The sequence below is a fragment of the Falco punctatus genome (assembly GCF_963210335.1).
Source record: "Falco punctatus genome assembly, chromosome: Z".
Classification (NCBI taxonomy): Eukaryota; Metazoa; Chordata; class Aves; order Falconiformes; family Falconidae; genus Falco; species Falco punctatus.
Window position 1 is genome coordinate 69,953,306 of NC_137586.1, and position 144,179 is coordinate 70,097,484.

A 144,179-nucleotide genomic window follows, 5' to 3' on the forward strand; every position below is an offset into this window, starting at 1 on the left:
TTTTTTTCCCCATTAAAAACGCATTTCAGTGGAAAGTTTCATTGCAAAGGAAAGATGACTCATCTAGTGCAAAGAGGTACGTCTCCATATGCCTATTCAAGATCCATATCAGGGCAAGATTCAATCAGTGAACATTTTTTTGTATTGGAGAAAAATTATAGCTCTACACAAAGGTGCCAGGGTTTTGAACAGTGTTTTTTAAAAAGCCAGGAGGTTAATAGTGTTCACATTAAACAGGTATATAGTCCAAGCAGAAAATCATAATCTGTGGTTAAAAATGAATGTGGTTTTTTTGCAGTTAAGATGTAAGCTTAAATGTTTAGTCCTCAGAGTAATATAACAATCTTAGCAACAGGCTGATAAAGAAATCTAACAAACTTTGTCCACTTTTGTACCCATATTCATTCAGAATCAACCCTGGCTTCTTGCATGGTACTCTAACATACCACTTGGCCTTACCCCTACAAGTGCAGATCACTAATTATTATTGCTGTATTCACCTTCTTTCTGTCTATGACCATATCACTTGCTGGTCTAAGACCAGAGGAAGTTTCTGCTTATATTCTCGGGGACAGAATTAAGACTCAAAATGAAGACAAGAGCCAAGGAACTTTATTTGCCCAACAACAGGTTTGCAAATGCAAAGCCGAGAGCAAGAGATAGAGAGAAAGGCAGGAAAGAAGGAAAGAATAAAAGAGTTCACAGACAAAGCTACCACTCTGGAGCTGCGGTGTCCCAACAATCTTATTCATTTCCAAGTCCAGTGGGGGAACATTCCATCTGATGTTGGCTGGTTCCATTCTTTTATAGGGTTGTCACAAGTTGTTCTGCTTAACCACACCTTCCACCCAGTGGTGGTGTGTGTGCCCAGTACCCAGTACTGTCTAACGCAGATACTGTGCAGCCTGACTCTTGCCTTCCAGAGATCCTAACAGTATTTTATACCCATGATCTAAATAACTTATTTTCAACCCAGATTTCATAGTTGCCTCAGATGATAGCACTTTCCACTTTCATTTTGAATTACCAACATTCAGATATGCATAATGTTTTTCAGGTAGACCACTATCACTAAGATCTTCTAACAAGCTTTCAATGGAGTTTTAAAAACAAATTGTTCTGAAAGAATCTGAATATTTAATGAATTCAAGTTCATTGTTATGTCTACAAAAAGAAGTGATTAATCCAGATGTAATAAGACCATCTATTTACATGATCAGTAGACCCTGATTCAAAAGATCTCATTTGGGAGGAAGAGAAGAAAAGGATTTATTAGAAGCAAAACTCTTGGGATTATGATGGATCCATGGTTCTCTCTGTGTGGTCATCAAAAACCCAATAGCTGACATTTATTTCTTACTTAATAGAAAAATGACAAATTGGCAGTTATATACTAGGTATAAATATCTTTAGCACAAAGACCCAGGGGAATGAGTTTTTCAGAGGTGAATCAAGACTAACATCAAAAGCCTTAGATTTTCTCACCTGAAGAGTGATACAATCACTTGGTCTGTTACACTGCATGCAATTACATATCCAGACACACACTCACCCTGCAAATGAAAGGCTATTCAAAACCAAAGGTTCTGTAGCTACAGCAGCTGACCTTCCCATAAAACATAATGCTTTAGATATTTTATACAAAGTTGTAGTCTATTCATAAAATGAATTATTTACAAAAAGAGCCTTACACAAGGGAACAAAACAGTTGAAACTGAGCCCTTCAGATCTGATTTCATGTACCTGTAACCAAAAATGTTTGGGGTTTTTTTCCTTAGTTGTAATGACAAAAATAATAATAAAAAAAAATTGTGGCTTTTATTCCATTCAGTATAGAACTACAGGTCCAGTCTCCCTGGCAAGCCAGTAATTTTTTTCACTGGATAGTCTTAATTCATAAATGGTGATTTTAGCTTGATCCAGGTAAGGAAAGAAGAAAGCAACTTGTACTTCTTATAAGAAAAAGGATTTCTCTGCCATCTATTTTGTGAGATGCAACAGAACAGAAATGTCTCTTAGCTGTTTCATAATAAAATTTCATCCTCCCACTTAGTGAATGCAGAAGAAACATCATCATTCACTGTTTGTTTCATCAACTCTTTTTATGAGATTTTCATTGACCCTCAATCCTGCCTCAACTCAGCCTCTTTAAGTAGTGGGTGGACACTGAAACTCCATTTGTGTCTACTGTGGTTCAATGGTGGTAGAGAAAAAATGGAAAAGTAAAAGCAAGAAAACTCATGGTTTGAGATAAAGAGTTTAATAAGTAAAAGACCACAACAAACAAAAACCCAAAGAAAAACAAAATCAAGAAAAACAAAATCAAGAAAAACAAATAATGCAAAAAATCCCCTCTGACTGCTCACCATCAGTCCCCTGATGCCCAGACAGTCCCTGAAGAAAGCAGCCCTGGCATACTTCCTCCCACCCAAGATTTATGGCTGAGCATGATGTCATATGGTATGGGGTATACCTCTGATTAATTGGGGTCAGCTGTCCTACCCATGCCACCTCCTGACTCCATCCCCAGCCTACGCAGTGGTGGGGCAGTGTGAGAAGCAGAAAAGGTTTTGACACTGTGTAAGAACTGCTCAAGCAATAGCTAAAATATTGGTGTGTTATTGTTTTCAACACAAATCCAAAACACAGCACCATACAAGCTACTACGCAGAAAACAAATTCTTTCCCACACTAAACCAGTACATCATCTTTAAAAAATCCCACCTCTCCGAATCAGGTAAAATAATGTCAAATGTATATAAGATATTTGTTTATTTATCTTACAAAGCGTCCATCAGAAGGCTGTGCTTTTCACCTTCCTGCCCTCCTCCTCCTCTAGCAGGTTTGAGTCCCTCCAGAACCCATGTCCATTTGCTGCACATGTACCAGCATGAATGATTTGAACTTCATACAGAAACTCAAAGCTGGCATGATCTGGCTGGTGTAAAATCAGAATGCTGAAACATTTGTGTATTACATACCAAAAGTGTCTCACACACAGAGAGGACTTTACCCTCATATATATAAGCATTATTGTTGTCACTTATTTTAATCTGTATTAGAAAGGTTATTTTCCTCTTTTTCATCCTCACCCTCTCATATTCTGTTTTCTAGATTTTCACGTCCATCTTCTCAATTGATACATTTAGTAATTTTCCAGTTTTAATATCTTCTTGTCTCCTTCAACAAACTCAGTATATTAATTGTGATTTACCCCAGCAAACTTTCCCACACTGCAACCCTCTTTGCAACACATTGACATTTACATGAGTAGGATCATTTGTTAAGGTAATACACCAGTTTGCTGGTTCCAGCAGAAGTGTGCAATGTAAAGATGCTAGGTAACACAAATCTACAGGCCAGAACAAAGAAATAGATGGCACAGAATATGAAAAAAATCCCATGTTGAGGGACTACGATACAACCAAAGAACTGAAAAAAAAAAAAAAAAAAAAAAAAAAGAGAGAGACTTTAGAGACATACAGGTTATAACATCATTGCTTAATTAGTGAGACCATCTCTCTAATTCTGAGAGCAACCATGTAATACTTGTTGCTCTGATGTATCTGCCTCAAATGCAACAAGATTTCATTATTCTGTTGATACAATGATGGAGAACAAAGGCATGATCTTTTATTTTGAATTTATCACTACTTGCACAAATAATAATACATGTCTTTCAGAAGAACATACTCCAAATTCTCATTATTCTTCTTCTAGAAAAAAACTACATTTGGTGTACCAAAAAGAAATAAAATCTTTACAAAACAGGTGGTTTATATCTCCCTTCCTTAAGAGAAATAAACTGAATTTGACAGAATAGAAACAAGTATCTTAACACAATAAAATTACCACTTAGCAGAACTCATTTAACACTGGGTTTTTAAAAGCATAGTTATAACCTGGGCTAATCAAACTCTCTCTTTCTCTTTGGGATCATAATTACCTTCTCCCTTCTGTCTTATTGTTGGCTACTAGAGAGTCTTTGTGTAGTTTGTCCTTCTCCTACCTTTGTACTGGAAAGAAGGCAGCTCTTGATTTATATATTTTAGTGAGGTTCAGCCTCTGATTGCAGTCTTGAACTGTTGCACATAATTCCAGGTTAAATGAACCTTCCCTTAAAAGGAGGAGAAGCAGATGCAATCCTATGTGGCGCAATGGAAATCAGGTGAGTAAAGCCTCTTGGCTTCCTTTTCTGCATGGGAATCACTGGGCATGAAATACAACTGTGTCTAACATGGAAGGAGCTGAAGGAAATCATAGCCCTTGCTAGAACTAGATAGAACTAGAAAACATCTCTAGTTCTATCAGGTTTAATTTAAATAAATCTGTCTCCAGATTTCTGGAAGGATACTGTAAGTGTTATTGCTTCCAGGATCTGTTTTCATAAAATGAAAAACCTGCATTTCCATGTTGCTCAGCTTTGTAATCTCACTTGCAGATGAATTCTTCCCTCTAAAAATTTAGGAAATTCCTTACGTTTAAAGTCTTTTTCGCCATGGAAGAAAAACTGCAGCACCTTCTTTCTTACCAATAAGTTTATACCTGAAAACCAGATACTTCTAGCAGTATTAAGTTCTGCGTATGACTAGTCTTAGAAGCCTACTGACTTTCAGCTTTTCTTGTTTGCTATGTGCGTTTGACAGATCGGCTTAAAACCATTTGTAAATACTCATGGCTGTAATAATATATTTTCTACTTCCAAAAGAAAATAATTCTTGGCATAAATCTGCTGACAGATCAGTAATGTTAGGTGATACTGATATTCTTGTTGAAGCTTTTGTACATTGTTCCAATAGGATTAATCTTCTTTATACCTTCATTAAAAAAAAAAAAAAAAAGAAAAAAACAAAACAAAAAAACAAAACAAAACTAACAGCAGAAGAGACCACATAGCATATAGACAATATAACGGCTATATAGTCTCTCTGTGTTCTATAAATTCTAGAATGTTTCATTGCATGCCAAAGAGGTGTCATTTTTTAGCAGCTGGACAGAAAAAGATGGGGAGATAGCTCTCTGTTAGCAGAGAAACACATTTTTTATTGTCATATTTTTTCTTTTATTTTGAAGATATAAGAAAAGATTCAGCCCAATGTAAACCACTAATATTATTGTTTCATTAATATCTTAAGCTCAAATAATCTTATGTCAGGAATTATAATTTATGTTGCTGGGGTTTTTTTTATTTTTTATTTAAATTGAGGGTGTTTACAGCTTTTTTGCTTCCTGTATAAACATCTAAGACTGGATTCAAATATTTGTGAAAACATGGAATCAAAGTATAATAGTGGTTATATTTTTTATTCATTTATTTTTGCTACTGTATGAGTTATCAATACAAGCAGACACAGCTTTGCAGTATAAATAGGCTGTCTGGGAATAAAATTTAAACTGCTGCCCTGGGTTGCTTTGCAAATTCTGATGACAGTTTTATTGTAAGCAGAATTCTGTGGGGAAAGAAAAACAAAGGCAAAAAAAACCCCACAAACAACAAACCCTAATGCGGCACTGCCATACCTCTCTCTGAGAAAAATAAGTCAAGAAAACTATGTTATCTCCCTGAAGGTGGCACCATGATAACTCTGCACTTCTCAATGGATAAAGAGATGAGACACATTTCCCTCTCAGTTCCTCCTACTTTGTGATCCTCTTCTTCCCTACCTTGATAGGTTTATAGATTCCTGTGTATACTAGTGTATTTCTGTATATATAATTAATAGAATAGAATAGAATAGAATATATAACGTAATATGATATATAATGTAATGTAATGTAATGTGATGTGATATGATATGATGTGATGTGATATGATATGATGATATTATATGATATTATATGATATTATATGATATGATATGATATGATATGATATGATATGATATGATATGATATGATATTATATGATATTATATGATATATATTATACACAGACCTGTCTAATTTTGAGCTAGGGATAATCACCTCAGGGGCCGACTTGTCATTATGACAGGGTCTGCATATGGACAGAAGGTATGTCCCAGAGTGGCAGCCTCATGGGAACAGGGGGTATATTTTCCTTGAAGTTTAGCTTGTTTTCATTCAGTACAGAATTTGCCTGCAAGGTGAATCCTGCCTATAAGCTGGTATTTTCTGCAGATGAGCAGCTGCCTTTACTCAAATACTACAGCAAATGCTTAGAAATGTCCCAAAAATATGTGTTTACATTGAAATTCAAATTAAATTTCTCAAGGTTCAGAATTTAGTTTTATGTCTATGTTTCTTCTTGTGGATTCCAGAATTCCCAGAGGAATCTCCTTTGGAATTCCCAGGGTTTCTGGAGGAAAGTGTTTGCTTCAATTGGCCTGCAATTTTCATCCTGTGGCCAGCAGGACAAGGGAAGTGATTGTTCCTCTGTACTTGGCACTGGTGAAGCTGCACCTCAATACACTATTTTAGTTTTGGGCCCCTCACTTCAAGAGGAACGTTGAGGTGCTGCAGCATGTCCAGAGAAGGGCAATGAAACTGGTGAATGGGCTGGAGCACAAGTCTTATGAGGAGCAGCTGAGGGGGCTGGGGGTGTTTAGTCTGGAGAAAGGGAGGCTCAGAGGGGACCTTATTGCTCTCTACAGCTGCCTGACAGGAGGCTGTAGGCAGGTGGGGGTTGGTCTCTTCTCCCAGGTAACAAGTGTCAGGACAAGAGGAAACTGCCTCAAGTTGCACCAGGGGAGGTTTAGATTGGAGATTAGGGAAAATTTCTTCACTGAAAGTGTGGTGAAGCATCGGAACAGGCTGCCCAGGGAGGTGGTTGAGTCACCGTCCCTGGAGGTGTTTAAAAAACATGGAGATGCGGTGCTTAGGGACATAGTTTAGTGATGGACTTGGAAGTCCTGGGTTAACAGTTGGACTTGATGATCTCAAAGGTCTTTTCCAACCTTAATGATTCTATGATTTTATGATACTATCAGAAGTATCCTTTGAAACATTTTTTTCCCTTAACTCAAAATGAAAGTGTCACCTCAGATATGATTGATTGAAGCTTCCTGTGTAATAGAAGGTGATCATTTGTGCCTTTCAGTCTCTTGCTGGCTTACCTATTTTGATTATGTCTAACAGCTGAAGTGTAGCACTGAGCTTTATATGGTCTTGTGATTAGGGATCTTTTTCTTTTGCAAAAAAAGTACTTAAATTCATAGAGTCCATCTCTTTGCTTTTCTACTTGATTGCAAATTACAATTTAATTGTTTAATTGTTCCATTTAATTCCTTTTCTTAGTGGTGAGGGAGGTGGTTTTAAAGTTACATCTTCCCCTTTTGGTTTCCCTGGTACCATATTTGAAACTTGTTATTATGCCTATGGTGCTTGCAGTATGATAGGGCAGTGGGAGCAGGCTAAATGAGATCATAATATCATAGAATGACAGAATAGTTTGGGAACTTTAAAGGTCATCTGGTTCAACTCCCCTGCAGTGAACAGGAACATCTTCAGCGCAATTAGGTTGCTCAAAGCCCTACCCGATCTAACCTTGAATGTTTCCAGGGATTTAACAACTACAGCCTCTCTGGGAAACCTCTTCCAGTGTTTCACTACCCTCATTTTAAGACATTTCTTCCTATATCTAGTCTACTTCTACCCTCTTTTAGTTTAAAACCATTACCTTTTATCCTATTGCTACAGGCGCTACAAAAATGTCTGTCCTAATTTTTCTTATAAGACCCCTTTAAGTATTGAAGGGCCACAATAAGGTGTCCATGGACCCTTCTCTTCTCCGAGCTAGACAACCCCAACTCTCTCTCCCTGTCCTAACAGGGAAGGTGCTTCAGCCCTCTGATCGCTTTTGTGGCCCTCCTCTACACTTGTACCAACAGGTCTGTGACTTTCCTGTACTAAGGACTCCAGAGCTGGACACAGCACTCCAGCTGGGGTCTCACCAAAGCAGAGAGGAGGGACAGAACCACCTCCCTTGACCTTCTGGCCTTGCTTCTGACCTTGCTTCTTTTGATGCAGCCCAAGATACGGTTGGCTCTCTGGGTTGTGAGCAAGCATTACAGGCTCATGGTTAGTTCTTAATCTACCAGTACTCTATAGCCTTCCTCCACAAGACTGCTCTCAATCCTTCCATCCTCCGACCTGTATTGATACCTAGGTACAAGTCATTGTACTTTGAATTGTTGAACCTCATGAGGTTCACACCCACTTCTCAAGCTTATCCAGGTCCCCCTGAATGACATCCCATCCCTCAGGCATGTCAATCAGACCACTCAGCTTGGTGTCATCTGGCAACCTGCTAAGGATGCACTAGATGCCACTGTCTGTGTCATTGACGAAGATATTAAACAGTATCGGTTCCAATACAGGCCACTTGCAAACTCCATCCAGACACTGTGCTGTTGACTATTACCCTCTGGATATGATTGTCCAGCTAATTCCTTATCCATCACAGTCCATCTATCAAATTTATATCTCTCCAACTTAGAAAGAAGGATGTTGTGGAGGTCAGTGTCAAAAGCCTTACAGTCTAGATAGGTGTCCTGGTTTCAGCTGGGATAAAGTTAATTTTCTTCCTAGTAGCTGGTGCAGTGCTGTGTTTTGGGTTTGGTGTGAGAACAATGTTGACAGCACACTGATGGTTTTAGTTGTTGCTGGGTGATGTTTGTATTAAGTCAAGGACTTTCCAGTTTCATGCTCCCTGCCAGCAAGAGGGCTGGAGGGGCATGGGAAATGGGGAGGGGGGACACAGCCAGGGCAGGTGACCCGAACTAGCCAAAGGGATATTCCATACCATGTGACGCCATGCTGAGTATATAAACTGGGGGAAGAAGGAAGAAGCGGGAAACACCTGGCATTATGGCGTTTGTCTTCCCAAGTAACCGTTACACGTGACGGAGCCCGGCTTCCCTGGGGATGGCCGAACACCTGCCTGCCCGTGGGGAGTGGTGAATGGATTCCTTGCTCTGCTTTGCTTGGGTGTGTGGATTTTGCTTTACCTATTAAATTGTTTTTATCTCAGCCCTTGAGTTTTACATTTCTTTCTGATTCTCTTCCCCATCCCTCTGGGTGAGGGGAGAGTGAGCGAGCAGCTGCGTGGTGTTTAGTTTCCAGCTAGGGTTACAACATGACAGTAGTTGATATCCATAGCTCTTCCCTTGTCCATTGATGTAGTAACTCCATCACAAATCCCAGAAGACCACTAGGCTGGTCAGGTAAGACTTGCTCTTGATGAAGCTATGCTGGCTGTCTTGAATCACCTCACTATTCTCCACATGCCTTAACATAGCTTCTGGGAGGATCTGTTCCATGATCTTCCCAGGCACAGAAGTGACTGATAGGTTGATAGTTCCCAGGGTCTTCCTTTCTACCCTTTTTAAAAATGGGTGCAATTTTCCCCTTTTTCCAGTCACTGGGGACTTTGCCTAACGTCCATGGCTTTTCAAATACCATGGAGAGTGGCTTGGCAACTGCATCAGCCATTTCTCTCAGGACTCTGGGATGTGTCTTTTCAAGTCCCATAGATTTACATACGGTCAGGTTTCTCAGGTGGTCTCAAACCTGATCTTCTAGTACAGTGTGAGGGATTTTGCTCCCCCAGTCTGTGCCTTGCAGTCCCTCTGCCTGAGAGGTATGAGAAAAGAGATTCCCAGTGAAGACTGAGGCAAGATAACTGTTGAGTGACACAGTGTTCTCCTCATTTGATTTTACTAGTTTGTCAGTTGTGTTCACAGAGGGTTACATATTCTTTGACCTTGTTCTTCTGTCTGATATACCTGTAGAAGTCCTTATTATTCTTTGTGTCCCTTGCCACGTTCAGCTCCAGCTGTGCCTTGGCCTTCCTGACCCCATCCTACACAACCGGGCAAAGTCACTATAGTCTTCCCAGGATCTCTTTTCCTGTTTCCACTGCCTGTGCATTTCCTTTCGCCCTTTGGTTTGACCAGCAGGTCTTGAATCATCCATGTCAGTATCTTGCCACTCTTGCCTGATTGCCTACACCTGGGGATCAAGACCTCTTGTGCTCTATGCAAAGTGCCCTTCGAGATCTTCCAGTTCTGTTCTTCTTCTTTGTCCCTGATGGCAGTTTCCCAGGGGGTCTTACTGGCTAACTCCTTGAACAGCTGGAATTTTGCTTTCCTAAAATTTACAATCCTGACTTTACACTTCATCTGACCCATATCCCTTAAGGCTGTGAACTCCACCAGTGCACAACCACTGCAGCCTAGGCTGCCTCTAATCTTGATGTCACCCATTAGTTCACTTGTGCTGGTGACCAACAGGTCCAACAATCCCCTCTGGTGAGGCTGTCTGTTACTTGGCTTAAGAAGTTATCCTCAATGCCCTCCATGAGTCTACTGGATTGTCTACTGTGGCTAATGTGTGTGAATATTCTTGCCGAGACATTGCATGTTCTATGGTTTTATTTAAGGCAGGATAAATTAAGTACGGTTCATTTTTGCAGACTAAGGTTAGTACAGAGAGAGCAGAACAAGAAAGGATCAGAAGTAAATGCACCGACTGTTTAGTGTGGGCAAACTTAAATGAGATAACACCTAATTTTGCCTGTCTTCAAAGTTACTGGAGTTGAATCCAGCCACGTCAGATGCTTTTATAAATCATGACAGCTTAAACTGCCTTAGCATGCCAGTACATCACTTTGCAGCTTAGACAATCAGAGTTACCTACAGCTTGCTTTCTGGTATTTCATGGATTTCGCACTTACAGAGTCAGATTCTGAAAACATAGCTGTTTCCAATGAAATAATTGGGATTGTCCCAGATAGTCTCTCTTTGCTTAAAAACAGATTTTCACTCAGTTTCCACTTAAGCAAAAGTCACTAGTTGCTTTCTAAAAGATTTTCCCTGGCAAAATATTTTGTAGTGTTGCAGAATTATTTGTGTAAGTGTTTTCTATAAACTGTATATTTCAGCTTAGTAGAATATACAGTTATTCAAGGGCTCAGGAGTGTTACTGACGCTGATAGATCTCTGTTTTCTCTTAATTTGGTAAGGAAAAACTTGGTTTATACCTTTTATATGGGATCAAAAATGTTGAGTCCTTCAGTGACCATCTCAGAAGTGAGAGCTTATTAGATAAGGCTGTGACTGAAAATGCACAAAGAAATCACAAGCATTAAAGGAGGAGAATGTACTTCCTGAAGACACAATTCTCTTTGGGAAAGATAGTCACTACTTAATGGCTTTAAAGAGAAGCATTACCTATAGCACACAAATATGGTGCACTTCTTTTTCATTCTAACACCCTTGAGCTTTGATCTGTTTGGTCCCCAGATAATTTGAAGTTATCAAATAACTGCAATGAGGATAGACTAAAAGGTCAGGGATGTATTTTGAGGACAAAAGAAAGATCAGAAGCAACACCTTCAGAAATCAATAAACTTTGACAATAATATTAAGTTCTTCCACACATCTGACTTCAGGATAGAAACTAAATATTTATAGATCAGACCAACAGAGCAGATAAACTGAAGTGCATGGACTGGTAACAAGAAAAAAAAATGATACTTTAACATACAAAAAACAGCACTTCTTTATCATATTAGTATCTTCTCCTACCTACTTTGAGTCAGCAGTGAAGTAGGCTGATGAAAGGAGATTGTGTAGTGGAGTCAAACACAATCAACAACATACTGCATTATAAAATTTGTATATGCTGCAGCAGTTGTTTTATCTTCTAGTCTCTCAGCTACTGTTTACTTTTATCCTGGTGTAACTCTCAAGAAGACTTCCTGTGATGTAAAAACACAGATATATTTCAACATATGGAAAACATTAATTATACTAAGGTAGAAAAAGAAAGTGCAGAGGCTTTTCATTAAAGATCTTATGTTTTTTTTTTTTTTTTTTCATATTCAGTAATTTATCTGCCTTATTATAAATGCAAAAGCAGGAAATGGAAAACCAGAATTGACTTCTGAAATTATTATTGTGATGGAAAAAAAAAATAGGCTATTTGAATTATATAATGAAATTAATGTAAATTGGATGGTGTATAGAAAACAGGTAAAGCATCCTAGAGGGGCAGTCCCTTGGTAATGTGTATGAGTTTACCATGTTTATAACCTTTAGAAAGATGCACTAATCCATAAATAATGAAAAAATTTAAAGGTTAATGTAAGTCTCTAAATCCTTAAAGAATTCTATAACTGTGTGGTTTGTTGCGTTTTTTCTTGACCTAAATGTTCCCAGTCTTGGATAAGATGAAGTATTTTCTAGGCAAAAAATCATTATCACCAAATGTGTTCTGAGCTCCTACAGATATTAAATGAGTTGATAAATAATAGCTGATACAATCTTTAATGAGTCTGTTTTAAGGAGGATTTCATGGCTGTGGGAAGCTGAATTTGTCCCCTGTTTATGATAACTTTATATAATATTTATATATAATAATAAATCAATCTTTACTACTGTTTCTCCTATCAATTCACATTATGAAAGTAAGATTTAAAAGCTAGGCTAATAACAATTTTAAATTGTGGAAATCAGTGAGTTACATGTCAAAAAACACATAGCTCAAATGCTTTTATCTATAGCTGTGTAGTTTGTTACTACTAACAAACAAAAATACATCATCTCCAGCCTCCAAGAAGACCTTTGACTTTTTGCATCACAAAGTGAACACAGAGGCAAATGTTGTAAATCTGACAAATGTAATTCCCTGTTTAAAGAAAACATTGAAGGCAGAAAATAAATCACTGTTTTAAGCACAGCCTTCAAAATGAGAATTGAATTCACAAATGCTATGGTTCTGATTCTGCTAATGAAGTGAGGATGCACTGAAACAGAAAATGTTACATTCTGGTTAGCTGTAAACAACTCTGTTATCATCTCTGTTGAAGGAAGCAAAGACACTACTCAATTAATCTATCAGTAAATGGGAAATCTTGTATGTCTACACTGAGAATGACAATTCTATATTTTTTTGTTCTATCAAGGACTCTTTGATCTCAAATGGGAACAAAGGCTATTTTGTAGTCGTTCCATATCCTACTGGCTGTGGTGCCACCCAGCACAGAAATAGCCCCAGTTTTAAATTCTTCTTAATTTGGTATTAAAATGATCTTTCATCCCAAATGGTGCCAAAGCAGACCAAACAGAAGTTCTGGTTTTGCCTCTTTTCTAGACAAGTCTTTGTTAAATACTTCAGGCTTATCAGCACAGTCTCATGCTGAAAAGCTGTCCTTTTGCTGAGCACTTTTAGCATTTCATTAACTTCAAATGCCTTTCAATGTTAATATATGTTTTTAAGTACATACATGTATTAAGGTACTTAGATATGTGAGGCTATATTTAGCTGGGTAAATCACAGTTCTCTGGAAAGTCAGCTTTTCTAGCATAATTTAATCTTTTAAAATCCTGGGCAACTCAAAGATTTCTTGATGGCTCAGAATTACGGTGATTTTAATAGGAATTAAATATGCTAAATGACATTCCATGGTGTTAGATCACATAGGTAGGATCAGAGAGTTTTGTGTAATTTCAAGAGTCAAAACAGAATGTCAAACACAAAAAAAGATAATTTTTTTGGCTGTTGTTTACAACTACTTTCTTTTTGTTTTCTAACTCATCCTGAGCACTTTGTTATGTTAATATTATAGTAAATTCTTATGTGAACTTTTAATTTTTTCCAAATTTTCACAACTGAAACTTGTGTTGATGGTATAAACAAGAACATGAACATGAGTAGAAATACAAGATGTCTATAAATGAAAAAATACTTGTACAAACAGTGGCCAAAATAATGTATGATAATAAACCATTTTTTTCTAAGATGCTTTTGTACAGATGTTAACTGCCTTTTACTGTCTTTATTTTTACATTTTTGATTGGTATTTGTTCATTCTTGTTATGTAGCCAAACATTTTGTAGGTGTTTTTGTGCCATGTTCTCCTTGTGGATTTCATTTTTATCTCTACATGTGTAGGGTTAATTAAACTGTTGGAACATTTCAATGCAATGCCTTTGTGCTTCAAGTTGAATATTTGAGCTGTAGGCTTGTTTGGTGCAAGACCATGTTCAGATCACCATTGCACCAGAATATTTTTCTGTGCCTTGGCAACCAAAGTTATTCTGCACTTAAATGTAATAAAGATCAGAAACGCAGTTTGAGTATCCTGTAGCACAGGATCTGAGGTGTGCCTCTGGTGTAAATAAGGAATTAATGAAAACAGCAAAGTCTTTTCAAATTCCCATTGTTTTGTTTGGAAGCTTAGAAAAATTCATCTTCCTTGACAGTGGGTCCGTGTGAGTTTAGCTGCTTAGTAGCTCAGCGCAACACCAGAGCATTCTTTGATGTATAGTTAGGCTGGATGCATGCAGGCTCCACTATGGTTTTTTAACAACAGTGAACCCCCTTATGTATTTTTAGTACACAGCAACCAAAGATCAGAAAGGGTTTTTATAATAGTCTGTGTCAGATATTTCTTGTTATAGAATATAATACACTTTATACAGTTACTTTTATTACAATCTCTGCAACAATAGCTGTCGACAAACGTTCATCCACTCTTCTTTTAATAATATTTTTTATAGGAGGACACATTCTATTCTTAGAGTTGTCCATAAGGACTCGTTCCACTAAACTACATAAATATATTTAACTGTAAGATTCTAAAAAAATTTGTGGGATTTCTCACATTCTTAGCACAAATTGCTGAAGCTTTTTGCTTAGCCTGGATGCAAGAAGATTATGCACTGACCAGTTCAAAAGCCCTTAATAACTTTCCTAGCTCCATTTCTAGAAGCTTGTCCAAATGTTTGCATGGGTTTTTTTTTGCCAATGAAATGACTACAATCAAGAGAGCACTGTGTTTCCCATTGTTACATACAGTACTTCTCTTGCATTGAAAAAGCTCAAGTGATGTGTAGTTTAGCAGTGTGTGTAAATGAGCATTACAAGTACAAAAAACCTTTCTATATTTCTTTGTCTGAAAACTCCTCCCTAACCTTCTGTCTCAAAATCCTCCACTGTCTTTTGAATATTCTTTCCAATACTTTAACAATTTGTCCAGCAATCTTCGTGAAAGGAATCTTGTAAATTAATCTGCATTTTGGTTGCTCACCATCATGTAAGATATCCCTGTTTCAAAATACCAACTCACATCGGATACCCAGGTAGTAGAAAGTTTTAGGGTGAAAGCAAACTGAGTTCTGTAGCAGCTTGGGCTGTTCAGCCAAGCAAAGAAAAAAAAAATACTTGCAGATGCTAATCCCTTCTGAATCCAATGGAAGGTCAACAAAAGAGCTATAATACTCATTAATTAATAAAATCAGTCTCTGCTTATCAACAAGACTATTTGAAAAGTTGCTTTTAAAGTGTGTGCAGTGAAGGATTTTCTGAAGGATTGTAAATGATGCCCACTCAGTTGCAGCTTGATTAGAAGTTGAAAATTTGGAGAAGCAGTTATGACAAAGTAATCATGTCCACCACAGGGTGGACAGACATGGGGATTTTGAGTAGGGAAATCAAGGTGATGGTGGTTTGCTTTTGGAAGCAGGCTTTTTTTTTATAAATGCCTGATCCACAAGAAAATAATTCCAAATACTGGACCTCCACTCAGACCAGTATGCTCACATTTTATTAATACCAGGTACTAATATTTATTACATTTATCTCTTTCAGCTAAATACTTCACAAAACAAGTTGGATACTGAAATCGTTGCACAGAGTACCTCCTAAGGTACAGTAATCCCATTTTGAAAACTAATACTTTTCCAAAAGTATGGTATAAATTAGACATGTTACTTTAGGATTTAACTCAGAATTGGTTTACTTAGAGTAATACAAAATTTAGTATAAACTACAATACCCACCTGGGACAAAAAAGGAAATACTCAGGAAACAAGATTTGATAGAGCATGTCTACAGAGTGTTGCAATCATAAAAGCAATTGCATACCTGCAGATGTACACCTTAGCCATTTATAATTTAAACTGTACATGAAGCATCCTTGTTATTAGGTAAGATTATGGAGAAACACCCAGTGAGAAAAGATTATCTGTACATAAGTTACAGTGTTAACAGTGGAACTGTTTCCTGCAAATTCTTCCTGCCTGGATGACTATGTCTTTTGACTTAAGTGTCAATCAAAATGCACAACTGGGTCAGAAGTCTAAAACTGTGTTGTTGCTTTGATGTAATAGCAGACTGCACTGAAAGTGCTTGCCACCAGCAAAAACACATATTGCTGCAAAACTGCACAAAACTGGATTCCTTAATGGGCAAATTCCACACGGTCAATAAGCACGCCACTATCTCTACTGCCCTTCTGTCAAACAGGCAGATAGCATGGGTTGAGCAGTTGTCCTGAACACTGCTACCGCTCCCATGGATCACTACAATGCCTGGATTTATTTTTTCCTTTGTTCTGTACAAATTCAACAAGTTACAAATGATGTGGCAGTAAGCAGAATGTGTGAATAATAATTCTTTCAATTATTTTGATTCAGTTAGTTTCTTTCTATGTTGGGCTTGCCTGTGTGCTAGCATATAATATTGATGTGCTAGTAGGAGTTTGAAGTCAAATTTTATTAACTTTATAGATTTTTGACTCATATCCACAAAAAAGTGCGGTTTTTTACCTTTTTAAATAACAGAGGAAAAAATTGATTTTCAGTTATTTTTCATTGGTACTTGGTTTTTAAAAGTGAAAGGAATTAGGCACCTAAAAGCTTACAAAATCTTTGCTTTCATTGGAGCTCTGAAAACCTCTGCAATGTGAAAATCTGAACAAGGCATTATATGTTGAAAATTTCTATGTCTCTGAGTAAATTAACCTACAAAATGGTTACTTAGATTGTGCAACAAACCCCAATATAATTTTTATTTGTATTACTACAAATCTCACTCTTGTGAATAAAATTATTTGAAAAAGTGTACAATGTGTTGAATATCTCCCCTAAAAATGTCTAGGTACATGACAAACCAGTGAGGTGTTTGTGTTTGGCATATTTTCCATTGACTTTCCTGGATTTGAAAAATCTCATGGTTTTACAGCAGGAACAGGTACTTGCAGAGGGGATGGATATGTATTTTGGTGTATTTATCAGAAAGTGCATTAACAGAACCAGCTTTCTAATTCATGAATAAAAGATCCCGGATTTCTTTTCTTTTCATATGGGAGGGGAGGAGGGAGACAGAAGTATCTCGAGATGTTATACACATCTCAAGAAATCAGCAACACATTTTTTAAAAGAAAATTTGTTGTTCAAAAGTTTTTTTTGTGAAAATTTAGGTTGAAGTGATAACCTATTTTGAATGTCTTGTCTACTGTTAAAAGTTGAAAAAAAAATATCTAAACAAACCTACACAGTAAGCATGCTAATCAGTGTCAATTCTTTTTAAAATATGTGTCAAACACTTTTTTCCCAGAAGTGGAATCATTGGACAATGCAACCAGATACTCTTCTCTCTTTCCTATAGCATTATGATACTACCTTCCCATAGCATTACCGAGCATGATGGTGGGGCAAGGTGGTGAGCTAAGAGGGCTGAAAATCAGGGAAGTGATTAGCATGGTAGTATGGAGGGTATGGATCGGGAATTGATGCCAAGAAAAGGAGGCAAAGCGTATGAGATTTTATGGGTGGCCAGCAGCATATTTCAGCTAGAAAATGTCATGTGTGTTAAGGCCCAGGGTGAAAAGCACTTGAAGAAACTTCTTAAACTTTAGGCAGCATGCCATAGCAGAAACCACTGATTCGTGGGCCATACACCTTAAGTCACAGCGACCATTGCTGTGCTCTATGCTGATACCTTCATAGGCTGTTCCAGGTAAGAGAGCTTTTTACCTTCATGAATTTTCTGTCAGCTCATTTGTGAAGGAAATGTTGGGGGGTGGGGTGGGGATGGTGTTTGTGGGTTCTTTTCTTCTTTTTTTTCCCTGTAACTGTCCGTAATCAGCTGCCACGGCAATTTCACTAGTCCCAACCTTGGTACTCTGGGGACAACAGCTGTTGCTTCCATGTATATACCCTTTATTTTTAGGTTCTTTCTCAACATGTGCATCATCTATGTTAGAGAGGCTTCATTGCATATGCAGCAAAGTCTTTTGTCTAGAAGGAGACTAAAGGTAACAAACTGCAATTTTGTGAGCATAAATGGAACAAAATATTTTTTAACCAGTTAAAAACCCACATGGCTCAAAGAGGTCAAGTACAAACTATACTATACTCCATTAAAAAAAAACAAAAGTGGTGGTGGGGGGGGAAACGTTGGTATGAAAAAAAATTAAAAAACCCTACAATTTTTGTAGTGGTACATGTTCCCATCCTTAGTTGCTGAAGCAACGTAAGTTTGAAATACAAACCTAAATGCAATGTTCTCCAAAAGAAATATCAATGTTTGTACCTTTTTTTTTGCTCTAAAATTTACTAAGGATTGGAACTTCTGGCCTTTCTCTCTCTGGTTAATTTTGCCTAAATTGATTGGAATCTGAAAAAAATATACCATTTGTGTATACCCTGAATAGAGAAATGTGTAAATAAATCAATATGTTTCCATTTTACTACTTCATTACTTTTGTGTTCTATAAAACAGAGCACACACAATAAATCATAAAAATATTCTCTGGCTTTGACTGGTGCCAGTTACCATAAGATCACAAAATGTCATCAGGTTAAAATATTCTGTGTTATCAAAAGTTCTTTTCTGAGAAGACATATTAGTATGTATCTTTCTGAGAACAAATACCTCTGAAAGTGGGACCAGCACAGAAACAGGCATGTGCTACTTTATTCTGAGGGATAACTGAACATTTCTTTCCTTGACATCTCCAGATTACCAGTTTTGACTGTGGCTTCTTTACAAAAGCATAGGAGTGTTCCACTTAACAACAGTAACAGGAGAGATTTCAGTGGCTGAAATAGTTTGGTGACCTCTGAAGTGCTTATATACTAATCTTGTAATGGTTTCCCCTTGAACAGATGTACCAGTGATTTTCTGTCATACGTCTGCTCTCTGTGGTCATAGTCTTTTATCATCTGTCCCTCTGCTGCTCCCTGTGCTGGTTTGGGTTATTCTCTTGAGTGCGTATTTGGACAGCCTGAGAACACTTCGGTATGTGATAGGAGTGAGGAAGGTCCATCTGCCTCCTTGTTGCTGTGTTCACAGCAATAGTAAGTTCCTGCCAGGGGAATGCTATAAGTTAAGGGTGATGCTTATAGTACTTAAAACAGAAAGATTTCTCCTTCTTACATGAAACTCTGTGTTAATGTAAGTCTTGACTAAACCCCCTACAGAAACGGAAATTGCGAGGAAGAAGGAAGGGCTTCAGACAAGGATAGAGTAGAGACATCAGTGGTGATAAACCTTCCTAGGACTCTGGAAATACAGCAAGAAAAGTTACTCCAGCTGTGGTTAAGTATCTTGTGGCGCTCCCCTGGGCTGAGGGCAGGGATCCAGCCTTGAAAGCCCCATTTCCCATTTACCCCTTGGGAAGCCCTTGAGAAGAAATACACAGCTCAGAGCCCTGCAGCTGATTTGGTAGTACATGATCACAGCACAGTTTAAAGAAATCCAAGAAGTCTGAGGTCTGGAAGAAGGCCAAATTCCAAGTATAAACAGTTTATTTCTTTCATTAGCTGTCTTGAATTGTGGACTTAATAGATTTAAAATATTCCTTTTTTATTTCTTTTTGTTTGTTTGTTTTGTATTGTATTGCTGTGTTTTCCATTGAGTAAGAGATTTTGGGGGAGTTTGTCATATTACTAACTGAAATTCTGAAACATTTCCAAAAAGCAAGTTAAGAAAACTTCATGAAAATAATTTTTTTCAGCTTTTTCAGTGAAATTCTGAAGAATATTTTAGATAATTTTCCTGTTCAGACAATTCTATAAACTTAATATTCTCCAATAACCCTAGTAATCACATTTTATAAGCCCATTCAATGTTTATTATTATTTTTTTCTGTGTAAATAATTGATCAGCAACTTGGTGTCTCAGTGCACAAAGCCTGTGTAGAAGCAGGAAAGCCATGGGTGAGAAATGGTGCATTTGAACAGGAGTTCTATAGATTAGTTTGGAAAATGTCCCATGAGAGTCTTTGTTATCCCCACTCACACAGACTTTTAGAATTATCTGGGGATTTCACATTACTCAGATATCTGTGAGGATATGAATCAAATCTGTTTCTGTTGATATGAACATTAAATGACTTTCTCTGACCTGTCATTTCATGTATTACTGAATGTCCCCATTATGCTGTAAGCACAGGTGGTTTCTTATCCCTTTTAGAAACCTAAATTACAGATATTTTTTGAGCACTTGAATTATTCTATTACTGAAATGTAATTGTGGCAAGAAACTGATGCTAGCAGTAGCAGAAGTTGCCATGTGCTGGGAGGAGGGTGAGGCTTGTGTGGTCCTCAGAGAATATCTGAGGAGGTTTCTGGGTCCCTCAGGTTGTGTGTATGTAGTGATAAAGTGGCAGCTGAGAAGTCTTGTGAGAGAGGCAGGTGAAAGCTGGGAAGTGCCAGCAGCCTCCCTGGCCAGTTCAAACTGTGGGAAGCTGCCTATAACTGGTTCATAGGGAGCACCAACAAACAGGCTGTGCAAGCAAAGAGGGAGTGATGTGGCAGCCTTCCTGTCAGTTTGTGTGGAAAGGCATGCAGGAAGGGCTGTGCCCTCTGCCAGTTGTCAGGCTGCAGCCTCAATGGTCAGTTCACCAAACTGGTGCCTGTGCAAGTCTACCCATCAGCCCGAGGTCTCCAGAAAATAAAGGACTTGCTATGCAGTGTTTTGATATTGTCAGAAGTGTGGTGGTAGAGACCAGGTAATGGCCTCTGCCGCTGAATCAGCTGCCTAGCCAGGTAGGAATCAGCGACCTAGCCAGGTAGACTAGCCTGGGATGAGTGGAGGTGGCCACCCAGACAGAGATTCCTATCAGGGAAGATACTGTCCAGGTGGAGGGCTGCAAAAACTGCAGTGAATTGTGTTTTAAACTAACAAACTTGGGTGTAGGTTTTACAGCTGACAGCTGTACATCTGTAAGCAACAGGGTGGATGAGAACATCTGGCAGAGTATTGAAGAATGCTCTCCAACCCTTTCCAAAGGCAAGAACCCTAAGTTCAGCCACCTTAAGTGCATGTACACCAACACATGTAGTCTGGGCAACAGACAGGAGGAACTGAAGCTCTGTGCCCAGTCTGAGAGTTATAGTGTCACGGGAACCACAGAAAAGTGGTGTGAAAAGTCACATGACTGGAAGACCATGATCGATGACTACAGACTCTTTGGGAAAGACAGGATGGGAAGAAGAGGAGTTGGGGTTGCACTTTCTGTAAAAAAGAAATTTAACTGTAGAAAGGTAAGCTATGGAGACCATGAAAGTTCTATTGAATGCCTTTGGATCAATATTATAGTGATGGTCACCATGGGGGACCTTACGTTCTGTGTCTCTTACTGACATCCCAATCAGGAAGATGAGGCAAGAAAAAACCTTACTTTGGCTTCTCCGGGAAGTCTTGGGCCAACAAAACCTGATACTTGTGATTTCAATTATCTGGGCATTTATTGGTAAAACAACGCAGCAGTGCACAAGTTGCCCATCAGGTTCCTGGAATGCATTGAGTGCCACATTCTCCTACAGATGCTGAACATATTGACTAGGAACAATGTATTGCTGGATTTACTGCTCATAAACTGAGAAGGCTTACTTGACACCATAACTACAAATGGTAGTCCTGGATACAGCAACCATAACATTACGTATTTTAAGATCCTGCTGAGCACAGTGAAGATTAATAGTAGGACAAAGATCATGAATTTTAGAAGAACCAACTTCAATATGCTTGGAGTCCAGTTACAAGAGAGTCTATGGGAAGCAACCATGGAGGGCAAAGTAGTTTGTGCGTGCTATGAGTTATTCAAGAACAGCCTTTGGAAAGCACAAATGATGGCTATAACGAGGTCAGAGGCTCTCTTCACAAAGAGCCACATGGGGAATACAAGGGCCAATAGGTGCAAGTTGCAATGGGAGAGGTTTCATATCAACATAAGAAAGAATTTTTTTACAGTAAGAACAGTCATTCACTGGAACACCCTCCCCACAGAAATGGTGGAGTCCCCATTGCTGGAGGTTTTCAACACGTAGTTGGACAGAGTACTAGGTAATCTCATCCAAGCTTCCTTTCCCACAAAGTGCTGGACCAGATGACTTTTCAAGGCCCCTTCCAACCTGATAGCTGTTTCTATCTACCTATATTAAATCCCTTTCTTTTCAAAAGAAAAAAAAAAAAAAATGGTACAGAACATCTACTATTTTCCAGGATATGCTTTAAAATGTATAAAAAGAATTCCAGCATACAGTTTTTTTGTGTCTTCAAATGACATATCACTTTACTGTTAAAAATTAGTAATTCAGGTCTGCCAGTCTAGATCTACTTTTGTCTTTTATTTAACTCTGATTTGAACACATTCTTGGAATCCGAGCATCTGAGAAAGTGAAAATGATTACTGAAAACAAGCATAATTTGTTTCTTTAGTCTTCTATTAAGACTGCCTAAACCTGAGAATCAGTTAAATAGAACTTTAATAGAATCAATATGGAAGAATCAATACAAGAATCAACAGTAGTGGGGCCTGTTCTCATTGGATTGGTGAGGGTTTTTTTTAAAGGTGGAAATCTGTGTGTTGGTCTCAGTGATTAAACTCCTTCTGCAGGAATTCAACAAAATGTAACATATTTTTGTAAGGGTTCTTTCATCAGCTGAAATGAAAAGAAAGAATCAGATTTATCCCAGTGTATCCAATAATGCTTCCCCCATCCTACAGAGAAAAAATCTTCCTCACTGGAGAATGGCAATGCTGTATAATCTATGCTTATATTTTGCATCTATAGCTTACCACGTAGCTAATCTAAACACACCTCTTCCTGTCTAGGAAGTAGCACAAATGCTTATTTAAGCAGAAATTTGGCAATGAAGTTTACCTCCCAAAGCATGCATTCTTCACTATCCAATAATGATTTAAACATTTTTATTTCTATTTAAGATGCTCTTGTTCAAGTTCCGCCTATAGATTTGCAACTATATATGTAAATCTAACAATTCTTTATATTATGAAACATTTTCCAAATCAGCTCATCAAAAGATAAATATTCAACAAGTAAATAGTGGCAAAAAATTGCACTCTGAAATTAAAATGTAATATGTATATGAAACTGTTGTGGATATTGCTGCAATTAACATTTTCCTGTAAATGTTGTAACCAGGGAAGTTAATTGGAAATGATGCATATTCACTCTTATAAATATTTAAAGAAAGATAGATTATAGAGTTATTTAATTGCTTTTGGAAAAGTGCATTTTTATAACACATATTGCAGCACTTTCAGTACTAGCAGAACTTTTATGTTTAGTACTTTTCCAGTAGTTCACTGAATTTTAGACCATGGTCTCAGACATGAGAAATTTTAGATTTGTGGCACATCTATATCAAAGCAACAACATAAGGTACTTCCTATCAATTTCTTTATATTCAATATTCTTTTTTTTATGTTCAAACTTAATAATTAAGGGTATAAATAAAAATACTTAGAAGCCTGAAAATGAACAATTTGAAAGCCAAGCAGCAGCAACATTTATCTTGTTTGTGAAGATTATCATGCAGTCTTTAAACCACAGTACAGGTATCATTGTGTCCTTTTTTCATTTAGTTTATCCAGGCTGCCTTACTTTAAGAATACAGCAGAATTTCTCAGGAGGATATTGCCTGCATGCTTTGCATTAACTTGTTGAATAACCCAGAGTTTATGAGTGGATGTGGCAAACATCTCTTCAGTCTGGTGGGGGAAGCAAGGAGAAAGCATGATTCTTCAGATGAAGCAACTGAGCAATGTCTTGTGGCAGTTCTGCCACAGGGCTTCTACCAGAACCTTGACAAATGACTTAAAACTGGGCTTTGCAGCATACATCACAAGTAGTTTCTTCTGCTCCAGATGATCTGTAGAAGTGTTTACTAGGGAAAGCCACAAAGTGGCTAAAAATACACGTAATTTGAAAAGTCAGAGCACAGATCTTCAAAAGATGAAAGGCATATTAAACAGTACTGAGCTCTGCACTTTTGAGGAGAGACCACTAGAAATATCTGACATACATGTTTTTCCAGTTTGGATATACACTTACCTGTCAGCATTCTATGATTTTTTAGCTTGGAAGGCAAAAGAATTATTTTCCCCCAAAACCCCAGATATTAAATGTAGATTCTCAATAGCTATCAGGAAACTAATTGTTTTACAAGGCTGTTAGAGCAGTAGGAGGATCAAAGCAGAACAATTTTTGAAGCCTTGGTCTGTAGACTTAAACTGGTGGAAGCTGAAATTATCCACCAAATTCTTCCTGGGATCAGTCACAGTTATGCAGTCCCACACTCCTATCTGTGTTTTCTCAAAGTGCAAGCAACTAAGGACTAACATTGTCAAGGTTAAGTATGGATTCCCCACCATCAGATTTACAGATGGATGTGTTGTGCAAGGTTTCATGCCTGGACAGCATCTAAACAGCAAGTTCACATTATCTAAAATCTAATCATTTAACTCTAATCTGGGTGGAGAGGCTTTTCCTGTTGCAAAGACAGTAGCACACAGCTCTAATACCTCTGAACAGCCAACTTACTACACCTGAGTAGTAAGTTGTGTATTTACCTGTAACATTGAAAGTCAGGGGGGAAAAAAAGAGAAAAAAAACCCCAACAGAAACCCCACCAAACCAAAAACCCCACTACCAGTTCTGAAAGGATACCTCAGTCTAATGCTGAAGTAGAGTTAAAACACACTGTGTCCCCTTGAGAGGACAGTCACCCTACAACTTCACACTATCTCTGAGTTCAATCGCCTCCCCACCCCAATCTAATTTCAGAGTTAATTTTTCTCATTGCTCTGTATGGGAGAAACACTGATCTCCCATTTATGTAAGACCAATACAATTTTAACCTCTCTTTGCCTTCAACTCCAATTGAAAATGAGGAGTTCAGTTGTGCCGTAGCTCAGGCGTGACAAGCCCTCATCTGATTACATTAGATCTAGTTATATGTGATTTGGACATCATTCTTGATCCTTTCTGACATTCTGCGCACAGCAGCAGTGAGGGAAATGGGAAGGCCATTTCAGTGTTATTGCTCAGGTTCCAGAGAGCAGAGTTTATATTCAACATTTCTTCAGTTCCATGAGGTTCATCCTATTCTGATCAAACATATTATTGTAGAGAATGTAAACACTGTCATGAAAAGAAAAAAAGGATAAATTTACAGGTTTGGGCCTGGATAGTCCCAAGTTAAATTTTCAAGGACACAAGAGGTGAAATTCTTAGGAGTGTGGTGGGTCCCCTGGATTCAGACAAAGAATACCATCCCTCAAGTGCCAAAGAACTGCAGCTAATTCTGGGAAATTTATTGTATTGCTGAAAACATATTCCAGGGTTTTTAATTATTGACTGACCCCTCTATAATTTACTCAAAAAGAGGAAAGTGTGGGAATGGACTGAACAACATGGAAATGCATTGGAGGTCCTAATAAAGGATTTAAGGTTGTTCAAACAGTTGGAACCTATACATTCAACCAAACCTATTCATGTAAGATGGGATTTTACTGAGCATGGCTCTCATTGTAACCTGTGGCAGAGGGAATCTGATGGTCCAGAGAGACCATTAGAGTTCTGCTCCAGTTCCTTTAATGATACTGAACCATGATATTCAGATCTTGAGAAGAGACTGTTGTCCTTGGCACAAGCAGTACAACAGGTGGAAAACATAAAAACATAACAAAATGTGGTCATACAAACACCATTCTGTCTTCCAGATGTTGCCTGTAAAGGTACGACACACCTGCTGGTATTGCCCAGAAACTCACCATCTGTAAATGGTATGTGTGTTTGAAAGGCCTTAATGAGTTATACTCATCACAAAAGGTAATATTAAGGTATCCAAATTATGGAAAGACATTGACCACAATTACTTACCTCAAGCCCACTAAGTAAACCACCTCTGATGCAATAGGCATCCCCTTTGAGAGGAGACAATGATCTCAAGGGGGTATGGTTTATCGATATTTCATCTTACAGACAGAACAATGAATGGCATCATAAAGCAGTGGCATTGGAGGTAGCCACGGGACAAAAGTTCCTTGAAACAGGTAAAGGAAGTGCACCACAGGTGGGAGAACTCAGAGCAGTTTTACTAGCTGTGCAACACAGTGCAAGTAGTATTTACACTGGTTTGAATGCTATTTTTAAAGGAGCCACTGAAAAGATAAGCCACTAGGGACTTAAAGACTGGCAGATTAATAGAGTCCCAGTCTGGCAAACTTACAGCTAGAAAAAGTTGTTAGAAATAGGAAAAGAGTATTGTACATTACTTGTGTTAAAGGACATGATTGATCAAATACAATCACTTCTCATTTTAACCAACAGGTGGACAGCCTTCTGCAGCTGTGGAAGACTGAACTGAACAATAATGAAGAATGGGAGTGCCTGCTTGAATGGTTGCATGTTAAACAGGGCCACACTGGACAGGCCAATTTATATTGAGAATGCACTGCCCAAGGATGGCTTATATCAGTTAAACTATGTGAACAAGTAGTGACTGCCTGTTCACGATGTCAGTTGCAACTTAACAGGGACCATCTGAGCAAGGCACCTCCTTTACATATTTAGGATAAGAAAACATTATGGCATACCTGGCAAATTGACTATATCAGACCATTATGACCATCAGGTGGGAAAAAATTTATCCTGGTAAGAGTGGAGGTTATATCTGGTCTCACAAAGGCAACTGAGTTTGCATCAGCAACCAAAGAAGACACAGCAAGAGGTCTCAAAGAGTGGTTCAGTACACTCCCCCTCCCAGAGAAAATTCAAAGTGGCAATGGGACACATTTCACAACTATGGCAGTACATGACTGAGCCAAAGAAGAAGGATTCCTCTGGGTATTTCACACCTCCTATTACCCTCTAGCCAATGGTATAGTTGAACATACTAATGGATTGGTTAAGCAATTCACTAAACCTCATGAATCTGGATGGCACCTGCAATTTTCTACTGCTGTCTACCAATTAAACAACAGAAGGAATGGAGATGGTTGACCAAAAATGAAAGCCTTTTGCAGATCTGCTGACACAATTGCTCGAAAAGTCCACACTAAACCTGGGGTTTATGCTGGAAAACCTGTGTCAGTGCAGATGACTCAAATTGGCACAGTACCCATGGTACTAGTCACTCCCAAGAATCTCTACACTTGCAAAACTAGAGATTGCTCAGGAAATATACATCAAATCAGTACTCAATGGCTTTTACCCCCCTTTTAACTAATACCACCAGATGTATTTTCAACCCAGCGTGTTTTATTTTGACTGTTTTGGAAGAGCTTCAAATTAATTGCACTTGGACAGAAGGATGACAAAAGTAAATGCTGCATCCATGTTACTATCCCAGGTTCTGACAATGCTGTTTCCTCTAACCTGTGGCCAGGAAACCCTAGAATGGCCATGGTCCCAAGCCTACCTTAAGTACACTGGAAGCATCAGACTACAGTTCAGTAATATACAAATAAATTTAGCCACTGAGGTCATGCATGGAAGTGAATTACATGCACAACAGGTGAGTGGGATTGGGATAGAGAAACTTGGGTTCCACTATTGATAGAAAAAATATGAGAAGGATGCCAAATAAGATGTAGAATGATCAACAGATCTACCCATGAAAAGGTCACTTGTGTTACAGTTTCCAGTAACACACCAGGCATACCATGTCCAAAACGCCTCAAAATTCTCTGCTACTGAACTGTGGGATTGTTGGTATAATTTTACTTTGGTTAAACTTGCTTTCATGATAAGCTTCAGGCAATGGAAATGAACACCTTTTTCTTCCAGTCCAGGACTAGCATTTAGGTTTAAAATAAATGTTATTAAACCCGACCCAACTCCTGCTCCAGTTACTACACTCATTGCAGTGATTACACATAATAGCACAGTGGAGATGAAGACATACCAATTCTCACCATAGCATCTGCTGATGACATTACTGTGAGGTGTACATTAATTGTGAATCTTTGGTTAAACCTATAGATAGCTATGGAACTGGACTACATATGTTTTCATGTGAAAAGAAACATCAGTACAAAATAACTGGGGGAAAAAATCCATTGAGAGTGACATGTGAAACAGGAAAGCCAAGTTTCTGAGGAGATTTTAAGATAGATATTCTGAAACCTAGTCCTCCTACCCAACCATCTGCCTCAAACAACCCACACATTTCTGAATCAAAATTATTCATGTGATCAAAAATATGAGTCAACAACAGATGTTGTTTTAATCCACTATGGTCTCTCAAAGGCATTGAATTATTGATGCAAAGTAACATCTCTGCAATCCAACCAGCATGTTCACCATTCATGAAAATGTCTTATGCAGGATGGACAGCGTGGGGTTACACAAACAAACCCTCTCTCCCCAGAAACAAACAAAAAGAAATTTGACTGGTATCCTGGGAACAGGATTAAGAGTTCAAAATAGCATAGATACCAAAGCATTAATGAACAAACTAGTTACAACAAGTAGTGATTTGAACAAATTGAAAAATCCCTTATGACCTTTGCTTCTAACTCTTGGGACTAATCAATGGCTTCCATTTGATATTTTACCTCAGTGGGAAAAGAATAACAGGAAAGACCACCAATTAGTCATAGATGTACTTTGTACAGTTCAAAGTAATGTTTCTTTGGCTCTCAGTTGCACTCAAGCTCAACTATGGACAATCAATGACAGCCACAATTACAAATGAAGGTGAAGAAGGTATCCTACTGACTGAAATTTGGAAAATAATTTGGCATAGTGTAATTGACTTTGAAAAGGAATTCCAGTCCTGTTGGTATTTAGTAAATTTTACTTATGATCCTATCAATGGTATGGCCAAAACTTTTGTGTTGACTATATAGAATTCTTTGGTATATAGTGTATATCCAATCATTGCACTGGGGTTGAATCACAACAGAAATATACTCTACCCCTTAGAGCATAGAGTATGGGCCTGAAAGAATGGAAAAAAATGGCAAACTATTATGTCAATGCATGCATTTTGCATGAGCAACATGGGTTCATTTGTGAAATTAACACCATCAAAGCTCAAGAAATTTGTCTTGGCACAGAGCTGAGTATTTGTCATTTTGAAATACACGCGAATGAAATCTCTGAAACTAGCAAAGGATGCGCCTGCATGAAAACTCTTTGTGATTTTATACTCATAGATAATGTTACTGTAAATATAAATATTCACTTAAACACTTGTTTTTGCAATTTTGTTGAGATTGTAGGATGTGATTTTACATACTCAACTCCTGTTGTATTTTGTCAGTTGATAAGATCTAATCATACCCTGATTTAAGACCTACTGCCAGCCACCACTGGAGTTAATCTCACCTTAATAAGACAACTGGTGCAACATGAAGAGCTGAAATGACTGCTGAAGCAAGCCTAAGAGAATGGACAGATGACTTCAATTATTATCCATCAAGATGCAAAAGAAATACATCATGTGTTGGAATGAGTCAAGAAAGATGCAGAACATCAGTGATGGGAAACTCTTCTTGGATGGTCACCAACTGCTACAGAAATCCCCAACAAAATGCTTCACTTTGGTGTCCTACTGATATTGATAATTTTAGGTTTTATTTTAGTGATTGTATTGTATATTAGAACTTGCATCTTTGTAAAGTCACTGGCTTATTGGCTTTCTCCATTGTATAGTTATATGCCATATGTTTATATGGTTATATGGTTAGATCCACACACTATACATGCACGAGATGTCCCTAAATCAGACTAAATATTGTGAAGCTTGAGTGGCTATAGTCATAGGGTGGCTTATGTGGAAAAATGGCTAAGATTTTATTATAACAGTAAGGAAATTTTAGGGTAAAACTGCAGCTGCTACTTCCAGGATGGAATGTGGTTGGTATGCATGGAATCTACTCCTTATTAGTTCCCCACGCAAGACAACCTGAAACATTAGCACATGCTAAGAGCAACTGAAGAAAGGTGTATGTGGAGCACTGAGCAGAGTGAAGATACACAGCCGGGCCCTGTTGTACTCCCTGCAGGAAAGGGAACTTGATGGCACCATGTACTGATAAACCATGTAGTAGCTGTGAAGCAAGGAAGGTAAGGGAAGATGTTGGCTGTTGAGCCAGCAGCTCTAGCGAAATTGCTTTCTAGGAATTAACTTCGCTAATTATAATCTCATTGTAGTACCAAAGCACACCTCCATCTCAAAGCTACCCACCTCCAAGGTACAACCATTCCTCACTGAGCATGCGCTTTATATTTTTATTGACTATGTAAAGGTAACGCGAGAGAATTTTACACCTATCAGTAACAAAAGCATGTATGACTAGTCACCCAAGCTCCACCTGGAAATAAAGAAATGATATAAATTAAGTTAGGAAGAGGACAAGTTAGGGAAGACTCCATTGTAACTGCTGGGATCATTCCATGGGCCGGACCCATCTTCTCCCACACAGGGAGGTCTATTGGGTAAGAACTATATTCTATGCACACTTAATGATTAAGTCCAACTGGCTTTTACTACTAATTAGATTTTGTGTGTATATTACTTCATGCTTGTTCTTGCAGTTAGTGTACTATCAACAGCAACCTTGAACCTTAATCTGTCATGAATTTGTACAATAAAAGATTATCACCTGAGATATTTTTGTGTTAGTTTCTGGAAACTTGAATAATTTAGTTGACTAGTGAATCTGTCACCATGAATCCCTGAATGGGATGGCTGAATCCCATCCTTCTGATACAGTGTACTGTCCAGTAGAGTCTCTACAGTGAACTCTAACAGGCTGGTCCAGCATAAGCATCTCATCTTTCCTGGGACATTGACAGACTAATTTAACATAAATGGCTGGGGGGGGGGGGACACGGGACGGATGGACCTCTGCATTAACATGAACAATAAGATAAATACTTAGTATAGGATATCAGATCTCAAAAAAAAAAAAAAAAAAAAGGAATTAAAAAACATTGCCACCACAATACTATCATGTCCATGTCTAAACCTTGAAAAGAATGTGTTCTGAACATGTACTACACCTTAAAAGCAGTTAGGTATCCACTACATGCTTCGTTTTGTTTACACTTAGACAACCTGTGATATGTACTCATCTATCAATGTTGCACTGCACTGTAGTCACTAGGCTTAGCTAATGAATGCTAATGACTTTCTTACTGAAAGAATAGTAAATCTGTGTGTCATCAGCTTAGCTAAGGTAACTTAATCCACAATTAATTTGATTAACTTTGGCAATTAATACCAAGTTGAAAATCATATAAGTTGAAAATCTGATGTTGCAAAGATACTTTGCAATCATAATGAACAATTAGTGTGTGATGGTGTTTGATTAGGGTGATTAAAATAAATCTATAGTCACAGAACAAAAGTTTAATTGAGGATGAAGGTAGTTATAAGCAGAATAATCAACACACAGCTAGAAAGGTTTGCCAGCTATATTAACTATATTCTGTACCAGATACCATGTCATTGTCAGTAAATGCCTGGCAGTTCTCATCTTGAGAATATTAATTCTACATGCAAAGGGTACATTGAAAACATTCAAATGAAATCCTAAAGGCAGTTCAGGAGTAGCTTGTTTATTCAGTTTACACAAAAATAAGGTATGAGTGTGAACAAATTATTTCTACACATGGTTATGCATGTAATTTACACAGACACATGCTAGAGAAACTGAAAATTAACCTTTGTAAATTAAACCATGTAACTGGCATAAAGAACTTAAAATAAAAGGAGTTTTGGACATTATCTTATGCTTCCATGTTTAGATCTTCCTTTTCTTCCTTTCCAAGGAAAGCACAACCCATGCTCTAACCATTCTCCCCCACTAAAACCTGACTTCCTTATCAGTAGATGTATTTGGAAATAAGGGTCAATACTTATTAAATCTGTTATTCAGTAAAGTTCAAAATAGTGCATTCATGGATAGTCATAGGTAAAGGAACAAAGCAAACATACTACAACGGTGACAAAAAAAGCAATCACACAGGCCATATACATAACCTAAACATTCTTTTTTATTCTTACTGCAGAGCCCTATAGGCATAGGCTGTAAGAAGACTTTTACATCTTCCCTCCCAAGCGTTCTCAAAACATACTCTAACCTGTAGAAACTATTTAAGCAAGTCCTCTGTCTGAGTCATTGTGGTTCTTTTGTATACCTTTTTCTGGCATTAAAAAGGTGCTTCGATACTTTTCTTATGCTTCTGAGAAGCACAAAATATTGAGCAATATCCACTCCATTCTTTTATGTACACCAAAGACTGCATGTTGTTTCAGTGCTCTTTGCAATTGAATCAGTTATGTAAAAGCCTTTGCTGCTTAAATCCAGCTCTGGGTACCGGATTCTTCCAAAAAAAAATGTCAGTAATATGCATGCAAAAATCAGTGTGCAGCTGGAACATGCAGAGTGACTTTTATCTGCTTGTACCAGGTCAGGACATTTCATGGTGTTTGTGTAACTGACCTGTAATCTCACTGTTTTATTCATGATCGATGGATTGGTCTCTTCTCATCTAGGCCATATCTGTTTGAATGCAAGTTACTATGCAACATTTATTTTTTTTTCAGGCACCTACTTTTGGTAAAGCTAGCAGCAGCTTAAAGCTCGTCTTTTACCATTGTCTTTTTTTGTTTGTCGGTTTGTTAAATTTGCAAGTTCAATATTGTTTTCATAACCTCTATTCATTATTGTTGCCTGAAATATTGGAGCACTCATTCCTCTCCTCAATGCACATGCTACAGAGTACAGTAGAATAGTTTTTGTTTCCTGTGCAGTTCAGCTTTTTACTTTAAGATAGAAGCTTCCCCTATACCTTAGGCATAATGCAATAAACAGTGAAAAAAGAGCTTCTGATAAGTGATTAGGCACATGTTTGTCCATATAATTATGTGGCAGAGAAACTGTTTTCCACTGCCAAATTTATAGCATTTCTATCTCAACTCAAATAAAATGCTACTCTTTCTCCAAACAGGACATATTCTGCCTTCTGTAAATGCTTGATGACATCTTAAAATTTGGCCATGAAAATAATAATTGTGCAACCATCTCTGACCTTGAGGTGTACCAGTCTCCCACTTTCCCTCCCTTTCCAGGATGGAAAAAATGACTACGCTTTGACACTTGCTCGGCCATGCACTTCAGCCTGTGCTTCCCCACTAAAAAAGGTCCGGCTGGATGAGTAATTGGAGACTTCTGCTTAAAGGTTTTTTTCCCCAGGAAGTGGTAAAGGGCCTGATCCAAAGTCTATTGATACCTAATATCCTTCCTTCAGTCTCATGGTTCAACTCTTCTTTACTGATCTCAAGAACTGTTTCAGCTTGCAGCTTGGACTGCCCCTTTTCTCAGCAATATACTTCACTATCTCCTTTCTTCCACTGTCTCCATTTCTTATTTAATTTTTTCATTATAGTTTACCTGTCCCTGCCATTTGTTGTAGCATTTTATGGGGATAAAGGCTGGACTCAGGTGCTCAGTTGAAGTATTTTAGTTAAATCAGAAAAGCTGCAGCTGCCAGCGCCATGTTTATAATAATTTGTGCACCAGACTTTCCCAAAGCCATGCAAAAGGCGTAGCAGGACAGAAGTTGAATCCCAGTGACATTAACTTTTGTGTAATGCCCTTACCACAGCTAACCCTCTTATACTCTAGTTACGCTACGCTTTCAAGGAAACAAAGCAAGTGAGAAAATGTGAATGGATTCAACCTTTTTTTCTTTTTTTCTTTGAGGGCTTCTAACCTTTTTTATTTCTCCACCCTTTCCTTCCCAACAGGTCTTCTATACACAGCTTTTCCTGTTGTGATGCCGTTTTCAAGGAGGATTTTTTTTTTTTTTTTTGACTGGTAATTAGGCTGAGCTTCAGTGAAGCGTTTAAACTAAACCTAATAAACACTCAGTTGGATTAATCTGGATAACGATAAACAGAAAAAAACCTCTTAAAAATACTTTTTATGCACTATCCACTTTAATAACAACAATAATAGCAGTAATAATAATAAAAACAAACAGTATCACTCCCTGAAATAACATTTTCTTTAGTTCTTTTTGCTTTGTTGCTTCCCTGCTGTTTTTGTACGTGGTTCAGAGTTTTTAATCCTCCTAAGCTTTCAAGTGATATCAGGGAAACTCCCTTCTTTCTTGTACTGTGCAACAGCTTTGTGTTCACAAAACCAAAACCATAGCCATCCTCAAAGTTAGTATGCTGGGTTGTCTACAAAATAACTAGATAGTCCATGTGCTTTACTGTCTTGACCTAATGACTTCTATATTAGTACAATATCAGTATATGAGGCACAAGACGATCTACTGAATAACAACCATACAAGCTGAATTGTCACGTGATATCAAGGTTCACAGATTTGTCTATGGATAAAAAGTAGCATTTCAGATTATTGCATTTCAGTCCAGTATACAGTTATCCTATCATATTAAACTATGACAGCATCGTAATACTTTTCTTAAGAAATGACATGTGATTGTAAAAAACATTTGTGAACCCTTTTATATGGTTTTATTTGGATTACATCTGTTGCAATATTTTAGGAAGCTATTTCAGTTGTATCTTTCATTTTAAATGACATATGCTAATGCACAATATTTGCATATGCCTTGGCATTTTGGTAGGCTGAAAGACCTTGAGATTTCAAGGCTCAAGAGTTGAAAGCTTATGCAAAGGACAGCTATTCATTTTCATTTCTTTTTAAGAATTAAAGGTGATCAAACCAGATGATGAAGTCTTTTGCTTATGCATCATAAATAAAGACATAAATAAGAAAGAAGAAAGCAGTTCTGAAGTACCGCTGTTTTTTAATTATCCCACAAAAATATCTGAAGTTCCGGGTTCTTGCAAATACTCAGAGGGATTAAAATAGCTCTAAAATGACCATAAATTTTCAAACTTTTGCTTGAGTAGCTAAATTTAGAAAGTAAAAGCAATTTCCACCTGATAATCCACCATTAAAGAAGGCCTCAGAATTATGAATTTGGAGCTATATTACTTGTGGCAATAATTCCTTTATTTTAATTCCAGAAAAAAAAAGTAAGCCTCAGAAATTATCAAGGTCACCTTTAGACAAGATTAGAGACTACTAAAACTTACATATCATGCAACTGCTGTTAAAGATTATCTAATATTTAGAGCTTTAATGATAAAAAAGTAAAAATATTTTTCCTGTATTAAATCTAAAACCACTGTTTTCTATGATTTTATTCTATGTTTTTCTCCCACATCAACCTCTCTAAATCATCCTTATCTATATATAACAGATTACCAGCATTTGCATGTCCAGATAGATGCAATCAGTATTGTTTGTAGTGTACCACTTGGTTTAATGGCTAAATTAAACCTACATCAATGTTTATATTTATTTTGATGGCAGCAAACAATACCTTAACAATTAAATACTTTTAATATATTCTTTTAGATAGTAAGCTTTCAAAAGAAAAAATGTCTTATTGATTTAGTTCTCATAGTTTACTTTTTTTTTAAAACTGTTTGGTTTGTATTATTATTTGATCTCTAATATTCTTTTAAAAGGTATCTTAACAAAACCCATAAATAAAAAGATCAATAAATAATGAGGAATGCATTTCTTAAACAGAAGTAGTTATAGTCCATGTACATAAAACATTTACAATAGATCAATCTTTGGTTTAGTTTTTCAAGAGAGAGTGGTTTGAATTCACAGTATTCTAGTAATCACAGTATTCCAGTACTTCAAGGGCAGTTACAAAGAGAATGGGAGCTCTCTCTTCACAAGTAGTCACATGGAGAATACAAGGGGCAACAGGTACTAGTTGCACTGGGAGAGGTTTCATCTCTATATAAGAAAGAATTTTTTTACAGTAAGAGCAATCATTCACTGAAGCAAGCTCCACAAGTGAAGTTGTAGAGTCCAAACCACTGGATGATTTCAAGATACAATTGGCCAGGGTGCTAGATAACGTAGCACTTTCCCATGAAAGGTTGGACTAGATGATCTTACAAGGTCCCTTCCAACCTGGGCTATTCTACTGTTCTATGATATGATTCTGTGACTGATAATTTAAGTGAAGCAAAATTTTGTATGTCTAGACTGCAAATACAGGTCAGGGTGCATACAACTAATACATACTATCTGCTTCCTGATAACAAATGAATACACAGTTTGTACAAATTATAAATATCCTGCTCTACCATTACTCTCTGTTGGATCTTTCTGTCTTTACCACCATCCATTTTCAGACATAGAACTAGTATAGCATAATTATCTTGTAAGTTCTATTTTTCTTTCTCAAAAATGTGTTGTTTATTTACGAGAATGTTCTTCATGAGTATGGCATATTGCAAAATCATTATGATGATATTTTCTGAAAATATTCTCTGTCACAGTTTTCAGAAAAGGAAATAGCTGAGCACATTCCTCCTCTTTAAGATGCCTCTCCTGTCTTTTCAAATGGGACAGTGTTTTCTCAGGATTTAAAATGGCCTTATGTCAAGAGAGTTGAGTTTTATTCCCAGCTGTTTTATTAATCCATGTGATTAGGGACCTATCATCTGAATTAACCATCATTGTTCAGGCTATTAAAATGCTTAAGGTATATATGTGTCCACCTCCTTGCATCAACAAATGTGTGATTATGCTGCCAGTTTAGCTACATACTGGTAGCAGAATGTCAGAAATTATCTGCATTTTTGTAGGGAAGCAGGTTACAATGAACTGTCAAGCCTAAGAGGACTGTTTTGAACCCCAGCCCCTTCTTTCTTCTGTATGGTAGGTTGTGTACCTGGGTACAACACAGTATGCTACCACATCAGAATATCATGGTTACATCCAGCACAGAAGTAAGTGGTTGGTCTAAGCAGCACAGAAGTAGCCACTCCAGCTGCAGGAAGATGTGGAGCATGAGAAAAAGTTTCCTTTCAAAGCTGTTGCTTCAATCAAGTGTGGTTGTGAAAAAAGATAAAGGATGATTGTGAAAGATCATTTGTGCTCTTCAATTCAATCTACCTCCATTATCCAAGAACAGAAAAATCAAATGAAATCTGATGGCATTGATCATAGTTCCCAGTAAGCAGTAAATATTATGCCACGACCAGAGGAAAATAAGGATTGATATGTCTGCCTGCACTTTTTAGTTTTTAATCTTTTAAATCAAGACAGAACAGACTACAATAAAATATTTCTGAAAGTTCTTGATCTTTTATTTTAAAACATTCATCTTGAAACAACAATAAAAACGGAGCATTAAAGGAAAGCTTAAAGACTAGCATTCAGTCTCAAAAAAACCCAGCATTTCAGTGCACAAATGCAAGTACACAAAATATGGTTTAGAAAAAGACAAAATGTTGCCTTATGTCAGGAAAAAGGAATTGTGAAAGATTTGTGTTTATGCAGTCCCTGGTCATAGACATCCAGAAGTACAATCTTTAAAAAACTTTCTGCCCCTCTCCCCCTTCCCCCATCCCCCAAACTGAATACGTCACAGCAGAATAGTAGTTCTGTAGATTTTCACAGGGATTCTGGTCTAAATCAAGTTAGATTTATAGACTTGAAAAAAGTAGAAGTGAAGCAATGCAGGAAAAAATGTTTACCCCTTTTCTTGATTCATATGCTGCTTGCCATACCATTGGGAAATGATACTATGATTCCCTACAAGACTTTTTTCAGTTTGGGGATAACCACATGTGAATCCAATGTGCTGGATTCTTCTCTTCATATCCAGTCCACATTATACTTTATTCAGATTTCAGTTAATACTTATAAACTAAACACTGAATTGGAGCATTTGGCAAGGAAGCCACTGCTCACAGTTTGAGTTCTAATTGTAGCTGACAGGGCTAAATCATGAGGGGTGCTTCTCCCGAGTTGCTGAAGCAGTTGTAAGTGTTAAATTGTAGACACTTTCCTAAGCCCCACCTGGTCCAAGTCACAAGAGTTTGGTGGAGAAAGGAAGGAAAAGGGGAGAGGGGTATGGGGCATTGGTAGCTAACATTCTCCGGTCCAAGTTGTTGAAAAATATGAATGCTCTCCCACCCAAATCATGATATAAAGAATTCAGATCCCCTTTGGAAGGAATCTGTGCTACCAACAGGTTAAAAGAACCATTACATTGCAGAATAGGTTACACTTTATAGTTAAACAGGTCTGTTAACTTGCTATTTGAGAGTGCTGGTGTCTTCAACGTATGCTGAATCAGGCATGCTACAATTAAGGGGAGGGGAAAAGCATGTAAACAGAGGGAAAAGGAAGTGTATCATCGGAAGCAGGAATTTATTTGTTAAATTTGTTAAATGCTGTCCTTTAAAAATCCTTGTATCAGAAGATTGAAATCTCACATAGCATGAGAAAGAGCTGCCATCTCCATGTCTGTGTAAGGCTTTACTCTTTTGCTTTACCTACCATACAGAAAGCCTGAAACTGGTCTAAAACTGGTCTGAAACTATGTCTCACAAAATAGCAGCCTAGAAGAGGTATTATGAATAGGGTTGAGATCTTCTATGAATGGTCTGTTCTTGGGAAGAAAGCTCAATTTTCCTGGTGTCAGAACATCAGTGGCTTCCAAGGTTGCAACAGTTCTGAAGTTCTGACTTTCTAGTCTCAAAGGACCAGAAGCTCCTTTTTTGTCTTCTCCTTCTCTTCCTTCCTCTTTTCTCATAAGGAACTGATCAAGGTTCTAGCTAGCATCTCACTTAATTTAGTTTGTAATAAACAAGTTAGCTGCAAACCCTTCTCTTCAGTGCATGCATAGTTTAATGTTCTTGATTAATGGATGTTTCAACTCCTAAGTTCTGGCGATGTGTTAATGAATAGAATAACAAACTAATATGAACTGAAGAGAAAGGAAAAATAATGAAGTCTCTAAAATGAGGAGATGGAAATAAGCTGCTTTTGCCTGAATAATGTATTTGCACAAGTTGCAGTCCGAGTATACATGTAAATGATTAAAATCTAATAAGAAATGATAAGAGACTTTGATTTTCATCATAAAATTTTACACAGAATACAGGCTAATTTAGAGCAGCAACATAAATTATTTGTGTGCAATTAGCAGCATCTACATAGAAACCCTCCTCTCTCCAAGTTGTGTGAGGTACACTGCAGCAATAAGGTGACACAAACTGGTGCAGTTGTTCAGTTGATATTGTAAACTGCTGCAAAATTACCAGTTCACAACTGGATGTCTAGAGAAAGAGTAGTTTGGAACTGGTCTGGTGGATAAAATCTGTAGCAGAGTCACAGGTATCCCCTTCTGCTGAAAGTGAGGGCACTCCTTGCACCTGTATCCCTCTCGATCCAGTTCCTTGTCCTTGTTTGCTGTTGCAGGAACTCCATTCAACTATCACTAACGGACTTAGAGTTATCCAGACAGTTCTAAAATAAGAGTTATCACATGTTTGTACTACAGGAAATGAAAGGGAAAATATGTGCTCTGTGAATATTTGAATTTTTCTTTTCTTTTAATCACAGGGGTAAGAAGTCTGATAGCAGGCCAGTGAATGTTCACACGAGATGATTTCCAGGCCGTTAGACTATTCATAAATGAATTCTGGTGCTATGTATGTAGAGATTAAATTGAAAATTCTGAACTAATTATTAAACCTGTCTGTGCCATTGAAGACAGTAGATAAGGAGTGCAGGTTCATATCTTATTTGCAAGTCAGCAAACTCAGGAGGTGAGGAGTGCCTGACCTCATTATCATCTGCCAGGTCCATTTCTTTCCTTCCTAGCAGCAGTAATGAAAGAAGAAAGGAGGGACATGTTTTTCTTTTGTTAAAGAATCATCTGGTTATACTAAAATTCACCTTGTTTTAAAGCCTAGTTTCTGTCCTTGCCAAGAACCTTCACACTGTCATAGAAATTAACATGAAAGCAGCAGCTCTCACTGAGTCATCAAACCTTTTTCATTTGTTCTTCTGTCTCTAGGGGTTCTCTATCTCTTTCTACACCCTCTGCCAAGTGATTTTACATCAGAAGAAATCATAAATTTATACTACGGAAATGAAACATTGCTGTATTACAGGCTGTTATTGCTTCAAGGTAGACCAAGATTTTATTGTAATGCATCCATGTGGCAGGACTGAGTGTTTCTTCCCTACTCCCCACCCCCCCACACCCCCTTCTTGAATGCTGTTGACCTGAAAACCATAGCATTTTGCTCATTATTTTTTTTTCCCCCTTCATTGTTTTCTGATATCCTGTCTGGGCTACATTTGCTGCATTTTTTTTTTTTTCCCAAATAACTCCTGCTCACTTGTAACTTGTGAATAATTGACAAATGCTTTTCTTTAAATGTTTTAAGAGTTATTTTACACCAGAGACTTCCTGTCACTCACACAGTTTTGTTCATACAGGCATTCCTGTGTAGGTAAGTTACACATGAGTTCTCAGAAACTAACAAAATATTATAATGTAATGTAACACAATATAAGGCAATGTAATGTAATTTAATCTAAGTAGCATAAATATAATACAAATAAATTCAAATATATAAGCATATGTGCTATATAACATAATTGTATAATAATGTTAATAACAACAGAAATAATAATACGGTAGTGTCATGTATTCCTTTTGATATGTAGCTGCATTTTTAATCAGTGATATTTTTTGGCAGGTTTGTGACAATCTGAAGCATTTGAAATATGGGGTAATGAAGGTAACAAAGTTGTAATTCATTCTAAATAAATAAGTCACAACAAAAAGTAAACTCTTTCTCTGAATTAGAAGATTTATTCATCAGAAAATAGAAGTGGGTCATAATTGCTTGTGGTTACTAAGCCATTTGAAAAGGAATCTAGAGCTACAATTATGCAAATGGATTTAATTAAAACACCACCACTGTGTATAAATAAATCCTTATTAATTTTATGCATATGGCAATTATGCTACAACCTTATCTAAACCCATTGATGCAAGCTATCACTGTTTACGAAGCTAAGATTTGGTATCTTACAGTAAAAATAACAACAAGAACAGTAAATGAGAGGGCAGTTAAAATCAATTAGTACCATCTATAAGTTTTGCCTATGTTGTAAACCAAAATAACTAAACCAAACTGTGCTGTGGTTCATGCTCTGTGGTAACAAAACTGTCCAACTGGTGCTGTGAAGAAATAAGTCTCTGCAGGTCTTTCTGTCATGAATGTGCAAGCAAGAAGTCTTTGCAGATATTTCTGTAAAGAACTGCTGCACTGCACTGAAATGCAGGCCTCCTGGATGGACAAACTGGGGCTTTGGGTGCCTGTGTTAGCAGCAGGTCTTTTCCAGGCAAGATATTACTAAGGAGAACAACTGGGACTGTGACATTTGCTTCAGCAACATTCCACCTGGTCAGCTGCAGCCCAGCCTTCCTAAGCAGGGTCTCCAGGTTTGGTAAGTCACTCCAGTTACTTACTGCTGTTGGAAATGGCAACTTGGAGAACAGAAATTGGCCATCTGGAACAAACAGAGACCTTCCTTTTTTGTTGTTGTAAATCTTTTTTTCGTTTTTTCTTTTCTGTCTTTTTCTTTTCTTTTCTTTTTTTTAAGAGTTTACAATGGATTAATGGATTATATCTGCACATTTTGAAGCATATGCACACACTTGTGTTAGAGTAAATAGATTTGTTCAAAAAGCCTCATGTAGGGAATTTATCTTTTCTTCAGAAACCTTTGTAACAATCTGACTTGCTGTTTGGAAAAACACATTATGGTATGTTTGGGAAAAAACATTCTGGTACAAGACACAGTAAAATTCAATCCAATTTTGCATTTTTAATATGAGTTCAAGCTTCTGTAGGGTTAGTCTGCTGTTACTGAATATTGTCTGGCTCTGTAGAGCACATGGAATTTATGGCAAAAAGTATAATTTCTACTTACATTCTCATCAATATTTTTATATCAGCAAAATTCATCTTTTTTAACATTGAGGTTTTTCTTCTATGGGATGTCTAAAGGAATTTTTTTAAAAGAAAACTAATTTTAAATATATTTTCAAAAGGCATCAAGACATGTTAGTAAAAGTAATATATATTTTCCCCTCTTTGGTTATCTAAGAAGATTAGAAAAGACAGACAAACTATAAGAACAGCATCAGGAATAATTCTTTAATTAAAATAATTTTTATGTTTCTGAACTGATCTTCTAGTCTGATCTCCATGAAATGCCATGATAGCTAATGAGTGGTAGTTGCAATTATAATTAATTGATTTATTAATCCTTTCTTGCTCTTAAGAGAAACAGAAAGTAGCATTAAACTATGGAATGTATGGTCTGAATTAATCCATAGAAGGAAGAAGGAAAATGTAGTTACCAAACATGTTTTAGACTTTTTTTTTCAGACTCTATGTTGCACTCACTGAATGTTGTGTATGGAGTCTGCTAGACTAGGATAAGAGTATGTATTTTCAAAACCTCCAACACACATTGTTAAGGGACATGGAAAATAGTCTTTTTAGGTTGCAATGTTGCATAAATATTTTGACTTTGTCTAGATCTTTTCTTGTTCATTTTAAAACTTTTAAAATACTCTTCTGCTCGTGTCAGTAATGTAAGACCAGCGGCTTTGCACAGAATGGTGGGTCTCCTTGCCTGTTACTACAACTTTTCCAGCTGTTCTCTATGTGTCAAAATAAGTCTTCCAGATAGATGCCGTACAAGGGATGAGGAAGAAAATATTACTCAGTAATAATGGATGGCTTGTGTTTAATTCAACGCAGCATTAACATAAACCAGAGCAAGGCAGTTTGAACATGACGGGAAAAGAAGGGAAGAACAAGAGCGCGTACTAAATGGGAGCTAAACCCACAGGAAAAGGGAATCAAAAGTCAATGATTTAGTGAATCTTTATTTAAAAAAAAAAAAAAAAAAAAAAAAAAAGGATTCTGTTTCTGCCTAGCAACAAGGAGACTGCTAGCAACTTGTCACTCAAGATGTCACAAGATGAAACCCACCTCAAAGCACAGTTCATATAAATGAGACTGCTATGGTTTAACCTCAGCCAGCAACTGAATACCACACAGCTGTTTGCTCACCTCCCCCCATCCCCAAGTGGAATGGGGAGGGGAATCACAAAAAATGATAAACCCCATGAGCTGAGATGAGAACAGTTTAATTATTGAAATACAGTAAAAAAAAACCAAATAACCAACCAAACAGAAAACCTACCAGTAATGCAAAGGGAGTTAACAAAAAAAAAAAACAAAAAACAAAAAACAAAAAAAACAAAACAAAACAAAACAAAACAAAAAAAAAAAAAAAACAAAAACCAGAAATAAAACTGAAGGAAAAATCAAAAAACTGAGTGATGCCAAATACAACTGCTCGCCTCCTGCTGACCAGTGCTCAGCCACTCCACGAGCACTGACGTGCTGCCCAACCAACTCCCCTCAGTTTGTATGCTGGACATGATGCTATATGTTATGGAATATCTCTTCGGTCAGTATGGGTCAGCCATACTAGCTGTGTTACCTCTGTTGCATGCTGGTCTGAGACAGGAGCGTGGTTCTGTTTATATTCTTGGAAACAGAATTAAGACTCAAAACGGAATCAAGAGCCAAAGAACTTTATTTGCCCAGCAGTAAATCTGCGAATGCAAAGGGAGAAAGAGCGGGAGATAAAGAAAGAAAGGAAGGAAAGAAAGAAGGAAAGACTTCACAAAAATAGCTGCCATCCTGGAGCTGCGGCATCCCGACAATTCGATTCACTTCCAAGTGTGGTGCGGGAACATTCTGTCTGATGTTAGTTGGTTCCGTTTTTTTATAGAGCTGTTACAAGCTGTTCTGCTCAACCACACCTTCCACCCGACAATGGTGTAGTTGCCCAACATTCCTCAGGGGCATCCAGGCACCCTGATCCCCCTGACCCCAGGTCTGGGCACATGCACAGGGGTTTGGTTGAGTTTTGCAGGATCAGCCTCCCCCGTTGTTCCATGACGTCAGTCGGTCTCCTCCTTTAACAAGGTAGAGATAAACCTCTTCTGTGGCAACGATGTTATCTTCCTGCCTTAACAATGTATTCACTGTGGTGATAGCATGAGTTTAGCAATGTTGAGACAACACATCTGCTCTTGGTGGGGGGTCTCACTGGCACAGTCTCTTACAGACTCCCAACTTCTTGTGCCCCTCCAGCCCTTTTGCTGGCAGCGCAACATGAGAAGCTGAAAAGTCCTTGACTTAGTATAAAGACTATTTAGCAACAGCTAAAATCATCAGTGAGTTAGCAATATTCTTCTCATACTAAAGGTGAAACACAGCACTGTAGCAGCTACTAGGAAGAAACTAACTCTCTGGAGCACTTCTGCCTAGCTTGAAATGATGAGATTATTAGATTAATACAGCAGTGTTAGAATATGTAATGTAACTGCTGCTAATGTCCCACTTTCCATAACGTATTGGAGACAGGAGGGCAGAGGGGAACACAGACCCTGGTGACAGCTACTAATAGCCCTTTGGCTTGGGAAAAGCTAAAGTGGTTGGATAGGACTACACAGTTAGTGGGGCCATAGGTGGCTTTTGGTGATAATTTAATTAAAAAAGCTGTAAGAAACAAAAACAGTAGTCCCTTGGGAGAAGACACAGATATAAACCTCCAACAATATGTGGAGGCCTGAGTCTTACAGGGAGTTGCCAGGGCCATGAGCCAGGTACTGGGAACCTTAAGTGATGGGATGAGCATCCCCGTCTCCTGAGGTTCTGGTCTGTGTGGATGCATCCTGTGGGTGTCTTGGACAGAAATTTCTATCCACACAGTCATTTCTGCTCAGGGAGGGGAAAAAGTTAGAGTCATATGTATCTGTCTTATGCTAGTCCAAGACTGGAGTGTGGTTCTGCTTTTGTTCTCGGGAACAGAATTAAGACTCAAAATGGAATCAAGAGCCAAGGAACTTTATTTGCCCAACAACAGGCTTGCAAATGCAAAGGAGCGAGAGCAAGAGATAGAGAAAGGACAGAAAGAGTGAAAGCGTTCATAGCAATAGCTACCACCCTGGAACTGCAGTGTCCTGACAGTCCGATTTGTTTCCAAGTCCAGTGGGGGAATGTTCTTACAATGTTGGTTGGTTCCATTCTTTTATAGGGTTGTCACAAGCTGTTCTGCTTAACCACACCTTCCACCCAGTGGTGGTGTGTGTGCCCAGTACTGTCAGGTGGTCCTTAGAGGTCTCCAGGCCCCTCAATCCCCCCGACCCCAGGTCTGGGCACATGCAAGGGGGGTTGGTTAAGTTTCTCAGGGTTAGCTCCCCCTGTTGCTCCATGCTGTCAGTCGGTGGGTTTTCTGCCTTAAGAACATTGAGAAAAACCTCTGCTGTGGCAGTGGTGTTGGCTTCCTGCCATAGCAATGTTGAGAGAAACATTTGATGTGATGATGGTGTGAGTTTCCTACCTCAGCAATGTTGAGACAAACATCTGCTGTGGCGATGGCTGTTCTCACCGATGCAGTCTCTTACAGTATCACTGCTTGTTGTGACTATGGTCTTGTGCCTCTGCACCATCCAGTTCCCTTCTGACAAATGTTAAGGTTTGGAGAGTAAAGAGGAAACCCAAAACCAGAAGAAAGATGACCCTGAAATAACTATATCAAGAACCAGTACAAGACCCTGAAAAAGAAGCAGACAAGCCCAAACTTCCCTGTGCATAAGATCTGATCACTCTATCTTAATTGTAATGTTCTTAATAGGTAGTATTTGTTAAGTATATTTAGCGTATCTTGTAATATTCAATAATAAAAGCACAAACAATAATAAAGGGTGACTGGTGATGTGGTGTCATTTTGTTTCACATTAAAACTGAGCATCCATTTGCCATCAGCATGAGGCTTTCCTTGCTCGCTACCTTCATCATGAGATTGTGGCAGCCCCATGGCTTTGGATGGTAGGTGGCAGCTGCCCTCACATGTGGCATCACATCATAAGCTGGAACCCAGGGCCTGCACAAGTGAAGGGCAGGCGGTGGTCTTGTTTCTGGAGGAGCAGACAGCACATTGTTCTAACTAAATGAACTGATTACCATAAATAAATCACATTGCAATCTTACTGGAAAGCTTATCAAGCAGTATTGTTACATCCTTTATGTTTGGGCCTGAGAACCTTATCTACCCAGTCTATGCTCCTGAAATATAATGTACCTTTTTGGGTGGAAAACACTCATTCCAAGATTTGAATGAGAATTAGATTCACAGGAGTAATACCAGTATTGTACTCTTGAATATGAACTGTGATTTTATTATTTCATAACTCATGATAAGGAGAGTAAAAGAATGAACATAACAGCAAAAATCTCCAGAAATCTACCTCAATATACAGCATTTTTAAATAAAATATACAGTTTCTGAAGGATGTCTGCACATTTTCAGTCATTAGGCTAGGATGTAAATTTTCTACACGTAGGCTAGGAGACCTAAAATGAGAGTACTGTTTCAGAAAAAAAACATGAAAATTATTGTTCATTAAGGAACCATCCATTTCTCAGTAAAACATTACCCTATGTTATAAAAATAATGCATCCTGGAGTTCACACTCTGCTTAATCTTATTAATGTTTAAATATTTTATTTATGATAATAATTCTATTTTATGGGCTATTTTCTGTGTAGATAATAATAAAAAATTAATGATGATCTATACACGATCCATAAAAAGCACAAAATGCTGTTTTGAGAGGTTCAGTTTTTCCTTGCTACTGATACATTGGCCAAATGTTCCGCTTGTGCCAACAGTCGTATTAAGATGTAGGGAACAGTGTAGTATAATACTACAGATTAAGTGCATTTCTTGCTGATTATGGTATGCATTATGTTTAAAAGTTTTTAGAAATAGTGGGATTAGTATTAATTCACACAGAACTCTCCTACTCTCTAGGATTTGCTCTCTAGATATCAATCTATATAGTACAGCCTTTTACCAAACAATATCCTTTATCTATCAAAAAAAAAAAAAAACCTGCGGTAAAGGGAATTGTTCTCCTTATCATAAAATAGGTAGTGCATTCCAGTTAAACAACTTGGAATTTAAAGAAGCCAGATGCTCAGTCCCTATAAATCAGCCTACCCTTACTTTAGGTGGAGATACAGTAGTTTGTTTTCACTCTGAACTTGGTAGCCATTTAAATGAGCCTATATAAGGACTGGAATACAGAAGTATTGTCATTTAAATTATGCTAGCAGAATTAATTTACCATTTCCATCCTTCATGTTCAAACCTAAACAGGGTCACTACAGTGCTTCTGTAGCATATCTGAAACTTATAAAATCTTTATCAATGCAATCATGCTGGAAATATCTTAGTACAGATAAGGCCTAACCTGGTATTCCTCTAAATCTCTGCAATCTCAAAGGTGATTAATAGGTGGCTGGTTTATGAATAACCCAATTTGCGTACAGTGTGCATAATAATCTTGTACATGCAATTACGGGGCATAAGCCTAATGCAAAGCAGTTTCAAGGGGATGTCCTCATGATGAAGATTTGATGGGCTTGTTGGCAGAGTAAATGCAAAGACACAAAGCTATGTTGTGTATTTGGATAAAGTATTCAAGATGTAAAATGAATATATGGTTTCAAACAAGGAAAAGTCTAATTTTTGTTTCTGTCATGAGACAAATATTAAGGTCAGCCCTACATTTTAAGCTTCAGTGAGAAGTTATGACAAGCAAGGAAAAAACATTTTAAAGTACAGATTCTTCACCCATACTCAGTAAAAAAAATTATCTCTAAAGAAAGAGGAAGAATAGTAGTAATAAATGGGATATTAATGATATTGTTCGAATTGTGTTTTGAGGAAGGTTTAGGTATGTCTAGTCACCAAGATGAATTAACAGGAGATGTACAGGCTAAGCAAGTTTTTCATTAAGCTTTCTCAGATGAAGGCCAACACAGTTGAAAAAGCTTTGAACAAAGAAGCAGAGAGAAAAGTTTGTAAAACACTCTTGTAGTTGACATAACTGATTTTCAGTACATCAATAAGACTGTATTTCAAGGGAAAAAGAGGTCTCTGATATTGATAATAATAGTCTTTTGCCCAATCCAGCAAAGGAATTAAATATTTGCAAGGAAGGAAGCCTTGTAGCATTGGTAAGTAAAACAAGAAAGGTTGAAAAGGAATACAAATCACAACAAGAAGAGCTTGATCAAGTACTTCAGCAGCAAATATGTGGCCTTGCTGCAGGGGCATTGGTGACAAAGGACACATAAAATGCTGAGGTGTTCAATGCCATCTTCTCAGTCTTCACTAAGACTGGCCTTTAGCAATCCTAAGGTCCCTAAGAGCAGATGGTAAGCCTGGAGCAAGGAAGACTTGCTCTTGGTGGAGAAGGGTGAGATTTAAATAAACTGGAGAAACACAGGTCTGTGGGCCCTGATGGGATGCACCCACAAGTGCTGAGGAAGTTGATGACCTCACATCATTGTGAGGTCACTCTCACCTCTCTTTGAATGGTCATGGTGGTTAGGGTCTCTAAAGACTGGAAGAGAAAAAATGCTATTGCTGTCTTCAAGAAGGGAAATAAGGATTCTAAGAACTACAGGCCAGTAAGCCTCACCTTCATTTTGGGAAGCTGATGGCAACTCACCCTAGAAACCATTTCCAGAGATATTAAGGATAAGATCGTGATCAGGAATAGTCAGCATAGATTTACAATGGAAAAATCATTCTTGACCAACCTGATAGCTTTTTACAATGAGGTGACCAGGCTGGTGGATGAGGGAAGAACAGTGGATATTTTTTATCTTGACTTTAATAAGGCTTTTGACACTGTCTCCCACAAGATCCTCTTAGAGAAACTGATGCAGTGTAGGTTAGATAAATGAACAGTGAGGCAGATAGAAAACTCTGAGCTGCCAGGCTCAGCGGGCTGTAACCAGGAGCACAAAGTCCAATTGGAAGCCTGTCAGTAGTGGTATACCTCAAGGGTAGATACTAAAACTGATACTGCTTAACCTCTTCATTAATGATTTGCACAGATAGGCTAGAGAGCACCGTGAGAAACTGATAGATGATACAAAATGAGTCAAAACTAGATAGTAACACATGTATCTTCCAAACTTCATGATTCTGCGATTGTCCGTTAAAGATATATTGCTACAGGAAAAAAACGCTCTCTGAAGGAGAGGAAATAGAAATCTAATGTACATCACTGCCACAGAAAAAAGATGGGTCTAAAGGTTCCTGAATAGCTACAATTTAGAATTGACAAAAGCCATTAATTGTGACGTGACAGCTTCCAGATCAGCTCTTTCATGAAATAATTAGGGTGATGACAACATGGGTACAAAAAGTCTACTTCATATGGAGTTTATCTATTGAATCAAGCCAATAGTGTGATTACTACTAATAGAAGCCTCAGACACTAAACCCATGGGAATTGTTTGTGTTCAAATGCCTGTAGTAATATAGAAGTTGTATTTCTTCTTAAGTACTGTGGTTTAAACCAAGAAAAAGCTGTACTTTTTTTTTTTAACTAATAATTATTTTTTTATAATGTCTTGCTATAAAAAAAATCCATTGGTTAACCCATAATTTTGTTTAAATTTTTTCTACAGTGAGAAAGTTGAATCCTTCTTATACAAGAATTGTAGTATTGCATGAGTAGTATAGGAAAAGTATTTTGTTTGAATACATTTTCTGTGGTTATGAGTTGAGGTTTCTACAAATATTCTTTTCCTCACATTATTTTCCATATATGCATCCATTATTTTTCAAACAGCCCATAGTAGTAATTGTGTTTGCTTTGTCTGGAGCACATATAAAACATGTCTTAAGAAACTCCTCATTTTATGTCCTGGTTTCAGTCGGGATAGAGTTAATTTTCTTCTTAGTAGCCAGTACAGTGCTGTGTTTTGGCTCTGATGTAAGAACAATGTTGAAAGGACACTGATGGTTTTAGTTGTTGCTGAGTGATGTTTGTATTAAGTCAAGGACTTTCCAGTTTCATGCTCCCTGCCAGCGAGAGGGCTGGAGGGGCATGGGAAATGGGGAGGGGACACAGCCAGGGCAGGTGACCCAAACTAGCCAAAGGGATATTCCATAGCATATGACATCATGCTGAGTATATAAACTGAGGGAAAAAGAAGGAAGGGGGGGACACTCAGAATTATGGCGTTTGACTTCCCAAGTAACCGTTACACGTGATGCAGCCTGGCTTCCCTGGGGATGGCCGAACACCTGCCTGCCCGTGGGGAGTGGTGAATGGATTCCTTGCTCTGCTTTGCTTGTGTGCAGCTTTTGCTTTACCTATTACATTTTTTTTTATCTTAGCCCTTGAGTTTTACATTCCTTTTCGATTCTCCTCCCCACCCCTCTGGGTGAGGGGGAGTGAGTGAGTGGCTCCATGGTCCTGAGTTGCCTGCTGAGGTTAAACCATGACACTTTATTACTTTACTTGTTACTCAGACTTTTACTGTTTGAATTTCTCCAGAAAACATACCTGATTATAAGCAAATCAATCAAATAGTAGTCAGTCACACACTCTTCATCTCCTTTCTATTAAAAGATGACAAACCACACCTTAAAAAGTGTCTACATCTTTGTGTATACTGACTCAAGAGGGTGAGGAAAAGAAGTTAAGGTGCACAATTATTTGGGATGAAGAAAAATGCATATGCTTTCAGAACATGTAATCATCCGATATTATGGAATCTAGTCTTTTTTAAATCTGGAAACTTAAAGGCTTTTTTCAGGTCTTTTTTCACCTTCTGCTGGAATAAGAGATTCAATGAAAACCGCACTTTTCATGCATATTGGTCCATATTTAAATTGTATGATAAGTTAGCAAATGGATGGCTGATTTGGAGGTCAGCAAGTAATCAGATTTACAATGTTCATTAAATATGTAACATAATACCATGAAAACAATCTTGTATGATTATCATCCAGAGACTGGTGAAAGATGTGCACAGCTGAATCTGATATTTTCCTTTAATATGCTCTGAACTGGAGAATCCTGTTCTACACAGCAGTATTAGATGGAGTTTAATTAACTCTAGTGATCTGTCCAAAAGCCAATGTGTGTGGAAATGGAATTAAAGGAATTCCTAGGCTATTTTCTCTGATCATAATGAATTAATACATAGAGGTGAATATTAGAAATAACTATTCTGAAAGCAAGTAAATTACATATAGAAAAAATATACTTGTCTGACATTGATTAATTTCACAGGTGTAATTGCTCATTTGACTTTGAATTACAAATAAAATTTAAAAATCTGTAAATTACAAGACAAGTTGTGATATGCCTTTTTTTTTTTTTTTTTGTTTCTAGCTATAATGTTTGTTTCCCATAAGAATGCAATCCTTTAAAGCTTCCAGTGGCTTTTCTGATAATCTAAGCAGTACCTCTAACAAACACGTGATGGATTTTCCTACACTACTGTTATTCAGTGTACCAATCTGTAAGGGTATATCTGCATTGTCAGTGAGAAAATGATACTCTACTACAGCTGTCCCAAGTAGAGGAACTAACTAGTCATTAAGCTGTTAGGGTTTAATGATGGCTTGAGAGTCTGCTCTGTATTTATGTATATTATTTACTTGCTCGCTCACCCTCACCCAGAGGGGTGGAGAGGAGAATCAGAAAGGAATGTAAAACTCGAGGGTTGAGATAAAAATAATTTAATAGGTAAAGCAAAAGCCACACATGCAAGCAAAGCAGAGCAAGGAATCCATTCACCACTCCCCACGGGCAGGCAGGTGTTCGGCCATCCCCAGGGAAGCCGGGCTCCGTCACGTGTAACGGTTACTTGGGAAGACAAACGCCATAATGCCAGATGTCCCCCCTTCCTTCTTCTTCCCCCAGTTTATATACTGAGCATGATGTCATACGGTACGGAATATCCCTTTGGCTAGTTTGGGTCACCTGCCCTGGCTGTGTCCCCCCTCCCCATTTCCCATGCCCCTCCAGCCCTCTTGCTGGCAGGGAGCATGAAACTGGAAAGTCCTTGACTTAATACAAACATCACCCAGCAACAACTAAAACCATCAGTGTGCTGTCAGCATTGTTCTCACATCAGAGCCAAAACACAGCACTGCACCAGCTACTAAGAAGTACTAAGAACTCTATCCCAACTGAAACCAGGACACCAGATTTTTTCTTTTTGCTCTTTCTGCAGGTTTGAAATTTGCCAATGAAAAATAGGCAGCAAATCTTTTAGGTTATGATTTACCACCTATTCATCCTTCTCTTTTTCTTTTACCAAATAATGTAGAAATGGTTACAGCTTAGCCAATACTGCCTCAACAGCCATTCTGATAAATTTTGAAAGATGACCAAGAGAAATTTAGAAACCTCTTATGTTCCAATTTGTTCATGTCAGAAGTGTAGGTGGAAGAAGCTTACCTACATATTCTATTATCTTTGAGCTTGTGTTCATCTGCATGCAAACATAGCCTGGTCCTTCTGGATAAATAAAAAGCCTATGTTATAGGAAGGTGTTTACCTGTTTAGGTATTGTTGCTAGTTAGGAGAACCTTGGTTTGGGGCAGAAACAGTTAAGGTGCTCACACTGTCACAGGAGACAAAAGTTTTACTCTTGTATTTCCATATGTGTTAACATTATTCCAGAGGGGGAGCAGAAGCGGAGGTTTGAGCATTTTAACATGTTAAGTATACAATTTATGAAATGACCTAACATATAGCCATAAAGGTTTCAAAGGAATGTAACAAAAATGTAATTGTATGTGTATGGGGAAGTGTTTGTCCCAGAAATTTTCACTGAAACTGTTGAAAATTTGGGTTAATTTAACTTAACTCTTTACAGTGGCCATCATCGTTCCTGATTGTGATCTTCCTGCCCTAATCAGTCCTCTCTTTTTGCAGTTATAGGATTCTTCAAGACACCACAGAGGCTGAAAATGAGTAGGACTCATTCTCTGTGAAGGTTATCCTTCTTTACTGGAATAATTGATCATCTAAAATACTACTTCAGAAAATCAAATTATAGTATTTTTATGTCCAAGAATCCAATATCAGAAAGTAATACTGCTAAAAATGAACCAGAGCCGACAGTTGTTTCTCATCCAAAGTCTTGTATAACATAATTTTCACTACAAGAGAAGATAAAGTATGCTTCTAGGGACCTATGGTGATGGCAAGACTGCATGAACAGTTTCTGGTGGGGTAAAAATGCACACAGAGGTCATAACTGAACAGCACAAAATGCCATAGATCTCCATTCTTCCTTAATCATATAGGTTCAAACAAATCACTGAAAGACGGCACAGTATTTATTATGTTTTATATACTAAAATCTACAATAATTTGTCAGTGATTTTTGGTATATCTTTATCATTAACTAACAATAAATAACCAGTTTATGACATGGTTCCATTCTACTTATTTAAAGATATAAAGAACTCCAACTAAAATGTTGCTTTGGAGTGTTACATAAGTGTAGTGGACAGTACTTTTATCTGGAGTTTTAGGGATTTTAAAAATCTTTTTATAATCCTAGTCTCTTTGAACCTGGAGTAGTCATTTATAATAGCCACAGACACTGATCAGCTCATCAGAGATGAGTGACAACTCTTGTTCAGCAAGTGAAACAAATTATCTAATAAACCAATTAATGACTGATTTCAAGGAGGTTATTGTTTAAATAGAATACATGTTCAGTAGCCATGAGATCAGTCTTTTTTAGTTCATGCTTGACCGATCTGCAAAAGGAGGTCATTTATGTAAGTATAGAGTTCAATTCTAAACACTTTGTGGAAGGTAAGTGAAAACAAGATCTTTTGAAAGGATCGTCGTTAAGCTCAGGGCATCACACTTGCTATAATGGGACTCCTTGCCACAGAAGAATCATAAATCATCAATTAAGCTATATCAAATAGGCTAAGAAATGATGAATAGAAAGAAAAGAGTAGCTGGAAGAATACCTCTTCCCTTCTCATGAAGTGAAGCCTGGAAGGATGCACAATTGTGCATAAAATACATGTCCGGGAATGAAAGGAAAGACATTAGGCATAGCTAATTTCTGCTAGGTTTTTCAACATGTTGACAGCTGTTGCTTTCACAGTAAAAGGCATGTCAGTTTTGTTGATGTTTATTTAACTGATGAAAGATAATTTGAGTAAACTATCCATAATTTGTTTTTTTAAAAAGTACAGTGTTGGAATTACTTTCTTCCAACTTGTATTTTCCTTTGAAATTCAAAAAAGACGAAGGCACAGTTAAAAAAGAAAAATTACCAAAAAAACCCCAAACAAAAAACCAAGAGACCCAAACTAACCCAAACCCAAAAATAACCCCAAGAAAAAAAAAAAAAAGTGCCACAACCAAAGCACAAATCCATAAAGTATTGATTTTAAAGCCTATATTTAACTAGCAAGCACTTACTAATTTATTGTAACACCGTGTCTGTGAAATATATTATATATATATACACACCCTTATACACATTTACTTATATATGTATGTTCAATATAAATGTATTATCCAATACTTTATATGTTACATGTATTATATATACTTTTAAGAGTGTGTGTGTAAATATATTCCTATGAAAAATACATATTCTGCCTTCAGAAATGTTATCTAAATGTAGTGTTGATTTTCACACCACTTGTAGTGCAGTGCATGTTGCTGTGTTTTCCAAGCAGAAGTAAGTTACTGATGAACCCTGTAAGATATTTCATATTTGACCATTTGTCCTGGTTTTAGCTGGGATAGAGTTAATTTTCTTCCTAGTAGCTGGTGCAGTGCTGTGTTTTGGCTCTGATGTAAGAAGAATGTTGACAGCACATGGATGGTTTTGGTTGTTGCTGGGTGATGTTTATACTAAGTCAAGGACTTTGGGGTTTCCTAGGCCCTGCCAGCAAGAGGGCTGGAGGTGCTCAGGAAACTGGGAGGGGACAGAGCCGGGGCAGGTGACCCAAACTAGCCAAAGGATATTCCATACCATATGACATCATGCTCAGTATATAAACTGGGGGAAGAAGAAGGAAGGGGGGACATCTGGCATTGTGGCATTTGGCTTCTTCCCAAGTAACCGTTACACGTGACGGAGCCCGGCTTCCCTGGGGATGGCCGAACACCTGCCTGCCCGTGGGGAGTGGTGAATGGATTCCTTGCTCTGCTTTGCTTGCATGTGTGGCTTTTGCTTTACCTATTATATTATTTTTATCTCAACCCTTGAGTTTTACATTTCTTTCTGATTCTCCTCTCCATCCCTCTGGGTGGGGGTAAGGAGCAAGTGGCTCCATGGTACTTGGTTGCAGGCCGGGGTTAAACCATGGCACGATTGCTGTTAAATTAAAATTCTCTGCAAGTTTTCCTAAACCTAGCAAATTGTGGGTTTTACCAGTTTCATAGTTAATCCCCAGTTGGATCCTGGGAACAGAAGAAATCTAAGTGCAAGAGAAAGTGAGGAAATGCAGAGATCTCCATGTTACAGAGCCTGGGTGAAGCTGTTTGGTGGACCCAGGAACATGACTTTGGGGTACAGCATTGACCATATCAACCTGGCATCGACTTCCATTCTGTCACAAGACACTGTACACAAATCTGAGTGAACTGTGGTATTTCTTTCCAATACTGAAAGGGTCTGTCCATCCCCAGTAACCGTAGACTTTTAGTGTGTACTGTGACAAATTTGTACCTGTGATTTTTGTTTCTTCTGCCTGTCTCAGGCTCCTTTGGTAGAGTGGAGGGTTTTACAGCCATAAAAACAGTAACTCAAAGTGCCACTGTCTAACCAGAAAAATCATAAATATTTAGTATTATGTTACAATAGAAGAAAACTGTTATATACTCATTATCCCTTTGTCTTTACCACAGAAAGTACAAATGATATTATTCCTACCCTGACATTATCACTCTCAACCATTACATTGGCTACTTCAATAACAAACAGAGAAATAACACTTCCCCCAGGAAAAAGTTAGACATTTCTGGGTTTTACAGTAGAAAGGTCTTTCTTTCTGCAAACACTGCAAAAACCTAATAACTTTAAATTGGACTATAACTCAAAGTGAATCATGAAAAGAGATTGCACAACCTCAGCTAAATATGTAACAACATAATTTTCTATATAGTTCTGCAATATTTCTAATATTTCACTGTTGTTTTTCTTAGTGGTCCCATAGTAGCCCACACGTCTCCTATGAAACGCCTCTCCACATCATGTTTGTGAAGAATACTAGTAGTATAATCCAAGTGAAAGACAAGTTTTCATTGATGTCTATTTAATCCACTTCTTGCTTTCATAGTTACCACAAATAACCTGTGCTTTTTCAGGCAAAAGATATTGTATTGAATCAAATAAAACTAAACATCTAATGTACTTAATGGAGAGGGGCAGTACCTGTTAGTAAAGCTTAATGTCAAAAATTTAAGGATAAGATTTCAGTTATGGTTACAAGAAAATTAATTCTTAAAGAAGCCTGGAAAAGCTAGAAAGCATGTTCTCTGTACTTCTACTTCTGGAAATTGACTCTGATGTTGGTACCTAGCATCAAAGGCCTGTTATGAAAAACAGCATGTCTAGAAGCATGGCTGGTATGCTTACAAGAGGAAGCCATGCATTTATCATACGCTGTCTCCATTATACCTCCCTCTGCATTTCTATTATGTTGAAAAGTCAGCTTAGCTATGAGCTCCAACATGGGTCTGTTCTTTACACCCTTACCTTTCATGAGACTAAGGAATCATTCATTGAGGCAGCCTCAGTATGCTTTCTCTGAAAGTATGTACTTACCGGGAACTGTACCCAAGCACATTCTGCACATTCTGTCTTTCAACATAATGTAGATTTGCTTTCTGCGAGGCAATGAGGTGGGGAATGAGGAAAAAGCTTCACTGTCATATTGCATTCTCTCCTTGTGTTACAGAGTATGTTGAGGGTCACTGGAGTGACTGGTTTTTTTTTCCTAATCTCCAAACTATTTTAACTTTGAGAAAAAGAGGGGACAAGTCTTTCTACAAAGTGATTCCCTGCTAAAAGAAACTAAAAAAATCAACCAAACAAAAAAAGTTACTACTTGGTCATACTTTGAAATTTGAGTATTTAAGCTCTGGTGACCATGTTTATTTGTATATGTCTAGTACTTAGGTAGGCATTGGGTCTGTTCCAAAAGCTCTGTGGTATCAGCTATCTCAAAGGTTTGTGTAACAACTAATGAACGTTTATTTGGAGATGTAGTTTTCCACTTGATTCTTGATAATGGGAGGTGCAAACTTAAATGTCTCTGAGTTTAATGACCCAAAAATGTTACTAGAAGGCTGAAGGTTAAAGTAGAAATGTTTGAAAATCACATGAGTTGCTAAGGGACTATTTAAGAGTAACATATTAGAGGCACAGATGGTTTGTACACCTCTGAGCAAAAGAAGTAAACCGTCATGCAGAGTTAATTAGAGCTAAAACAGCTTCCCTTTAAAAAGGTGAGCTCTGGCCATGCCAAGTGTAATGAAAACATGGCGTGCTATAAATGAAACAAATAGTGAGTCATTAGATAAAATACACAGTTTGAAATTCTGATGTATGTTGTAGTTATGATTTGATAGGTGACTGCAGAATTCCCATATACTGAGAGGTTAAAATCAACCAAAATAATGAATGATCTGCTACAGTACACTAGTTCCATCCCACTTTATGGATACAATGAAATACGGTAGCTCACCGCATTTTCCCTTGTTTGCCCTCAAAGTTAAGATCACATACTTCCAAAGGTGTTTTTCTTGCATAATGGTTCAAATTAGTACTTCAATATACATCATTAAATCACTATTCAAGTATGTTTTCCTTGGACTTGCAGACATAATTACTCTCTGTGAATAGAATTTGTCTTTCAAAGCATACTGTGATTTGATTCACAAACCAAATTTCAAAAGAACAGGAAGCCATTGGACTTTCATACACCACTGTTGCAGATTTACAGAGCTAGAGCACTTTACTCAGCAGGCCACTATGGCAGAATTTGCTGTATTTAGATGCTTAATATGTTCCATAAACCAAATGTTTAATTCTGTAAAACAGTGGCTTCTTGGGATATTGTTAAAATATATGAAATTAAAAATCTAAGTACTCTATAGCCTAATCATGACTAACCAAGTGACTTTCAAACTGGATATATCACCTGAGACTCCTCCACATATTTCCTCCCAAAACAGAGCTTCCAGGCTGTGTACTTTATTAACTCTGAAATGGGTACAGTTCTGGAGTACAATCTTGGGAATATAGATATGTGTACACCTCAGAACTGTATATAAAAAAAAAAAAGTCTCTGAGTATTCTCTTTAACAAATGATTCAAAGTAGAACTTGGAGAGTGAGCTATGTCAACACCCACGGTTTCAAGGAGGTTTTCTTCTGGGTTTTGGGTGGGGTTTTTTTTGGTTTTGGTTTGTGAGTTTAGGGGGTTTTGTTTGTCTGTTTTTTTTGTCTGTTTGGGATTTTTTTGGTTGGTTGGTTTGTTGTTTTTGTTTTCCTGCAGCTTTTCTCGTGATACAAAACTTATGGCCAGAAAATGTGATGAGTTTTATTTGATAAGCAGCTAGGAATCTGTTTACCCATGCAAGTATGGTCTGTGATATCAGTGTATAACTATCACTTTTGGTATGACAACTTTGGTGAGTAGCTAAGCTTCTGAGTGACAGCTTTCAAATTCAGATGATAGGCAGAGAGCCTGGCATATGGAAGTAAAAACAAGTCCCTAACTAGCTTGACTAACCAGATGATTATGCCGTAATGCAAGCATGCATTGATCAGATGTTTATATAAAAAATTAGATGTTTATAGTCAAAGCAAAGGCTTTAAAGGGAAGCCTGTGTTTAGATAGCTTAAGGTCAGAAGTAATCATAATTGTAAGGTAACTGGTAGACACTGAACATGCACAAGTGCATTACTAACACCTAATTACTTCACGAAGTATCATGTCTTATTTCCATCAAGACACTTACAGCTCAGACATCTGACTGTTGTATCCTTTGCTCCCCCTTCTGGCCCTGCTGTCAGTTGTCTACTGTCATTGAAGGGAGATATTTCTTAAATGTGATTTTGCTCCCCCAACCCTGACCTCTTCTTTCATTGTCAATTTGCAAATAAACTCTCTGGAAGGAACAGACATGATGTAAGTTTTCATACTTAATTGTTTTAGGACAGCAAAATTATTATTCCTTAACGTGCTCCTCCTCTCTCCTGCTGTGTTTTTGATATGAAAGTTGGCTTTGTGCTTCATATGAAAAAAAAAAATAATCTAAAAACCTGGAACATTTTAGAATACATTGCAACAGGTTAGCTTAGTGTTCTGTTTCTTTTGCTTCCTAGTGTTAATCTGCAGAGCTTTATGGAAAGATCTGGGGATGTTTTTGCATGATATTGACCTGTAAGTTTATCTTTGCCACAAGAAATTTCATTGCAAAAGTCCAGGATTTTCTAATCATCAGATGAGACAGTTGAGAACTTTCTATGAATATTTCAACACTGGTGAAGCTATTTAAGCACCAGTATGCAGTTATAAGCTGCCGTCTATAAAAGAGTATGGGAAGGATACTGGCCTGGCATGGGGTGTTCCTGACCAAACAACTGCCAGGAGAGACTTTGTTAGATATTGTCAGAATATGATGGAAGAAGAAGTGTCAAGTTTGCATGAGATACACATGTATTGAACCTATATAGACAACTGTTTTTTACTAATTTCAAAAAGGTAGAAGGTGAATATTAGATATTGGTGTGTTACAGGTAGGTTACATATAAATTAAGTTTTAGTAGCTTCAGCTGTGGTATGAATACTGAAATCAAAGTCATACAAAATGTGAAAGAAAGCCTGCATATTTATGATAAACCTGTCATAAAAAAAGACTTCCAGGTTATGCAAAGACAGTGATGCAATCTGTAGTGCTGTGCCTATAAATTGAAAATAATGTAGACAGCAAATCTGAATTTTCAGTTCAGGTATGTCTGTGCACAGCCATCTGGTGAATATGGATTTGCAAAGGATGTACTGTACTATGTGAAGAATAACTCAGAGATGTGCAAGAGAGGAAATACATTTCTCTTTCAGGAATGCTCAGTTGCAAGTTGGATGCCAGAAATGTGTGCCCTGCTCCATTCTTTTTGGTGCAATTCCACAAAAACTCTTCTGGAAGGAATTCACACTTATAATTTTACTGGTTACATCATGTCATCTGGTAACATGTCAGAGATAAGTAGGCAAAAAAAAAATAATAAAGTATTTAAAAAAAAAAAAGATTTAAAGCTAAGTTTTCAGCTTTGCAAAGAAAAGTGTAAATTTTTAAATTTTTGTAGTTATGTTTGTTAAATCAGTAAAAGTTCAAGTCAATTATAAGTTAAACACACCACACTTCAAAGAATGAAGAATTAAAACCTTCTTGTTTGCTAAATGAATTAGGGGAACTGAGGCTGTAGTAAAGTTCTTTGAACTGAAAAGATGGAGAAAAATGCTTTGCTTCTTTGGAAAAAAATGGAACGAGGTAAATGAAAGGGAATGTGCATCTGCAGTTTTTGGAGTGGACCACAGAATAATAGCTCTGAAGTCAGGCAGATCTGAGTTTACATGTAAAAATCTGCATTCAGAACTTGAACTTTGGATTAATCATTATTCTTGGAATACGCTATTCTTCTGGAGGTTAAATTACTCCAAATGCAGCAAAGCACTCTGTAACTTAAAATACAGCTCCATATCCATGAATCTCTAGTTAACTCTCAACAACATATTCTGTAGTGTGGCCAGCATTCTTTCTGTTACATTTTATAAAATCTGCTCTAAATTTAATAAGACAGATGAACACACTTTTTCTGTCCTGTTTGCTTTCAGTTATTCATCACCTGGTGATTTTGGCAACTGTAATACAGCAATTAGGAAAGAATCAGCCCAGCACAAAGCCTAAATGAATCTGAACTTTATTGGACAATATAAGAGAAGAAATAAGGTTAGGTTTTCTTTGGCAGAGGAAAAATGCATTTGTTAAGTAATTTCTAGTTTGGTAAGGCTTTTTGCTAAGTTGTATGTATATAATGTCTGAACTTTTTTATAATACCAGAAATTTTGGGGAAGTTATTTGAAAGACCCTAGTGGCCAGAAATGCTTTGGGGTAGTACAGGGCTAATGTGAATAGAAAAGACTTCATTTATAGCCAGAAATGTAAGATTATTAAACTGGATATAAATATGTTTTGGGGAAGTACAGGGCTGATGTGAATAGGAAAGACTTCATTTATAGCAATAAATGTAAGATTATTAAACTGGATATAAATATGTCTATGTATACATATGTATATACATACAAATCCATATATAGAAATAGTTATGTGGTGTGGGATATAAGAAGGTGTGTTTAAAGAAACATTTTTGGGCTGTTCTCCAAGATATGTTTTAATTTTCCAGAGTTGAATACAAAGACCATAACAAATTTTCAGCAAGAATATATATACATATATATTTTTTTTAAGTGTTGGCATTACCAGCTGGAGCAAATGGAAAGTGTCCGTGGCCTAAGTTCATTGCAATCTAATAACTAAAAAAGACTCCCGGTTTATGCAAAGACAGAATTTGGTCATTCCTCAAAAGGGTGGTGAAGCATTGGAACAAGCTGCACAGGGAAGTGGTTGAGTCACCATCTCTGGAGGTATTTAAAAGATGTGGAGATGTGGTGCTTTGGGACATGGTTTAGTTGTGGACTTGGCAGTCCTGGGTTAACAGTTGGACTTGATGATCTTAAAGATCTTTTCCAAATTAAATGATTCTATGTTTCTAAAAGAAAACATTAATGACAGTATCAGATAAAGGAAAAGTGGTTCCAGTACAACCTATTTCTAAAGCAAGGAAATAGGCATTTACTGCAAATTTATGCAACATTAATAAAACATCTTGATGTATGAATGTGCCATGTTCTGGTGGTGCCTAAATCTAAGTAATCACTACCAGTCACTAACTTGTTAATCAGACTTTTCTTTCTCCATGCCATGTCTCAAATCCTGAAGATGTGTGCTGTAGATATTGCATTGATCTAAAGCTGCTGTGATACAATTCTCCAATATGTCAGAATACGGGGTGAAGATGAACCCACCCAAAGTATAAAGAAACTACTTTACTGGTGTGATTTTATGTAAAATTAAAGCAAAGTCAAATCAACAACCATGAACACCTTCTGATGTTTAGAATAACTTTGGATATCTGTCCATGATAGTGACTAAGTTTTCTATACAAAAAAGTTAAAAGAAGATGTCATAGATACATAGAACACATCCCTGTTTACTGTGTGAAACTGGATGTTCTCTTTCAGAATACTAAACCTTCTTTTATAACACTTTTAAAAATCTCTAGATCATATTTCTTTCGAGAGGAAAAAATTGACGTGTTAATGAAGTAGAAGCAAGAGAAAAAAAATTGATCATGCATGAGAAATGTTTAAATTCAATGACAAAAATGTAATTTATCAAGGTAAAAAATAACTCCGTTAGTAGTTTGTGATCAAATACATCAATACAGTGTCAATTGTCTGTCTTTCAAGTGAGTCTTTTGAAGCAAAGAAAGAAAGAAAGAGAAAGAACAACCAAAAGTAACGTTGGCATCTCACAGTAGTAGAATAAACTGTACTGCTAGTTGGAAGGCACTTCTGTACAGCAGTCTTGTTTGGAGAATGGGAGATGATTGCAAAGATGATACAGAGAAGAGTAATGAAGGGTAGTGAAGGGTGTAAAGAACACATCTTATGAGAAGCAGCTGAGGGAACTGGGTTTTTTTAGCTTTGAGAAAATGGAGGCTCAAGGGGTACTTTATCCTTCTCTACAGCTGCCTGAAAGGAGATTGTAGTGAGATGGATGTCAGTCTCTTCTCCCAAGTAATAAACTACAGGATGAGAGGAAACTGCCTCAAGTTGTGCCAGGGGAGGTTTAGATCAGATATTAGGAAAAAATTCTCCACTCAAAGGATGAACAAGCATTGGAACGGGCTGCTCAGGGAAGTGGTTGAGTCACCATTCCTTGAGGTATTCAAAAGACATGGTAATGTGGTACTTAGGAACACGGCTGAGTGGTGTGTTTGGCAATGCTAGGTTAACAGCTGGACTTGAGGATCTTAACGGTCTTTTCCAACCTAAATTATTCTGTGATTCTACAAATCGTTAGCATTTTGGCCCTTGGAGGTAATAAAGATAACTAAAGTACTACAATGTCACAGGAATTGTTGAAGTACTAAAATCACCTTTTTGTATTACATAACATCGTATAGCGTTTTCTATCTTAATGAAAATGAACACTGTAATGAAGGACAGCTACATTTCTTGGATAGCACAGAAGAAACAGCACAGCAGCTGGCAGTGTGTGGTCAGGCAGGTGAGAGCTGGGTACGTTAGAGAAGTTAACATGATGTGAGTTACAGGGAGCACATATAGTCTTGCAGCAGCTTAGTAAATAGCTTTCATAAAAAATGGTTGTTGTTTCCTGCAGGAGCGGTCTGGAAACTAGGACCATGCATGGCAATCAGTTAGCTGAGGAGAATGTGCTCCAGCTTGTCTAGACAACAATCAACATGACGAGGCATGTTTACAGAGCACAGGGGAGTGGGAGACGGATGGCGCCAAGGATGGCACCAAGGAAAGGTAACACCTTGCTGTTAATTGCTGGCAGTTAACCACCAGTCGGGGATTGCCTAGGATGCAATGCTTAGCTTCAAGAACCAATCTGTTTAAAACGCGCAGCTTCTGAAAGTGTATAAAAACTCGTGCTTCTGTACAATAAATTGACATTTGCTTGCATCAAGCTGAGTCCCGTCTCTTCATTCGCCGCAGTTTCCATTCACCCACTCCTCCATTTATCTTAACCATATTAAACACCTGTTTGAACTCTTGTTTCTAGGAACATTCACTTGATTGCAGCCTCTAATTTTTAAATATCTACTACTAGATTGCAGAAACTCTAATGATTTTCTGCATACTTTTTTCACTCTGTTATTTGAAGACATGTTGTTTAGTGCAGCTTACAATAAGTTATTAAAATTCCTGCAGCACTTCAGTTTAGGCTGACAGCATAGACCAAGTAGCTGTACTCGGCGGGCTAGATTCCATAAAACCATGCTCTTGGAGACCATAATAGTGGGTAAATGGAATGTGCTTATAGGAGCATAAGAGACCTCCTGTAACATTGGCTTCCATCCTGGTCCACTTGATTTGAGAAACTGTGCATTTCATGGTTCATTATAACATATTTTTAATTCCAGTCTGTTAGAGGATGTACTAAGGTGACAAGATTGACTTAAATTTTTCCAGCTACCCGAGACAGAGGGAAAATAATGTATTCTGGGGAAGTTCCTTTCTAGACTGTCCCTTATAGTACTAGATGAAAAAGGATTGTTTTTCCAATGTCATATGTGATTCTGTGAGTCAGATTTGAAATTGCTGTGACTCTGATACGAGAGTCAAGAGAGAACCTGTTTAGCATCTGTAGGCTATTTGTAGCTTACAGTGGGAGGAACATGAGTTGTCCTTGGAAAACTGATCACAAAAGTTCTGGATGGCAATAAATTGGTGTCCTTTGTCAGTTAAAAGTGTGTGAATCTTGCTGAAGATGGATGATACCAAGTAGTAGGATTGTTCACTTATGTGCGTAGTTGCTGTGCTACTTGACAAACTATACTTTAAAAAAATTTTGGATGTGTTTCATCTTCATCTTACAAAGTGAGAAATGGTATTGAAAATCTTCATGTAAAGCCAGCCAGCAAGACACTCAAAATCTTAAACCATAAATTTGGATCAGCTGTTTTCTATAGGGAACTGTGCTGTTTCTCTGGCACCTAGATATTGAGAAAACACTGTGACTTATTCTGAAAATCAGTTTGGTTCTGTTCTACTCTCTTTAATTTTTCCTAAGTATCTGTCAGGGAACAGAATGCAGTGACTCCAGCTACAAAAAAACCTGCAGAGATTGTTATTTTATCTGTGAATTGATCTTAGTGTTTCTTATTTTCACAATATACACAAATTGAACTCTAGCTTGTCCAGGTCATTGTCACAAAATTACATTTTCCAGCTGTCATATCTAGACTTGTGTATTTGATCTTGTGAAGGATTCGCTGAAATGTATGTACTGTTTGCAACTAATGCTATTATAAGTAGAAATTTTCAATACTTACATTCTTATTATTGCCATTCTTATCAATGCTTAGGTTATTATTATTGCTTTGGTATTTTGGTTCTACCTGTGGGATGTAAAAAGTTTTCTCTTTGGAACTTGACAAATATATATTGCCAAATATTTAATTTTTATTTAGCCCTATTGATGTCAAAACACTGTACAAAGTAGATTATTTTAAATTTTATTTTTATCATGAAGATAAGTAAATGAGGTAGATGTAATTTGTTCTGGTCATCTAGCCAGCCAATGCCAACAGTTCAGCAAGGCAGCCAGCTGCCTGTGTATTATTTGATTGTTTATTGGACAGGTACATTATGTAGTGCTTAGAAACTTTATTTGTGTTTTCACATCAAAATGTCCATTCTACCCTCTGAGTCAGTCATGTCTTAGAGTTTAAAAGGAGGTAAGTACATATCCATGTAAAGTTTATTTTTGTTTTTTTCCAATATATTTACAGTAACTTAATAATGTGGATAATTAAATCAAACACAAGAAAAACAAACTGGAATTGGAAGACTGGAGATAAAGTTTTTTAGAGCCTAATGGAGCCAGGTTTTAGGTCAGTGTATCTGGGTTTCCATGTCCATAATGGTAAAGGTAAAAGCTTTGAATGCTTAGTCAGTTTGATTCCAGATTGTCTTTTGAATACAGATTACATTTGCCCAGTCAAGAATGTGATGAAGAAATGCAGGAGGCAGCAGAATAAAGGAAGGAGCTGTAATTGTCTGATTATACCTGTATTCATTGAAAATCCGCAACAAAATGATAGATGCCAGAAAAAATACTTGGACTTTGTAAGTCTATGTTCTTGCTTATGGCCTAGAAATGAAATCATTATTACACACACAAAATCAAACTGTTCCTTTATTCTCTGGGCAGTGTCACAGACATGATTGCGGTCTCTACTGGAATAAATTCCACAAAACAAACACAAACTCACAATGTGTTGTGTACTCCACATCGTACAGTCACAAATTCCAATTTACATGTGTTTCTGCCAGAATGCACTTATTCGTTAGGGTTTTTTATTATCTCAGCTCTGATATATACAATAATACTGCATTACCCATCTCTATTTTCAGTCAGCTATACTTTTCTGAAGCAATTGTCTTTGGGGTTGAAATACTTTTCTTCCATGTCAAAACCTGCATTTCTTAGGATTCTTGGAAAGTTGAAAATTAAAATATAATTTGGTGTAGCAGGAGAGAAGGAAGAATCATTTTGATTTTAAATAAATACAAAAGACAATACCGAAAGGACAGGCTGACCTGATCTACTTCTTCCTTAAAAATGATCTGGTTTCTAATCTTCCTATGTCTTGCAGATAGGTTTGTGGTGTGAACATTCTCCTTTCCAAAATTCATTTGTCTTTGTGGAATCATTGTTCCCCAGCTTAATAGGATGACTGGGAGCAGTGACCATGGAGGGTAAATTGTGTTGATTCAATCTGATCATCTTCTACAAAGAGATGACTGGCTTGGTGGATGAGGGGAAAGCAGTAGATGTTGTTCATCTTGACTTCATTAAGGCTTTTGACACTGTTTCCCAGAAAATCTTCATAGACAATCTGGTGTAATACAGGATGGATAAGTAGAGAGAGAGATAAACTGAAACCTGGCTGAATTGATGGACGTAAATGATTGTAACCAGTGCCAAGTCCAGTTGAAGACCAGCCACTAACAGCCTGCCCATTCTTCATTACTGACCTAGACAATGGGTCAGAGTACAACCTTGGCAAGTGGCACATGGTACAAAAGTGGGAGGAGAGGCTGACAAAGCAGGTAGGTGTGCCACCGTTTAAAGAAGTCATGACAGCCTGGAGTAATGGGATAACTGGAACATTAAGAAGTTCAACAAAGGGAAATGCAAAGTCCTGCTCCTGGGGAGGAACAATTACAAGGACAAGCATATGATGAGTGTTATTCAGCTGGAAAGAAGCTTGGCAGAAAAGGACCTGGGAGTCCCAGTGGACACCAAGTAGAACATGAGCCAGCTCTGTGTCCTTGCTGTCAAGACAGCTAACGGTATCCTGGGGTGCATTAGGAAGGATGTTGATGGTAGGTCAAGGAAGGTGATACTTCCACTCTGGTCAGCACTGTTGAGACACAACTAGAATGGTGTGTCCATTCCTGGGCTCTTTGTTATATTAAAGAAGTGGGCATACTGGAGGGAGTCCAAAGAAGGGCCAAGAATATGATGAAAGGACTGGAGAGCTGAGACTGATCAGCTTTGAGAAGAAAAAGCCCAGCGGGGAATTTATGCATGTATATAAATACCTGATGACAAGGTATATAATGATGCTGGAATCAGGCTCTTCTCAGTGGTGCCCAGTGACAGAGCAAGAGGCAATGGGAACAAGCTGATACACAGGAAATTCCTCTTAAACATAAGAAAAGCCTTTTTTTACACTGCTTGATCAAATACTAGAAGAGATTTCCCAGACATATTCAAAACCTGAGTAGACATGGTCCCAGCCACCCTGCCCCAGATAACCCTGCTCTGAGCAGGGTGTTGGGCTGTGTAACTTCCAGAGGTGATTCTAAACTCAGCAGTTATGTGTTTCCTTAAAGAAGAATTTTTCTCACATTAAAAAATTATCTCAAAATATAGAAGTAACTTGAAATCAGTTTAATTAAAAATAAATGTAAATCCTTTCTTGCCTATTCATCTTTTAATCCTCAGTAGGGAAAATTAATAACATTCTTGGGGCAGTTGTGTGTGTGTTGGTCATGTGGTCATCCCAAGGCAATGTGAGTGTCAATATTGCCTATCTATGTTCAGCCAGTCCCTGCTAAAAGAAAACAATAGTTAGTCCTATGAGACCTATAGCTTGAGTATTGCCTATATGTTATTATTATTGTATATAATAAGCACAGAAATATTTACTCTGTCACTACCCTACAACCCTACACAAGTACAAGGTATTTTTATGATTTTTGTTTGTTTGTTTGTTATTCTTGCAAGATGATGATTTCTCAGTAAAAAATAGAGGAATTGTGATAGGTTACGTTGTGTTAAAGGATTCATACAGAGAACAAGCACAGTTATCAATTTAATAGTAGTGATTTAATAGTAGTGCAGGAAAATCCTGGATTGCCTTTTTGTGATGTAACTTACATTTTAGACCTAAAACCACTGTTCCTCTCTCCCTTATCAACTCAAGACAGAAAAGATCATGCTTTGATTTCTTCTGTATGCAATCATCAGAACTAATTGGGGGTGGGAGGGGGTGGGGGGTGTGTGTGTGTGGTGGTGGTGTGTGTGCTGTGGGAGGGCAGGGAGGATCTGACTCTTCAGTGTAACATATTTTTGTCCTGGAAAAGATTGCATTAGTGAAATTGGTCTGTAAATGCATCTTAGTTTAACTTAAGAATGTGCGTACAAAGACAATAATACTTCGTGCCACTGTTGCCAGCAGTATGAGGGCAATGGCAAAGTCTTCTCGTGCACGTAAATCTTTAGTAAGATTTATTAGTTCATTATTTTATGGCATGATACAGTTTGCATGATGCTTAATCGCAGTAGAGGAATCCTAGCAATATAATTTTGAGAGACGAAATTTCAGCACCAGCAAATACAAGCAACTTTATGGTCTTATATAATTAAATGCTTTCTTCTTTGTCTCTTAGAAATAGTAATAATAAAAACAGTCCAGTTAGGAAAACACTTAAAATAATGTTGTAGAATGACTTCAGTGTCAGCAAGATAGTGGAATGGATGACCTCTTATACTTTCTCCATCTTAATTATGGCTTCAGGTTTATAATTTCTGTACAGAGTCCTTTCATGGACCCTATTTTTCAGGTTTTCTCAATGAGTTTCTCTACAATAATGGAGCAGCTCCAGACACTTATGAATGGAAGAGAGAAAAACCTGGTGATATTCTATCACTTCAGAAGGCTAACTAGCTCATTTTTATATCTATCTATCTATCTATCTATAGATATAGATATAGATACCTCAAAAAGCTGAATTCTTGTGCAAGAATGTGAACTACTTGCCTTTTGGTAAGCAAATTTATTGACAGGGTGTGAGGATAGGATTTTTCCTTCAGAGTCCAGTTTGGGGTTGAAAACTTTTGTCTTAGGGCTTTGTTTTCATGCTAGAATCTATGACTGAAGAAAGCTATTTTCATAAAACCTGTTTACGATTTAGTAGCTCAGTCAGAAGTAAAATAGCCCTACTGACAGTGTTCTTATAGCGTATCGCCACCTGAAACCTTTTGCATAGTATTTTATGTGCACTTTGGAAATATTTCCTTCAGAATACAGCATTTTTTTTTTTTTTTTTTTTTTGTGATTCATGAAATTTCCTTTTCCTTGTTTGAAAATAAATTTGAAAAATCTTCAGTTCGAATTCAAAATAAATAATTTCCATTCAAAGCACATTTTCATATATCTTGGAGGAAGGCAAACCATAGTTTCCTATCTTTCTCCATCGTATACATAATGAAAATGGAGCATTAAAAATTTAACAAAACATTGGTTTACTAATAAGAACCCTTTAATCTTTCCTCCTCCTCAAAAATAAAAATATCTGTAAATTCCATAGCAAAAAGACTATTTCAACAATAAAAAAATCCAATTACATATAGAAAGTTACATAGAAAATTAAATACTAGTAAAACATCTTTTTTTTTTTTTCCTTGTGAAGGTGACATCATTTGAATGTTCCAAATAAACAAAAAAGTAAGCATTTTGAAAACTTCACAATTTAAGGTCTAAGGAATGGCAACACTAATTATTTAAAATAAGTCTGATTTTGTAACATAATCTAGTGACATCCGGCTTTTACAAACATTATCTTTGTAGAAATTCTCCCAATATATACTGGATAAGCTAAAACATTAGAAATAGAAATTTCAAACACTGCCTGTTGAGACATTATGTTTTGCAAATGAAGTACATTTTTTGCTGAAGAGTGTTCTTGACATTCTTATCAGACAGTGAGAGTAGGAGCCTAAACACTGTTTGCAGAGGTTCATTCATCTTTCTGCAGCTGTGTTCATTCTTACCTCTACAGCTTTCTTCTGAATAACTCGAAATATTAACTTCAGTATACCAACTCATCTGGTTTGTTTCAATCAGAGTTTTCCATTATTCTGAGAATAGTGCCATGGAGATGCAGTACATCGGCACTGCAATTACAAAGAACTGCACAAGTTCCTGTAGTTTGAATTTCTTTTCAAATTCTTCAACATTTATTTCTTTCCAACTTAGCAGAAATACTTAGCTCAGAGAGACAATGGCATCATGAAAATTGCCCCTGCTGTAATAACAATGGCACCAGTCTTCCTTTCTCAGCAAACTTATAATAATGGAAATTTTTAGTAATAAGAGGTTTGGCCAAGACAACAAAACTTTTGTTCACCGTCCAGCTCAACAAATATTTAGCGTTCTTTTAAAGCCAGGCCAACATTATCTATCCTAAGAACATAATATAAGTAGTCATAAGAAATTATATTATTCCAGTAGTTTAACTGCTACTTTCTTGATTCCTTGCTACTTTGATATCCTCCTGGGAGATTTCTTGTACAGTGAGGTAACCTCACAAAATTGTAATAAATAGCTGTTCGTTGATCTGTTTAGAAAGATGTTTTTAAATGCCCCCTTATGTCTTGTAGTTTAGGTACAGATAACCTATTTGCCTCAAGGTGAAGGGAATAATAAAAATATCACTCTTCTTATGTCTGGTTTAATGCAGAAAGCCTATTTTAGTAATAATACCAGTGCAACTCAAAACGGGAAAAGAAGGTTTGAAGAATAAAAAATATGATCAGACTTTCAGAAAGACAGCAGAGAATTGAATCTAGCTTTGCCTGCAGCAAATACCAATTCTATTGGTTATGACTGCATTTTGCCTTGTGCTCCACTAGTGTTGTACCTTACAGATTAATAACATTACAGGAGGTCAGTGGAGAAGGAAAACTAGAACTCATATTCAGAAATGATAATGATTAGAAATAATTAACGTGCATCTTTGCAACTACAATAGTTTACTTCCTAGAAGAATTCTGTTTCCTTGAAAAGAATCTATCTGAGAGGGAAGTCAGCAACATAAAACAGAATGTATTTTACAGCACCAGTTTCAGAGTCAGGAAGCATTGGTTCACAAGAAACATGAAAAACAGGTTCAATGCCAAAATAGAGGATAATAAGAAGTTCTCTTTCTCAGGTTCACATAATGAATGTTGTCCTATGAATATATATGTGCATGCATAATTGACCATGTAGAAATATATCTGGACAGTAAAAGACACTAAGAAAGGTGTGTTAGTTTTCTATGACATAAGCAGCAATGTACAGAATGTCAAATTTTCATGGAAACCATTGAAATTAATTTAAAGTCAATGTAACAAAGGCCCACAGAACTGGAAAAGGAAATGTAGCAATAAAACGGGTAAGTCTGAAAAGACAATCACAAAAGGCATGGCTAATAATGAATAAAATAGAACAGACAAAGCAGCTTAGCGTCTGTGTTACATGGAAGATTTTATTTCCTTAAGGGTGTAGATGCTGCTTACTGACAGCAAAAATGAAAAAAAACTTAAAAAAATGGATTTGAGACAAGCATCCAAAGTAAAATATGTAATTTCTCATATATTATATGAGCAAAGTGGTAAAAGACACTATGATGTACTGCCAAAATCTGAGATGTCTGTAATAAAAACTAAACATGAAAAATGTCTGCAAAACTGTAAATGTTTTTCTGGGCTCTGTTGTTGAAAAATGTGATGTATGTCTTCCTAGAAATGAGCAGCAGCTAGCCACATTTTCTGCCCCCTACATGAAGCTATTCATTTGGACTGCAAGCAAAATATAGGAACGAAGTATTAGAATGTGTAAGACAGACTTTTAAGGAGAATTTAAAGTGAACAGCAATTTCTATTTTGCAGCCTTTGAACAATGTCTATTTTATACAGAAATGTCAACTGTAAGGAACACATTGATAGTTATTAGCAAAAAATATCTCAGACAACATCTTAAAACGTGATTTCAAGACTTAGAACAACATATGGAAACTGTGACCAGTTTTTGCCCCATTTGGACTTACTTTTGATAACATTTTGGAAAGGATTCAGATATTGTCTAGTATAGTTGAAGATTTGTAGCTGAATTTGCAAAAAATGTTCACCTGCAATAGTCAATAAATTAATTGGTAACTTTGCATTGAACAAATAAAAGGTTTTAATGATGCTAAAATTGTGCCTTAGATTTCTTGGAATGGGCACAAAAAATTAGTTTACAGTTTTGACAGTTTTGGGCCTGATCTCTGTGCGTTATTACCAGAGATGTAAAGTAGAAGTGATAATTACCCTGTCTTTTTACAAAATAGACATCTACTTATCCTGGAAAACAATTTGCTTATATAGAACAGTATATTGACCTCTATATCTTCCAAAAAAAACGTTTTTAAAAATGAATAGTTCTGATTTCACGACTCCAATTATATGAAGAAAATACAGCTGCTCACTGAACAGTGAAAACAAATATATTAAGAAGGTATAGACTCAGATACTACAGTGCATCCATGCACTGAATGAAACAAGTTTCCCAAGAAAACTGTCCTCAATTTAGTAAAAATATAACACAAATTTTATAGATTATAAACAAATAAAACTCAAGGACATTGAAAGAGTATCTTCGAAAGGACTACTGCTTTTCATGTGGCAATGCAAATAATGGGATAACTACCCCCAGCTTGGGCAGTTTGTTCCAATCACCCTCACAGATAAAAGCAGAATAGATTTTTCTCATTTCAATTCCTGGTTTTCTTCCTATAAGTAGATTTTATTATGTCTTTCTTTCCTGGATAAGGGAGTCATTTAGTAACTTCTATTTTTACCCCATATGACAGTCCCTAGATACTGCTGGCAAATCGTGTCTTAATAATACATGATATTAAAAACAAAGTCTCTGTCATGATGTCCAAACACTGATAGACTTATTCAACCATTTATTTTGTCTGGTCCTTTGCAACTTAATTCTTTTACAATGTTTGTGATTTGTATAAAAAATGTTATTATAGTGACCTCAGATAGTTGTTGATGTGAAATGTGCATTTTATGAAGTAGGTGTGGGTATTCTTAAAGTAATTCAAGCAACCTGAAGTAGTATCAGAGATACATAAATCATACAAATTAGGTAAGTATATTTATGTATCTAACAGTAAATGACTTTAAAAATGCCATAACAGAAACAGTCTTGAGTGGCTGGCAGATTTCAATAGATTATTTTTCTTATATCTTGCAAATTTGAAGGTTTAGCTGCACAGTATTTTTATTTAAGTTGAAGAGGATACACAGAACAGTGTATTCACTTCAGAAACTTGTAACAATAGAGACAGTACAATGACGACTCACTATCATAAAATAAAATAGTAGAATTGGACTGTCATTACATAAAATATCATGAGTAGTGAATGTCATTTGTAGTATGGAAACATATACCTCTGAAATTAACCAGACCCTTGCTTTTCATAAAGATCTCTGAAACTAGCAGTCTTGACATTCAGCTCTTTGCCATAGATTACTGAAGCATAAAATCAGTTTAATTGTTTTTATGTTCTAACTTCCCGCGAGTGAAATTAATTTCTTCCTCCATTTTTGCTGTTCACACTTTTCTTTGACAGTGTTCCTCAAAGACAGGTAAGCCAAGTCAAATTCTCTCATAAATTAGCTGTTCTTTCATCTGGAAATACTTCAGACAAAACGGCAGTTTGCAATTATCACTGTTGAGTTACAACATTCTAGTCATTAGATTCTAGTTTCCATGTAAAGGCTAATAAGGTTAAAAAGACATATGTCTCTTTACTTTACTAATTCAATGGTTTTTCTGGTGACTGGACTGACTTTCAATAGTTTATATTTTATGAAGAACAGAAGTGTAGAAATTTTCAATTAGATTATACTAACACCTTTAAAACTGCATTGTATTTAAAAGAGAACAAAAACCCTAGAACTAACCAACATGTACTTCAAATTCCAGTTTTATCATCTCTTTAACCTTTTATATTTAACATCTCAGACACTACGTAGCAGAGTCAGGGCCTTAAAAACTGGGTGACCACTGACTATGTGCACATGGAAAGGGGGAGGAAAGAACACTGGATGATGCTGGTGGAATGAACAAGGACAATAGCATTAGCAATGAGTTTCAGACTCAACATCTTTGATTAAAACAAGTGTAACGTGATATCTGGCTTATAGTGTCCTGTACTGTCATATCTCTTATGTCACTTCACACAATTATTGGGCCTTCTGGGGTAGGACAAACTGGAAGGACTGTGATGTTCTTTGTATCCTAACATAAAATGAGGTACAGCTTCATTTCTTTCTGTTCATTTGTATGTTTGGCTTATAGTAAGTTAAATCCAGAACAATGTCAAAATTGCTAAATTATTTTCTTGTTAACATTTCTAAAAATTGAACTTCAGTCTGGGAAGTAGCTGTCTGTGTTGACTGAACAGACACCAAGGGTAACTATACATAAGCAACTTATGATTGAGAGATGAACCAACACACTGTGTTTCTTCCTCTCCCTCTAAGCTAGCAATTTTTGGTCCTGTTAAACCACTGGAACAACATGTGACAGGACAGATATCTCCCAGTTGAGTTCCTATAATATAAATTAAATTAGGAATTTTCACGGGGAAGGGAGACCTTCAAACTTTGCCCCTGAGTTAGTTTTAGTTACTGGACACTGAACTAAGGATTAATCAAAGACCTTTGCTGTAGTAAAATCCCCATCCACAGGTGGAATCAGTTCCAGGTTACGTATCTACTGAGTGGTACATATATAGTGTTTCTTCGTTCCAATGCTAGGATGTCTTTTCTTTTCTTCACCAATGCAGGGATGGGCCTTTTGTGTTTTGAGTTCTTTCTGATTCATTAGCCTGCTTGTGGGAAAAAAAAAAAAAAGGGAAAAAAAAAAAGAAAATGAAATTAATTTTAAGTAGCATTAATTATATATTGTGAAATTTTATAGGTGCTTTTATGAAGCCATGTGAGAGAAATTATTCTGGAACCCATTTTTTGTAATAATTATCAGACAAAATGAAAGGCTTAAGGAAACCTAATAGAGCATAGTTGTTTAAATGTTGCATTCACTATTAAGAGACTGAAATCCTTGGAACAATAAAGCAAGGAAGTATTGGCTCACCTGTTAAAAGGCTGATATCTCAAAGTAAGGTGACTTTTTCATAGCTGATACACAACGTAAGAGAACAGACATGATGGATGTTTAATACTTGCAACAGCTAGGTATTTCCTGGAAAAAAGTCCAGAAATGAAAGTGGTTAGAAATGGTAACATTAACAAGTTTCATATTAATCATAATTAGAACATTCTTTATATATTATTTTCTACTACAACTTTAATACTGTATGCTTGCTGCTTTTGCATTTTTCATTGCAGCTCCTGCTACATCTACACATGAAGTTTTGTTTACTCTCAAACTGCCCAAAATGTCTCAAACAACTTCTATCAGTATTCAATAGCTCTCTGAAAATTTGGCCTCAAAACTGGTTTTGGGATTTTTAGATATATTGGACCAATACTCAATCCCCAAATCTGGAACTCTGCCACATGCTGATGGACTACCTTGAACTAACATTTGAACCTTAAGAGGAGATGTCTCACACTTGAGAAACATGAACAGGAAAGAAAGCAATAAACAAAAGCATGTATAATTAGCAGTTTTCCTACTTAATCTATAACTTGCATATACTGAAACTTTGTATTCCACTTCTAAGCATTTCTGAGCTGTGTTTTGTTTTGTTTTGTTTTGTTTTTTTTTAAATGTGTATCTGGTTTGTTCTGTTTTTCAAAAATATTTGTGAGAATGATCAGTTGAGATAGATGGAAAATGAATAATTAACATTAGAATATAGCCTGACCTCTTGATGGGTTTAGTGTGTGGAAAGATACAGATAAAATTATAATGACAGTTTATTGGTTGTTTTCGATTTGTTTATTTTTGTTTTGTTGTTGAGCCTAAATCTAGACACAGCTCAGTCAAAGATTTCTCTGCCTGAACAGAGTTATTGTCTTCCTTTGAAACATACTCCCTCTGATGCCTAAATAATTTTCCTGATAGATCATGACCAGTTCAGAACTTCTGGAGGTACAGACAGGAGTTTAAACATTTCTGGAACAGCTTTCAAAGCCCATTGTCTGTTTTATGAAAATGCTTTTGTTCTTTCTGCAGACTGAATCCATGTTTGTACCTGAGACTAACCAGGGGTCCTAAGGGAACAGTGAAATCTGAAATAATTTGAGTTCTTTTATTCTTCCTGGAACAGTGGTGTGCTGATGCAGGTAAAGCTCAAGACTGAAGCTGAATGAACCATTGTCCATGACTGGATAAAATCACAGTTTATGAAATAGCCTGTCAGTATACAAAATGAATGGAAGGAGTCATAGTCCACCTAACCTTTTTTGAAAGTAATACATGAGAGAGAGAAATTTACAGAGATGTTGAGTTTAATTTTATTCTGTGAGATTTGTCACCATTGCCTATCATTCATTTAAAACAGTTGTTTGAAATAGTAACACTCCTTTAGGACACCAGCATGGTTGAAAACAATCAGTTTTTCCCCAATATGCATGGCTATTTATCGTTATTACAAGGGGAAAACACATGAAAGGCTGATATGGCTAGAAGAATTTTCACTTACTAATACATTAAGAAAGTTCATGTTTAAAAAAGGAAACATAAAGGGATGACAAGGTTCAAAAGAAGAAGTGAGGGGAAAAAAATAAGAGAAAAAGAAAGTAGTAACAGCACATGAGCACCTAGGCTGGACACTGATCAGAAAAGTGGCTTAGAATTATCTCCATGTTTAAAGGGGCTTTGTATGCTGAGGCTCACTTCTCTTTAAAAGCAAACAGGTTCTTATTATCAATATTGGGATAATAGATTTGAGTAAAATAAATAAAAAATCCACAGGCACCTTGATGATTAAAGCCATAAAGTTTCATAATGTTAAGTGTTGATTTTTTTTTTCAAATTAGGACTTTAAAAGGTGTATATACAATCTTAAAAAATGAATGGTGTTTTATGTAAAGATCTGAATGTACATCAAAATATAAACCAAAACACCTGCAAAATAAAAGAACCTTAACTCTCCTTTATTTAACCACTAAATAAATAGCGTTAATAAAATAAAAACTTATTTTTATTGTTTTCTATTCTGAAGAATGTTTATATTGTATCTTCATGGCCACAGGAAAAAAAAAAAAAAACAAACCACCACTGATTTACAATAATTAGCTCATTCATAAATTCTTAAAACTATTTCACAGAACAATGATTTTTAGTTTAAAATTCAAGAATATACAGGACTTTATTTAAAAATGGTCCTGAGTGTGAGTAGGAAATTCAGATACACAATTTTCTTTTTAATGTCTAAAGTGAGAAGCTAGTATCTGTGGACAACCTGAGACCTCTCAAATTAACTAAAACTGATGAAATTCTACTTTGTGTAGGATTCAAAGGTAAGCTGCATCAATAATGTCCTGAGTACATCCAGAAACCTCATGTGAAGAGGGATTAAAAGAACAAATTATCTGAGTTAGTAGAGTTACACGGTACTCTTCGATGACTTCATCCAGCCAATTTTCATTCTTCAAAACATCTATTCAGCTCTTGGAAGTTTCTCTGAATTATGCAATTCAAAATATCAGATACCCTAAGAATGGAGTAACTCCACAAAATGCTATAAAAATTTGCAAAATCCTCAACCTGAGTAAGGAATAGAATTACATTTTTAATAAAAAATATGACAAATGTAATACCAAAAATATGTTTTACAGGAAGATGTCTTTCTCTCTCCTATTTAAGGACATAAAATGGTAAAACAGTATTAGAATGTCTGTTTTTTTCATACAGTGATAGAATGGATTGAGTTGGAAGGGACCTTCAAAGATCATCTAGTATAAACCATTTGCCATAGGCGGGGATGTCTTTTCATGATATTGGTTACCCAGAGTCCAATTCAACCTGACTTTGAACACTTCCGATGATACAAAACCCGTTCCAGTGACTCTCCACCCTCATTGTAAAATATTTCTTCCTATGACCAATTAAAATCTACCTTTTTCAGTTTAAATCCATTGCTTCTTGATCTGTCTTTTCAGGCTTTGGTAAAGTTTCTCTCCATCTTTCCATACAGCCTCTTTACATATGAAAGGATGCAATAGGATCTCCCTGGAGCCCTCTCTTCTTCAGGCTGCACAACCATAACTCTCCCATGTTCTATGCTTTAGACCTCTCGCCATTATATTCATGGCCATGCTCTAACAAGTCTATCTCTTTGTTTTGCTAGGGACCACAAAGCTGGACACAGTATTCTTTGTGGAGCCTTATGACAGTGGAGTTGAGAGGTGGAGAATCACCTTCAACCTGCTGGCCACTTTCCTGTTTATGAAGCCCAGGATACCATTGGCTTTGTAGGCTACAAGCCTGCGTTGTAGGCTCATGTCCACTTTTTCATCCACCAATATCATTAAGTCCTTCTCCACAGGGCTGCTCTTAATCCATTCATCTCCCAGTCTGTATTGACATTACATATTGACCCAGCCCAGGTGCACGTCCTTGCACTTGGCCTTGTTGAACTCCATGAGGTTCATACAGACCCACTCCTCAAGCCTATCAAGGTCCCTTTAGATGACATCCCTTCCCTCTAGCGAATCAGCTGTACCACTCAGCTTGGTGTCATTAATGTTTTCCTCATAGAAAAAACAAAACAAACCAGAACAAATAAAACATGCAAACCTGCCCCCATTTATTTTTATTTAGTCAGAACAAATGATCGGTTTGGAGCACTACATCTTGGTTCAGCTATAGTACTTCCCATTCTTTCCTCTTGAGGCCCTTGTAAAGCTGTGGCTTCTGCCTTCAACGCACCAGTGTAGTGCTTTGACCTGAAGTCCCTCCTGGGCAACTTGCATAGGCTAGAAGGTCCTGTATGGACTTTCCAGAGTGTAAATATATTTGGCTTTTCAACCTTCTCAAAGTTCACATATGCAGTATATGATTATGAGGAAATCTAATATTCTGCCAAGACATTTGTGCTATTTTTTTTTTCCTCCATTGCCCTTTTGGGTCTTGAGTCTCTATTTTGGATGCTTATCTTCTGATTTTTTTGCCAGGCCACACCTCACGCACACAGACAGACAGACAGACATACACACGCCCCCTTTTTCCCCTCTTCCATAGAGTTTGTTTTCAGAACATTGCACCACTGTCTCCCAGAAGCCTCAGCTGATACCTGGCCAGTCCATGCAGCCCAGGGTTTCCAGAGCTTGCTGGTGTGGTACATATCACCCAAATACCTGTTTGAGCAACAGATATTCGGGAAGTCAAAATGAATGAAGTTTTGCCTCTAGCTTGCTAATGAGTTGGCCAAAGTAAGCACTCTGAAGCCAAACTGAGATTTGCTGAGGAATGATTCCTGTTGCCACTTCCTTTTTCAGGAATAAAATCACAATTGAAACCTTTCAAATTTCTACCTCAGGGAAGTGCAGTTTTTCTGAGTGTTTGTTTGTTTTACTGCTTCTTACAATACAGGTGTCCTACACAGACAAGTAACTCCATGAGTTTGTTTTTATTTCTTCTATGAACAAGGCTAGAAACATCACTTTTTTGCTGGTGAACAAATGTAGCAACCCCACTGTGTGGGTCCCAGGAAACGTAGGTACAGCAAACACAGAAAGGAAAGGCTGTAAACTGAGTCACAGAAAAAAGGAATAAGTTTCACCTCCCCTACAATAAGGCTGCAGAAATTAAAAAAAAAAAAAAAAAAAAAAAAAAAATCAAGGAGGTTTCTACCTGAATCAAGGTATTAGTGCAACCAAAAGCAGCTGAATCAGACTTCAGATAAATGGGGTGACACATATGCAAGTGTACATCTAGGGCCTCACCTTTAAATGAATAGAGAAAGTCAGTACACGTTTGTTTTTTGCTTTGGTTGTGTTTTTTTTTTTACTCTAAACACATTGCTAAGCCTTTATAATTTAATCCTATGACTTACATTATGAATGCAAGTTTATAATTTTTGGTATTATTTGGCCTTTTATTCCACTTCATTACCATAGTCACCTTAATTTATCCTCCATTTCTCTCTTAATGAACTGTTAGTCAGTTTTGAGTTTTTACTTTGCTGCTGCTTTCTCTTACCTGTGTTGCAACCAAAAAATATTCTAATGTTCACGTGAATTTTTCACAGTTAACCTGAAAACAGACTGTTCATCTCAAAGGCAAAGACAGAGACACTGTCAGAATTATGACCTTTTTAACATATTACTAGAATACTCCATTCTGCAGCTAATCTCTATTTTAGCAAGAGGTCTGACAGCATGTTTTCTGTATGAGAAGTGTGTAAATGCTGCCATCTTTATGGTTCTTAGGAGCCTTTTGGCTTTCTTCTCATCCTGGATCAATCCACCGTCTCCTTCCTGTATTCAGGATACTTTTAGTATGCATGTTCTGTGAAAGCAGCTCTGCTTCAGGCTTGTCAGTGAAATCCTTGTCTTTCACTTGCAGCTAACAGCCTAATTTGTTGTTCATCGAAGAGTCACGTCCCCACTCACTGCAGAGGGATGGCTTTGACTCCATCAGAAGTTGTCTTTGTCTCCACTGACCTTGGTCTTAGGGCCCCTGTCTCTGTACCCTGGGATAATGCTGGCTGAAATAGATGTAGCACCATCCTGCCAACTCATATGTCCCTTAAGACCTCACCCTGCTTTCTTCAGTATTTCTTTGAATTTTATCTCCTCTCCTAATCACAAGTATGTCATGAATTAACATATATGTACAATGCAGTTGAGTTCTCCAAAACCTAATTCTTTCACACCACCATTAATATTCCTCCTCCATCCCTCCTACCTCCTTCCTGTCACTTCTTATCAGGTGGGTTATGTTGGTCATGTTACCGAAATCTCAGAATGAAAAACTTATCAACACCAATGTGATGTAGATAAGCAGACACTTCTTTATTAACGGCCGGGTGCGTGAGCGAGTCCTCTCGCGATCAAAGCATGCCAGGTCTCAAAATCAGACACCATATATAGAACTTATTCATACATATTCATTAAGTATTCATGCATAACCATGATATTTCCCATAAATCATTAACATACTCTCCTCCTATGTCCGATTCTGTACAGTAGAGCTTAGAAAGGTCTAGAAATGGGTCTAGGGTACGATTTGGGTAGGTGGTATATGAGTCGGTGGCCGCGATCTCCCCCTGCCGGAATTACCTTTTACTAAAGTTCATGGTTTCTTGGCAGGCAACTACAAGCTGTTCCAGTCGACTCTCACCAGTTTCCATTAATCTCATATTCTGACATTTCAATACACCTCTACATACAGAAGACTGGTCGAATACAAAGGAACCTTTCAAACCCTAAAGTTATTACCTAAGTTTTAACAATGGTTCTAGCCCCTTCTTCTAGCCTTGGTACAGGATGTACAGAAGATCTCATAACAGCTTTTACTGTGCAGCTATAAGTTTCATTTAAAATATTTCTTATCCTTCTATATTTTAATTTTATAAAATGATTTTATAAAATCAATTAATCAATCAAATAAAGTCAATCAATCTTAACTTATTAACAAATCGATAACAGTCATGTCCTGTAGTTAACAGCAGGTGTGAGCACTAGAGAATTCGGCGGGACACTGTCCATTTATACAAAATTCATCCTGTGGCATGGAATGGAACATGTGCAGTCAAGGAGAGACAGAAAGGAGAGACATGGGCCTGAATCACCTTGTGATTTGCAGGTGCTGATTAGGAATAATAATCCTAAATTCTTCATGTTACCTGTCCATTCCCAGTCACTGGTGCACTGAAGAAATGGCGTACCTAATAACCATGGAAGTCTCTTTGGTGTCCTCAGCTGGCTTCTGGTCTTCAAGCAGACATTCCACTTCCCTCTAATGTGTGCATAAAAAAGAAAGATGCAACCTCCATGTCTTACCTTGTAATAATGACTGCCCTATGGGATAAAAAATACACAGCTGGTGCTTCAGTACTTTTGAACTTTAGCAGGTTGTGAAGTATCATTCAAATGCTGCATCTGCCTTCTAGCTTTACAAAGGCCAAACCTTCTTAATAGAAAAGACCAGTCTTGGTCCTACTGCTGCAGTTCCTTTTTAGCTACATTCTTAACCTTTCCCAGGTTAAGTCTTTCCATTCAGGAGCTTTCAGGCTTATTTCTCTGAATTAGATCTTAATGTCACTTTTGAGTTCAACATTCTTTAAGTGTGCCTTGATTTTTATCCACTGAATTCTCAGCACTCTACTTATTCTTTCAGTTTTCTTTTTACAGATGAAGGTAGTGAATAAATAATGGATTTACCTAGAATATTAAAACTACATTCTAAATCTTTGTGTTAAATTACTTCCAATGTGCATGTTTGTACTAAATGTGTACTTATCTCCATAAAGAACTGCAAGACAAACAACCCAATGATTTCAGTTCCAGTACTTTAACATACTCCTTAATACATAGCAAAAAGAGCCTTTTATCTTTCAAATAGTTTCAAAAGAATTGGTTTTATTTTTGTAATATTCCTTCATGCCAGACAATTCCAGCTGCCTCTTCTTCACGTTAATAGCCGAGCTTCCCCACCTCCTATGCTAAAGCAATCTGCTTGAGAATTGGCCATCACATACGGCAATTTCCTCTGAACAGGTCCAAACTTTCCACAGAAACTAGAGCATAACACCTAGCAAAGAGTAAATTGCTGACAAAATACAGACAAGAAATAGCTGTGGGAATATATAAAGAACATACTGGCAGAGTACAAAGTGTTTTCAAGGAATGGAAAGTCTACCCATAATGCTAGATAGTATGCCCAAGTCTCTTCCTTAAAAAGCTTATATTTTAGTATCACATTTTGTGTATTTTCATACTCAAATTCAAATGGGTGTGCTATAAAAAGGAAAAAAACCCACACCATATTACAGGAGGAAACAACTGAGGAATAGTTTTTAAGCATGGATTTCTCTCTGCAGATTACCTTTGGGCTGAAGCTGACAGTTTCAGTGAAAGTAGTCAAGTGTCTAATATATTTCTGCTCCCAGCACGCTTTTTGACATTAACTTAAAAGGAATATAAATAAATGTAAAACCAAAGAGAAAAAATTAAAATAGAATATCTGATTTACTTTTACATCATTCTGGGCAGACACCAGTTTAATTCTATTATTGTCAATACATCTAGAATTGGACAAAAATGGACTCATGAAGTGTTGAATCTGGTCTCTCAAAACATATTACATAAGAATTACGCAACTAGAAGGAAGCATTTTCTCTTTTAAAACAATGATTTATGTGGATTTTTCTTTATACGTTCATAGGTGTTTTGAAGAGCAGTTACTACAAGATGGTCTCTCTTCACCATCAAATGTATTTGACCTTCAGTTTTGTACACTGTTGAAGGTACTGAACTATCTTATACTTTGATATAAAAACAAGTTTGATTTAGTTCCTAGTCTTCACTGAGATTAAAGGTCTTCATATATAGGTACATGGCATTGTAGAATTAGTTACTTCCATAAACACGTACACAGATAACAATAATTCACAATAGACTTTTAACATTTATTGAAAAAATGTTTCCAGAAAACAGTCTGGTGTGTTTGTGAGTTGGACAGAAGAGATTCTCCAAACAGTCTAACAGCCAAGAAATCTGTCAGCTTATCAGTGGTTTTAGTGCCCAAAACCAAAGAGAAGGACTGTAGCAACAGGGATTCTGATTTTCAATTGCAGTGACCATTTTCTTACCCTTTAGGAAACAATATTCATAGCAGGACAGAGGATTGTACCTTCTTACACCTTAACAGTTACAGTTTACACTTCTCTGTGCCAAATAATTTGTGAAGAAAAATTCAATGGCTGTTTCAGTTAGACAGGCAGGAGCTGTGGCATGATGGGGTTAGTACCCGCCACTAGTATTCTGGTGGAGCTCTCTTCCCCACAAAACTCTGTCAAGAGGTGGAGATTAAGGCTAGGCCCCAGACAAACTGCTAGCTCACGTGGGAAAAATAATAGCTGTAAGAAGGAGTTGAAGTCACCATGGATAACCAGCTGAAGAGAACTTGTACTGTAATGTTACTACATGAAAAACAAACAAACAAACAAACAAAAAAAAACAAAAAACCCAAACAACAACAACAAAAAAACCAAAACAGGGTCTTTGACTGTTTAAAATGGGATATTGGCAAATGTAGTCTTCCTACCCCTTCTTCATGTATATGGGATCTCTGGCAGTTAAGGTCCCACTCTGGTGTCTCTATTGAAAACTTGCAATTTCAAATTTATTCTTCTGGAAATTAGCAACATATTTCGTATATAACTGATTTGGTTATTAAGCGCTACATCTGTAGTTTAAGTAGTTTAGCCATTCTAATAGCCAATAAAGAATTTCTTCCACACACAGAATGTTTCCTTCTAGTAAAAATGGTAGAAAAATTACACTAGTAGAAATTTCTGCAAGTCTTTTTTTCCCATTTTGGTCTAAAAGGGAGGTTGGGGAAACTTGTTAGTACCAAGTGGAATGGTGACAAAAATTACAGCTGCTCGTCACTAATAGGACTTGAACTTCAAATTGAACTTTATAGGGGACTACAGATGTGTCACATCCCTAGCTCTTGTTAACAGAGGATATGCCTAGTAGTAGGCATAGTTACTGAAAGAAAAGCAGCTACAGTGGATCGTCAGTAATATTATCCAGGTAATAAACAAACCTTTAATTTTTAACCTTAATTTGGAAATAAACTATTACATTAGATGATATCCATCAAACTCAGGTTTGCTTTAATTTGAAGACAAAATTATAAAGCAATTTAAAAGGCCAGTTAAAGATCTGGAAGGCAATCCCATGAAGATTAAAAGCAGAATTCACCACTGAAGTCAATATATCTGCACCCAGCTGTAGCATCAATTTTCACTTGCTGGAGAGAAACAAAACAATTCTATTTTCAGGTTGGACAGTCAAAATTGTTGAGTAGTCAATTTCTTCTGTCTTCTCTTATCCTCACTCAGATCTTGTAAATGCTTTTTAAAAACATAACATCTATTTCAGCTTTCTGCCTGCAGTGTATAACAGAAATTATCTTTCAAACACTCCATATTCTTGTCTGCAGAATAGTTTTCCTACACTAAGCATTCACCCAACTCTTAATGAAAAATGCTGGGTTTACATCTCACAAAGCTTTTAAGATTTACAATAGAGCTTCACAACACAGGACTGAGGAGGTTTCCAGGCAAAGAAGCCTTGGTGCGTGCTGTGTACTAATCAGTGTGCTGTGCAACTGTTAAGCCATGCTATCACAGGTTGCTAAGCCCAAGGTGTAGAGCTCTGTTCAAATACTGATTATTTGGTTTTTAAAAGGCAAAGCTGTCATTTTATACAGCAACAGAGTAAAATACTATTTTTGTGTTATCAACAAGAACATATCACTGGTAAAACGAGATCAAATATGAAATTACATTTGCAAAACTTATTAAATTCTTCAAGTAAAGCTGTATGAGTCTTAATCAAATGACTTGCTAAGCAATAAGGTAAAAGTGATTCAGACTTTTAAGAAAGAAGTAGCTTTGAAAGCTATTGCTTCCTTTTGATGCTGCTTTAGTAACGTTCTTGTAAATCTCTACTGAATGTGTGTAAACAGCAGCAGTACCTTAAGCTCTAATTATCAGACAGATGCACACTCAGTATACAGCCACAGCCCCTTGCTACTAAAATAATAGAAACATATGTAACACCTCACATTATTGCCCTCATTCCTTACATACTGTAGCTCATTTGCAAAATAAAGTACTTTGGGGTGAAATCTTTGAATAAAACAGGGAGTGGGGAATTGTTACTTCACAGAATTGTCTGTGGATTTCCAATAGCACTTAATACTCTTTACTGTCAGTTGCTTGTTGTAACATGAAGAGTTTTAGTGAATGCAATCAGATTCTTACTCAACTACAGCAGCTACCCAACCCTTTTAATCCTTTTACTTCTGACTTCTAAAAAGTATACATTATTTGATACCAACTCTTCCCCTTTCAGTAAAGTCTTGCTTCTGAATCATGTTTCTAACTGAGCTGATAAGGAATAATGAAATTAAGTAAGCAGAGTTACCTTTACTGTGCTGCTTAGTATTTGACACCTACCCTCCTCTTTTGTTACTTTTCCCTCACTCCTTACCTTTCACTCATGACCTTCCCCCACTTCTTTTCCCTGGCTTCCCTCTTACACAAACCTGTTTAGCAGATCCTTTTATTTCTCAAACTCAGAATGAAACTGGCATTTGCACATTCCCTTGGTTTGATTTTTAAACACTATCTGAAGTAGGGTTATGGAAATATGAGAGCTAAACTGGATGAACATGTTTAAAATAAACATAAGGTGCACAATACTTGTCCTTTCCAGAAGACTCTCTTCCCTTAATGAAATTGCTGTAGTTCACTGCAGCACAATCACCTTCAATAAATCTTTTAGCAAAATGAAGCTTTGTACTTTCATGTAAGAATAACTACAATAAGATTTAAATAAATGTTAATGCATCATCTTTAGGTCAGTTCAATTATAGTCGCTCTATCTTATCCCATCCCACATATTTGCAGGCAAAATATACTCCCAGCCTTGTTGTCATAGTTCAGAATCTGTAGCCCACAGGTATACTCCTTCTTTTACTAATTTATTACACCTGAAAATCACATCCATTTTTCAGCATGTAAATTATGATATTCAGGATGTATCATTACGATAGGTGACATTCTGAAATGTTCCATTTGTTCTTCAGTGAGAGGCTTAAGTCATGCCAAACACAAGCTTTCTTAAAACTGAAATATTTGGGCTTAAAAATATGAAAAAAAAAAAAAAAAAAAAAATAGTCTACTCATACAAACTGACTATTTTTGCCCTTTTCAAATTTGACAGTTTTTTCTTTCTTTACTAGAAATAAACTACTTCAGCACAAAACAAGTATAATTTCTCCAATTTATTTATTTTCACAGAAAGTTAGATACAAAGATATTGAAAGCAGCCAGACTTTTCTCATGATCCATCTCATCTAATTATTTTCTGTAACTTTTTATTTGTTATAGTTTTATTTTAATTCTGCATCTTCCCCCAATAATTTAACAATTTAAAAAAATAACAAAATTTTACTTTTCAAAGTAAATTTTGACATTCCTCTTCAGATCTCCTCATCAGCAAACATCTTCATCACAGCAAGGGAGAACTCGATGGTGAACAGGGCTAAATATCTGAAAGGAAATATAGTCATTTTAGTAATAACAGTAAATCATATTTCATAATTTAGTATTCAAAGCATGTTACAGATATTAATTAGCCCTACCATCCCTCCTGTGATGTTATTAAAATGCTTTTACATAGGAAAAATCACATAATTCATTAACCCAAAATCATATAAAACTCAATGCTGGAGTCAGCATTGTAATTCCTGAGTACCCTCACTGCTTATCCTTTACTCTTGTTCTACAATAGCCTCTATTTGACAAATTGCTGCATAATTGGAGGGGTACTAAATTTCCAGTCATTTACTTTTGAATGGGGTCATAAAAATTTAAACATTTCTTTTTTCCTTATAAATCCTAACTTCACATTTACTTTTTGCTTTATGAGTAGCAAGTTTCTAAATTCCCTAGAGTTCCCTGTAATATCCCTAAAGGAGGAAGTGACAGAGAGAACTGCAGCTGTTAAGCAATTAATTAGGTACAACAAAGTTTGATCTTTTTAGTTCTGTTCCCTTAACTCTGGTTTACTTCTGTCTCCACCTATACTTAAAGCAAAAGCTTGTATGATACTAATCAGGATATTCCACATGGTTGTGCACAGCTTAGAGATGAAATGTCAAAAAAAAAAAAAAAAGGAATATCCCTCTGGCTCAGTAATTGACCTTAATGTTAGTTGAATTAATAGCAACACATGGTGAAAAAAATTAATCCCAGAAGAACTAGCACTGCAGTGAAAGCCAGTAAGATCTACTTCAGCCTGCAAAAAAAGTAATTTTACAGACCTCAGGAAAAGGTGTATCCAAATTCAGTAGCCTGAAATCAGATTGAAATCACATGTGTATAGACAGAAAATTATTTTAATTAGCAAGCTAGTCACTAGAAATTAATTGTAAGAGCAATACCAACAATGCTTCAAACCTGTGATTATTTTTTTTTGCTTTTTAACGCAACAGATACTCTAATGACATAGTTTGTTTTCATATCAAATTTTCATGCTAAATATTCTTAAAAGACTCTCCTGAATAACATATACCAACTAATAACCAATTTGTAAAAAGATGATATTCAAATCCAATTCAAATTTTTGCTAGAAAATCTTTCTAATGAGCACAGAAATGAGTAGCATCAACCATGAGGAGAGAAATCAGTCTCCCCTATCCTCCCCCAAACATCTGTATTTTCTATGGAGTTGTGAAGATTGACAAGTTTTTGGCATTTCTGGGTCAACCTCAGTTCATATGGTCCTTATTTTTACCTATTGCTGTCTTTATCGGGAGTCTCCTTGTCTTTCTGCATACTTCACTGTGAAATAGTAATGTCAGATTGAGTTTTGCCCCTGCCTCACTGTGGCCCTGATATGGCGACAACTTGTCATTCAAGAGCTTGATAAGCAGCCCATGGCCTCCTGACCCTGCCTGATGCTATACTGATGACTCCATGGTGGGTGCTTCATGGGGGAACAACTCTAAAGATTTAGCCCCATCATGGGTACATCAGGATTTCCCACCAGCCAGAGCTGCTATGTACCTGGGCAGACCTGAAGTCAACTGACCCATCACTTCCAGACATGGGATTTGCTTTCCCACATGTGCCACTTAAAGCTTGAAATTCCATTTCATTCTATGCTGTGGTTATCTATCAAAACCATTTTTTAGGTATGGTAAGATCCTCCAAGAACACGTGCAGAAATAATCTTCCTCTTCTGATGTGTTTTAGGTTGTTTGTTGTTGGTTTTTTTTTTTGTTTTGTTTTTTTTTTTTTTTTACTTGGAACTTTTGTTTCAATGCAAAGACTTACTTGTTGTCTGAAGTTTATTAGGCACTTAAAAAACAGATAGATTTCCAATATATATTTTATGTGCTGGGGTTTTTTTTATGTGTGTCTATATATATATTCTATGAATGTTTTCAGAATCTTTTCTGCAGTATTCCCTATGTATAACTTTCCTTTGAAGGGAGAGTCCATGGCAGCACAGTTAAAACACCTCTACTTTAGGTAAAACATCTAATTGCTCCACAGTTGTCAATGGCAACAACAATTTTGATGTAGTCACTCAAAAATGTAAACAATTTTCTGTGAAAAACGTTAAACAATTCTCTTTGTTTTTCACTGATATTTTTGTCCACAATATAAAAAAAATGCTTTCAGGTTGCACTGCTATTAGTTTTCTTCTTCTCATCCACAAATAAAATTGGTTTTGAGGGATACATGAATATCTTTTTTTCTGAGAGAGTCACATTGGAATAAATTAATATTCTCTGAAAAGCTGTCTTCCTTTGGTCATCTTCCTTTCAAAAACATATAACAATAAATCTACTTCAGGGACAACTTTTTCCCCATCACTTGATATTTTTGCCTGCTAAAAAGTTTTTCTTATACTTAATGAGAAATTTTAGAACAAATGCAACTATTTTAAAAATAAATTTTCTGAGAGTTAAAAATACATGTTGCTGATTAATAACATCATGAACTTAACATACAAAAGGAGAAAGGGAAAAAAAAAAAGTCTGGTCCCAAGTTACAGAGACTCCAGCAACCAGAGTCAAGGGAAGGGGAAGGGGAAGGAAAAGGGGAAGGGGAAGGGGAAGGGGAAGGGAATGCATAGCATACATATAGTTACAATATACAATAAAACAATGAAACGTGTATATATATACATACACAGAAGTACATATAAAGACTTCTGAAGTTTTACAAATCCAGTGTCCCCAAAACCATCAGACAACAACAAAAAATGCTACACCATTATGTTTCACATCAGCTTTGCAAGAGGTTTTTTGACAATATAGTTTTTCACTCATTATTAGGCTCCACACATCTAGATCCAACCTTCTCTCCCATCTAAAACACAAAATTGATTCGTCTCCCATTCAGGCAAATTAAATAATGCAAAATCTTTGGTAAAGGGCAATCTGTTTTTACACAGAGAACTACCTTTTAAAATTATTTTTTCCCAAGAGACAAATGGTCTGTTTGACAGAAGAATTTGTTTGGGTCAGGTCTGATAGAAAATGAAGTTCTTTTAAAAATTAAAACCTATGTTTTATATGTCAATACATACAGGCCTAAGCTTAAAATTGATAGTCATAACAGTAATAAAAGACTAAAAAAATTGAAAACACAGAGAAATAACTTGGTAGTATCATACCATGAAGAGGAGCAGAAAGCTTAAAAGAAAAACATAAGCAGAATATAAAGGCAAGACTTCTATTAGTTATATGTTCAAAACAGTGGCGGCAATGCAGCAACTGAATATTTCTGATGTTTATGTTTGTTCACTACTAAGGCAAGAAAAGCGGATATATCATCTTCAAAGACACATTCACAGGATTCATCTTGTAAGTCCCTACTAAATATTAAGAAAAGCAGTGTTCTAAAAGAAAAGGTGACATTTCATTTGAAAAAGTGTAAGTAGTTTACTGTCATCAACAGCAATGAATCAATGAAATACTTCCATTGATTTAAATAGGCAAATAAGCATGCTTGCTGAGCATTAATACTGAAAAAGCTTAATAATTGTATGATTTTCTATATTTTTGAAAAGCATGTAACAGGCTTCTGTTTTCTTTGGCTTTTCATATTAATTCCAGAAGGATCAGGTTAAAGGATAGGACAAGTTTAAAAACAATTATCCATAGTTTAATGTCTATAGTGCTAAGGGATGCTTAGAAGCACAGCCACCTGCTCCAGACACTCCCCCTGCCCGGGTTGCAGGACACAGCTGCCACTTTCCCAGATGCAGGTTCAACCAGGCTCAAAGCTGCACATGTAGCCCAGAGACACACACACAGGGGACACTGACACAGCTGATCACACAGGCTGACACAAACAAGTCACTGCCTTCAGCAGCACCCAGGCACAGGACTCACACAAAACACAAGCACAGACAGCCATGTCCCCTCCTCCCATAGTTTCTTAATAGCCCATCAACTAGCGTGAGCAGCAAGGTTTGTTTCTTGTCATTGTCTCCATACTTGTTTTGTCAGGCCTGTTTCTCCACATGCTTTGTTTCTGGTTTCTGGTTTTTGCCCTCATTTTCCCGATTGATGGTGTCCCCTATCGGATAACTTGTTGAAATAAACATCCTCAGACTCTCTCACACCATCATCAATAAGTGTGACTGACCAGGCTTGATTCTCATCACAACCTCCTTCATCATTTGTCTGTCTGGTTTGTGTCCCTGTATGTTCTTTCGAGGCAGCTTCACGTACTGCCACTCCACGCCTTAGCTTTGCACAGGCAGAAATTTGTTAAGGCATCAAATATCTGCACTATTCTAGAACACTTGCCTTCTTGACTATAAAGCACAGGTGTGCATCTATCACAAAACAGAATATGCCTCTGTTGTGTTCCGGTACTAAGTCCAAGGAGCATTATTCCACCTGTAGTAGATATAATATTCAGAAAGATGGAATATCATTAGGTTAGGATGACATCAATATGCCCATCCTGGCCTGACTCCTGCATTGTAATGCAATGTATCTACTAATAGTCCCTGCTGGAGTAGACCTCACCAGACATTTATACACCTCCTTGGCATTATGCAGGGGCACAGCGAGACACCACAGAGGAAAGGTACAGCAAGGCAAATTCTGATAGTATATTAGGAATGAAATATTGATTGGACAAGGATCTGGGTAGCCAGATCTCATCTGGCACAGCTTTGAGTGAGGGATTGGGCCACGTAATTTCCAAGCTAAATAATTGTCTCATTCTGTCCGATTCCAACTGTATGCAGAACTTAATGGCACATTCAGCTTTTTGATGTAGTCTTCTTCCTGTTCCACAGTGGAAAAGATTGTTAAGCAGTTTATCCTGTAATTTACTGGCTCATGTTTACGATGACAGGTTCTCTCTAACAGTCTCAGTGTTTGCAATAGATAGTTACAACTCAGACTTGTCTTTCTCCTGTAAATGTTGCTGGAGAGTAAACACATTCATAAATCATGAGGCCGTGTGTGTTACACAAGCAAAACTGAAAAAAAGCATAATCGTTGAGGGGCCATAGCCATTACTAATGTCACTGTGAGTCTAAACAGTTTCTATTAAATAACCTATGGTCTTAGTGCTTATTCACCAGCTGGTTTTGGTCCAAAGATTTATTATTCTTCTTAAAAGTAACTTCTCTGGCTTACATACAGTTAACCTACACACAGCAACCTCAGGTAAGCAAAGCCATCTTGTGTTCTAAAGCTTAAATAATAAGTACAAAAAACGGCATACATATGAAACATTTCTAATATTGCCTAAGGAATTAGGAACATGTTAAAGGGATCATTAAATCGCACATGAAGAGAAAAAGAGAGAAGTATAAATATTAAAGCAATATTTTATTATGCAGAATTGTCAAACAAATATCCTCTCTGAGCATATTTCTATCAATAATGCAGAGGAGATGCTGTACCTCCTGCAATAACCCACCTGGCCTTTACTTTCCCACATGGATCTTTTTTATGGTCTTGATTATTGTTTTGACTATAGGGAATAGAAACTACAGGCAAAACCTATTGTAAATTAAAGCTAATGTTATGTAACACATTAACTAAAACAGGGGGATTTAAAAAACCAAGATGTTGTATTTAATTCCATGTGGTAGGACAAGGATTTTGTTCCCTGGCATTTTCCATATCAAGGGTAGTTAAATGAGGTATGCAAGACCCTTACCATCTTTTGAAAAGAAACCAAGGAAGAGATGCTTCCATGTGGTGATCCTTTTTGTGCCCCTTTGGGTCATCATCCAGGAGAGGAGAGCAAGAGAGGAGAGAGACATGATTCATGACTGCCGTTTGGAAACAAGGAACAACAGCTCCTTTTCATCTCACATACATAGAGCAACAAAGAGAGAATAGGTGATAGGTATCAGCTCTAACAGAAGCACAAGACAACTTGTCACTCTATGAAATCCTAATTTTTTTATCCTAAAATCCTACTTCTTATCATACCTATGCTCAAATACAAAATTAAATTGAAATACCTGTCTGCAAAAGTCTACAAAATATAGAAATCCTGAAATGAATGCAGAATTATTTCAACATACGTTCTGCTCAGACATTTGTTTCTTGATTATTTCTGTATTTCTTCCATCTGTCAAGTAGTATTCAAATTAATAAACAGCTTCATCTCTTTCATGACATACTTTTGAATGCATGGAGTTGCAGCTGAATTGCTTTGTAAGTTGAACACTTCTTGGGTTTTCAGTCATTAAAAAAATATATAGCACTAGTGAATAATAATAGAAAAGACATATTTGGTGTAATCCTAAAATATAAGAGAGAAGGAAAAAGAAATCACATGGGGCAGTCAACACAACATCGTGCTAGGTAAAATTATATCTGATTGGAAGGAAGGTTTGATGAATCCTCTGTGTTAAGTACAGGCTTTTAGTTGAAAATATGCAGTTTAGCAACAGTATAGAAGTCTGAAATTTTGAAAAGAGACAGTGCTGATGTATGCCAGAGAAACTGTCATTTCTATCTGCAAAGTTTCCACCCTCTTCTGTAAGTTAGTGTCCCTCGTCACATCATAACACCCATTTAGAAACTTGATTTCCAGTTTAATTAAGAGATATCAATTCAATAATGAAAGCACATCACTCTGAAGTATTCACTTCATAGAAGAGAATGGCAGCACAAATGTCCCTAAGAATTTTAGTTTTACTGTAGAAGTACAGAAGACAGAGATAGCATGTGTTTTTTTGAAGTGTTTATTTATTTTTTACAGATTTTAAAGGCTGTGGAAAAATTAGAAGCTTTTCACAGCAACAAATTTAGTGAAAGAAAAGTTGCTACAGTAAACTTCTATACATTGGTTCTGTTGATTTTAATTACACAAGTGAAATGTATTATGCCAAATGTCTGCTGAATTACATTTTGGGTGAGAACTCATAATTATGGCCTTCTTTTTATTAGTAACGAATGTCTAATTGGAAGGAAACAAAGAAAAAAAAAAAGGTGAGAGCTATATATAATGTAGATTAATTTAATTCTAGGCCTCTCTTATTTTTCAGAACTTAACAATGACAGTGCTCCTACACAGTTGTGACTATAATCCTTCCAGAAATTTTATTATCTACCTTCTGCATTAAGTAGAAGTTGTCATTATTTGCAGACTATGACTTTCTTTCAAGGTTATTTTTGGAACAAGGAATTAAAGAAGTGTCCGGACACATAAACCACCTTGGTATTTCGCACTGACTTGAATTAATGAACCTTCAACAACAGGAAATTTAGTATGTTTGGAGTTGAATGTAAATGCTAAATGGTTGCTTAGTAGAATACCAACACACTTCTTTCCATCCAGCTCCCTTCTCCCCTTTTTTTTTTTAACTAAACGATATGGTAATTTCCAGTCACTTGAGGAGTCTGGGAAAAATTAGCTGCTGGTTAATAGACCTTTAAACACCTTAACATGCTCAAATTAGTGATAATACAGTTGTGTTTAGTAATGAGAGTGCCCATATGTCCACATACTACAAGCAGTATGTCCCTAACAAGATAGATATTATTTTATCCCCAAGCAATCTGAAGATGTAATAAGAGAACAAGAGACTGAAATAATTTTTTAATTGGGTGCTTATGGTCATTTCCTCATCATACTCTGAAACTAAATTATTCAGCATTAGATTGTCCATCCTTCATGTTCCTGAGTTTTTATTCATGAAAATCTTCCTATTTCAGCAGTAATTCTCATAGCAAAAAAAACAAAACAAAACAAAACAAAACAATAACAATTAAAAAAAACCACAACCCAACAAAAATTTGCTAGCTCAAATATTATTGTCTCCATCAAATAGCCCAGACAGACTACAAACTTTAATCCCAGTGAGGAGATCTAGCTGTACCATGTAAATTGATGATAAAATATTTTAGACTAAACATTTTGAACACCAGATCATTGTCAAATATATGAATATTACTGTTCAGAATCTGTATTTCTAAACCAAAAATATTTAATCTTATTATGGGAAAATACACAGCAATTCAGATTTAGTGCTCTGTCAAACATTCCATTGATGATGAGGTCATTTTTCACTGTGGTCCAGCATATAACTTTAGACTCTGCAACTACTATTTAATTAAGTATTATTTAAATTGTTTGCTGGTGCCATGTTAGAAATCAGTGGTATGGGGCCAGTCCTGTTTAATATCTTTATCAATGATCTGGACAAGGGATCAAGTGCATCCTCAGTCTATTTGCAGATGACACCAAGTTGGACGGAGGTGTTGACCTGCCTGAGGGCAGGAGGCTCTGCAGAGGGACCTGGGCAGGCTGGAGCGATGGGCCCAGGCCAGTGGTGTGAGGGTCAGCAGGGCTCAGTGCCGGGTCCTGCCCTTGGGTCACACCAGCCCCACGCAGCGCTACAGGCTGGGGCAGAGCGGCTGGAAAGGGCCTGGTGGGAAAGGGCCTGGGGGTGCTGGGTGACGGCCGGCTGGGCAGGAGCCAGCAGTGTGCCCAGGGGGCCCAGGCGGCCAGCAGCACCCTGGCTGGTGTCCCCAGCAGGGTGGCCAGCAGGACCAGGGCAGTGACCGTCCCCCTGCACTGGGCACTGCTGAGGCCGCCCCTCGAACCCTGTGTTCAGGTCTGGGCCCCTCTCTGCAAGAGGGACGTAGAGGGGCTGCAGCGTGTCCAGAGACGGGCAGCGGGGCTGGGGAAGGGGCTGGGGCACAGGTCTTGTGGGGAGCCGCTGAGGGGGCTGGGGGTGTTCAGTCTGGAGAGGAAGAGGCTCAGGCAAGACCTTATTGCTCTCTCCAACTACCTGAAAGGAGCTTGTAGAGAGGTGTGTTTCAGCCTCTTCTCCCAAGTAACAAGTCACAGGACAAAATGACCTCAGGTTGCATCAGGGGTTCTTTAAATAGGATATTAGGAAAAATTTCTTGACTGAGAGGGTTTTCCAGCGTTGGAACAGGCTGTCTGGAGAAGTGGTTGAGTCACCATCCTTGGAGATATTTAAAACATCTCTAGATGTGGTGCTTGGGTGCCTAGTTGAGTGGTGTGCTTGGCAGCGTTAGGTTAATGGATGGATTTGATGATCTTAAGGATCTTTCCCATTGCAAATTATTCTATTCTATGAGTCTTTGATACATAACAAGAAAGGTAAAGTGAGAAGATACTTTTTAAGTACCATAATTAAGTACCTGACAGCTCCCCACATTTAAACTCAATGGCTGTTTGAGCACAGGAATGAAAACTATGTCTGGAGGGAGAAATGCAGAAAGCTGTATTTATTCCTACTTTTTGGGAAAGCACAGTTCTCATGCTGTGCTCTAACTTTGATCTCTCAAAAGTGGAATCCTAACGTGATGTTACCCTGTCATGCATACAATCAACTTCTTCCTGCTAATAGAGAAATTTCTCAGGCTTTATTGAAAGGCATGCTCACTTACGCTAACTTAAGATTACTTTGCATCTTGCATCTGCATTGCATTTAGTCCTTTGACCTAATGGAGTTTGGTGATTTTTGGATTAATTCCTAAAGCAATATTGTATGCATAAAGAAGCAGAAGCCGGTATCTTTATGGTCTTTCAGAATCATATCTATTAATAACCAAGTAACCTAACATGCAGATATCTAAAACCAACATAAACAAGAAGAAAAAGGCAGGGGAAAAAGGAAAAAAAAAAGAAAATATATAAATTCTAAGCGGTCAAATTAATTAAACCCATAAAAATTAGACTCCTTTTAAAGAAGAATTTAGCAAAAGTAGGAAGACAAAATTGCTAGGCACAAAATACAGCACCGTGCTGTAAATGAGGCAGTCAGAACAGATTTCTGAAGAGAATTAAGGCAGATAAAAGCTAACACAGAAGCACAGAAGGAAAAACTATGAAAATCCATGGAAATTATTTCAATGAGAACAGACAAAATCACTTTTCCAATCTAGAATAAGTAGAAGTAAAGTGAAAATTGTTTTCGGTTAAGTTTTTAAGTTACTCACACTATCTAGTCATATTATTCCTTTATTTACACAAAAGGATGCTAGATGATCTTAAATTTTTCTTTAAATCCCTTTTCTTCATAAGCATCATATCCGCATCTGTCACTTACCATCTTTAGTGTATTTCCACTCCAGTTCACAAGAGGAAAGCTAAAGACAGGTCACAGAACACACTGATCTCTGTCAGATTAGAAAACAGTAAAAGCATGGGAAGAACAAATGCTTTCATTAAAATTTCAAGCTGTGCAGCACTGGTGACTTTACGAGTGAGACTTCAATTCCCCCCTCCTGCCCACTCACAAAACTTCCCAAATGCACACGCAACCTACTCAGAAAGCTGAATCCAGACTAGCTTCTGGATTAATTTCTGCAATGAACAGCAGAAATAAGTGGTAGCTACTGATGGCAAAGTGAATGTATTTAAATCCTCTCTGCTTAAATTATTCTTGGGCACCTGGTGTTGGCTGATGGCATCTAAACACCTTTCTCAGAAGCCACCAGAGGACATGTAGTACATGTGATACATGAAGACATTCCTGAAGGTAACACACACAGACTTGCTTTCAGAGGTTTTTTGAGTTCCGTATCTCAAACTAAATCCTTAAAAGGTTGGTTAAGCCTTTTCTTAAAAGCTCCTGACATACTCTCTACCTTAGGCTACAACTCTTTGAATCCATGAGCTTAAATCAGTACAGATCAGTGGAATACCCTCTTGAAGATATTTACAAAATAGCAATTCCATAGTACAATACCTCAGAAATCACAAAACTGTTTTAAACTTAACAGTACAGCTTCTAAGACCTTCAAATTTGTGCTAACCTAGCTATAGCAGACTTCACCCATCACAGTATTCAGTCAATTTACTTCAACAGAGAATCATAAAGCTGAGCCTTTTTCAAGAGTGCACATAGCTGACCTTGCTTTGATCTATAGTTTTACTGCTTGTTGTTATCCATTAAATTTTTTAAACTTTTTCTTTGATTCATTTATTTCATTTTTTCCTCCAGTCTTACTCATTTAAGTCTGGTTACAGGGCTCCCTTTATTATTTGCGGAGATACAGTTCATTGATATTCTTACCAATTATTTGATTTGACATTTAAAAATAATTATATCAACATTTACAACTTGTTTTGGGGCTGCCACCAGAGCTTATATAATAGAAAAACGTTATTTACCTATTAAACATTCATCCAGTAAGAGGAAAAATATTGTAGTTGAAAGCTAATGTCTGTGTGGTGGATCATGTAAATGAAAGAATGAAAGGGATTCCCAATCCCTATTAGAGTTTACTAAATTATATTAAGAAAACCACAAACATCTCTGACACATTAACAATGACTTTGAAGAATCATAGTAATTATGTTAAAGAATCATTCTCACACTACTGTTTAATGAGAATTTCTGAATAGTTTTAATGAATAGTTCTGCTTAAGCTTCTACTTTGCATTATGGTTTCAGGACAACCTATAGTAGTAAATACTTACTGTGCTAGTGTTCGTAGCACAGTAGCTTCACAAGTATACCAAAGTAAAGATACCATTAATGCTGACAGCAGAGTTTTAGGAATGAGAAATTCCTGTGGAATTTATAAACAGGCCCACACTCAGCCTTTCCACTTCACATTATTGCAAATTTATCTGGATCCTAGGTAATTTTCTCTTCCACTCTCCCAGGTATATGATAAATTAGTTTTGTCAATAAATTAAATATTCATTTTCACTGCTTTCCTTCGGGTAGTCCAATGGCAATTTGCTATTTATACATTCAATTGGCCCAAACAGAGAGGTACTGGTAATATTTCTTGCATTTTTCCAGATGTCCTCTGCTAATATATTTCTCCTTCATCCATCAGTGTGATACTTCTATGTGCTACAGTTGATTCCCCAAGACTCTTCTGCTGCAATGATGTAGAAATCCATTTTCCGTGAGTCTGGTGAATGCCAGGCATGGTCAGATGGCTCTATTATGAGCAAACCCACTAACTTTCCTCTGAGCTGGAAGCAGGGATTAAACCTTTTACAGTTGGCTCATCTACCGTGCAGGCCGAAGGCCAAACAAAACACATGAGTTAGCTCTCAGGTAGTCAGCTGCAGTCCTGGAGGTGGCCTGGGGCAGTTCAGAGGTGTATGTGACTGTGTCACAGTGCAATCCCTTGGGTGCTGCAGGGGACATTCATTCACCTGCTGGTCTTGTGAATTCACAGCCTAGTTCTTCCTTTCTTCCCAGCTTTTCCTTCTATTTTATTTTCCATATCTGTCTTTTTAAATTCTCATTACACTTTAAACCTTATCTTCACCTTTTTATGGAAAGGATGAGCACTAACACACCCACCACATTTGTGAAAAACTTCTTGCTCGGAGCCTCACAAGGCTGCGCAAGAAGGAAAGCGGGCAATAATGATGCCTGCTAAAATCTGTTGTGCTGAGCTTCTTGTCCAGTTTTCTGTGAGAAGGTGAGGTCAGCAACTTATTAAAAATAAATTAATGAATAGTGATGTCAAACACTTCATGGGACAACTACAGATGACAACTGCAATGCTAACTCAGCATAAATTCATAAATAAACTCAGCATAAATTCATAAATAAACTTAGCATAAATTCAGTCAGTCTGAAAACCTAAGTCACAATTTTCCTGTGAAACTGAACCTGCAGGGATTTGAGCCATGTACTACTGGGTCAAATAAAACCACTAAAAGAATGGGAAACTGCCAGGATCACATTAATTATTTGGTTTTTCTGCCTTCAGGAGAGCTTTCAGTGATTTGAAAAAACTATCTGCCACTTTCAGCATTTTGGGGAGTTAAACCTGTCTTCTAAATTCCAAAACAGTGTTAACTTGCAGGCCACCAGTATTGCCTGGTGTGAGGCACAGATGTTGCATAATGTGACATAGTTTTATAAGGTAAGGTGGGCCTTAAATTACCTCCCCTCAAGATGCAGACCTGGATGCACATGAGTTACCATCCACCTCTATCAAGATGTCCTTGTGGTCCCTAGGATAGTTTTTCTTACAGGACTGAGACTGAATGTTATCTGTGAACAGTGTGGAAGGGGAATTAAATTTCTACTGCCATTTCTATTTTAAGCTCCTTAAGCACAAATAACCATGAATTAAATCTGTTTATCTGTGATGTGAAAATAGTAACTGACATCTAAAGGCCATTCCAAGCCAGTTTAATTTCTGAAACATCTAACAGAATGTGGTAGTATGAAAACAGACTTGCAAAAACAGAAAATCCGTCCCAAAGCTGGACTAGCCTTTTAGAAACAACATAAAACAAAATAAAACAAAGCAAAAATTAGTCTTCTTTGTTCTTTCCTGTATTTACCCTAACAGGGAAGTCTATTTGACATATTTCCCAAGAAGAAAAAGGTAACTTTTTTCTTTTTTTTATTATTTTTAAATTAAATTGAGATTATGGCTAGATAACCATTTCACCAGGGTTTTGTTAAAATTATTAACCATATGCATTCTAGTGGAGAAACTATACTAGGATTTGTACTTTAGTTTTTTCTTGTCCTGTGAATGTGTATTCTTTGCTAGCCTTTATCAAAAAACTCAGCCTATCCATGTCAGTGACAGGTACTCTCATGTTGTTAATTCAACCTAAAGAAAGAGGAATAGTGTTCTGTATCTCCTCGCAGTTCCCTTTTTTTTTGTTGTGTTTTTGAGTGCTAGCATTCATCTCTCCTATGAAGAAAGGCTGGGAGAGTCGTGGTTGTTCAGCCTGGAGAGGAAAAGGCTTCACAGAGATCTTATTGTGGATTTTCAGTATCTAAAGAGGTCTTATAAGAAAGATGAAGAAAGACTTTTTACTGTAGTGACAGGACAAGGAACAATGATTTTAAAGTGAAAGAGGGTAGATTTAGATTGGACACAAGGAAGAAAATTTTTAAAATAAGGGTGGTGAGACACTGGCACAGGCTGCCCAGAGCAGCTGTGGATGCCTCCTCCCTGGCAGCATTGAAGGCCAGGCTGGATGGGGCTTTGAGCAGCTTGGTCCAGTGCAAGATGTCCCTGCCCATGGCAGGGGGGTTGGACTAGATGATCTTTGAAGGTTCCTTCCAACCTAAACCATTCTAAGATTCTATTCTAAGATTCTATGTGTATATATGCAAAACATTTTGTTTTGAGGGAGTGTTTTTTGTTGGGATGTTATTTTCAACAAATGAGGTTGAGAAAGAGTAAATTTTACCCCAGGTGCAAAATAAGAAATTTCCCTTATAATTTTTCTGATGTGACATTAAAATGATGGGCTCTGTGTTACTTAGATAGTTCAGTTGTTTGATCAAAAATATTTTTAACTGCTTCAATGTATAAAATGGGAAAACAGAGATACTGTTATCAATGCGGAATCCTTAAACTGTAATCGCCAGTCACACTCTAGCAGAATTGAGGATAGGCTTCTAGTTAGAGAAAAAAAGACACAGCAAGCATGCGACATCTTCAAGCAGACATACAAAAATGGTGTAGCACACAACAAATCACCTTAGTTAAAAGCTAAGTACTTGGAAACCTAAAGGAATTCTTCACCAAAAGTGCAAAAAACTATGTTGGGGTTTTTTTTCTTCAGAAGTAAGGAATCTGTTTTCAGAAGGAAACTGCACAGCAAACAAGGAAAAAATCATCTTGCTCTATACAGACATGTGCACATAAGAGTACACACACACATACACACAGAGATCATTGCATGCACCTCAAAACTGAAGTTCTTAAAACGTTAGCCTGGACATCTCAAGACAATATGAGATTATAAGGTTAACTACGTGATCTCATTTTTACATCCCTTGTTATTCTTAAAGTGTTAAAAGAGAGATAATTATCCATCTGTACTTCCTCCCTTCTTTTCCTGTTTGTACTTCAACACAAATTAACCAGTTACAAATAATGAAAAAGTGTGCCTAATTATGCATTGTTGGCTTTTATCCTTAAAATGAGGAGTAGAAGTAACAGTTCATAAGCAGACTGGCAGGTCTATGTGTAGAATATGTCTGAAACTCTGTAATTTATAAAGTCAACACTCAAAACTACCATAAAACACAGCAGCAAAATAGCTTATCAAGTCTGATGCAAAGACCAGTAACATAACTAATCCAGGATCTGATACACTCAGCATGTGGGTACCCACTTCTCACAACTTCTCCATCTTCGTCCTTTGAGTGCCAAGATGAGATGGCAGTGTCATTGGACTGTCCCCTATGTGAGTTGCTAAATTTATAAATATTTGTTCATTTCAGAAAACTATAAAAACTGAGTATAAAGGGAGTGGAGAAAAGAAGGACAAAACTCCATTTCCACTACGTCCCTTTACCTCTTCAAATTCCACCTAGCATATTTTTCCATCAGACCAAAGCTAAGAAAATAAAATCATATAGTTAAACTACACCTTTCAAGAAAGGAAGTTAGTAAAGCAATAAGAAATATAAAGAACAAGGCCATATCATGCATTGCTTTCATCTGAGTCCCACATGCACCCATAGTCCTGTGTAGTCCTGACAAGTCCTATGGGGACACATGCTCTGTGTGTGTGTACAGTGAGACCTCAGCCCTATCCCTCTCTATTGCTGAACAGTTATCTGGGTGGACCCTAGCCTGACTCATCACTCTTCCTTGTCTGATGACCATGGGGTCATTGATGGAACCTGTCACCATCCCCCTGCCAGCTATGCCTGTGGTCTGTGGGGCTGCATCCCTGTCTGTGCTATGGGCCCCCACAGCTCCTGGCTTGTCCTCTTTCCTGGAGCAGTTCTCCTAGAGCATCACTGGAACAGCCTCTTGCTGATCCTTGACAACATCCTGCAGCAAACACTCCACATTTTTTCACTAATCCTAGATACAAACTGGATGGAACATATTTTCCAATATTTGAATACATTATCTTTCAGAACGCAGTTGTTTTTGTCAGATCTTGTTTCTGATCAGTAATGCATATGAGACACTGAAATATCTCACTGTGGTTTTCCTGTTAAGGAAACACAGTGACTGTAAATATGTTGTTACTTAAGCAGTGGTGTATATTTATAATACAGTTGCTTGTCATATTCAAGTATGCGAAAGAAAGTACGGCATCTAGCTCAGTTTGTGTATTGGGTGCAGGAGCCCTGGTGCTGGCAGTGGGGTCTGCACGGGTGACCTGTGTGAGGAAAGGCCAGGGGCTGCCCATGAAAGACACAGCCACTTCCAGGTGGTTTCACTTGGCTCCAATACAGACCCACTGCTCAGCCAGAGCTAAGTCCACCAGCCATGCTGGTGGTGCCTCTGCAAAAACATGTTTAAGAAAGTGTAAAAAATGCTGCACAGCAGCTGTCAGAGAGAGGAGTGAGAAAACAGGAAACAGATACCAAGGTCAGAGAAGAATGAAGGGGAGAAGATACCCCAGGTGCTGGGAAAGGGATTCTCCTGCAGCCCCTGGAGAAGATCATGGTGAACTTAATTGTCCCCCATCTATGTCTTTGTTTCTCACTATGGTATTCTGTTTTTTTTTACTTGGCAATAAATTAAATATATTTTCTCTGAGTTGAATCTGTTTTACCCATAACAGTAATTGGTGAGTGGTCTTCCTTGCCTTTATTGTAACCCAAAATAATTTTCATTTTATTTTCTCCTTCTGTCTTGCTGTGGACGGGGAGTGAAAGAGCAGTTTGTAAGGAACCCGGAAGCCAGCCAAGGTGAAGCCATTACATCTTAGGAATAAATATATCAAAAAAAGAACATCTTCCTAAGGAGAAGGAGATTTTTTTTCTTTTGGTAGGCTTCTTCTGCTGTTATTGCAAATGAGTGTTTCTTTTCTCCTAGAGGATACAATAAATGAAAGATTAAATATTATATGTGATAACCAGAGGAACTGGTGAATTTCAGTGACCTAAGATCACTTCAGGTTTGTGCAGTTTTGGTGTTGCAGTATCAGTGAAATTACTTTTTTTTCATTAATGTGGTTGGTCAATACAGTTTTCTAGTTCATCAAATTTTATTTCAGTAATTAACTGTTTTCTGAAATAATGTTTGTTTTTAAGCCTCGCCCCTCAAGGTTTCAAAATTCTCAGCATGCCTGATTATTTTGACTGCATGTCTATAAATAACCACTCTTAAGTATACATGCTAGAAACCATTAATAATTAAAAAAAAATCAAGAAACAAACAAAAAACCAAATGTGGTGATTGCTTTCATTCTGTCAGTACTGATACAATAAATAATTCTTGCTCAGTTTATAAATAAAACAAACAAAACATGAGAATTTCTATGGCTTTGGAAATGTTCTTTGCCCAAAGTGCTTTTTTTTTTTTCTTTTTTTTTTTTTTTCTCCTTCATAGAAACAAATGAAGCCAAGAGTTGATTAGTATCTCTGAAAAGTGCATAAGATCCACTGAAAAGAAAAGTGGATCAAAGAAAATACAATTTATTCTGTACCCCATCCTTACTGATAGGAATCAGTGAATGAGAAGGAAAGTACCTCATATTTTTCTGAGCAACAATGAGTTTTGGGACTTGGAGGTTCTATCTGGACTGTTATCTATAATAGCATTCAGGAGATCTATTCTCCAAGACTTTGTCTAATTATTTTCTGAATTTGTTTACATTTCTTGCCGCTGCAGCACCCATACCAAAGTCTTTGATTGCCACGATAGATACTGGGGTTGGAAGGAGAGGAAAATTTCTGTGGGTTTGGTCAAGGTTTGTTGCCTTGTATATAATTTGGGGCTCCTTCTTTTTCCGCTGTGAAAAACAGTGAATAAACCAACCTTCCTTGTCCTTTCCACACAGTTTGAAATTTTGTCAACCTTTGTTTTTATCTCTTACCTGACTTTTTAAGCCGATCAATCCCTGTTTGCTAGAATTTTTATTTTTTTTTTTTCATACAGAAGCAGTTCCAACTTTTTGATCATCTTTTTTCTCATAGCATGAGGCATGATTGGGGTGTCAGGAATTCAGTTACCCTGTTACCAGGTATCCCAAAAATTTTTAGCCAAAAATGTTTATTTGTATAAAAGAATATATCTGCTTCATCAGTTTAACTGCAAAATAAGAGAGATTAAAGATCTCTACTTGTGTTTTTCTGTACTGGACATTTGAATTACTTCCCTCCTTTTAAGTGAAATAAAACCTATTTGAATGTTTTGGTACAATGTTGTCCAAAATTCTGTTCAGAGGAATTAAACAAACAAACAAAACAAAAAAAAAGAAGAAAAAGAAGAGGGGGGAAAAGAGGGTTTTCAGGGGTGTGTTATGAGGCTGAATGAGACACCTTGAATGAGTTCAACATCTTTATTTACCTGAACCTTAAGTGTATAAAGGTACATGTAATTATCAAGTTAAGGTTAAAATTGAAGACCCTACCACTCTTTGCACAATAACCTTAGGTGCACGTATCCTATTGTCTGCAGCCACTGTTCCAACTAACACCTTGTTCTGTTGATTATTTCCTCTCCTGTTATAAAAGAGTCAGACTACTAGTTATCTCCTGCTTTCCAACCTCTCTCTCATTAAGACAAGATAAAATGTAGACCAGAGTAACCAAGAAGGTACTTACATGGTTAAGATGTGACAATTTCATTGTATTTGCACCTTTCCTTCTGCTTATATACGTAACACATCTGCTTCTACTAATAATATACTTCACTGACCCCTGCAAAAGAGGAATAAATTTGATGTACAACTTTTTTCTAGTAGCAGAGTTGAAGCCAGAGCAGATCTGCCTTTGTCATGGATGTGTGCCTGCTTGCCCCTGCACCACATCAATCCCCCTGTTGAAGCAACGATGCAGGTCTCACCATGACTTTCCTGAAGTGGTGACCCCCAGGAGCCTGCCCCTTTGCCAAATTTGACAGTTATCCAAAATTAACCATTAGAGGTGATCATGCAATTCTGTTTCTTTAGGTAAGTTGGTTACAAATGATGGCATGATCTCCTTTCCCATTCCATAGAAGAAATGGCACACAGGAGAGGAGCTTCTATTCTATAGAGGAGGATCTGTAGCTCCCTGAGGAAGAATGACAGAAAAAATACACTCTAGCCATGTAGAAGCCCCAATTTTCTTTAACAGCATTTTGTTTCCTAGAAGGCAATGGCAACAGCACCAGGCACAGACCGATAGTTTAGGAGTCCCAGCTCCTAAATCCCATGGCAGGCTGAGTCAATGGTGCTGAAGAGGTGACAGGTTTTTGTGGAAGCAAGTGGAGGCAGCCTGGACTTATTTCAAGAAGATACTGTTAAATCCTCCACTGTCAAGTGCCCATAGACAAAATTCTAAATTAGAGTGGAGAAGATATTAAGGAACAGAAACTGAAGGGACAAATTAAAATGTCAAAGCTGATTTAACAGCACATGCTGCCATAGTGTGAGACAGAAGTTTAAGGAAAGGAAGACATGAAGCAAAAAATGTGCAAAACAGTCAGGAGAGAAAGCAAGGGAGGTGTTATGGGTTTGCATAGAAGGGATTGACAAATAGGAAGGGTACTTTGCCTGCTAGACTGCTAGGAGGTGGAAGGTAAGCAGACCAAGAGAAAGAAAAAAGAGGTTTTAGACTGCATGTAAGGGGCCTTCTAAATATGTGTGGCTAATTTCCTCCATTACTCCACAACCATTCATTCATAACTATCCTTTTTCAAGTGAAACTGTGATTTTTAACCTTTTTGTTTGTTACAACCTACCTGTCCCTACAGATATTTTTGTGGAAAAATATTTAGCTGAACCCAGCTAAAACCACTGAAAAACCATCCATGGTAGCTCCAGCTGCTTTTGGCAGCAATGAGGAATTAAAATAGTCCTGTCCTAATCCTAGTTAGATTACTAGCAGCTTTGTCAGTTTACAGAATATGTACCTATCAAGTAATATCAAGTATATGTTTGCTCACAAATGATCCTGAGTTTACTTTAAATGACAAAATAGTTCTCAGTCAATATACTAATGAGAAAATTAATTTAGTTCTTAGCCCTAACCCTCATAGTGTTCTGATGACATAACATTAGAATATCAGAAATAAATGCTTCCTTATTACGTATACCAATCAAAAGTAAAATTTTTAAAGAACAAATTGAAACTATATGTCTCATGGGATAATTTTCAAAGAGTGCTGCTGGCTTTGTGTATGTATCTTCTATTTTTTTCAACTGCCTATATTTACAAACTGTTTGACTGATGAAAATTACAAGTAAAATAAATAAAAATTTGATGAGTCAAAAGTCCAACAAGGATTGGAAGAAGTCGGGTCAAAGCAGTAATTTCCCACTAGTAGAAAATTGTAGTAAAACAGAAAAATACAGGTTCATTAAATAGATGTTTTTATGGTACAAGGGAATATAACTTAAGAAGAAATGACATCAAGACAGCCAGTTCTGTCTTTCCTTTTTGTGGTTTCTACTGAAGCACTGATATCCTGATTTGTGCTTATTGTATATGTCAAAGTACGTTCAAGTAGATTTAGAAAGGCTCCAATAGAACTTCATTTTATTAGTGAATAAAAGATGTAGAAAAGTCAAAATGCCTTTGTGAAACGTAAAGTTTCTTTTTCAGTAAAAGAGAAAGGTGTATCCTAGAATCTGCTCAGTCTCTTGTTCTTCAAGAAGGTCTGTAATTCTTTCTACTCACTTCCATGTCCTGTCCACTGAAATGTACCTCTCTGAAGATCAGTGCAAGGAGAGCAGATGTGTTTTGCTCACAAAATGTAAAAATGCATGCAATCTTAGGTATTCACGTGACCATGCCCAGATTCAGATATTTTGACAACTAGTATTTATAAGCACCCAAATTTTAATAACTGGTCATTTTTGTCATCACCATATGATGTTAATGCTTGATTACTATGAATATTAATCAAAACCCTTTTATTTAGACAGACAGTTTCCTGGGAAAGGTCACTGAAGAAAAAAGTCACTGAGAAAAAAAAAAAAAAAAAAGGATTCACTCTGAAACTGTTGAAGAAAGGGCATATAAGAAGTAAGGGGAAAATAAAAGCAACCAGAGTTAAGATAATAAATCCTCATTTTAAGTACTTGATTATTCTATCCTACTGATCAGATAACTGTTGTAAAACCACTTGTTATAATAGCAGAATATCCCTCTTTATGTACAACAAAGGAAAATGGGTTCTATTTTAAGACTTCATACCAGAAAATTCAAAGCAAGATATATTTCTGTTGGGTTGTATATAGAAAGCTAGGAGGGCAGTGCTATGGATTCTAGATTCTGCATATTCTCTTGCAAAATACATTGCTATAGCAAATGGTGTTTTAAAATTTATTTTATATTCTTATTTGCCTTTTAAGAAACAGATAAGTGTTTTGCCTAGGAATGAGATTATTGGATGCTAGTATGCAGAGTAATGCAGTCTCTGCTAACTCCCTGTGTTCTGTCACACAGAGTAATCCTTGGCAGCTAAAGGGAGTTGTGCCATTTTGCAGAATGAAGGAAGACAGAAAACTGTATGAACATAAGTAAGCGTGCCTTCCTTTCCACCAGTAAGAGGTCACTCTTCTTCATGTTTGTCATCTGAATTTTATTTTTTGAGATTTTCCCCCCAATCATGACTTCCCATGAATGACAACCAACCATAATCATGATGCATTATTTTGTGATCTGTAATATATGGGACAGTATATGTTGGCTGGCAAATTCTGAAACTGTATAGCCTGGACCAATTCAATTATACTTTTGAGAGCTCACTGGGTGGTAAGACACATGTGGGAGAATGATCATTTGTACTCTGCTTTGGTGTCCTGATGGAAATAAATATAGCTGTCCTGTTTAGCAAGGTAAATGAGCACACTCCATTACTTTTCATGAAAATTATTTGAATAAGACTTTGTGTTGACAGAAAACAGATTGGAAGAACAACTGAACTATTCAGTTCTGTCAGGTCCTTGGATATTTTGCTATTCAACCCCCGAAGCCTTACTCTACTATTATTAAGAATTCAGCAATACCTCTGATAGCAGTTGTTGAATTTCTTGCTCTGTAGGAAAGAGGAGTAGGAGTGTTCTCATTTAAATAAAACCTTGGTTGTTCTTGAAATTTTAAGGTACTTTCAGTTTAAATCTTCCTCTTAATTTCCATGCTATAAAGATTTATTGAGCCTTTATAAATCTATTATTATTTCAATTGTTGCTTAAATTTCTGAATCACTGTTTTGTATTAATTCAATTCTAGTTCTTGTTCTAATGATAACAATGAGCTAGGCACCTCTGGAGCAGAAATTACTTCTTCACCCAAGCTTGCAAAATAAAATAGAAAACTTAAGCAAACTTAATTTTGGGCTATCACATGTGTACCAAATATATGTCAGAACTGAGACTTCATCTGAACTTCAAGACCTCTTTGCTGTCATACTGGTAACATTCAGACCAATGGTTGAATATAACAAGAAGGAATTGTAATCTAATTCAGAATGCATCAAAAGGATGGAGAACTTACAGAGAAATTTAAAAAATAACAGAGAGCTATGAAGAGAGTTCACAGTTCTGGTAAAAATGGGGCTGCTTCTTTTTTAAGCCTTACAATTTATAAGGTCCTGTGACATCCTTCCTCTGAACCCAACTCCTCCACAAACTGGAAAAGTTAATACTCATCTGACTGTAGTGCATTAGGACAGACATCTGATACTAGAAAAACAGACAGGGTGCAGTGATTTTTCAATCATTTTTTGTGATAACCATGGTAATGATCAGGAATACTCTCAGGTTTCTGATCTTTCTGATGAAAAGCATAGTAGTCAGGTAGATAGCTTTTTTTTTTTTTTTCTTCTTTTCTTCTCTTTTTTTAACTTGTTTGCTGTCTCCCAGAATTACCAACATAGAACAGCACAATTGGAATGGTTACTGACTTGCCATGATCTACAGAATACTGACATCTACCAGCAAATTATCACCTGTGATACCAAAGAGACCAAATAAATACAAGACCTGTCCATATAAGTTTTACTGTTTTTCAGAATCATGTATAGTTTTGTAAATTAATATACCCTACCTTACTTGTCAGTTTTAAAAGAATGTGTTGCTGAAGTAAGCCAAGTTAGAATTTTATTTCAAGTTTGGGGAACAAATGACTTTTAACTACTTAAAAGCCTCAATAGAGACCAAATTTCTTATTCTGTCATTTACTTTCAATGATAGTTTGATGTAAAGGACTCAGAGGAAAAATGAAATCCTAAATTGTTCTGCTTAGTTTCTCACTTTTTTTTTTTTCCCCTTGTGTATCTTTTTTTTCTTTATTTTCCTATTGACTATGTAAGGTTTTCATCAAAAAAAGAAATTTGACTCAGGTCATCTACTTCAAACAGAATTTTAAAAATTAATATCAAAGGGTCTGATTGATCTGTTTTTGAAATTACTGTATTTTTTATGTCCTCTGTAGACTGTATAGCTTTATGTTCTGCTTAAACAATGTGGAGCATGAAGACAGCACTCCAATAATGATAGATATTTTCCACAGTGTATTAATTTCCTTCTCAGCGAAGTAGTGAGTTTTTTCAGTTTGAAGAGCATTGCCCAACAGCTTATTCTGTCAAATACTCTGCATTGCCAAATCTGGGATTTGTTTCAGAGAAATTGAGCAATAATCATATTTTAATTCTGTACCAAACTGAATAGCATCAACTATCATTAAGGTATCATAAAACTCATTGCATTATCTTTCATACACGGAAACTTGATGAATGTAATAGTGAAGGAGTCTGGTTTGCTTCCAGGCAGGTACAGGTATAATTTCATTTTCTGAACCCTCTAAAATCACAATGCCACCTCAAATTTTTCCTTATAAAATCTTTCTGATTTTCTAATAAAAGACATAGTAGTTGCATAATAAAATTTCTTCATATTTTTAGATGGATGCCATCTACAGTCATGTGTGTCTACAGAAGACTAGGGAAGATGAAAATTTCCATGATAGATTAGGTTAGCATTTCATCTACTGCAGCATCCCCTCGTAAGCTGAAAAGAAAGGTGAAAGAACTCCACAGGACAGGAGAAAGAGTCTGTCCTGCGTATTAGTTCTCCTTTTTTTAAGGAATAAAAATATTTTAGGATATCTTTACCATCTATGTAGATATCCGTATTTTGTGCAACATTACGAATGTCTAGACAGAAGCTGTGGGTTTTCCAAACTATATTAGTTCCCTTTGAATGTCTATGTTCTTGGACACTGACTACTTCATTTTCAAAGGGATTTCTGTTACTGTGTACAATGGATTTGCAAGTCTTGTCTCAGCGTCACAGTGGAAAAGTTTGGGGGGGGTTGTTTGTATTTTTTTCCCCACATTGTGTTGTTTCATATTTGTAAATACTTAACCAATCTTTGGTGGCACTATCATTTCTTCTTCTTAACCCTATCTAAATAAGTAACATCTTAAGATGAATTTTTTTATGACAGAACATGGAAACCTGACACTCAAAATAAGAAATATTTGAAATTTCACGTGTAAGTGTCTTATGTGATTTCACAAGATTGACTAACAAACTTTTGAAAGGAACTATATATGAACTATGTGTGCTTTTCATGTCATGTGTCATTGCTCCATTTGCTTATATGCTTATAATCTTTGTTTATGCAATAATTGCATAGAGGTTTTCAATGGTTAATAGTCCACACTACCAAAGTGTTTCAAGTTCTAGATTTAGAACTATTTAACCTGTCAGTAATTCATTAACTAAGTAACTTAAACAGGCTAAACCCCACAATGATATAGTTAGGGAGTTGCTAAGTCCTGCAGATGAAATGAAGAAAGGCTGCCACAGCTCCATCTCTCAGGTCCAGTCAGCAGTAAGGCTGGGATGTGTTCCCAGTAGGTACACCTAAACAATACACATATGCATGTATGCACATGTGCATATGCACGTATACACAAATAAACACACACACTGTATCTCACAGTGTATCTCCTACCCCAGGAGGCCTAGGACAAGAGCTTGTTCCCTTGACTGAGGTATCCCCACCTGATCTGGTGCCTCTGAGCTCCTCTGTGGGCATTGAAAGTCACCTTTGTCACATAATCCAGCAGATATTAATCCATTAATTAAATTAAATCTTATTAATAAAAACTGTTAGGATAAGGTGGTTTTTGTCATTGAAGTTATTGTGTACTCTGATATATTTTAAAAACATTTTAAAGTCCTGACTTTTAAAGATGCTCATAGTAAAAAAAAAATAATCAAGGTTTTGTCACTGAGCAAATTTCTGTGTCTATTCTTGCTCCTCTGTTACTTTATGTATATGGCCAGGTCAGCTATTGTTTGAGTCCAAACACCCAAAATAAGATATATCAGCTCAAAGAAGAAATGCTATAGATGTTTATTTGGGCTTATGAACCCAGTTTCTCCAAATTGTTTGCCTCCCAACCAATGAGCTGTTTCACCATCATTCCTTTAAAACAGTAGACAGCTGTCATAGGAAGGAATTCAAAACTTGGGAAAGAGTAGATACCTTGTGGATATTCCAGAGATGCATTCAGTATGATTTCTTAATTCAATAGGAAAAGGCACACAGTGAGATGAAGGAAGACAGGTGTCCTTGCCAAGCAGTCAAGTTGAGGATTTATTTTATGCAGTTTTTATTCATTTTTTTGTTTTATTCTTAATTCTAACAGACGAGATTCATCCAAAATTTTGAACTGGTACAGCTACTAAACAGAACAAGTAAGAGGAAGTGAAAGTGATCCATATACTCTATACTTTGTACTAACTTAGTGCAAGTACAAATACTTTAATTATAAACTATATTTTGTTTTATTTCAGGAAAATTCTGTTGAAGCCAGTCCTGGCTGAAAATTTTTAGTCACTAGTAAAGGAGCTGAAAGACTGCTTACATTTTTCAAATGTGTTAATAATTTCTAGACTGCATAAAATGAAAAAAAAAAAAAAAATCCACCGAAATTACTTTGCATTAGTAAACTGGGAAGTTATTAATCTTATTTCTCATATTGGTAGATATCCTATTATTTTCAAAGTTATGCAAGACATGCATTGTGTTTGCTGTAAATGAGGTTCCTGTTCACAGGCACTCAGAGTACAACTCATACAAATCTTGGATTTCAGGCAGGCTCCTCACTCCATGATATGATGATAAGCCAAAGAGCTCTGTGGGTTGTTGTTCCCCATCTGAACACCCTGTTGCACACAATGTCTTCATGCCAGCTCTTTACCCATGCTACACCATGCCTATCTATGATGGCATGCATTATAGCCCTTTTAAAATCTTAGATGTCATCTTAGTTGCTACTTCCTCCTTCTCTTCCCCATATTCTCCCTGTATTTTCCCATGTGGAAGAGGGATAAAATCCACACAAAAATCCAGATAGCCTTTGAGCTAAGCAGAGAGCCTTATTCTTGTCCAGCCATTGGTCAACATGTGGTTCTGCAGCAAAATTAAATATTTTTCCCCCTCCTCCTCCTTCCTCAGTTTTTCTAGTTATGTGCCCATAACTGGCTTTACACTGCTTTTTTATGAATCATCCTTTTGAATATATGTTGAAAAAAATCTCCTGTAACTTCTTAAATTAACCTTATGAGATTCTTAACTATTCTTTTTCAAAGTATCATCTAATGAGGAATAGGGAGATTAAACTGTGTAATAATGTTCTTCCTCTCTTATCCTCTTGTGGTAACTGTTCCAAGACAAAGCTTGCTGTTGAAAAAAACGGTGTTCTGATTTGCTAACTCATATTCTTACCTTTAAATCAATCCTAAATCAGTGCTCCAGCACTGAGCTGTGAAGTACCATGCCCTGGACTAGGCTATCATTCAAGTTAAATATAAAATCTGAATATTTATATTATAGTATAAATCTTTACATTCTTTGCAAAAAGCTTAGGGTCCTAAGTCTAGATAAATTCCAAATTTTTTCTTGCCTGTATTTTTTTTTCACTGACTTTCTCTGGGTGGTAATTTTTAATACATCTATCAGCTCATTGCATAATTCAGCAATTGCTATGTTTGGCCTATATCTGGTGTTGTGTGTGGGTTCTACTTCAGTAAACAGTATAAGAAAAAAAAAAAAAATCATTGCTAAGTAATTTAAATTTTATCTAACAAAGTAATTTTCTGTGAACTTAGAAAAACTTACAGAAATTAAATGGAAAAGCCTAATTTTATCTTGAGTTCCATTCCTGAGGAACAGAATGGGGCTCTGTTAGAATAGTACTGATACAGTAAGAATAGCTGTACAAATGTTACAGTCTTAAAACATGTTTAAAAGTACTACAAATTCCTGAGTCAGACAGAATTGAAAAAAGAACCTTCCCTTCTTTTTTTTTTTTTTTTTTTTTGCAGTGTTCTCAGAACAGATAAGCCTTTTAATAATTTATTCTGGAGATGATAGTTTGGAAGGGAATACAAAGACATCTGCTGCCAATGTTGTCACACTGTCTGTGTTCAGATCAGCTTGCCGAGATAGGGCACGTGCTTCACCTCTCCAGAGATGCTGAAATGGAACATATTCTTTCTCTAAACTGTCACAGCTAAATAGCCATGTGTGATTTCATTTACAATGATGACTTCTTAATGCATTGTTCTGTACCTAGTAGATTAAATTCTCCTCTTTGTCAATGTCAATAGAAATTTCATGCAGGCAGCAGGGGGAAAATGTCTAGAGCATTCTTTTCTAACTGTACACACCTGTTTCCCAAGGCATCTATGTTAAAAATGTGATATTGCACACTGAATTGCACACTTGTTACCTGCTTTTCCATTTGACTACCTGATAAGTAACATTGGACACTGATGTCTAGGTTAATAAATCTTTACCACCGTATCTATGGGATTAGATTTGGGTTTAAATAATATAAATATGAATTAAAATTATTTTGAAATCACAAAATCTGTTCCACCATGTTGGTGTTCAAGTACATACTATAAATATAAATACATATTTATATACACAGAAGTACACTCACATATGCGATATTTAGATAAACACTCCATATTCACCAGTTGCACACAAATTTTGAATGGGTTGGCTAATCCTTAGTGTATCTTTTAGACGTAGCAGAACAGATTAAATATCACAAGCACTGAAACATACGTTTTCCTCTAAGCCATTTGAGTCTCCAGCTGTGTGTCCACATGAGTGTTTTTCTGGAATTCAATCAGATTAAACAGATTAAACCTCTTTACACATTGTATAAAACATTAATAAGCGCTATAGGTGGAAGACTGCTACTGAGAATAAATTTTAGTTGCACTGTTTGCTACAGGCTAGGCTACATGTGTTTAGGGCTAAATTCAGAGCCATAGCATGACAGTTTGGCATCTGTGATGCTTCAGGATCTCTTTCTCTCTTAAACAGGCTCTCCTTGCTCACATGGCAGCTGCAGCTGTCATGACAATGGCATGTTTGACACTGGTTCCCTATGAAAAGGGAGTTTTTCCTTCCTATATGTTCTTAGCGTGCACTAGCTGCAACCCCAAAAAATGTATTTATGAAATGAAGACAGATGGCACACTTTAAGAATAAAATCCCATTTACATTTTAACTTCATGCTTCCTGTCTGTCCATAATTTTTTTCATTTTCTTCACTAAAGGTAAATCTAGTTATGCACAATAATCTATGCATTTCACAGATTGACAGATTGTAGTTATAGCTGGCTCTTTAGCTTCCCTTTTGTCCTTGTATTTCATATAGCTGCTGTATCGTGCTTTTCAGTGTTTTATGGGGATCTCATACATACTTTTGTGTTCAAAAAGCTTCCTGAGTTAGATACAAAACACCAACAGAGTTTTCTGTTCTGCTCTGGTTTTCTCCCAAAAGTACCTACTCACAGAAACTTCTCTTCTGCTTGAGGTCTTTGTTCCTTTTAGCTCCGTATATACAGAACTTCCAGAAAACTCAGCATGCTCTATTCACCTTTTGAGTAACACTTGTGTACTACATGTATTTGCAGAAACAGCAAAGATTAACATTTGGTAGGAGATGGCACTCTGATTAACTGAGATAAACACAAAAGACTAAAACCATATCTAAACAGGTCCATTCAAAAAGTCTATTACAGATGTGTGATAGCAAGTTACTGGTGTGGCAGAAGGATTGTCCATGAAAAAATATTTTATTGGTAATTGAATATGAAGTAATATACTTCTCAAAAAGGATTTATTAGGGGAGAAAATAAAAAAAATAATTGTGAGTACAAAGCATTTTTTCTGATGTACTGTGAATATAAACTTGGGTTTTTTTGACACATGGGAGTTCTATTTCTCAATAGTGAGTATACTGTGCATTTGGCTCAGTACAGTATTTTTGAGGTTTGTTTTTGAATGGAAGCAATCAAAAAAGCACTTCTCTAGTGCTTCAAATGTATTTGAGCAAACAGAATTTTTAATATAATAATATATTAACCATAATTAATTAATAAACACTATATTATTTTTTAAAAAGACTTATTCTAGCCACTTTTATAGTTTCCAAAATTCTGATTTATGTGGCCTCTATCTAGCACAATAAAATGAAAATCAATGCCTTTGCTTTGTTCCAAATCTACCTTTCCAGTTTTCATATTTTATCTGTATCCTTACTCTATTTTTAACTGGTACTTCAGACGATGATTAAAAGGGAAAAATCATCTATGTAATAATCAAACTTCCTATAGTTAAAGGCTGTGATGTGGTATGAAGCAAGAGAAGAAATACAGATTGTGCCACCCAAAATTCACACACATATACTCAATGTTTCTGGTAGTTCAAAGCACAGACAAAAAAATCATCTCATTCTTCACTACTCTTTACTGACTGATTCAATTCCCCTGTAGGCACCCTCATACATCATTTATGTTATTAGCAAGTTTGAGAGTGGTGGCGTGAAGGAATTTTTGAAGCTTTTTTCTTGAGACGCACATCAAGGTGCATTTAACCAAGCCATCTGCAATGTAGCCAGAGAGATAGATATGTACATATGGCTGGCACCAGTGTTTTGTTAGCCACTGTGTGTGTCCTTGAAGGCAGGTGCTTTCCTCTGTGTGTCCTACAACCCAGCTGGTGGATGCAGAGGTTTGCCTGAAGGTACTGGGGGTCCCTACCCCAGAGGCACCTAAAGGCTTCCCCCATAGATAACTGGGGTCCCTGCAGGTGGGTAAGGACAGACTATGTCTCAGGGGAAGGTTCATTTCTGCCACATCTCAGGACCAGTAATAGGCTTCCCAGGTTAACATGTTCCCTGTGCTTGGGTAAGTTTATAAACAGTGAATTGAGAAAGAAAATAAAAAAAGGTCACTACCCCGTACTGCCCATCAAGATGCATGAATTCTCTTTTCTCATTCTGCCATTCTGATTGTGTCAAAGGAATTTAATTTAAAAACAAACAAACCAACAAACAAAAAACCCAAAACAAAACACAACCGCCCCAAACAAACAAACAAACAAGCCAACCAACCAACCAACCAAAAGATGTATCTTAAACACCAAGCAGCCAAGAATTACTCTTGGTTTTTAGACATCTCAAGATCCTGGAAAATGGAGGAGTAGGCAATTAGGTCAATGAAGAGTTCAAGGTAAGAGAAACATTGCCAACCCCAAAGGAGATTAATTCCATTAATATTTCCCATTATTGCATATGTAAATATGGATGAAGTTTATATTATAATTGGATATAAGTAACGTATTTGGCTTTTTTACAAAGCTGTGAATTTAATGCTGGATGATAGCCTATATTTAGAAAAGATCACCAATTAAAGCAGACGTGAAGAGGATTAGGAGCTGGCTGATGAATCAAAAATAGCTGATACAAAACTCTTGTTGACTAAGAGGAAGAACTGAAAGGGCTTGTAGTCTTCCATTTGGAGAGAAGTTTGTCAGCAGGGCTGAGATTTGAAATTTACAGAATCATGAAGATTAAGGTGAACATAGAACTGTTAAACCAACAAACCTCATGGTACTAGAACTAGGGGGAAGTTAGTAAGATAGCTGTATAAATGGAAAATAACTTCTTGAAAGAGTTGCCAGAAGAGTCTGTCAAGGCAGATTGTATCAGCATATTCGAATTAGCATGTTCTAATTTTTTGACACAGGTGGTGGAAGAGCCAACAAGATGAGGTGTGCTTCTGGACCTTGTACTCACAAAGAAGGGGTGATTGAGGATGTGACGGGTGGGGGCAGCCTTCAGGATCCTGCATGGATGAAGTAGGGCAACAAGCAGGATTGCAAGCCTGGCCTTCAGGAGAGCTGACTTTGGCCTCTTCAAGGACCTCCTTGGAAGAACCCCATGGGTTCTGGCTCTGGAAAGTAGGGGGGTCCAAGAGAGCTGGCTAGTATTCAAACATCACTTCCTCCAGGCTCAAGATTAGTGCATCCCCATGAGTAAGAAGACAAGCAAAGGGGGCAGGAGGCCTGCATGGATGGGCAAGGAGCTTCTGGCAAAACTCAAACAGGAGAAGGAGGTTTATGGGATGTGGAAAAAGGGACAGACCCCTTGGGAGTAATACAGGGATGTGGTCAGAGCATGCATGGAGGTGATAAGGAAGGTTAAGGTCCATTTAGAATTGACATTGGTGAAGGATGTTAAGGACAGCAGGAAGGGCTTGTTCAAGTACATCAGCAGGAAAAGGGTGACTGGGGAAAATGTGAGCCCACTGCTGAATGAGGTGGGTGCCCTGGTGATGGAGGACACAGAGAAGGCAGAGTTACTGAATGCCACCTTTGTTTCAGTCTTTACTTCTAGAGGCAGGCCCTCAGGAATTCCAAACCTTGGAGGCAAGGGAGAAAGTCTGGAGGAAGGAAGACTTTCCCTTGGTCAAGAAGGATTATGTTAGACATCACTTAAGCAAACCTGACAGACACAGATCCACGGGCCCCAGTGGGATGCACTCCCAAGTACTGAGGAAGCTGGCAGATGTTATTGCCAAGCCACTCTTCACCATCTTTGGAAGGTCAGGCAGAACAGGAGAGGTCCCTGAGGACTGGTGGGAAACCAGTGTCGCTCCAGTCCTCAAAGAGGACAAGAAGAAGGTCCCAGAAACTACAGGCCAGTCAGCCTAAGGTGATGGACCAGCCCATCCTGGAGGTTATCTCCAAACATGGGGAGGAAAAGAAGGTTGTCAGGAACGGGCAACATGGATTCACAAAAAAGAAATCATGCCTGACCAACCTGATAGCCTTCTGTGATGGAAGGACTGGCTGGGTAGATGAGGGGAGAGCCATGGGAGTTGTCTACCTTGACCTCAGCAAGGTTTTTGACACTGTCCCCCACAACATCCTCATAGGTAAGCTCAGGCAGTGTGAGTTAGAGACGATGGGACAGTGAGGTGCATTGAGAACTGGCTGAAGGGCAGAACTCAGTGGGTTGTGAACCATGGCGCAAGGTCTGGCTGGAGGCCTGTAGCTAGTGGTGTTCCCCAGGGACCAGCAGTGGGTCCAATCTGGTTCAGCTCATTCATCCCTGATCTGGATGAAGGGACAGAGCGCACCCCCAGAAAGTTCCTCATGATACAAAGCTGGGAGGAGTGGCTGACTACCAGCAGGCTGCGCTGCCATCCAGCAAGACCTGGACAGGCCAGAGAGTTGGGTGGAGAGGAACCTAACCAAGTTCAGCAAAGGTAAGTGTAGGGTCCTGCACTTTGGGAGGAACAAACCACACATACCAGTACGGGCTGGGGGCTGACCTGCTGGAAGGCAACTCTGCAGAGAAGGACCTGGGAGGCTTGGTGGACAGCGAGGTGCCCATTAGCCAGCAGTGTGCCCTGGTGGCCAGGAAGGCCAGTGGGGTCCTGGGAGGGGCGGATTGGGAGGAGTGTGGCCAGAGTGTGGCCAGCAGGTGGAGGGAGGTGATCCTCCCCTCTGCCCTGCCCTGGCAAGGACCCATCTGGAGTGCTGTGCCCAGTGCTGGGCTCCCCGGTTCAGGGAACTGCTGGAGACGGGCCAGAGAATGGCTGAAGAGATGGTGAGGGGACTGGAGCATCTCCCTTGTGAGGACAGGCTGAGAGACCTGGGCCTGTTCAACCAGGAGAAGAGAAGGCTGAGAGGGGATCTTATAATTGCATACAAACCTCTTAAGGGCAAGTGTCACGAGAATGGGGCCAGGCTCTTTTCAATGGTGCCCAGTGACAGGATAAGGGGCAACACGCACTGGACCAGGCTGCCCGGAGAGCTGGTGGAGTCTTCTTCTCTGCAGACATTCAAAAGCTGCCTGGATGTGACTCTGTGCAACCTGCTCCAGGTGAACCTGCTTTAGCAGGGGGTTGGAAGAGGTGATCTTCCAGAGGTGCCTTCCAACCCTGACCACTCTGTGATTATGTTCACAAAAGGATTGGGCAAGTTCTTTCACTGTGAAGTCACGAACAGTGGGAATGGGCAGGGATACACCCATTTACCTTTCCTGTTCCCGTGTATATGAGTGGAAGTGACCCATCAGTGTACTCTCCCCAGGTAGCATCTTCCGCCCTTGGGAGACAAATGCTACACTACAGGTCCCCCTGACCTAAGACAGTAGAAGATTTTGAATTTTGTGTAAGTATTTCCACAGAGATTTCTTAAGTGTTAGTGCTAGTTCTTCTGGTTAATGGATTTAATCTAATTTTGTTATTTTATTTTTTTAAAATAGATTGATTTCTCTTGAAAATTTGTTTTGATTAGTAGTGTTTCTTTTATACCTGGCAAAAAATGTAATAACTGGGTAAGTTGAAATGGCTCTTTCATTTTGTATTAAAATGACATAAATACTGATATCAAAATTGCTGTGTTCTTTTAATAATATAATAAAGCTGTGGCAGTGATTTTTATTTTTTTTTTAAATATAATGAAGTTGAGATAGTGAGTGTGGTAAAGGAAAAAAGTGGTGCTTGACCTACATCACTTGCTGTACTTCACTGATTGATTCAAGTGTTAGGTAAGTGCAGAGTTGATTGAATTTTGGAAAAAAAAGATGTTGAAGATTGATTTAGCAATAAGCCAGATGCATCACAATATTGTAGAGCACTATGAAGGACCAAAGTTGATGATATGTCATTCACATAAGAGAATCAGACATGCAGATAAATGCAGGAAAGAAAACAAGATCTTTGTTCCCCAAATTATGTAGCAATTCATCTACACTTTGGAGCCATAGCATGCGTGTAGGTGTGAAAGCTGTACCTTTAATTGCTGTGATTTGTTTTGTGGTGATGATGCAAAACACTACCCAGAAAACATTTTAATTTTGCGTGAGCTGTGCCTGACCTGGATGTATAGCTGTATTTTGTACTCATGATAAACATGCATAGTTTTTTTTTACCCTAGGCAGTCTGTTTGGACTTGTGGAAAATTCTGGAAAAAACAGTTTGGTATTATCCTGAAACTACTTTTATTGACTATAAGAACTTTTAATGAGATTATTCAAGTGAAAGCTGATGTTCTTTACACTTCTAGCTTTGAATGAGATGAATATGATACGGAAGCTGTGCTTCTCCTTTGAAAAAAAGCAGTATTTTTTCCCCTAACACATTTATTTATTTATTTATTTTTAAAGAATGAAAGCACTCTGCTTTTCGCCTTGTTGTGCTTATACATCCAAATGTCATCTCATTTTGATGTAGAAAAAATCACTATTAAAACACAGAAAATCAAAAAAAACAACCACCAAACCAACCAACACTGATTTTAATAATGGAGCTCTCAGACAGAGAGGAATGTGAGCTCAGCAAACAAAAAAATACCAGGGATCAAAGTCTTCTTTCATGAACTTTTGCAGAACTTATTGAAGATACAGTAGTGAAGAACTGAAGCGTGCATCTTCATGGGCGTAGTGTTCTAACAGTGTCCTTTTAACTAGAATTTTACTGATCAAGCATTGCTGATAACTGGTTTGTGTTTTATTCTTCCTCTTTTCAAGAGTTCAATAGTCATCATATTTTGAATAAGGAGACATAAAGGAACTCTGAAATTACTAATAAAACACTGAGTTGTTTAGATGTCCATTATAGCTAATGGCTAATATTTTACTCTTCTCATTAGTTCTGCTCTGCAGACATTTGACAAAGACTCATGCCATGCAACCCTCAAGGGGCAAGCACTTTTACATTGTACTGAATTTTACTCCTTAATTATTAATGTGATGTAAATGTTTAAAGTGATGGTTCATGCACAAACATGATACTTAAGTCATTAAGGAAATTTGTGTATGTATATATGTACACACTGCATAGAATCAAAATAAAATTAATTATGACAGTAGTTTAACTAGGTGGGCCTGAAAGCAGCAGTAGTCCTATTTAAGACTGCTTGTGTGTGAAATTGTGAAGTTTTCTCAGAATCAGGTAGGAAGATAAATTAGATGCATCTCTGTTGTATGCTATTTGTTGGAAAAACACTGACATGTGTCTGTCAAAGGGACTTTCTTCCCATAATTTAATTTTTTGCAATACCAAACCCATGGCTAACTTCCTGTAGCTTAGGGGATAATACCTTCCAGCCTGAGTGGCCTAAATTTATCTGAGTCGGATTCTTTAGAGGGACTTTTATATATCTGTTTGAATTTGGTGCCTTTATGAAGACAGATGGACCTAAACTCATAAGTAAACTCATCCAGACTTACTTTGCTCCTAACACTACAGAACCTTAACAGTAAAGCAAAGCAGCCCAGTCAAGCCTTTAGATACAGATTGCAACAAAAAAATTATGGGTAAACAACTTCAAAACGTGACCCTAAACTAACTTACCAGTAGTCTTTTTCTCATTGTTTACACTGCTTTCTCTAGTATTCCTAAGACTCATTCCAGTTTATGGCTAGAATTTGCAGCAAGAATTCTCCTTCCTATATTACCCTTATTCCTTCTATTTTCTTAAAACAGATTAAGAGGAGCTCCTCTGAAAGTCCCATAATACTATGATTGCATGATATTTTCTTGGTCATTAAACATAGTTCAAACAAGGGGTAGGAAATGCATGGCACTGATCTTAAATCACATTGTACCGGTTTTGAAGCTCCATCCCTAAGCACTATAGTTCCTACCTATTGTTTGGCTACTAGATAATGTCTCAACTCAACCTGGATTATTCAGAGTCTGTACACTCAGTGGGGCTTACGATTTTGCCAATGTGAGTTACTATACAGGTTAACAATCTGTTTATATTTTGTAAAGCTTCTGAATTCTGCAATAGCACGTTTCTGTACAGACCACAAGCAATGGTTTTGCTCATAAACACATCACTGAACTCAACAAACAAAAAAACAAAAAACAACAACAACAACAAAATAGCCCCAGTACCATGAATTGTCTGATTTTTATCACCTCAGTTCCCTCTTCCATATGTCAAAATACCTTGCCTTCTCTCCTGAGGACAAAAGCTCTTTCAACAACACTACCAACAAGATCAGGAAAAACTCTGAAGAACTGCTAGTGAAGTAACATGTCACAGAAGAGAAAAAACACATTGAAATAGCAAAATTCCTTTTACCCCAGCTGTGATGATCAAGCATTCAAAGCAATTCATGCCTCATTTAGCATCACTGTAGTTCCTACATAAAGGGTAGCTATGATTATGGTTTAGATATAAGCTTTCTTTATAAGTATTTAATTTCCTTCACATGGCTTGTGAGGAGAATACATAACCATCTGTGTGAAGTCCTCTGCATGGGATCATTTGGCTGAGGAAGGAAGGGAGGAGCAATACCTCCTACTGGCACTAGATATATGGTAAGTCTGTACCTTCCTATTTGTTGACTGAGAAAGTGACAATATGGATCATCTGAAAGAGGACAGCTCATCGCAGAAGACATACAAATGGGAAAAGTACTGGGAAAGAGCTGCCTCATATTTGTTGCAAAAGGGACATTTTTTGCTGGCAAGACTATTTTCTTTGCCTTGCTGAGTTGCTTCCAGAAAAGACACAGTTTTACAAATAAACATATCAATGCCATATCCTTTTTCTTTTAATTTTGCATAAGAGAGTTCCCATGACTATAAAAATTGATTAAAAATACATTTTACTATGGGGCATAGCACTATGCAAAACGGGGGAGAGGGGTGGGGACGACAACACAGAAAGACAGAGAGATTGTGGAATTTCTCCAGTTTGTATGTCTCAAAAGAGTAAAGGTTTAGGAAACTGTGGAGATCAAAGGGATTGAAGCCTAGAAATGGCCTGTGGCTTACACCTACCCTCTAGTTGCACAATTCTTTGAATCCTCTAGACTCTTTTTTTCCCCCCATAGTTCCCTAGATTGCAAACCCCATATACCTTTAATATTGCAATATTCAGTGCTAGTAGGGAACATTCTCAACTCCTTTCAATTTTATAACATCAAAGAAGAAGAAGAAGTAACTCATGGACAGGTAGATTAATGTTGAAAGGAGCACTTCTACTGAATTCTAAAGATTTAGCAAGGGTCCTCTTAGAGCAGAAATATTGCGGGGGGTGGGGCGGTGGGGGTTGGTGGGGCGGGGTGACACCCATTACTTAATGTACCTTAAGACAAAGAACAAAATTAATGAAAATAATCTGAAGTATACATTTATGCAGCAGAAAATAAGCATCATTGGGAGACACGAAATGATGGTGAATAGCAGCTTAGTTATCAGTTTGCAGTGAGATTCAGCTTCCCCAAATATGCAAATGCTGGCTGCACAAAAAGTGTAACATAAATCTGGAAACAGGTACAATACTATATTGCTTGATTTCTGGATTCTTTATTGTCAGAAACATCTTGACTGGACAGACTGAGAAGATGAATATAGGTGGGGCTGGAGGGAGTCAGGATTTCAAGGTGCATACTTTGGCAAGAACATTAAAAAGTAACAAAGTCTACATATAGCTGAAGTATGTAAATATTAGGCAAGGAAAGGCATTTTTATCTACCTGAGTCACTTGTTAAGTAGTGTGATGAAGTGAAAGGGAAGGTCTAGGTAAAAAGGAAGAATTGACAAAAGGATAAGATAGAAAACTTAAACGTATGAGTAATTTTACACTGTAAAAATGTTCAGCTGGTATTAAATATATACATAGGAAAGCAAATGCATGAAAATGAGGATAAGTAAGGACTGGAGTTGTGTCTTTTCTATGTAATTCTACTCTTTGTAAATGACACTGTCATGTTAAAAAAAAGCATCTGGATAAGTACCCTAGTTAAGACGACAAAGTTCTGCAATCAAAAGAATGTGAAAATCTTTCATTTTACTCATCAGCAGTTTTATTTTGTCTCTGTATCTCAAAATTTCTTTTTTATTTTTAAAAAGAAAAATATTCTCTAGTTTTGGTAGTATAGAATACTGTATCAAGGACTTGAATAGCTTTAATAACTGTGCAAGCCATCATTTTACAGTGTGAGTGTCTTAAATTATTTATTTTTTCTACAGTCATGTGATTTTCATATTTTTTTAAACTGTAGGAAAAAGGTTGGGGTTTTGTTGGTTTTTTTTTTTTCAAATCAAATTACAAAGATAACACTATTTCACAAAACCAAGTCAAATGCTATGTAACACGACACTTTTAAAAACATGAAAATGTGTAACTTGGAAATGTTTGATATATAAATGATAGAAATATTTTTCTTTTCCAAAGGGAATTTGGAGAGAAGTTGATTGTTTATGAAATATCAGTGTACAGAGTATACAGTGAACATTAGTGTCCACATAGTTTTCTGAATAGGGCCTGAAAATTCTTCATTACTTGAAAAAGGAAGTAAATACTTCCACTGTAGAAAATGAACTTGCTTGGAAGATGAAGGATGGTCAAAGCCAAATAATTTGCTTTGTTTACCAAAGCTCTGTAAAAGCAGATATCCACATTAATGCTGCATAACCTGATGTAAGCAGTACTTCAGCAATAATACAAAACCCAAAGAAATGTGTGTTAAAAGAAGCTGCTTGATTTTGCAAGTGTATATCTGCATACCTACAATTGGGTTTATATTTTGCTAAACTTTTTTAATAATGTATATAACATGGTATAGTAGTACTTTGGTTTTGGCACTTAAAAACACCCAAATTTGTTATCACATTCTGGTCACAGCTGGAATCTTGAACATATCTAATGCTAATTACTGTGTACCTTTTAATACTCTGCTCAGTATTTTTCTCAAGCCATTATGTGGCTATTTTACATTTAAACACATGTATCAGCATATTGAGATGTGGAAGTATAGAATTTCTTTCAGAACATGAGGTATTGTTTCCTCTTGCTGTGACTCTCAGTGCTTCTACACTTTAATGACTCCACTGACCTCTGCAAGACTTCTTTTAGTACATACCTGTGAAAGGAAAGGGTACAGTTACTGGTGGATGTAGGAATGTTGATGGTTCTTTTAAACACCAGCAGCAGTGTTCATCTCTTTGACTGGAGACAAAAGTCTCTGTGAAGGTCTTTTGGGGTTTTTCATTCTTCCCACATAATTTCTGGTTACTGAAGTGTCCAGGTATGTTCTAATGCAATCCAGATTTTTTTTTTAACGTTGTTGGCCTAGCAAGAACATTTTTTTCCCCTTCTTGTATTTCACCCGTGTGGTTGTGATTTTTGCCACCTGCATGACAGACTTTGGCAGTTGTTTACAGCCTTGTGGAGTGGAAAAGCTCTATTTGGATCAATAGACAAACAGCTTGAACTGACAAAGAGAGAAGGGTAGACATGAGTGTTGTGGTAACTCTTCTGAAGCCTTGTCCTGCCCTGGGTCACCTCAAAGTCACAGGTCTACAGCTTCAGGCTGTCAGGAACCTGATGAAGAGCTATCTCAGGGCCTGTCACATTTTCTGAGATGAAACAAAATGTGACATTTCACTGCCCTTTTAATTAGAAAGAGAACATTATTGGTAGCAGATGCTAAACTCTGATATCTTTGCTTCACATTAATCCAAATCCAAACCAACACAGATTTTTGGATTTAGTGGAAGCTATATTATTTTAGGAAAGATCTCTCTTAGCTATAAAAAATATAATGTTATCAGACAGCATTCCTTATGGGGGTAAAAACACCCTTAAAATTTATCCCACTTTAAGTAGCGGAATGGAAGGGTGAATGAGGGGGAGAAGAAGTGAGTCTTTTGGCTGGAAGCTGACATATTGAAAATAGATGTGGCATGCTCTTATGGAAATTTTATGAATGCATAAATGTTTAGGTCTGAAAAGTGTTCAACTTCTTATCTTCAGATTGTGTTACCTGGTCAGAATATTTCTCTCTCCTCTCTTCTTCAAAAAACTTTGGGCAAGATTATTTCTCTTGTTAATGCTCTCAAGTAACAATCTTTCTACTACAGTAGTTTGCTTCTTGGCTATCCTTGCTCAAGTGTTGATTTTGTGTTATTATGTAATGTTTTAATTCATCCATCTCCCCACACCCTGAAGTACGCATTAGGGTGGTACATTCTTGTAAAGGTTATGGAAAGACTCAATATTTTGTAGAGCTTTCAAGAATAATGAGGTTTTCAGTTAATTAGGAAGAAACTGGCTTTTTTTTGTAAATTCAAGCTGGCTTTTCACATCTGCACACTGAGCTACCACATACTTTCTGCAGTGCTTTATTGCATCCAACCAATACTATAGGTGTGGGTGGCAGAAACAAGTTGTCAGAAAAAAATATCAATTTTATTGTATTTAAATACAAAATTAATTAAGCAACTATCCCTAGATCTAATGGATTTAATGCAACTAATGTTTTCATTCATCAAGAAATTAAATTTGTGTGGTGTACAACTTCCTGAAGTTTTTGTAATAAGTAACAAGTAAAAGAAATGCAAAGGAACACAGTACTATTTTAGAAAATAATATAACGACATAAGATCAGGTAGAATTTACATTGCAGTCTTCAAAGACTGTCACAGGGAGTATGTGTTTTTCTTCCAAAGGCTCACTGTTAACCTTATTCCAGTTAATAACAAAACCCAAATCAGGCTAATGAATTTTAATTTCTTGTGCTGTTAATACGAAGAGCTACAACGGCATTTTAAGACAAATGATTTTCAAGACTATTGCTGTATGCACAGTAAAGCACATATTTCTTGCAGCATATTTTAATTTTAGCGGTAAATAAATGGGTATTTTTATTTTAGTGTTTCTCTGATTGTTGACCTTTCATTAGGACAGTGAAACAGCACTAGTGAACCTGATGTTTTGTGCATGAAAGTCTGAATAAGAATTTACCCCATCTTTCAAAAAATTCAGAGTGCACTCATTCTTTGCCATCTTAACTAGATGACATTGTAGCAATAATTACACAACACTTTATGTAGAAAAATAACTATAGAGAATTTTCGCTCCAGATAGGACACTTGTGTTTTTCATTTCTTAACTAAATCATTCCCTCCTAATTTGAACTCAGGACCTTTAGCTTTTCTCATAATCTCTAATGACAGTCTGGGAGAGAGCAAGGGAACAACCGAACTCTGACACCACAGAATTTATTAGATCCAAAACTGGCAGGGGACAGAGAGAGAGATGGAGTCTCAACAATGTAGATATAAAAGGTGTTTACTTGGCAGGGCTGTATTAGTAGAATATCTTGAGATTTAGAAAATGTAGCAAGGCAACAATGGATGAAAACATTGAAGAAATATTGGTAAAATTTCTACTGAATGCTTTATTCTTGAAATACTTTAACTTTTGCTTTGGACACAGTCCTCCATGTACTGTTTTACCATCTTGTTGTGGTTTAAACACACTGTGGTGAGTTGATCCTGACTGGACACCAAGTGCCCACCAAAGCTGCTGTAACACTCTTCTCTTCACATGGACAAGGGAAAGAAAACATAATGAAAAGCTCATGGATCAAGATAATTACATAGAGAGGTCATCCAGTAATTAACATCAAGAGCAAAAAATACTTGACTTGGGGAAATTAGTTTTATTTATTACCAATCAAATCAGAGTAAAATAATGAGAAAATAAAAACTAAATCTTAAAACACCTTCTCCCTACTCCTCCCTTCTTCCTAGGCTCAATTTCACTTCCAATTTTCTGTACCTCCTCCCCCTGGGTGGTCCAGAGGGATGGAGAACAGGTGTTACCGTCAGTTTATCACACGATGTCTCTGCCGCTCCTTCTTTCACATGTGGAGGAGTCCTCATACTCTTCCCCTACTCCAGGGTGGGGCCCCTCCCATGGGACACAGTCCTCGAGAAACTCCTCAGATTGGGTCCTTCCTGCAAGATACAGCTCTTCATGAACTGCTCCAGCATGGGTCATTTCCACAGGGTGCAGTCCTTCAGGAACAGCCTGCTTCAGAGTGGGCCCCCATGGGGTCACAAGCCCTGCCAGCAAAACTGCTCCATCCTGGGCTCCTCTCTCCATGGATCCAGAAGTCCCACCAGGAGTCTGTTCTAGTGCAGGCTCCCTACAAGGTCACAGCTGCCTTTAGGGGCACTCACCTGCTCTGGTGTGGTGTCTTACACAGGCTGCAGGTGGATATCTGCTCCATTGTGGACCTCCATGGGCTGTAGGGGCTCAGCTTGTCTCACCGTGTGCTTCACTATGGGCTGTGGAGGAATCTATGCTCCAGTGCCTGGAGCACCTCTTCCCCCTGCTTTTTCATTGACCTGGGTGTCTTCAGAGTTTGTGCTTTCATATATTCTCACTCCTCTTTATGACTGCAATTGCACAGGAGTGTTTCCCCTCCCCCCTTCTTAAAAACGTTATCCCATAGGTGCTATCATCATTGCTGGTGGACTTGGCTTTGACCAGTGGCAGGTCCATCTTGGAGCTGCCTGGCATTGGCTCCATTTGACATAGGGAAAGCTTTTAGCAGCTTCTCACAGAAGCTACCCCTATGGCCTGACTGCTACCAAACCCTTGCCACATAAACCCAATACATCCAGACGGCAACTAAGCCCCATACAGCTGATCTCTCACTTCCCCCTGGTGGGATGGGGGAGAGAATCAGACAGTTTAATAGGCAAATCAAAAGCCACGCACACAAGCAAAGCAAAACAAGGAATTAATTCACCACTTCCCATCGGCAGGAGGGTGGTCAGCCATCCCCAGGAAAGCAGGGCTCCATGAAGAGTAGCAGTTACTTGGGAAGACAAGTTACTCTGAATTACCATTACTCCAAATGTCCCCCATTCCTTCTTCTTCCCCCAGCTTTATATACTGAGCTTGACATTCTGTGGTCTGGCATACTGCTTTAGTTCGTTGGGGTCAGCTATCCTGGCTGTGTCCCCATCTAGCTTCTTGTGCCTCTCCAGCCTGCTTGCTACTTAGCTGGTGTGAAGCAGAAAAGCCCTTGGCTCTGTGTAAGCACTGCTCAGCAGTATCAAAAACATCTCTGTGTTATCCGCACTGTTTCCAGCACAAATTCAAAACATAGACCCATACTGGCTACTTCGAAGATTAACTCCACCTCAGAGAAAACCAGAAACATGTTCATTGGGGGTACTTACATGTAGTTATCTCTAGCTCTGCTTCTTGTCTCATATGAATATAGTGGCTTTATATAAGCATCATGTCACCCTGGATGGTCAACCAAGGAATGACTGAAGGTTACTGTTGTGTTGGTTCTATCCAGCATGGTTTTCTAGTTCCTGCCGCCTGGGGGCAGTGTGTGCGCACGGGGTCAGTTACGCACCACTGCTCCGCCCCTTTAGGCTGACGGTAGTCACTCTTACCTACACTAAACTGTTTCTCCCACACACCAAAAAGCATCACCCTTACTCAGAAAGTTCATGTCAGCATGAAATGATAGAAATTAAGGATACAATATATATTTTAAATAAATATGTTTGAGTTATAAACCCATGTATTACTATGACTATGAAGAAACTAATCCAAATAATCCTTATTTAATTGTTTCTCCATGCACTGTAATACATATATTGACCTGTTATTCATAAGTGCTTTTTGAACATTTCACTGACAGCATACAAAACTCTGAAAAAGTGTCTTGATGAACTGCAAGTTTCGAAAGTGACTTGAAAAGAGTATGTTCAGTGTCATAGCTGAGAAATGTGGGGCAGGTAAATCTGATGCTAGCCTATGCTTCACAATAAAACCAGAATTTTATAGTGGCAATGAAGCACTCCCCTGTGCAATCTGAACAGGATTGTGTACCTTTGTTAATCACATGTCATTAAAGTGCATAGCTATTTGTTTCAGTGATGATTGTCTTAAAGGTTTATTGTTTGCACTCTAGAAACATAAAATCGTTCCAACTTTGTCATAAACTTTCCTTGTGGTGTTTTGAAAATTAAAGTCCACCCTGTTGCTTAGCAGAATTGAGATATCTTAGTAAGATACTTATCCAGTAAGTTTTTTCCGAATCAAGATCACTGTGTTTTCAGTCATATTTTGATGCATACATTCCTTCAACACCTTGACAGCAGTGTGAGACAGATTCAGCTCTGCAATAAATTACAGAGACTCTTGATTTTGAGAAATGAGAGAAGGAATATTTGCTATTAACAACAGAAGACAAAGCTTTGATCAAACCCATAGTATAAGAGCACAGCACTAGATTTGCTGGTGACATAGTCTAGTTGGTTTTTGAATGGATCTTGAGACTGCTTTTCATAGATGGAAATAGGAATGGAGAGGTTAGATTTGTTCATTTTTCATGGAAAGGAATAGAAATGGAGAGCTTAGATTTGTTTGATATAAACAAAACCCATGTTCATATGTTTCTTTGCTATAAAGCAATTTCTTATGTCCTCACAGCAACTTTGAAGGTTCCTATTAATAAAAGCAGAGAATAAAGTACTGTTTGTTTAGCTTTGTTTAACTGGTATAGATGATGTTATGGAAATGCTGTGAAAAAATATGTTATACATATTTACATTGTAAGTAAAGTGTGATATCATTGTGAAGCAGAACCAGACAGTGCAGTAGGTAAAACACAGAAATTGTAGAACACCTATTTTCATATGCTTTTTAAAGTCTAAATTTTCATCAGTGACCTGCAGATTGCTAAAGAAGCAAGAAAATCATTCTGTCTTTTTTTTTTTTTTTTTTTTTTTTTTTAGATTGTTTTTAAAGCTGTCACTGTTTAGCATGTGTCCATAACAGTAACACTATTTGGCTCAGTTCTGTAAGGAAGCAATATTGCACAATACCTCTTTCAGGAATGTTTATATTTTTATGTATCGACCACTTTCCTTCTAGAAGCCTCCATAGTCCAGCTGCAAAATTTGAGAATAGAAACATGTCTACCTTTTTACCTACACAGATGCACTGATAAAATGCAGTTTGTAAATAGATGCGCATACACATTCACATGCATAAAAAGATACATCTATATCACATATACATATATACATCTATTTCATGCCTAATACCACCTATTCCATGCTTTAACAAGTAAAAAACCAAATTTTAAACATTAATTTTAGAAAATGCATTTACATCTTTCATTTACATCAATGTACATGGATCAAAATAAATAAAGGTCCAGCTATTTATGGCAGAGACTGCCAAAATATGTTCCTTGAAAAGCATACAAGTTTCATCATGTAATAAGTATCTGTGAAGAGAAGTATTAGAGAAAGAATTCTGACCACTGATATTACTATTCATTATTTTACAGGTTTCACTTTATTTGCTATAAACCACCATTTGTAATCAAATAGATGTCTGAGGGTGCTTTGAAATGTATTTTCTTGTCTTTGTGTGTTCCTGCTGTAGCTTACCATGGATTCAAAAAATGAGTGTAAGCGTTTCCTTCAATTATCTCCTTTCCAGGGTACTGTTACTTTCCAAAGCATCGTGGGGTCATCATACTGCTGTCATTTCGGTAGCCAAAAGTTTCATATAATTGGATAGTGATGAACATGTCAGTGCCTTACAAAGAAGTTAATCTTTAAGTTTATTTTAAACTTTTGATTTTATTTTCACTCTCTTGTTTCATGATAACTTAAGATTTTAAGTGTCTCACCTAAATTAACTGGGAAATGCCTGCTACTAGAGTTGGGTGTGGCTGACCATTATTGGTAGGGTTAATTATTGGTAAACATTTAAGACTACCAGTTGTGAATGGTAATCTTTTTCTCTGTGTATTTTTCCATGGCAAAACAAGAAAAGAAAAAAGAAAAGAAAGGGGGGAAAAAAACGTGAAGAAAAAAAAAAAAAAAAAAAAGGAGAAATCTCTTTTGTATACGACCTATTACTTTATTATATCAGAATTCTTTTAATCTCATTTCAAATTAGTATCCAGGTCCCAAAGAAGAAGAAGTAAACATGTTTGCTTTTTACCTGTTTCTTCAGGAATACAGTGCTTTTCCAGATTATTCAGAATGAATTGGTGAAACAAGTTTGATCTGAAAGTCCCTAGGTCCTCAGCAGTAAAAATGTTACAGTTGTTATGTGTTTTATCATACAGATTTTATCACTTTAATATGAAAATGGGTCATTCCTCACTAACCCACTGCCAAAATAATGACATTTTTGCTCTCACTGTTACCTCTGTAGTGCTCTTAGATTTGATTTATGAGAACATTATATAGTGCAATATAGTATTGTATTGTATAGAGGCATCAAGCAATGAGATAAGGAATACTAATGTGAATTGTTTAAAGGGTGGGCAGCGGGGGCGGGGGAGGTGGGAAGTAAAAATCTGAAAAAAACTCAAATATATGCATGTTGATTACCTACAGATGTATATTGAACAACAAAAATCAGAATTTCATGAGAGGAGGAGGGAGGAATCTTTGTTCTGAGATGTCCTTAAAGCTTCTGAAAGAAAGAGGGAAGAGATGGGGGATGAAGTATCTGCTTTAAGCACCTCAGTGCTTTCAATAGAAGTTAAAGAAATAAAATGTGTGAAAGCCCCCAGAAGCAATGCCAAGAAAATTTTGTATTTTCTTGAGTGTTGTTAGTGTTGGCCTTCACCCAGACATAGTCAGATCTGTGTTTTTACTGCTAGATTTTTTCCAAATAAGGATGTCAGAAATGAAGGCTATCCATGGATTATTCTACACAACTGCTTTTTCTCAACTCACTAATGGTTTTAGGTAGCTTGGGGTTTCATTGTTGAACTGGGGATAGCTGTGAAAGTGATTTAACTGTGGAGAAAAAAAAATATCTTATTTTCATCTGAGCATTGATCCCTTTAATATTAAGGTTATTTAAATATGTCCCACTTTCTGTAGAAGGAAGTTAGCTGTTTGAAATCTCTGTGATTTGTGGAAATTCTAGGTTATTTGGGGGCTTTACTAAATGTTTTATTTCATTTACTTCAGGGTATGTATCTTCAGGGGAATCTATCTGGAATTGGATAGGCAGGTCTTCATTTTGAACCTTTCATCTTCAAAGGCTATCAAACACTTGAGTTATGATATTAAAATGTTTTTTCCTATCTCTGTTGGCAGGCAAGGCATTTCAGAAATTTAGACAGTAAGGAAAAACTGAATTTTTCAGTAGCAATCTGGAAGCAAAAGGCCGTCCTTTACTGAAAGGTTTTCTTTCTTTTTTACTTCTTACAGTGTGACTTAGTATTCATAAGGGATGCAAATTTGAGCTCCTAAGTCCATTATAAGCACATAAACTGTTTTTTGTCTTTAAAAATGAATTAGATATCATGCTTTTAGTGTCTAGTGTTTAGAATATACAGAAAAAATGCTCTGAACAAATGTCATATAAAATAAAAAATATTCAACATATCTGTGTAGCTTTCAAGATGCTATATATCAAGCTACAATCAACAATCTGTTGCAAAATTGAGATCTTTATTTAGTCAGAGATCCTGTCTTGTCTTCTACAAAAGTCTGTATGTTCCTTTCTGTGTGCTTTTAATAAGCAGAATACTCAGTATCTCCACCACACAGCACTTCCTCCCCAAAAACACTTTGAAAACCTTTGTAATAAAGTGTTCACTGTATTATGCACATCCTTTCAAAAGGAATTACACATTGATTTAACAAGGATATAGCTCTTGCTTCAAAATCATAGAATTCCAGCATCTGAGACACAAAAAGCATTTGTTAGCTAGCAGAAATCTGGGGCCTGTGGTAAGGCTCAGGAGTTTTTCTAATGTTGACAAATAGGTTGCGGTGATGCAGATATTATGGAGATTTAGACTGCAAACATTTACTCCTGTAATGTGCCTTTCCTTCTGCTGCTAGCTTAAATCAGTAATCAGAAATATAAACTACTTTCATGAATATGAATTTATGCAGGCTGGGGTCAGATTTCTAATGTGACATTTTACTTTGTTTCATGTTCACATTCTTCATAAGCAACAGATGCTCCAATATATCTTAAAGAAATTTTGCAAGGTACCAAGAACTGGTAACTGGAACCACTAACCCTTTATGTTACTGAGTATCCTGTCTGCTTGAATCTCAATTTCTGACACTAATGCAGGATGTTTTCACAGATGAGGATGGTTGTCTCATATTCTTTCTATAAGACTTGTGTCCTTCTGGATCTTTTCAGTTGCATTCTTTAACTTTTTTTGGTTGTTCAACAGAAAATGAAGTAGCAGAGAAAAAACCCAAACCAACCCAACCAAACCATTCCTGAGAAATCCATGTCAAGACCAGTGTTCACCTTACTGGCTCTAACAATTTTGACACAGTTTTCATCAACAATGGGTTCCTGATATTGTAATGGAATTCTGGTCAACATACAGGAAAATGTGAAATATGTATGAATATATTCTCTTGATGTCAGAAAATTTACCTTAGATATGGGAAATCCTATATTCAAGTCCCTCCATCTAATATAACTCACTTAGACAATGAATACCCAAACTCACAAGACTACAGTTTGTTTGAATGCCAATTTCATTACCTAGTTTCAAACAGAAAGACAGCTGTTTATTCACTGGATCAAAGAGCAAAAATAGGGACTTTGGAGGGGCTGATAGACAGACATCACCTAATGTCTGGGTGTAGAAGGTTTGGTTCTTGCTCTAATTAATGTTTTAATTATCTGTACAATGTAGAACAACTCCATCAAGAGAAACTAAGAGAAACTACATGTAATCAAGGTCCCAGCATGTAGCAAATATTAATTTGCCATGGCATATATGCATTTAAATGGTTACTAGTAGCAAAATTAAGCAGAATCCTTAATATGTAGCATTGTTAAGGTCAGGATTCATAATTATTTATGGTGTATCAAACATGTAATTATTTCAATGTATATTCATATCTGATAACAGACTATGTTTCAAGGATGCAAGATTTTTTTATTAAATGCAATTATGCTAATAAATAAAATAATCAGTGTGATGCTCAGCCTAACATAGAATGAACTGATTTTGGTTTTCTCATATTGAATCTTTCTCTTTCTAATGAAAATTCACCTACCTTATCATGTGGGGAAATTTTTGTGACAGTAATACCTCACTATTATTCTTCATTGTCCAGTCTGCATATCTACTCAGATTTATGACCAGTGTGGGTGGATTTCTGTGGACTCTTAGAAATAGAAGTCACCCTGCACATTTGCTTTTGCAAAATGCAGAGTTCATGTCATAATTTTTCTTATTTGCTCTGGCTGAATAACATAAAAAAAATACTGTGCACATTGATTAAATTATTCCTACAGATTTCTTTCAGCAAAGCTCTTGAATGCCTGAATTGCTAGATAGGAATTTCATTTTGCTTTCAGACTAAAACCATGTTTCAAACAACTCAAAAATGATTTCATTGTTGGTCAAGTGTTTACTAATGTGTTTAAAAGTCCCTGTGGCTTTGTGGTTTCTGCTGTTTGGTGGTGGCTGCTGGCTGTCCATTCTATGTCCTATGGACATTATTGTTCATCTGAGACCTAAGCAGACCTCCACGTCATGTGGCAGAACATGCCATTATTGGGAAGTAACATAGCCAGACTTGACATAAGCTCCTCAGTACTTCCTCCAAGTTATTTCAGAAAAGGAAAGGATATGTCTTCACCTTTTTTACTGGTGACCCCATTTTTTTTTTTTTTTTTTTGCCTTTTGATCTACACCTTTTTTAATACTCCTACAGAATTTAATAGGACTGTAGATGAACAAAGTAGTAGCAATTTTTCTCATTTTTTGTTAGAATTAAGCAGACTGTGAAATTGTCTCCATCTTATGAATATAAATATTGGGGTTGCTTTCCTCATGGTCGCTGCAATACAAAGTTGATTATTTCACTGTGATTCTTTCAGTTTCCAATAGTTAGTGTGCATTCAGATGTAAGCTCATAGAGATTACTCTCATCATAACTTTACTAGATCATCATTTTAACAGAAATTAACTACCTGAACACAGAAATCTTTGACAGATGTGAGCACTAAGTCAAATTAAATAGCCTGAATTCATCAATGATCTTCCCAGAGTACCTGAAACAGTTGCATAGCATTACAGGAATTTACTGTGAAGTCAGTAAATCAATACAAGTAGCAGACTCATACCTGGTTCCTAGGACAACTATCAAGCCATAAGAGTCGGAATGGTCATCTTGAATCATGGCATGACCAGAAATACAGGACATTCACACAATACTGTTTCTGGCAAGGTGATTCTGAAATTCCTTCTTCAGTAGCCTTAGAATTACCAGGCAGACTTAACAATTTGTGTACCAGATTGTTTTGTACTGTGTTATAATCCTTTGAAAAGAAATCAATCTTTGTTTGGGTAGCCTTAATGTGTAAATGCATGTGTGTGAGAGATGTGGCAGTTGTCATGAAGTTAAAATTCAGGAATTTATTTCGAAGGAATAGATGTTCATCTGAATTACGGAGAGAGAACACAGAAAGTTTAATATGTGCTCATTTTATGAAGATGTTGCAAGTTAATATTTCCAAGGAAGAAGAAAAGACAGAAAATACTGCAAAAAGGAGACATAATTTGCTTTGTGGATGATGACTGAGGTAACATTGAAAAACACAGCGTAGCAAAGCAAGTTAATAGTGATGCAGACACCAGTATTATTTTCAGGCATCACAGTGTTTGGTGTTTTTATTTATTTTTCTGTATTCTTTATACCCCAAAAATCTCATAGCTGATATAATCACCTCCGTGCAGCAGACCTAAGTTGAGTGCTTGTTTTATTTACACACTAATTCCTGCAATTCTTTGGTTCCATACTTTAGCATCAGGTAATTTTTGGAGCCACATTTAGGAATGTCTGTCTGCCTGAGGGCAGGAGGCTCTGCAGAGGGACCTGGGCAGGCTGGAGCAATGGGCCCAGGCCAGTGGTGTGAGGGTCAGCAGGGCTCAGTGCCGGGTCCTGCCCTTGGGTCACACCAGCCCCACGCAGCGCTACAGGCTGGGGCAGAGCGGCTGGAAAGGGCCTGGTGGGAAAGGGCCTGGGGGTGCTGGGTGACGGCCGGCTGGGCAGGAGCCAGCAGTGTGCCCAGGGGGCCCAGGCGGCCAGCAGCACCCTGGCTGGTGTCCCCAGCAGGGTGGCCAGCAGGACCAGGGCAGTGACCGTCCCCCTGCATTGGCACAGTGTAGATCATAAACCTCCATGGTAATGCAAAAGCTATTATTTAATGCTAAGTCAATATATATTTCCTATGGCTTTAATAAATTTGAAGTATTATAAATACTTTTTCATACTACTATTGAAAGAATTTGATATTACAGTTTAATTGATTCTTTTTATGTGCTGATGCAGCTAATGAAAAACTTATGCACTCTCTTTTACAAGAAAGCTTAAGAAGACACTTAAGGGTCCTGTGTATGTATGTATCATTACAACTTTTTTGTTGTTGTTGGTTTTGTTTGTTCTTTATTTGTGTCATTCACAATAGCATAGAGATTATTGGATTGCTATACGTCAAATACAGGTGATTTAGAAGATTCAATAAATGTAGTTAAATTGTGATGGTGGACTGCAACGTTCAAATAATAATGGTTATTACAGGAGAAAAATCTATCTAAAATTGACTTGATTTGTCCAGATTTATATTTTTTTTTTTAATTTTTGTCAGAAAGGAAGAGTATCTGTGAAGTGGGCAACGTATACTTCATGCATGCATGTATACTTTCTTCTTCACAAGGCTTCATCTCATTCTCTTTTTTCCCTGCATGGCATCTTTCATTCTATTAGAGGATGGAAATAATACTACGTGAGCTACAGGGAGTGATAATAACTGCTAATGAAAACATTAGAGAAACAGAGCTAAGAAGCAAGGCAAAGGATAAAAATCCTTTGGATAAGAAACCAAATACAGCAAACAAAGTAATCAGTGCATGGCTGTAAATTAAGATACAGCTTTCAAAAACAGCTAAGTGAACATAGTACCAGTTTTCACTGAAATTTAGATGTCTAGTTAATACTAACTTACATAGTAGTACTTTAACTTACATAGTAACTCCCACCCTCCAACTTGTTAAAGTGTAGTTATTAATTGTTTTCTATAAATATTTCAGTAAGCATTAGTGGAAGGGCTGTAAAAATAGCACTTTGGACAGTTACAGTACAAAATCAAAATAGCAGAGCAGTTCCTTATTTTTCCCTTGTTCATGTTAATAATAATAATCATGGCTCATTCTGCATTTAGTTGACATCTCCGTGTACAAAACCCTGTTTTTTCTAATGAGTGCTATCATTCATGCATATGTCTCTTACAGTAGTTTTCTTGTTTTCAGAGAAAACTTTCAGATATCTAATGTTTCAGCAAACCATTGAAATCTTTAGACAAATCTCAGGTACTGCATTGTCAACAGCTTTTTGTTTAGATAAAAATATTTTGCCATTAAACTGAAAGTTGTATGCAAAATATTCATGTCAAAAGAAGAAAAATCGCCATAAGCTTGCATTTCCTCAGAAAGATCAACCAGGAATTTGACCATGTGGTGTGGGGTTTTTTTTAAATGCTGCAACTTCACAACTTCAGATAATGTCCAATAAGAGAGATCTTTTGTGCTTAGCAACTTGAAAAAACAGTCCCCTCTTTGAAACCTCTTCATTCTGCATAGTATGACAGCACCTAGCAAACAGGTGAACAAGACAGGTTGTCTATATGGTCTCCTTAGGCTTACAAAAAAATTGGTACTTTGTCTGTAAAAAAAGAAATGGTCATCATTCTGCAGTTAATTTCTGCAGATGAAAATCTGAAGAAAAAACATTTAAAGTAACTTCCCTGTGTCATTATAAGCATGGGCTGCAGAAAAGCAAAGTATGTCCTGCAAGACAATAAAAAGAACATATAATTTGAAAAGAGGCATAATATAATGAAAAAAAGTGAAATAACAATACACCCACTTTACAGTGAAATTCAGGATTGAAGTCTAGAAGCAATGAGAATATTCCTCTGTTCATGAGAGAGTACTCGAAGAAGTTGGTTGGATCTGTGAAAAGTTTTTGCCTTTATAGACAGGGACACAGAAATCAGACAAAATTACAATCTCTATAACATATATATCCGTGAAACCATGATAAACAAACAGGTTTTAGGAACTTCTCATTCATATTTCCAAAGCAATGACAGAATAGATTATAAAAGCAGTGTGGTTTATCCTATACAGTGTCAAATATTAAATACTTTAAGGTGGTCATTGTACCACTAAACCTTTAAACATTAAGTCAGAGGCTGTGAATGTGATGGTGATGGCAACAGAAACTATTGTAGACAAGTAGATTATCTGTAAAAAGGGATACAGCAGCATGTTCCATGGGGTGATGTTCAAATTGTTGGGGTTTTTTCTTTGATTTAGTGTATAAATCTTGCATCTGACAAAGGGTAATTCAGACCTTGGGAGTCACTTCTGATTTGACTCATATCTCAAACACTTTAATGATTTTAAACAACTGAAGAAGGGAAGAAGGAACAAGAAAAAAGCAAAGTTGGAAGAGTGATAAGATTGAGTAATGGGGAAGGAGTGAACACAGTAAAAGAGAGAAAGAACAGGAAAAGGGAAAAGCTTAAAGAAATGTAATTTAATTGCCATGACAGCTTGAATATTGCATGAATATTGTGATTCTTCCAGCAGTGAAATTTAATCAGAATTGGTTCTTGATTCTTGCATGCTTTTTACAGAAAGAACTGTGAGACCTGGAATTAAGTGTAAAAGAAAGAAAAACAAGTTAACGTGACACTGAGAAATTAAAAAATGGGACTATTGAAACAGTACCTTCAGCTTCTGGAAAAAGGGAGCCAGACAAGAAAACCCCTCAGTGTAGTTGCTTTTTTCTTTCAACAATTCCATCCCATTCCATTATTATTATTTTCAGTGATTAACCTTAAATATATGCAGACATAAGTTTGAAACTCATCAGTACTTTGGCAAATAACATTGTCTATAAATGTTTTGGGGTTTAAAATCTTTTCTTAAATCATTTTTTTATTTATTTTTACCTATATGTTCATTTTTTTTAATAAAGCCTGTGACAATTGTTTTATTAACTATGAAAATACTTTGTTAAATAAACATCTGATTCAACTTTCATTTTGGAGCAATAAATGAAATTCATGAACTAAGCTGATAATGCTTTTGAAAGAAACAAAAAGGATAAAAACCCATATCTGTAGCTAAAGCTTCTTGTAACATTGAACCATTAGTACAGTGAATCTCATTAGGGAGCTCTGGAGATCACTGGCTACTTTGGGTGCTGCCATTCAAAGGAGCAACAGTGGTGTGCTGACATGGAAGAGATAGAAATTTACTTCTTCACCTGGACACAAACCCACACCCACACCAGAGGGGTAGTTACTCTTTCAGGAACATTTATCACTTCTTCATAAAGAGTCTCAGATACTGTACCAGTCTTGTTAACACAGCAGAAACAAACCAATCAAACATGCTTTATTCCACAGCAGCAAAAGATATTTCATTCTCTCCCACACCCCTTTTAGTTTCCACTCACAAAAATAATATTAAGCAATAAACTAGTGTGTGTTTTTTTCAACACCAGTCTCTGTAAGAATAAAAAATGTCACTTTCTCATGCTATTCATCTTTCTAGTAGAGCAAAGTTCTTTGGAGATTTGTTGCTTTAGTTTTCATATGTGTAAACAAGTACCAAAACAAGACTCCCAATACTGTCTAGGTTCCAAGTAGCAAAATCAAACTCTAATATTGTTTGTGTTTCTTGGTGACAGTAATATAATTAAATTTTCCTTTTTATTTTATTGGAAGTCTGAAAGTAGGTCAGTATCTTCTTGAATTATCCATTTACTCTGATGAAGAATCCCTCTGTGTAGTTTTTATTCTTTTTTTGAAAGGATAACCTGTATCCAGGAAGCATTTGCAGAAAGCACATTTTGAACACACACCTGCCTTTGTATTAGCACAACTCAAAGGATTTGACAGCTTGATAAAAGCAACTGTATTTTTTTCACTGGGGGAGGAAACTGGAGAAAGGATCTGTAGGAGTCAGCAGTGGAACAGTTAACAATACTGACACTTAAAATTCTAAATTCAGCCATAGCTACTGAGATGGATAGGGCAGTTCATATTTCCAAACATTGCTGTTTAAAAGTGACTGCAGACAGGTACATCACAGTGCATTGATGAATGGTAATAATCATGCCTTAGCAGTGTCTTCAGAACATTTGAAACATATAAAGCCAATGCAGCAGAAGAGGATGAAGTGTACGGTGAACAGTGACTTAATGGAACACAAAAAGTTAGTATGCTGTAAAAGACTTTTGCTGGCTTATGCAATCTTTTGCACTTTACAAAAATCACCTTTTTTCCTAATGAAATTCCGTTATGTGAGAAGTGCACAAGGTATTTTAGATACTGAATTATTCCCTAAACAGTATCACCTGTCTGACAGCCACAGAAATATTAACATGTTCAGTAAGTGATTTTTGTTAGAAAAATGTTCATGTGTGATGTGCTGATCCCTGTGGAAGGTATTGTTGAGAGATGAGAAAGGAAGAGTCAAAAGTTAGGTATTGTTTTTGCTGATGTTCTTTGCCTCTGAGCAGAATGCTGCAAGTCCTCTGAAACTGTGTGTTGTGTTAAGAGATAAAACAACAGCATGCAGGCCATTTGCCTATATAATTCCTTACCAAACCATGCTTTATGCACCACTTTATGCCTGTTGGGACTGACTACAGTTTAGGGCAGTCTGGCAATAAATGAGGGCAAGAGAAGAAAATAAGACAGGGATGAGTTAGACTTTTGGCTCATGAAAGCACTCTATTGTAAAAGCAATTGGCTTACACACCCACCACTTTATGCCTGTTGGGACTGACTACAGTTTAGGGCAGTCTGGCAATAAATGAGGGCAAGAGAAGAAAATAAGACAGGGACGAGTTAGACTTTTGGCTCATGAAAGCACTCTATTGTAAAAGCAATTGGCTTACACACCCACTTCAAAACTGCAAACACAGAAATAAAATATTAAACCTCCACTTGTTTTCCCGTCCTGACACTGCAATTGATAGTAACTTAATCATATGCTCCCCTCCAAGGACGACTGTTTAAACTTAAAATTTTCTGCATGGGGATGTTTTGGGAAATGTTTATGTTTGTAACTCACTATTAAAAAATATATAATATATAATATATAATAATAAATATATTTTTATATATATAATAATAAATATAATAAATATATATAAATATAATAATAAAATATAATAAAAATATATATAATATGAATAAAAAAAAATAAAAACACTGTCCAACCCATTTGTTGTCTAGGAAACACAGAGGGCTGCATATTGTCACAAAAGTTAAGTATTGACTTGAATTTTTTAGCTGTATTTTTCTGTTGGGTGTATATTTTAGTTCAAAGGTTTTGGTTTTGAACCTTTAGAGGTTCATTTATTTGTTACGTTTTCTTGTCCCAGGAAAAAAAGAAACAAACCAAACAAAATAAAAAAAAAAAAACCACCCAAAACAACAAAAAAATCCTCCCAAACTGGAAAAAAGAGACCTGTGATTTTTTTCTCCTGGAGGATCCACTTGTGAGTCAGAGATGAACAAGCTAAACAGCTCTGAATGATGTGGAGTTTGCAACTGGATGTAGTCTGCCCCGTAAATGCATAGGAACAAAAATGTATTTGAAGCTTGGTAACACTGGTTGGTAGATTACCTGAGATATTTGCTTTAAGTTTTGGTTTACAAAACACCTGGCCTGGTGTGTTCAGGACAACTTCATACTCTTGAGCAAGTTTACAAATTCTTAATCTTTTTCAATAGGTGAAAAATGCAA